Source organism: Lolium perenne, chromosome 5 (genome assembly GCF_019359855.2).
Source record: "Lolium perenne isolate Kyuss_39 chromosome 5, Kyuss_2.0, whole genome shotgun sequence".
NCBI classification, from domain to species: Eukaryota; Viridiplantae; Streptophyta; class Magnoliopsida; order Poales; family Poaceae; genus Lolium; species Lolium perenne.
In genome coordinates this window covers 35,657,148-35,801,326 of record NC_067248.2, presented here as the reverse complement: position 1 = coordinate 35,801,326, position 144,179 = coordinate 35,657,148, and the positions used below count along the sequence as shown (strand labels likewise).

Here is a 144,179-nt window from a genome sequence, read left to right as displayed (position 1 = left end):
TGTCACTTTGGGAGCATCAAGTAAATCTATTTGGTTTTGGCAAACTTAGCATTGGTCAATAGCAACATTACTTGGAGACTTAAGTAGAAAAGAGGAAATTACATGTAGATATATTATCTATCTTTCTTGTTAGCTAATGAGCTTAGTATTCTGAAGCTAAAATTGTTTGTGCTTACAAGGGAGATGCATGATTGTTTCTATCACATGTATACCTGTTTGTTTCCCTCAACTTTTATGTTTGCTAATCAACCTTGCTAGCCAAAGACCTGTACTGAGAGGGAATGCTTCTCGTGCATCCAAAACCTTAAACCAAAACCATGCCATTTGTGTCCACCATAACTACCTACTATGTGGTATTTTGCGCCACTCCAAGTAAATATTTCATGTGCTACCTTTAAACAATTCAAAAGTTATTATCTCTTATTTGTGTCAATGTTTTATAGCTCCTGGGGAAGTATGTGGTGTTTTATCTTTCAATCTTGTTGGGCAGACTTTCACCAATGGACTAGTGGCACATCCGCTTATCCAATAATTTTGCAAAAAGAGCTGGCAACAGGGTTCCCAGCCCCAATTAATTAACTTTCATTAATAATTCTCTTCACATGTTTTGCCCTGATTCATCAGTAAGCAACTTAATTTTGCAAATAGACACTCCTCCATGGTATGTGAAATGTTGGAAGGCACCCGAGGATTCGGTTAGCCATGGCTTGTGAAAGCAAAGGTTGGGAGGAGTGTCATCCATAAATAAAACTAAAGTACATGTGTAAACAAAAGAGAAGAGGGATGATCTACCTTGCTGGTAGAGATAACGTCCTTCATGGGAGCCCCTCTTTGAAAGTCTGTTTGGCAAGGGGGTTAGAGTACCCACTACCATTCGTTGACAACAACAAACACCTCTCAAAACTTTACTTTTATGCTCTCTATATGGTTTCAAAACTTGAAAAGCTCTAGCACATGATTTAATCCCTACTTCCCTCTGCGAAGGGCCTATCTTTTACTTCTCTGTTGAGTCAGTAAACCTATTTCTTTCTATCTCAAGCAAGCAATTGAGTTGTTGTGATCCAACCATTTATATTGTGATCTATTTAATCATGTCTTTTATTCTTCCTTGTTTAGTACCAATTTTATTTGAATGAATATGACTTTGAAAGTTACCAATGATTATGAGGAGATTGTTATGATTGAGCATGTAAGTTCTTCCATATAAGATATAAAGGCTTTGCACGAAAGATAAGTACAATCTGTTAATCGTTCTTTGACCAAGAACAAAGTTTGCCATCACCAATTATGATTTCCTATGCACCTTTATTTGTGATTTCCCTTTACTTGTTTCAAGTTGAGTTATATGAGGAAGTTGTTTACTAGAATGTCTTGTGTGGATTAATAAATGTGATGCTTCTTGTCCGTATTTTATTTATCGACTCTTCACTCCATAAACATGTGGTCTTGTTTACTGAGTTCAGTTTCGCTTGGGGACAAGCAAGGTCTAAGCTTGGGGGGAGTTGATACGTCCATTTTGCATCACTATTTTATACCATAATTTACTGTTATTCATTGATATATTTCATATTTAGAGATGATACTTATGTTATTTCACCTATTTTGCATGTTTCATGATTATTGGAGAATTGCTCACCGGAGTCAGGATTCTGCTGGAAAAAGCACCGTCAGGATACAGTATTTCTGAAGATCAACAATTGACGGGAAATATACCGAAGCTCTTATTATTCCAGAAGACGGACACAGCCAAAAGGGGAGGCCGAGGAGGGCCGCCATGAGCCCCCCATAGGCCGGCGCGGGCTCCACCCTGGCCGCGCTGCCATGTGGGGAGGGGGCCCACGACCCCCCTCGGCCATCTCTCTTCCCGAAAACCCTAAGGCGTGGGGGGACATCGAGAATAGACACAGCCGCCTCTGCGGGGCGGAGAAACACCAGAGAGAAAAGAGCTCTCCGGCAGGCTGAAATCTGCCGGGGAAATTCCCTCCCGGAGGGGGAAATCATCGCCATCGTCACCGTCATCGAGCTGGACTTCATTAGGATCATCATCACCATCATCTCCACCGCCGACACCATCATCTCCACCGCTGCACCTCGTCTCCGCTGTAACATCTAGGGTTGAATCTTGATTATTTCATAGGGGAAACTCTCCCGGTATTGATTACTCCTTGTTATTGATGCTATTGAGTGAAACCATTGAACCAAGGTTTATGTTCAGATTGTTATTCATCATCATATCACCTCTGATCATGTTCCATATGATGTCTTGTGAGTAGTTCATTTAGTTCTTGAGGACATGGGTGAAGTCCAAATGTTAGTAGTGAACTATGTTGAGTAATATTTAATGGTTTGATATTTAAGTTGTGGTGTTATTCTTCTAGTGGTGTCATGTGAACGTCGACTACATGATACTTCACATTTATGGGCCTAGGGGAATGCATCTTGTATTTGTTTGCTAATTGTGGGGTTGCCGGAGTGACAGCAACCTGAACCCCCGTTGGTATATCGATGCATGAGGGATCGCAGGATCTCAGAGTTTAAGGTTGTCGTTAGATTTATCTTAATTACTTTCTTGTATTTGCGGATGCTTGCAAGGGGTTTAATCACAAGTATGTATTAGTCCTAGGAAGGGCGGTGCATTAGCATAGGTTCACCCACACAACACTTATCAAAATAATGAAGATTAATCAACTATATGAAGCGAAAGCACTAGACTAAATTCCCGTGTGTCCTCAAGAACGTTTGGTCATCATAAGTAAACAAACCGGCTTGTCCTTTGTGCTAAAAAGGATTGGGACACTCGCTGCAATCATTACTCTCGCATTTTACTTACTTGTACTTTATTTATCTGCTATATCAAAACCCCCTGAAAACTTGTCTGTGAGCATTTACAGTGAATCCTTCATCGAAACTGCTTGTCAACACCTTCTGCTCCTCGTTGGGTTCGACACTCTTATTTATCGAAAGTACTACGATACACCCCCTATACTTGTGGGTCATCAGTCCTCAAGTTGAGATCTATCAAAATCGAGAAATCAAATGCGATTTATCTCCTTGGACCTTTGTACAGGTGGCATAGAGGTACCCCTTTGTGACACTTGGTTGAAACATATGTAATGCAATGATAATCCATGGAAATCTGAGCTAATTAGGACAAGGTGCGGGCACTATTGGTATTCGAGGCATGAGGCTTGCAACTTATAGGAGGTTTTATGCATAACACATATGAATTATTACTACCGTTGACAAAATTGTTTCCATGTTTTCAAAATAAAAAGCTCTAGCACATGAGTAATCCATGCTTCCCTCTGCGAAGGGCCTTTCTTTTACTTTATGTTGAGTCAGTGTTGCCTGCCAAAACCCACCGGCGAGCAGTGACGAGCAACACGAAGAGCCGGGAGGCTCCCAGAACTGCTGGTGGGTCCTGGTCCCTCGGGCGACGGCCCGCAAAGCTCCGGCACACGTCCTGGCTGTTGCGAGGGCGTGCCACCTGACCTATACCTGGTCAGGAAGGTGATGGATTGCTTCAATCAGTTTCCTGCGTGGCAGACACGTAAACATTAAATCCGAGCCTCGATCGGCTCTCAGGTTATCCTGTGAATCAGCTCAAAGAGCCGAATCATCCATGGTTCGTATTGGATCTACGATAACATGAGGATCCTGCTTGATCAGTACCAAGTTAAATCAATCTACGACAGTCTAGGGCTTTCACCGCATAATTGGAACGTCCTACACGTAGTTGAGCCTGGCAGATACGAAAGATAACAGAAAACTAATCCAAGAAGAGGCCTAAAAACCAACACAGAGTCAATTCCCGGAACAACCCCTCTTGGATCGGCAAACCATACCTCACGCACTACTGGATCGTTCAACCCGTTTGCAAGGCCTGACCATGCGGATATCAAACAAATCCTTGGAGAACAAGGATCAACCATAACAGATCAAATCTACTAAAATAAAGTCCAAGCAAGATGCTGCCCTTACACCTAAGATAAGTGCAAAGGCAGCTAGATATTTAGGGGCAGCATAACTAAGCAAGCATATCAGAAAAGTATCGATGCTAGCCCAAAAACATCTATGATAACGGTATTGCTCGCCATCAACAAGGCTTCAGTACGAGCAACACAAAACAACGAATAAACTTATACTACCTAGATCGCAAGATGCGATCTAGGCAGCATGACGCTTACCCGGAAGAAACCCTCGAAACAAGGGGTGGCGATGCGCCTAGATTGTGTTTGTTGTGAACGTGATCGTCCTCCTTTCTCAATAACCCTAGGTACATATTTATAGTCCGTGGACTTTCTATCTTTGGAATAAACCTAATTGTGTATGAACCAAACTCTATCTCTTAATTCTAAACTAAAACGCGATCTACCATAATGTACAAATATACGGGCAATCTAGCCCAAATTCTCGCACGAGGCCGATTCAGAAACACTTTATGTGCATATCCTCCAAGCCCATCTCAATCACGGCCCATCTCCTAATTTGGCTAAAAGCCGGTGATAACACATGCCCCCTGGTTTTGGCAATAATAATTCCAAAACCACTCTGTTTTCCTTCATCGGGTCACGCGTTGCAGAGTAGAACCGCTACAGTACCTTTCCATCATGATGCCTTGCCTTCTCAACTTCTCTGTACTGCACGATTTGACAGTTTTGGCACCGCATCCTCGAAACTGCCACAACATTGAATCATCCTCCACTGTATCCCCTTTATTTAACCGCATCCGAGCAGTTTACCTCTTCATCCTCTTGTTCCGCATTAGCAATCGAAAAAACCTCCTCTGCAACCATGGACTCCTCCTCTGCCTCTTCGGGTCTCTCCTTCCAATCCTCCTCCTCCAGCGAGCCGACGCCGGAGTACGACCCGATAGCGGCGTACGAGGCCCACGCCCCACTGTGGTGGGACGAGGTGTATTGGGACTTCGCCGTCGGGTCAGAGGATGACGAATCCTTGACCGACGGGGAGGATAACCTCCAGTTCCTCGTTGACGGGGAGTTGGAGGAAGAGAGCGATGACGACGCCTTCTCCTGGGGGGAGGACATCTCCTCCGACGAGGAGGATGAGGTGGAGGACGACACCTCCTCCGACGAATACCCACCGGCGAAGCGCTTCCACGCCGGGTCGGAGGACGACGACAACGACGAAGAAGAAGAAGAAGCCCCTGCCGAGGGCTTCAGCAGCAGCGACGAAGATGTCGCCGGCAGCAGCGCCGATGGCGGCGAGGATGGCGACGACGAGGGCAGCGACGGCAGCGACGGCCCCTAGATTAGGGACTACTAGAATAGGGCTAGTAGTAGTGCATTAGGCAGCAGATCCTCCTTCTGAGAGCAATCGGCTCTTATTGTAAAAACCCCCTTTTAATCAATGAAGAATGCTTCTATGCCATGATTTTTCCGATTGTCAAAGTAGGTCAACGCACCAAGAGCCGATAGCAACGCATCGGTCCTTTACCATAAAACGCCAATAAGGCCAGATGCCCAGATTCAGTTCCCCAAATTCAAAGGGTAACCTGTGATCTGCTTGTAACAGTTTGTACCTCTAGAGTCGATGGCTGCGCATCGGCTTTTTAGTCTAAAGTCGATGTCTGTGCATCGGCTGTGCTTTGCGTCTTGTTGCTTTGCATTATTATTATTTTATTTTTACTGGCCGATTTTTTGCATCGGCCCTCATATTACTGGCCGATTTTTTTGCATCGGCCCTCATATTTCACTGTCCGTCATCCCACATACTTGGGAAATATTTCTTGAGATGTTGACCATTGACGGCTACTGGGAACTTCACACCGCTCAGCTCCTCGAGCATTTATGCGTTACCCTTTAAAACTTGGTCGACCCTGTACGGCCCGTGCCAATTTGGAGACCATTTACCATACGCTGGATCCTTAGTCCCCAATGGCAATACAGCTTCCCGTACCAGATCACCAACGTGGAACTCCTTTTCCTTGCCGCGGGAGCGACCGATGTCTTCTTTATCCTTGCCATGGTGGTTTACAGGCCCTGCCATGTTAACATCGAATGAGAAATCCAGCTGACGCCTTGTGGAGTGATTGTGTTCCACCATGTTGACGCCAGGAAACGGTTGCGTGTCCACTTTCATGGCAAACTGACCAAGGATCAAACGGCCGTGTTCTATCACCGTTTGGATCTGCCGACGCAGTTCTTTGCAGTCATTGGTGATATGAGTGAACGAGTGATGCCACTTGCAGTACGGTCTCCCGTTCATCTCTTGCGCCGTAGGGATTTTATGGCCTTCGGGTAACTTCAACTGTTTTTCCTTAAGCAATAAATCGAATATCTGCTCAGCTTTGCTTACATCGAAGTCAAACCCTCTTGCTGGCCCTTGTTGTTTCACCCATCTGCAGGACACGGGAGCTGCCCCCCGAGCCCATTCAGCCACGGCTACTTCCTGGTCTTCTGCAGAGTCCTCAACTCCTTCTGTCTCGACCAGGCCTATCGGGCGTTTGAACTTATCTTGGTACAATTTTGGGTGGCGCTGCTCATACAATGTTAATTTCTGGACCATGTGCGCCAGCGAATTGTATTCCACTTGGAAAGCCAGATCCTTGATCGGCGCTGCGAGGCCCAACGCTGCCAGATCGACTGCTTCTTTCTCAGTTAAACGAGCCGAATAACATCGGTTCTTGACAGTCCTGAAACGCTGAATGTATTCCGACACCGTTTCTCCCCGCTTCTGCCGCACCTGTGCCAGATCGGCAATGCCAGCCTCAGTAGCTTATGAGTGATATTGAACATGAAACCGCTCTTCCAGTTGCTTCCACGTCCGGACTGAATCTGGTGGCAACGAGGTGTACCACCCAAAAGCTGGTCCTGTGAGAGATTGCGCAATAAACCTTACACGTAACGGGTCTGATGCTGAAATCATGCCCAACTGTGCCAAGTATCGGCTCACATGCTCAATTGAGCTAGACCCTTCTGATCCATTGAACTTTGAGAACTCAGGGAGCCGATACTTGGGCGGCAGCGGAATCAAATCATATTCGTTGGGGTACGGCTTGGAATAGCCGACTGTTCTCCTCTTTGGCAGGATGCCGAACTGGTCTCTCAAGATTATACTGATTTGTTCCACGGTATGAGCTGCAGGGGCTGAGCTTTGATGACTCGTTCCGGTGGCATATTTAGCTAGCCACGCCTGTTTTTCAGCGTCCGCTCCAGAAATTCCTCCTGCTGCAATCTGGTTCGTGCGCGCCAAGTTATTGCAGTCCGGCACGTATGTGCACACGTATCCATGTGGGATTTCTTTAGGCGGCTCATACAGGAATTGGCAATCGCCAGGATCGCCTCCACCCTTGTAGACGACATATGCCGGTGAACCCTGTGGCTCTGGAGCTGCTAGCGTGAATGGCAGCTGCGGTCTGGTCTGGAACGGTATTTCTCCCTGATGAGTTCCTAGGGCAGGCCCTGACGGAGAGTACTGATGCTTCATGATTTCCTGAACCACGCGAACCGCAATACGCTCGAGAGTGTTCACCAGGCTCTCAGAATGTCGGTGTAGAGAATGAGCCACCATGTAATTAACTTCCTGGCGCAGAGCTCTGTTGCGTTCCTCCGAAGGGAGAGACAGATCTACTTCATCGAGAACGCCGTCGGGTGAGAACCCTTTCCACCTAATGCCATGTTTACGGGTCCTCTCGAAAGAGCCGATGAGATCGGCTTCGAAGACAGCTTTAATCTCATCATATTTCTTCTTGTGATCCTCAGGCAGATCTTCGTACGTGACTGGTCCGTCCGCCATCTCAGCTGCAGATGTTGACGTAGTTGCTGTAGAACGTCCCACCGGGCGTGCCAGAATGTGTTGCCTGCCAAAACCCACCGGCGAGCAGCGACGAGCAATACGAAGAGCCGGGAGGCTCCCAGAACTGCTGGTGGGTCCTGGTCCCTCGGGCGACAGCCCGCAAAGCTCCGGCACACGTCCTGGCTGTTGCGAGGGCGTGCCACCTGACCTATACCTGGTCAGGAAGGTGATGGATTGCTTCAATCAGTTTCCTACGTGGCAGACACGTAAACATTAAATCCGAGCCTCGATCGGCTCTCAGGTTATCCTGTGAATCAGCTCAAAGAGCCGATTCATCCATGGTTCGTATTGGATCTACGATAACATGAGGATCCTGCTTGATCAGTACCAAGTTAAATCAATCTACGACAGTCTAGGGCTTTCACCGCATAATTGGAACGTCCTACACGTAGTTGAGCCTGGCAGATACGAAAGATAACAGAAAACTAATCCAAGAAGAGGCCTAAAAACCAACACAGAGTCAATTCCCGGAACAACCCCTCTTGGATCGGCAAACCATACCTCACGCACTACTGGATCGTTCAACCCGTTTGCAAGGCCTGACCATGCGGATATCAAACAAATCCTTGGAGAACAAGGATCAACCATAACAGATCAAATCTACTAAAATAAAGTCCAAGCAAGATGCTGCCCTTACACCTAAGATAAGTGCAAAGGCAGCTAGATATTTAGGGGCAGCATAACTAAGCAAGCATATCAGAAAAGTATCGATGCTAGCCCAAAAACATCTATGATAACGGTATTGCTCGCCATCAACAAGGCTTCAGTACGAGCAACACAAAACAACGAATAAACTGATACTGCCTAGATCGCAAGATGCGATCTAGGAAGCATGACGCTTACCCGAAAGAAACCCTCGAAACAAGGGGTGGCGATGCGCCTAGATTGTGTTTGTTGTGAACGTGATTGTCCTCCTTTCTCAATAACCCTAGGTACATATTTATAGTCCGTGGACTTTCTATCTTTGGAATAAACCTAATTGTGTACGAACCAAACTCTATCTCTTAATTCTAAACTAAAACGCGATCTACCATAATGTACAAATATACGGGCAATCTAGCCCAAATTCTCGCACGAGGCCGATTCAGAAACACTTTATGTGCATATCCTCCAAGCCCATCTCAATCACGGCCCATCTCCTAATTTGGCTAAAAGCCGGTGATAACAGTCAGTTTACCTACTTCTTTCTATCTTAGAAGCAAACACTTGTGTCGACTGTGTGCATTGATTCTTACATGTTTACTTATTGCACTTGTTATATTACTTTATGTTGACAACTATCCATGAGATATACATGTTACAAGTTGAAAGCAATTGCTGAAACTTTAATCATCCTCTGTGTTGCTTCAAAACCTTCTATTAAGAATCTATTGCTTTATGAGTTAACTCTTATGCAAGACTTTTTGATGCTTGTCTTGAAAGTACTATTCATGAAAAGTCTTTGTTACATGATTCAGTTGTTTAATCATCATCTTTACCATTGCTTTGAATCACTTCATTCATCTCATATGCTTTACAATAGTATTGATCAAGATTATGTTGGTAGCATGTCACTTCAGAAATTATTCTTTTTATCGTTTACCTACTCGACGGCGAGTAGGAACTAAGCTTGGGGATGCTTGATACGTCTCCAACGTATCTATAATTTCTTATGTTCCATGCTAGTTTTATGACAATACCAACATGTTTTAGTCATACTTTATAATGTTTTTATGCATTTTCCGAGACTAACCTATTAACAAAATGCCGAAGCGCCAGTTCCTGTTTTCTGCTGTTTTTGGTTTCAGAAATCTTACACAGGAAATATTCTCGGAATTGGACACCGAAGAGGAGCCACGAGGCGGCCACACCCTAGGGGGCGCGGCCCCACCCCTGGCCGCGCCGTCATGTGGTGTGGGCCCCTCAGGACTCCACCGACATCGCCCCTTCGCCTATATATTCTCTCCGTCGCGAAAACCCTAAATAATCAAGTCATATTCCACGAAGAGTTCCGTAGCCGCCGCCATCGCGAAGACAAGTTTCGGGGGACAAAATCTCTGTTCCGGCACGCCGCCGGGAGGGGGAATTGCCCCCGGAGTCATCTCCATCGACACCACCGCCATCTTCATCGCTGTTGCTGTCTCCCATGATGAGGAGGGAGTAGTTCTCCCCCGAGGCTAAGGGCTCTACCGGTAGCTATGTGGTTCATCTCTCTCCCCCATGGTGTGATCTTTATGTGATCATGAGCTTTGTATCACTATTAATCTATGTGCTACTCTAGTGATGTTATTAAAGTAGTCTATTCCTCCTCCATGATGTAAAGTTGACAGTGTGTGCATCATGTAGTACTTGGCGTAGGTTATGATTGTAATCTCTTGTAGATTATGAAGTTAACTATTACTATGATAGTATTGATGTGATCTATTCCCCCTTTCATAGCTATCGTTGACAGTGTGTATGCTATGTTAGTACTCGGTCTAAATTGCAACGGTCTATTATGCACTCTAGAGGTTACTTTAATATGAACTCCGGATTCACTCTCCACGGTGTGACGGTGACAGTGTGCGCATCGTGTGTGATTTCTTTATGAAGTTGTGGGGTGCTCCTGTAGCCCTACACAATGAATGGTGTTTATTATCCAACAAGAGAGTGTTTGAGAGTAGCATTTATTTATCCAATTATGTGATCATTGTTGAGAGTGTCCACTAGTGAAAGTATGATCCCTAGGCCTTGTTTCTAAGCATTGAAACACCGTTTCCAACAAGTTCTGCTACATGTTTGCTTGCTGCCATTTTTATTTCAGATTGCAATTACTACTTATAATCATCCATATTACTTGTATTTCACTATCTCTTCGCCGAATTAGTGCACCTATACATCTGACAAGTGTATTAGGTGTGTTGGGGACACAAGAGACTTCTTGTATCTTAATTGCAGGGTTGCTTGAGAGGAATATCTTTGACCTCTATGTAATATCCCAGGTAATGGGGTTACAAAAATAGAGGAAACAGACGTGTGCATTGCATTCATGCATAGAAAATCTGGGGAATTTTCGCGCTTTAAAGTAAAACAGTCACAGTAACTGAAGTTTCACTTGACCTTGGTGGAATTGAAGTAGCTCATTAAGTCAAGCGCTATAAACCTCAATGTGACTTTGCTAAAACCTTGTTTTGGGTAGAGATGATCTGATCTAAGGGGTTAGATCAAATGGAACTAATAATCAACACAACAACACTTTACTCAATGATAAATTGCTTGATCTTATTAAAGATCATAACATGGTATTCCTTGCCATAACATATGAACATACATCTACTTGGAAAACAAGTAACAATAAATGGAGAAACTATTCTTGACTAATCTTTTCCATGTCTTAAACTAATCCTTGATCCTACCATGAACCTCATGGTATTCATTCTACTTTATTCCTGGAAACATAACTAGGAGATCAACTCTAGAAATATATAGCTTTCTCTATTCCATATTATTATACATCAAACCTAGAGAGGTGAGAGTCCTATTTCATTTTGGGAAGCAATGACAAACCTAGAGGCAAACTTTGGATATAAATATCCATATGATCACAACATCATCTTTAAAGAGAAACCCTAGACTATTATTCCAGACCATCCCTAGAGAGAGAACCCATTTGTGTTAACCATAGACATTGGTGATCACATCAATTCCTATGGAGCCTAACCTTAAGTTAGTATTAAAGTCCTTTCCAAAATGAGAGAGACCAGTCATACAAAACATAGCTTTATCTATTTAAGAATAAAGGACAACCATTGAACTAGAGTGTTAGGAGTACACCATAACCTAGAATAAACCATTCCTATATGAGAGAACTCAAGCTATGGTGTTACACTCAAGATAGTTGAGGCAGCACTTGAGTTTGAGGGAGAGAACTACCCATATACCCAGATGATGATATCATCATTGATTAAGTAGAACCCTAACATAATATCTCAGGCATTCTCCTGGGATATAAACTAAAGAGACAATCATAATAGCTCATCCTAGAAAATAAAATAGAAGTGCTATACCTTAGTTCATCAAGACAATGCTTGATCATGGAAGTGAGAAACCCATTTAATGAGAGATCCCTTAGGAAGCCAAACCTTGATCATTATAAATTGAGTGATGATCATAAACATTAAGAACTGGAGGTAGAGATATTAAGAACAAGTTGATCATGCTCTTGAGGTATGAGGATAAGTTAAACCCTAATAGGATAAGTAGATATCATTCACCACATGAAATCATAGGGAGGTAACTAGTAAGCAACCCTAGACTTATATCCCAACCTTTACTTGTGAACCACTTGGTGATCATAAGTAGAATCCTACCATACCCATACTTTAGAAATTAAACAACCTAAGAAAACCTTAGAGTTAAACTCTATACTTTATATGGTGAGAAACCATATATCCATATAACCAAAGTTAACTATAAAAAGAACTATAACCAATGTAGTTACTTAAATGATAAATTGAGGTTAATAATAGAAGCCAATTGGTAGAAGATAAAACTAATTCTCAATATCATAGTAACTAGAGGAGAACATAAAATATTAAGAAAACAACCACCCTATCATGGGTAGAGGAGATTAAACCCTAGCACATGCAATATGGTGTCATTTCATCTCTACAATCCAGAATTATATCTCAACTCTAGTTTGTGTATCACTTGGGTGATCACCAATAAAACCTAAACCCTAATTGAGATTCAAACCAATTGCCATTAGGTGAATATGATGAGAACCCTACAATTAATCACTAATTAAAGCTCATGCTTCATTATGGAACTCAAGAATAATCTAGTGCTAAACCATTTGATTAGAACCATGGTGGAGATCAACTACTTAATTAAGACCAATCCATAATGAGAGTAATACCTACCCTAAGTAATTCAAGGTGTTATTAAATATGATCCTAGTGCCAACTCTGAAATATGGTTGTAATGGAAATCATAAAACCCTAACAGATTGATGCTCACATAAAATCATATGTGAACAACCAACTTCCTAAATAAGATAACAAGTCCTAATAACTAACTCTGAAATACTTTGAGTTGAGATTATCAACTCTATTAATTCCAAATAGAGTTGATTCATCTAAAAAGGGAATTAAAATGAGAATATAAACTCATGTTTAATTGCTATATTGGATAAACCCACATATGTGAAATTTAATCAATTAAAAAATGCTTTTCTCAATTGGGAGAGTGGTGTAATGGTCATTGCACTAAATACTCAGTAAAATCCAATTATTTAACACCTGCAAAATAAGAAGATTCAAATTTGAATTATAAAAAATCAGAATTGAAAACAGAAAATAAAACAGAAAAAGAAGAGAGGAGGGAAAAACCTACCTGGACCTTACCTGCACCGCAGCCCAGGCTGCAGCCCAGCACCAAACCACCCGAGCAACCCAGCAGTGGCCCACGAGGCAACCCAGTACCACGGCCCAGCCTAGCCCGTGTACCGATTCGGCTGGATAAGAGCGAGGAGGCGTCGACGTCTTCATCTTCGCCATCGTCGACTCACTGGAGAGCGCCACGACGCCGGCGAGCCACGTCCCGGCCGCCAACGTGGACCAGACGACCATCGACGACTGACGTCGAGCCTATAAATACCCCATCGCGTTTCCCTCTGTTCGTGTTCGTCATTTTGCCCAATTTCTGCAAACCCTAGCTTGCTCGGTCCTCTTCCTCGCCGCCGGTAGGAACCTTCCCAAGCCCTGCCGTTGGTTCCATCGTCACCAGCACCCTCTTCTTGCTCAACCCACGCAACGAATTGAGCCATAAGCTTCTGCAGCATCCTCACCGAGCTCGCCCCTTCCGACGGCCGGAGCTCACAATTCCGGCGATGCCGACCTCCCCTCGCCTCGCCGACAAGCCCTTCGTGTTCTGGGTAAGTCTCTGATGCTCAAGCACCCCCTAGCCCTCTCGATTACACCCTTAATCGTGACTGCGCCGGTAGTCTGCGAGCGCCGCCGCTCGGCCTCGCCGTCGGGGTTGCTCCGGCGACCATTAGGGGGTGGCGCCGCCACCACTAGCATCGCCTCGGTGGGCTGATTCCAGCGAGTACCCGTGCAGCCCCGCGGGAACACGCTAGCTCCAGCGACCCTCGCCACTGGCCGCCGGTGAAGGCCCTGGTTGCCACCTCACCGCCACGGGGGCAGCCAGCGTGGACACGGCCCACCAGTCATGGACTGTGTGGGTGTGCTGTCCGGGTAGATTTAGGATTTTCGTTTAAATTTAAATCCAGGAAATATCTGATACTTTGCAAATTCATATAAAATTCATTATAACTCAGAAAAAGGTAAATAATATATCAAAATTCTTAGAAAAGTAAACTCTATCCAATAAAAATATAAAATGAAATTTTTATTTTTAATAAAAATTCAATTATTTAATACTTGTTATTTAAGCTTTTTATTTTAATTCTTAATACAATTAAAATTCAGAAATTAGGAAAACTATCCAAATTAAATACAAACCAATAAATAAATAAAGAAAAACATGAAACCTTATTTTCTTTATTTATTATTTGTTAAATCTTTATTAGAGAGATTTAAACCCTAATTAATAATTACCCTAATTAGCAAATTATTTAAAAATAATGAAAAGCCAAATTGAATATTGTTTTATTTTGAAGTTATTAATAACTTCAACTTTATTAATGAAATTATTAACTTATGAACTAAATAGTAATTATGCAACCCTAGTTCCATATGGTAGAAAACTAAGAACTCATCATTTCATGTGTAATCCTAAAACCCTAAATTCATTTAGAAACCTAGCTCTATTATTACATGAGAACCTTAACCTGCTGATACGTCCAATTTGCATCACTATTTTATATCATAATTTGCTGTTATTCATTGATATATTTCATATTGGGACACATTACTTATGTTATTTCATCTATTTTGCATGTTTCATCATTATTGGAGGATCGAACACGGAGCCGGGATTCTGTTTGGAAAAAGCACCGTCAGAACGCAATATTTCGGAAGATCAACTCTGGAAGGAAATTATACCAAAAATCCTATTTTTCAAGATGACGAAGGGAGCCAGAAGGAGGAGCCAGGAGCAGCCAGGGTGGGCCCACACCCTAGGGCGGCGCGGCTCAGGCCCTGGCCGCGCCGGCCTGTGGTCTGGGGGGCCCACGACCCTTTTCGCCTCCTTTTCTTCGCCAAACCCTTCGTCCCGAAGACCTAAGCCACAGAGGGTACCTCGCGAAGAGTTACAGCCGCCTCTGCGGGGGCGGAGAACACCGAGAGAAAAGAGCTCTCCGTGGGCGAGGAATCCGCTGGGAAATTCCCTCCGGGAGGGGAAATCGACGCCATCGTCACCGTCATCGAGCTGGACATCATCGCCATCACCATCATCATCATCTCCACCATCATCACCGCCGTCATCACCGCTGGACACCGTCACCGCCGTAGCAATTTGGGTTTGATCTTGATTGTTTGATAGGGGAAACTCTCCCGGTATCGATTTCTACTTGTTGTTGATGCTATTGAGTGAAACCATTGAACCAAGTTTATGTTCAGATTGTTATTCATCATCATATCACCTCTGATCATGTTCCATATGATGTCTCGTGAGTAGTTCGTTTAGTTCTTGAGGACATGGGTGAAGTCTAAATGTTAGTAGTGAACTATGGTTGAGTAATATTCAATGGTGTGATATTTAAGTTGTGGTGTTATTCTTCTAGTGGTGTCATGTGAACGTCGACTACATGACACTTCACCATTTATGGGCCTAGGGGAATGCATCTTGTATTCGTTTGCTAATTGCGGGGTTGCCGGAGTGACAGAAACCTAAACCCCCGTTGGTATATCGATGCGGGAGGGATCGCGAGGATCTCGAGTTTAAGGCTGTGGTTAGATTTATTCTTAATTACTTTCTTGTAGTTGCGGATGCTTGCAAGGGGTATAATCACAAGTATGTATTAGTCCTAGGAAGGGCGGTACATTAGCATAGGTTCACCCACACAACACTTATCACAACAATGAAGATTATTTAGCCGTATGTAGCGAAAGCACTAGACTAAAATCCCGTGTGTCCTCGAGAACGTTTGGTCATTATAAGTAAACAAACCGGCTTGTCCTTTGTGCTAAAAAGGATTGGGCCACTCGCTGCAATTATTACTCTCGCACTTTACATACTCGTACTTTATTCAACTGTTACATCAAAACCCCCTGAATACTTGTCTGTGAGCATTTACAGTGAATCCTTCATCGAAAGTGCTTGTCAACACCTTCTGCTCCTCGTTGGGATCGACATTCTTACTTATCGAAGATACTACGATACACCCCCTATACTTGTGGGTCATCAAGACTATTTTCTGGCGCCGTTGCCGGGAGTGAAGCGCTATTGGTAAGTGGAATTGGTAAGGAAAACCTTTCTTGTTGTGCTGATTTTATTTACTTTGCTGCTATAAGTCATTATGGAGAGATCTTCTCTTCATTTTCTATTTGGGAAATCTACTACTACTGCAACGGTAGTGGATGAAGCGCCAGGTGAGGAAGTGATACCATATAAAATACCTATGAAAATTATTGAACGTGTTATGGATAACCGCTATGAAGGGGATGGAACTGTCCATCCTGGTGATCATTTACTGTTTTTGCATGAATTATGCGGGTTATTCAAATGTGCAGGTATTGCTATGGATGAAGTGAGGAAGAAACTATTCTCTTTATCGCTGTCGGTAGGCGGCGCATTGGTATAAATTCTTGGATAATGGGGATTCTCTTGAATGGAATGATATTGTGCCCGGTTTTATTCTAAGTTCTATCCTCCAAGTGAAATTCATAAGGATCGGAATCGCATATATAATTTTTGGCCTCATGATGGAGAGAGTATTGCCCAAGCTTGGGGGAGATTGAAGTCTTTAATGCTCAAATGCCCCATTCATGAGCTTCTGGTAATGTTATTATTGATAATTTCTACGCAAGAACTTTCTTTTCAAGACAAGACCTTGCTGGATACTTCTTGTTTTGGATCATTTACACGCAACAAGGAAGAGTTTAAAAGGGACCTTCTTGATCGAATCCAAGAAAATCTTGAAGGTTGGGAGAACGACAAGGATAGAGAATCAGGTATAATTTATGATTATAAATGCATTGAAGCTTTTATGGATCTTGATAAATTTCGTAATATGAGTGCTACATATGGTCTTGATTCTCAAGTTGCTGTAAATCTTTATAAAGCTTTTGCCTCTCATTATGAATTGCCAAAGAAGAATTTTGATAAGTATCATGAACCGTATAAAGATAAAATTGATTCATCTATTAATAAATGTGTAGTGGTTGAAGCTTCTTGATAATGTTATTCCTGAAGCTTATATTGAAAAAACTCCTTTCCCTGCTAAAATGAAAGAGTATTCTGTTATAAATAGTGCGGTTCATAAAAGTGAAAAAGAAACTTGTAGAACACGAAGAACAAATAAAAATTGAACTCTTTGTTGCAATAGTTAAAGATCTTGTGACTGAAAATGTGGAGGATGGTCATATTATTTTCTGTGAAGATGCTTCTAATATTGTTTCACATCCTAATAAACCCAAACAAGCTAGTGTTCCTATGATGTCTGTTAGAATTGGTGATCATTGCTATTATGGATTATGTGATATTGGTGCAAGTGTTAGTGCTATTCCGTATGAGCTTTACATGGAGATTATGCACGAAATTGATTCTTGTGAACTTGAAGATATTGATGTGGTTATTTAGCTGGCTAATAGAGAAACTATTTCTCCAATTGGTATTGTTCGAGATGTGGAAGTTTTATGCGGTAAGATTAAATATCCTGCTGACTTTTTGGTACTTGGTTACTGCTGCTAGTGATTATTGTCCTATTATTTTTGGTAGACCTTTTCTAAATACTTGTGGAGCTATTATAGATTGCAAGAAAGAGAAAATTTTGACTAAATTTGCTGGTGAATCTTATGAGTTTAACTTCTCTAAATTTACTAAAACTCCTTATAAAGCTGATTTGCCTAGTAATGATATTAAAATGGAGCAATGTGCATCTATTGTTCTTGTTCCTAATAATCCTTTGCAGCAACATTTAGAGGATAGCGAGAGCGAAATTTTTAGGAAAGAAAGAGATGAGCTTGAGGAAATTTTTCTTCGCCAACCTATTCTCAAGCATGATTTACCGGTGGAAGATTTGGGTACAACACCGCCACCAAAGGAAGATCCTGTTTTTGATTTAAAGCCTTTACGATAATCTTAAATATGCTCATATTGATGATAAGAAAATATATCCTGTTATTATTAGTTCTAAGCTTTCAGAGATTGAGGAAGAAAGGTTATTGGAAATATTGAAGAAGCATCGAGGCGCTATTGGTTACACTCTTGATGATTTGAAGGGGATTTCTCCTTCTATTTGCCAACATGCTATTAATATGGAAGATGATGCAAAGCCTGTTGTTGAACCTCAGCGTCGTCTAATTCCAAAGATGAAGGAAGTGGTAAGGAATGAGGTATTACGGCTCCTTGAAGCTGGTATTATATATCCTATTCTTGATAGTAGATGGGTTAGTCACAGTGCCTTTGCGTTCCCAAGAAAGGAGGTATGGTATTGTTGTGCCTAATGATAATGATGAGCTCATTCCTCAAAGAGTAGTTGTAGGGTATAGAATGTGCATTGATTTTCGAAAAGTTAATAAGGTTACTAAGAAAGATCATTACCCTTTACCATTTATTGATCAAATGCTAGAAAGATTGTCTAAAAATACTCATTTTTGCTTTCTTGATGGTTATTACGGGTTTTCACAAATTCTTTGTTAAAGCTAAAGATCAAGAGAAAACCACTTTTACTTGTCCCTATGGAACTTATGCTTATAGACGCATGCCTTTTGGTTTATGTAATGCTCCTGCTACTTTTCAAAGATGCATGTCTGCTATTTTTCATGGTTTTTGTGAAAGTATTGTAGAGGTATTCATGGATGATTTTTCTGTCTATGGGAATTCTTTTGATAGTTGCTTGCGAAACCTTGATAAAGTTTTGCGAGAGATGTGAAGAAACTAACCTTGTTCTTAATTGGGAGAAATGCCACTTTATGGTTAATGAAGGAATTGTATTGGGACATAAAATTTCTGAGAGAGGTATTGAAGTTGATAGAGCTAAAGTTGAAGCAATTGAGAAGATGCCTTATCCGAGGGATGTTAAAGGTATTCGTAGTGTTCTTGGTCATGCTGGGTTCTATAGGAGATTTATTAAAGATTTCTCCAAGATTTCAAAGCCTCTTACTAATCTTCTTCAAAAAGACGTACCATTTGTTTTTGATGATGATTGTAAGGAAGCTTTTGAAACTCTTAAGAAAGCCTTAACAACTGCTCCTATAATTGAACCTCCTGATTGGAACTTACCCTTTGAAAGTATGTGTGATGCTAGTGATTTCTTTGTAGGCGCTTTGTTCTTGGACAGCGGGTAGATAAAAAACTGAATGTTATTCATTATGCTAGTAAAACTCTTGATGCTGCTTTCAGAGAAATTATGCTACAACTGAAAAAGAATTATTAGCTGTAGTCTTTGCTTGTGATAAATTCAGATCTTATATTGTTGATTCAAAAGTTACCATTCATACTGATCATGCTGCAATTAGATACCTAATGACAAAGAAAGATGCTAAGCCTAGGCTTATTAGATGGAGTGCTTCTTTTGCAAGAATTTGATCTACATATTGTAGACAGGAAAGGTCTTGATAATCCTGTTGCTGACAATTTGTCTAGATTGGAAAATATTGCTTATGATCCTGTTCCTGTTAATGATAGTTTTCCAAATGAACAATTGGCTGTAATAAAGGTGAGCTCGCGAGACAGTCCTTGTTATGCTGATTATGCTAACTTTATTGTTTCCAAGTACTTGCCTCCAACCTTTTCAGCTCAGCAAAGGAGGAAATTCTTTTATGATTTGAGGCATTATTTCTGGGATGACCCACACTTATATAAAGAAGGAGTGGATGGTATTATGCGAAGATGTGTTCCCGAATATGAACAACGGGAGATATTGAGTAAATGTCATGGTAGTGCTTATGGAGGACATCACGCTGGAGAAAGAACCGCGCAAAAGGTTCTACAATCAGGTTTTTATTGGCCAACTCTCTTCAAAGATGCGAGAAAGTTTATTTTATCTTGTGATGAATGCCAAAGGGTTGGTAATATCTCCAGACGCAATGAAATGCCCATGAATTATACTCTTGTTATTGAACCGTTTGATTGTTGGGGATTTGACTTCATGGGACCTTTTCCGTCTTCAGAAGGTAACACTCATATACTTGTTGCTGTTGATTATGTTACTAAATGGGTGGAAGCTATACCTACAAAAAGTGCTTGATGGTGAGACCTCTTTAAGAATGCTCTTAGATATTATTTTTCCTAGATTTGGAGTACCTAGATATATTATGACTGATGGAGGTTCTCACTTTATTCATGGAGGTTTTAGAAAAACTCTTGCTAGGTATGGTATTAATCATAGAATTGCTTCTGCTTATCATCCTCAAACTAGTGGTCAAGTAGAATTATCAAATAGAGAGATTAAATCTATCTTGCAAAAGACCGTTAATAAAACTAGAAAGAATTGGGCTAGTAAATTGAAGGATGCACTTTGGGCTTATAGAACTGCTTATAAAAATCCCATGGGAATGTCACCTTATAAAATGGTTTATGGGAAAGCTTGTCATTTTACCTTTAGAACTAGAGCACAAAGCTTATTGGGCTGTTAGAGAATTAAATAAAGATCCTAAACTTGCCGGTGATAAGAGATTGTTGCAATTGAGTTCTCTAGATGAATGGAGAAGTGAAGCTTATGAAAATGCTAAGCTCTTTAAAGAGAAAGTTAAAAAATGGCATGATAGAAGGATTATCAAAAGAGAATTTAATATTGGGGCTAAAGTCCTATTGTATCGGTCTCGTCTAAGATTCTTTGCAGGGAAATTACTCTCGAAATGGGCGGGACCATAGGTTGTCGAGGAGGGGTAGCGTGCAGGCGCAATCAAAAGTAGCTCGCTCCACGGCAATGCTACGGGAGTGGTGAATGGACAAAGACTCAAGCATTATATCTCGGGTGATTCCTATAATGTTGATGTTGATATTATTCAAGTGGAAACACCGGAAGATTTCATCAAAGGGCAAGCGACAGTCCGCGAACTCGACTTTGAATAGGTATGATCTTGGTAATGAAAAGTACGCAATTTACTTTCCGAACTATATTTTTGCTGTTTTTGGAAAATATGAGAAATTACGAGTTCGAAACGGAGTGGAAAGGACGCACGAGGCGCGGCACCATAGGCCGGCGCGGCCAAGCTGGGCCGCGCCGCCCTATGGTTTGGCCGCCCCGTCGCCCCTTTCCGACTACGGTTCGATCTGGTACTTTCCGTATGTCGTGAAAAATTTTGCTATATAATCCCCGGACCCCTGGAGGTCCGTATATCGTGTTTTCGACGTGTTTTGTTTCGAGCTGTTTACGAGAATCTGTTTTCAGTCTAGAAGCACCATGGTTTCCAAGAACAAGGGCAAGGAGTTTCCGGATGAAGATGATCGAGATCTTGGGTGGAAAGAGGAAAACAAGGACGTCAAGAAAGAAGATGAAGAAGAGGAGGAGGAAGACTCGCACGCACACCCGCGTGCTACCATCGCAAGCATCAAGGTGGTGGACAACCCTTTTAGTGCAAACAAGAGCGCAAGAATTCGCCTTTGGAGGAGCAGTCCCACGTCACTACCTAGCTCCGAAAACATCTCCATCAGGCACTCATCACCCCTTCCACAATCTAATTTTCAATAATCAAATTGAAGGGACTCCCAAGGCGGCATTGCCTAGCCAGTGGGATATAGATCGCTCTAACAACTGCGGGAGAGAAGGAGCTGAGGCTGAAGAGTGAAATAACTCCGGGAGCTGGGACTCGCCATCGAGATAGACTCTTTAACCGCGTCGAGCACAACTCGAGAGATGATTCGCAATCTCATACACGGGATTGACGAGCTTCGGGAGCTTATTGAGAAGCTTGTCGGGAATTCATCACCACCATCGCCAAAGGAGTAATTCATCATCGGTATTGGCATCCCCTTGGTTTGTTCCAAGCTTGGGGAGTGCCGCGGTATCACATTATCACTACCTTTTACTTTTATTGTCAAGTAGTGTCATATCATGAGTAGGGAAGTTATCGTATAAGATGGGTTGCAGTTGGAAGTGTCTCTCCTTTAGTTGGTTATCTATGTATCCCTTGGTGTGAGTTATCGTTATGAAATATTAATGAGAAGTCCTATCATTTACATATTGCACATCTTATTTTAGTTTGCAATCTCTATGATTCATCTTGTTGTTAGTATTGGTATCACTTTGGGAGCATTGAATAAATCTATTTGGTTTTGGCAAACTTAGCATTGGTCAATAGCAACAACACTTTGAGGTTTAAATAGAAAAGAGAAATACGTGTAGATGTTTCATTGTCTTTCTTGTTAGCTCATAGCTCATTATTCTGAAGTTAAAATTGTTTGTGCTTATAAGGAAGATGCATGATTGTTTCTACCATATGTATATTTGTTTGTTTCCCTCGGCTCTTATGCTTGCTAATTAACCTTGCTAGCCAAAGACCTGTACTGAGAGGGAATACTTCTCGTGCATCCAAACCTTAACCCAAACCTATGCCATTTGTGTCCACCATACCTACCTACTACATGGTATTTTCTGCCATTCCAAGTAAATACTTCATGTGCTACCTTTAAACAATTCAAAACTTAGTATCTCTTATTTGTGTTAATGTTTCATAGCTCATGAGGAAGTATGTGGTGTTTTATCTTTCAATCTTGTTGGGCAACTTCCACCAATGGACTAGTGGCCTCATCCGCTTATCCAATAATTTTGCAAAAAGAGCTGGCAATGGGATTCCTAGTCCCAAATTAATCAAACTAAATAGACACTCCTCCATGGTATGTGATTGATGGACGGCACCCGAAGGATTCGGTTAGCCATGGCTTGTGTAAGCAAAGGTTGGGGGGAGTGTCATCATCATAATAAAACAAAGTAAAAAGGCACTCCTTCATGGTATGAGATTGTTGGCAGGCACCCGAGGATTCGGTTAGCCATGGTTTGTGAAAGAAAGGTTGGAAGGAGTGCCACACAAAATGAAAATAATATGGGAGCCGCTCTTAGGAGGTTGTCTGGCAAGGGGGTTAGAGTACCCGCTACCAGTCGTTGACAACAACAAACACCTCTCAAAATGTTACTTTTATTATCTCTATATGATTTCAAAACTGAAAAAGCTCTAGCACATGATTTAATCCCTGCTTCCCTCTGCGAAGGGCCTGTCTTTTACTTTATGTTGAGTCAGTAAACCTATTTCTCTCCATCTCAAGCAAGCATTTGAGTAGTTGTGATCAAACCATTATATTGTGATTTGCTACATCATGTCTTTTATTCTTCCTTGTTTAGTACGAGTTTTATCTGAATGAATATAGCTTTGCAAGTTATCAATGATCATGAGAAGACCATTATGATTGAGTATGCAAGTTGTGCCTTATAAACTTTAACATGAGAGCGCTGCTCAATGAGATAAATATAATCTGTTAATTGTTCTCTGACCAAGAACGAAGTTTGCCATCACCAATCATGATTTCTCATGCACCTTTACTTGTGATTACCTTATACTTGTTTCAATGTGAGTTATAAGAGGTTGTTTACTATAATGTCCTGTGTGAATGAATATGATGCTTCTTGTCCGTATTTTATTTATCGACTCTTCACTCCATACACATGTGGTCATGTCTATCGAGCTCGGTTCGCTTGGGGACAAGCGAAGTCTAAGCAGGGGGAGTTGATACGTCCAATTTGCATCACTATTTTATATCATAATTTGCTGTTATTCATTGATATATTTCATATTGGGACACATTACTTATGTTATTTCATCTATTTTGCATGTTTCATCATTATTGGAGGATCGAACACCGGAGCCAGGATTCTGCTGGAAAAAGCACCGTCAGAACGCAATATTTCGGAAGATCAACTATGGAAGGAAATTATACCAAAAATCCTATTTTTCAAGATGACGAAGGAAGCCGGAAGGAGGAGCCGGGAGCAGCCGGGGTGGGCCCACACCCTAGGGCGGCGCGGCCCCGAGGCCCTGGCCGCGCCGGCACGTGATGCAGGGGGCCCACGACCCTTTTCGCCTCCTTTTCTTCGCCAAACCCTTCGTCCCGAAGACCTAAGCCACGAGAGGGTACCTCGCGAAGAGTTCTGACCGCCTCTGCGGGGGCGGAGAACACCAGAGAGAAAAGAGCTCTCCGGCGGGCAGGAATCCGGCTGGGAAATTCCCTCGGGAGGGGAAATCGACGCCATCGTCACCGTCATCGAGCTGGACATCATCGCCATCACCATCATCATCATCTCCACCATCATCACCGCCGTCATCACCGCTGGACACCGTCACCGCCGTAGCAATTTGGGTTTGATCTTGATTGTTTGATAGGGGAAACTCTCCCGGTATCGATTTCTACTTGTTGTTGATGCTATTGAGTGAAACCATTGAACCAAGTTTATGTTCAGATTGTTATTCATCATCATATCACCTCTGATCATGTTCCATATGATGTCTCGTGAGTAGTTCGTTTAGTTCTTGAGGACATGGGTGAAGTCTAAATGTTAGTAGTGAACTATGGTTGAGTAATATTCAATGGTGTGATATTTAAGTTGTGGTGTTATTCTTCTAGTGGTGTCATGTGAACGTCGACTACATGACACTTCACCATTTATGGGCCTAGGGGAATGCATCTTGTATTCGTTTGCTAATTGCGGGGTTGCCGGAGTGACAGAAACCTAAACCCCCGTTGGTATATCGATGCAGGAGGGATCGCAGGATCTCGAGTTTAAGGCTGTGGTTAGATTTATTCTTAATTACTTTCTTGTAGTTGCGGATGCTTGCAAGGGGTATAATCACAAGTATGTATTAGTCCTAGGAAGGGCGGTACATTAGCATAGGTTCACCCACACAACACTTATCACAACAATGAAGATTATTTAGCCGTATGTAGCGAAAGCACTAGACTAAAATCCCGTGTGTCCTCGAGAACGTTTGGTCATTATAAGTAAACAAACCGGCTTGTCCTTTGTGCTAAAAAGGATTGGGCCACTCGCTGCAATTATTACTCTCGCACTTTACATACTCGTACTTTATTCAACTGTTACATCAAAACCCCCTGAATACTTGTCTGTGAGCATTTACAGTGAATCCTTCATCGAAACTGCTTGTCAACACCTTCTGCTCCTCGTTGGGATCGACATTCTTACTTATCGAAGATACTACGATACACCCCCTATACTTGTGGGTCATCACCTGCCTCTAACCTAAACCCTAGGTTAGAACATGTAATCATGACATTTTGATTTCATTCATAGAACCAAAGTAGCTTCTAAATGTTTACCTTGATCACATAAAATGTAGCAACCATCATTACTAAATTAGTATCCCATGTATTCATCTTAATCAAACCTAGATGATCAAATAGAACCAACCATAGTTCCTATCCTTAGAGGCAACAACCTTAATTATCCATGTTTGGCATCACATCATTGTGATGAACTCCATTAGCATCCATGCTAATATTGACATCATATCCCATACACACTAAACCCTATTAGTGTGAGGTAATTATTAAACATCCTATTTAGGAAACCACCATTCCTTACTTAGTGAATCCAATAACAAAACCTAGACAACCTCAACCTTAATTGTAATACTTCTTATTATTTAAGAAGTATGTTCTTCAAAAGTTATTCTTTTGAAGTAAAGAAAGAATCATCATCAACCCTGCTTATAAGGACCTATAAACCCTAGCCAGCTATCACTAGCAAGATAAACCAACCTTGACAACAACCATGTATAATGAATTGCTTAGGATGCCTAGGCTTATCTTAACCTTACAAGCCCTAGGTGTCGATGAATCCAACGTTGTTGTGATCCATCTACTACTTACTCCAGAAACCAATTAGAATCATAGTTAACCATAGAACCCACCCACCTAATTACCCTACTTGTTCTTTATTAAAGAACATGTTCTTCAAAAGTTATTCTTTTAAAGTATATGATAATTAATCATTAACCATACCATATAATACTAAAACTGACCACTGTTCTTTACTTGTTAACATTATGCCAATTATCATTCTTTGTCTGCTCAATTGATTATTATGCTCTATTAATTACCTATTTATAATACCAAGTAATCACACCTGAATAAGAACCTTGTATGTGAATCACTCTAAAAGTGCAACACACCCTGAACCAATCATTACAACTTACTGATCCTAAATCATCGGGGATAGGTCACGTTTAGAGCGATTGCATCTCATACTTATGCATTATTGCATCCTTGCCAATCTTTTAAACATCGTCCTTACCGGACGATGATGTTATTTCCGAATTTGGAGTTATTGCGTATCGAAGACCTTACCTGCATAATCTTGCAGTCAAGAAAGGCAAGTTCATCACTTGCTCATGCCATTTGAGTATTTCTATCAAATTATTTGCAAAGTACTATGTTTATCACTATTGCATAAAAACCAAAACCACTATTTTCATAACTATGAATATGACTATGTGGTGGGCAATGGAACCATGGATTGTGTTGATATGGTGGAGGTTCCATTGCACGGGTTTATATCCATCTAGGATTAAACAACAAATGTCGCCAGTGATTCTTGTGCCTTAATACCCGTGTTAACCATAAGATCCGGAGTGGGACGGAATAGTCAAAAGTGTTTCCACCTCTCGTTCATCAACGGATGCGCTTTACCGTAGTACACTTGTAATCCAAGGGGGCAAGCGGTGAGGCTGGGGAGTCCTAAGTCCCCACGGCATAGTCCGTAGTACACTTGTCGCCCGAAGGAGCAAGCGGTGAGGCTGGGGAGTCCTAAGTCCCCACGGTATTGCGGTCTAGGATGGGTTGCAGCTACCGGTGTAGGAGTGTATGGTAGAGCCCAGCACTGACGTCGTGGTCGGGGTCCACCTTGAAATCTACAGGAATAATGGGACCGACGTGGACCCAGGGTCGGGGCATGCAACAAAGGGTGGGTGTTCGAGGTAGCGGAGGAACATGATTGGCTAAACCTTATACCGGGCCTCACACCATAGGAAGTGTGGACAAGCCTGCAGCTTGGTTGGCACCAAGGTTAAGATCTCTTATGAGTAAAGCAACACACCTCTGCAGAGTGTAAAGAACCGTGACCTGTCACTCCCTGTTCCGGGATATGGAACTGCGAACGCGGCCGGAAAGGAGCTCCATGAAGTTCTAGTAAACCGGTGAAGGCTGACGGACATAGTTCTTCTGAATAAAAGCAACCTTTTGAAGAAATGGTTATGAAAACTTGCATTGGTATTAGCCTTTCTGGTCTAATGCTGTAGCTAGTGCATTAAACACCTCTTTCCTATAATGAACTTGTTGAGTACGCTCGTACTCATCCCACTCTTAAATCCCCTGCTTAGATATGGAAGCATCGAAGAAGGATCTACAGTGCAACTCGAAGGCCGAGGAGTCAACAACTACTTCACGAGACAGGACCCTGTCAGAGGAGTCAGATACCACATCCAACAAGGAGAAAACCTAGTTTAGCCCTAGAAGGGAACTAGCTTCCTAAACCTAGCTCCTACTTAGCTAGAATCTATTCATAGCCTCTATAGCCAGTCAAATACTCTACAAATAGAGTTTGTGATAGATTAGACTACGAGTCGTTCTTCTGGAGTTTATTTGCAGATTTACCTCACTGTAAAGTAGGAGGCTGTGATGATCTTATGTAACAGAGTCGATGTTGTAATTCTATAGACATACCTTGGACCCGCATATGTTTCTGTTGTACCACTCTGAGCGATATAATACTAGTGGAACGGTGTTTCATTGGTGTTATATCAGACTTGCATACTACACCATGCAGTGGTATGCCGGGTCACCACAGTTGGTATCAGAGCAAATGCTTTGACCCTAGGATTAAAACCCTTTAAAGGAGACCTATAGGATTGGTAGTGTCTATAGGAAGTTGTCTTAGTTAAACCAAATATTTTTATGACTTGAGATGGGTATTCACTTGAGAATAATCCTGACACACTTGAGTCAACATTTCTTACCTAACTTACCAAGATAAAGTAAAGTTAGTCAGCCAATCCCAAACATGTAGTACACAATTAAGTTCCTAAACAATAGATGGGTAGATCACAGTTGGTATACAATACATGGTAGTCCAAAGAGAGGATACAACCATAAGGAAGATATCCTATTGGAAGATGTGTACCAACATATGTTGTGGTCAAATAAGAGATATCTAGACCTGTAATAGGAGTAATATCAAGTGATGAAGATAATTAAGATATCCTAATAGAAAATGTAGATCAAGATAAGTAATGAGTAAGTAAAGTTACCTAGACATGTGAAACAATTGATAGTAAGTAATAACTATGAGTCTTATGAGGTAGTATAGACCATGATGAGTCAATCATGGGAAATAAGGAAAAGTGATAGGAATAATATATGTCTACTTACATGGTAGAGTTGTTAATCATATATGATTCACCTGAGAATCATTATGTGATGGAATAGAACATCTTAAACATTTAGGAGGAGAACAATAAGAAGCCAGACAATAGTGCAAGAACTGTGTTCCAAAAATATGGGAAGTGTGCCAAGCACATCAGGACCATATGCTTATGGTAGAAATGCTTAGAAGTATAGGAACTTTATCCTAATAAATATGTATTCAGAGTAACCATATTAGAATTAGTGGTAGCATACAAAATAGTCCTCAATAGCATTTATATATGGTATAATACTTTGATAGTACTTCCAAACAAAACCAGGTTAACATTAACTATCCTAGACCACTATGTTTCAAGTTTATCTCATTGCAAATGTGCAATTACGGTAAATGTTGAGACAAATAGTAGAATCCCATATATTCGTGCTAAGTATCACGATACAAACCTTTCTTATGTGGTGTTATATACTACACATCAGAGCCTGATGTTTAGAGACGTCTTACTCAACTATTATATTCAGGCTTATGATGGTGTGTATTATAAACACAAAGCTGAATCTTCTTGGATTTTATTGGATTTTCATTGTTTGACTAGATCCATACATGAAGTTTGACTTTGGTATGCAAATGCATGTTGCAATATCAAGTCTTTACTTGATGCTATAGATCTAGAGGGTAATAGTATTCGTGTGAGGAAGCGACGAATTCTGGAAGATTCCGAAAACAAGATGAAGGTTCATCAGAGAAAGGAAGCAAAGTTGTGGGAAGTAACCACAATACTCTAAAGGAAGTATCAATCAAAACTCATGCTTTGCCTCAATAGAGGAGTACTTTAGTACAGAAGAAGCATGAAGGTGAGAAATCTGGTGATTATGGTGAAGCTGAAGCAGATCCATAGTCAACATGGAAGAGGGGATGCATGGGAAATCACTTCGAATATTATATTCATAGTGTCAGTTAGTGGTTCTCTTGCAAAATAAACCCTGTATGAAGGAAGATGATTTATGAAACCATAGCAGATATAAGAAGACCATAGTTGATATCAGAAGACCACAATTAGTATAGGATCAATACTGCGAGATAAAGTAGAAGATGTCTTGTCCAGTTGATCAGAACCTATAATAAGATCCATTTTTAGATAACAAATAGCCACAATTGGTATCAAGTAGTCCACCATTGGATCATTTGTACTAAGAAGTTGTGAACAAATAAAATTTTGTCAGCCAAATAACTATGATCTATAATCATTTAGTCGAAGGATTCACATTGGATGTCCACAATTGAGTGGATATACCACAAGGATTCTTCACGAGACCTTAGAAGAATATAAACCATAAGTTACACCTAGACCAATATTCTAACCATAAGTCCAATGATTGGAAGAATAGGAGTTGAAGACCATAAGAAAACTCTAAGGGGTAGAGTAAAGATTGAGTTGGATGTACAATGGCTCAATACTTTGAGCAAACTAGAAGCAGAAGATCTGAACTGAGAGGAAGTTCGATCTTATTTTCAGAAGATGATTGAACACTACTTTCAGAAGGATGTCAGACCAGAAGTCGAGGTACATACCTCGAGGAAGTAAGAAATGGACTATAACTTGAGCAAGTGAGTAATATTCACTCAGCAGTTCGATAGCTCAAGTAATCTAAGGTTAATGAAGTTGGATGAAGGAAATACCATAGACAAAATACAGCTCAAAAAGGCCAAATACCGAAGAAGATTGAATATACCAATACCAAAGACTAATAGAATGATTCCTTTCATGGAACCTAAATAACCCAAAATAGTTATAGGTAACAACTATAATCCCTGATTGGATGGACTAAATGAGTCTAATCCATTCTTAGAGGAATAAACCATCATGATCAATTCCATAGTAAGTACTTCACCAAGTACTATTATTGCAGTTTTGGTAGTAAGGGAAAAACAAAGACCTATTTTATCAAATAAGAGAATGTTATCCAATTAGTCCTCAATTAAGACTGTCAGGACAAGAAGAAGTCCCAATAATTGAATATTCAACGAGAGAGGAAACAAGCTAATAATATTGGAGGAAATCATGGAAGTAAAGGAAGTAATAGTTGTTTGATGTCAAACACTAAAGGATTCCAGGAAGAATCTGGACAAGGGATATATACAATTATATCCAATGAGATCACCACGGAGTTCGAGAAAAGTCGTAGTCTGCACAAGACAGATCCACATTCCGGAAACGTGAGAGAGTTCAAACTTCGAGGATGAAGTTTAGTTTAAGGGGTAGAGACTGTAATATCCCAGGTAATGGGGTTACAAAAATAGAGGAAACAGACGTGTGCATTGCATTCATGCATAGAAAATCTGGGGAATTTTTGCGCTTTAAAGTAAAACAGTCACAGTAACTGAAGTTTCACTTGACCTTGGTGGAATTGAAGTAGCTCATCAAGTCAAGCGCTATAAACCTCAATGTGACTTTGCTAAAACCTTGTTTTGGGTAGAGATGATCTGATCTAAGGGGTTAGATCAAATGGAACTAATAATCAACACAACAACACTTTACTCAATGATAAATTGCTTGATCTTATTAAAGATCATAACATGGTATTCCTTGCCATAACATATGAACATACATCTACTTGGAAAACAAGTAACAATAAATGGAGAAACTATTCTTGACTAATCTTTTCCATGTCTTAAACTAATCCTTGATCCTACCATGAACCTCATGGTATTCATTCTACTTTATTCCTGGAAACATAACTAGGAGATCAACTCTAGAAATATATAGCTTTCTCTATTCCATATTATTATACATCAAACCTAGAGAGGTGAGAGTCCTATTTCATTTTGGGAAGCAATGACAAACCTAGAGGCAAACTTTGGATATAAATATCCATATGATCACAACATCATCTTTAAAGAGAAACCCTAGACTATTATTCCAGACCATCCCTAGAGAGAGAACCCATTTGTGTTAACCATAGACATTGGTGATCACATCAATTCCTATGGAGCCTAACCTTAAGTTAGTATTAAAGTCCTTTCCAAAATGAGAGAGACCAGTCATACAAAACATAGCTTTATCTATTTAAGAATAAAGGACAACCATTGAACTAGAGTGTTAGGAGTACACCATAACCTAGAATAAACCATTCCTATATGAGAGAACTCAAGCTATGGTGTTACACTCAAGATAGTTGAGGCAACACTTGAGTTTGAGGGAGAGAACTACCCATATACCCAGATGATGATATCATCATTGATTAAGTAGAACCCTAACATAATATCTCAGGCATTCTCCTGGGATATAAACTAAAGAGACAATCATAATAGCTCATCCTAGAAAATAAAATAGAAGTGCTATACCTTAGTTCATCAAGACAATGCTTGATCATGGAAGTGAGAAACCCATTTAATGAGAGATCCCTTAGGAAGCCAAACCTTGATCATTATAAATTGAGTGATGATCATAAACATTAAGAACTGGAGGTAGAGATATTAAGAACAAGTTGATCATGCTCTTGAGGTATGAGGATAAGTTAAACCCTAATAGGATAAGTAGATATCATTCACCACATGAAATCATAGGGAGGTAACTAGTAAGCAACCCTAGACTTATATCCCAACCTTTACTTGTGAACCACTTGGTGATCATAAGTAGAATCCTACCATACCCATACTTTAGAAATTAAACAACCTAAGAAAACCTTAGAGTTAAACTCTATACTTTATATGGTGAGAAACCATATATCCATATAACCAAAGTTAACTATAAAAAGAACTATAACCAATGTAGTTACTTAAATGATAAATTGAGGTTAATAATAGAAGCCAATTGGTAGAAGATAAAACTAATTCTCAATATCATAGTAACTAGAGGAGAACATAAAATATTAAGAAAACAACCACCCTATCATGGGTAGAGGAGATTAAACCCTAGCACATGCAATATGGTGTCATTTCATCTCTACAATCCAGAATTATATCTCAACTCTAGTTTGTGTATCACTTGGGTGATCACCAATAAAACCTAAACCCTAATTGAGATTCAAACCAATTGCCATTAGGTGAATATGATGAGAACCCTACAATTAATCACTAATTAAAGCTCATGCTTCATTATGGAACTCAAGAATAATCTAGTGCTAAACCATTTGATTAGAACCATGGTGGAGATCAACTACTTAATTAAGACCAATCCATAATGAGAGTAATACCTACCCTAAGTAATTCAAGGTGTTATTAAATATGATCCTAGTGCCAACTCTGAAATATGGTTGTAATGGAAATCATAAAACCCTAACAGATTGATGCTCACATAAAATCATATGTGAACAACCAACTTCCTAAATAAGATAACAAGTCCTAATAACTAACTCTGAAATACTTTGAGTTGAGATTATCAACTCTATTAATTCCAAATAGAGTTGATTCATCTAAAATGGAATTAAAATGAGAATATAAACTCATGTTTAATTGCTATATTGGATAAACCCACATATGTGAAATTTAATCAATTAAAAAATGCTTTTCTCAATTGGGAGAGTGGTGTAATGGTCATTGCACTAAATACTCAGTGAAATCCAATTATTTAACACCTGCAAAATAAGAAGATTCAAATTTGAATTATAAAAAATCAGAATTGAAAATAGAAAATAAAACAGAAAAAGAAGAGAGGAGGGAAAAACCTACCTGGACCTTACCTGCACCGCAGCCCAGCCGCAGCCGACACCAAACCACCCGAGCAACCCAGCAGTGGCCCACGAGGCAACCCAGTACCACGGCCCAGCCCAGCCCGTGTACCGATTCGGCTGGATAAGAGCGAGGAGGCGTCGACGTCTTCATCTTCGCCATCGTCGACTCACTGGAGAGCGCCACGACGCCGGCGAGCCACGTCCCGGCCGCCAACGTGGACCAGACGACCATCGACGACTGACGTCGAGCCTATAAATACCCCGTCGCGTTTCCCTCTGTTCGTGTTCGTCATTTTGCCCAATTTCTGCAAACCCTAGATCGCTCGGTCCTCTTCCTCGCCGCCGGTAGGAACCTTCCCAAGCCCTGCCGTTGGTTCCATCGTCACCAGCACCCTCTTCTTGCTCAACCCACGCAACGAATTGAGCCATAAGCTTCTGCAGCATCCTCACCGAGCTCGCCCCTTCTGACGGCCGGAGCTCGCAATTCCGGCGATGCCGACCTCCCCTCGCCTCGCCGACAAGCCCTTCGTGTTCTGGGTAAGTCTCTGATGCTCAAGCACCCCCTAGCCCTCTCGATTACGCCCTTAATCGTGACTGCGCCGGTAGTCTGCGAGCGCCGCCGCTCGGCCTCGCCGTCGGGGTTGCTCCGGCGACCATTAGGGGGTGGCGCCGCCACCACTAGCATCGCCTCGGTGGGCTGATTCCAGCGAGTACCCGTGCAGCCCCGCGGGAACACGCTAGCTCCGGCGACCCTCGCCACTGGCCGCCGGTGAAGGCCCTGGTTGCCACCTCACCGCCACGGGGGCAGCCAGCGTGGACACGGCCCACCAATCATGGACTCTGTGGGTGTGCTGTCCGGGTAGATTTAGGATTTTCGTTTAAATTTAAATCCAGGAAATATCTGATACTTTGCAAATTCATATAAAATTCATTATAACTCAGAAAAAGGTAAATAATATATCAAAATTCTTAGAAAAGTAAACTCTATCCAATAAAAATATAAAATGAAATTTTTATTTTTAATAAAAATTCAATTATTTAATACTTGTTATTTAAGTTTTTATTTTAATTCTTAATACAATTAAAATTCAGAAATTAGGAAAACTATCCAAATTAAATACAAACCAATAAATAAATAAAGAAAAACATGAAACCTTATTTTCTTTATTTATTATTTGTTAAATCTTTATTAGAGAGATTTAAACCCTAATTAATAATTACCCTAATTAGCAAATTATTTAAAAATAATGAAAAGCCAAATTGAATATTGTTTTATTTTGAAGTTATTAATAACTTCAACTTTATTAATGAAATTATTAACTTATGAACTAAATAGTAATTATGCAACCCTAGTTCCATATGGTAGAAAACTAAGAACTCATCATTTCATGTGTAATCCTAAAACCCTAAATTCATTTAGAAACCTAGCTCTATTATTACATGAGAACCTTAACCTGCCTCTAACCTAAACCCTAGGTTAGAACATGTAATCATGACATTTTGATTTCATTCATAGAACCAAAGTAGCTTCTAAATGTTTACCTTGATCACATAAAATGTAGCAACCATCATTACTAAATTAGTATCCCATGTATTCATCTTAATCAAACCTAGATGATCAAATAGAACCAACCATAGTTCCTATCCTTAGAGGCAACAACCTTAATTATCCATGTTTGGCAACACATCATTGTGATGAACTCCATTAGCATCCATGCTAATATTGACATCATATCCCATACACACTAAACCCTATTAGTGTGAGGTAATTATTAAACATCCTATTTAGGAAACCACCATTCCTTACTTAGTGAATCCAATAACAAAACCTAGACAACCTCAACCTTAATTGTAATACTTCTTATTATTTAAGAAGTATGTTCTTCAAAAGTTATTCTTTTGAAGTAAAGAAAGAATCATCATCAACCCTGCTTATAAGGACCTATAAACCCTAGCCAGCTATCACTAGCAAGATAAACCAACCTTGACAACAACCATGTATAATGAATTGCTTAGGATGCCTAGGCTTATCTTAACCTTACAAGCCCTAGGTGTCGATGAATCCAACGTTGTTGTGATCCATCTACTACTTACTCCAGAAACCAATTAGAATCATAGTTAACCATAGAACCCACCCACCTAATTACCCTACTTGTTCTTTATTAAAGAACATGTTCTTCAAAAGTTATTCTTTTAAAGTATATGATAATTAATCATTAACCATACCATATAATACTAAAACTGACCACTGTTCTTTACTTGTTAACATTATGCCAATTATCATTCTTTGTCTGCTCAATTGATTATTATGCTCTATTAATTACCTATTTATAATACCAAGTAATCACACCTGAATAAGAACCTTGTATGTGAATCACTCTAAAAGTGCAACACACCCTGAACCAATCATTACAACTTACTGATCCTAAATCATCAGGGATAGGTCACGTTTAGAGCGATTGCATCTCATACTTATGCATTATTGCATCCTTGCCAATCTTTTAAACATCGTCCTTACCGGACGATGCTGTTATTTCAGAATTTGGAGTTATTGCGTATCGAAGACCTTGCCTGCATAATCTTGCAGTCAAGAAAGGCAAGTTCATCACTTGATCATGCCATTTGAGTATTTCTATCAAATTATTTGCAAAGTACTATGTTTATCACTATTGCATAAAAACCAAAACCACTATTTTCATAACTATGAATATGACTATGTGGTGGGCAATGGAACCATGGATTGTGTTGATATGGTGGAGGTTCCATTGCACGGGTTTATATCCATCTAGGATTAAACAACAAATGTCGCCAGTGATTCTTGTGCCTTAATACCCGTGTTAACCATAAGATCCGGAGTGGGACGGAATAGTCAAAAGTGTTTCCACCTCTCGTTCATCAACGGATGCGCTTTACCGTAGTACACTTGTAATCCAAGGGGGCAAGCGGTGAGGCTGGGGAGTCCTAAGTCCCCACGGCATAGTCCGTAGTACACTTGTCGCCCGAAGGAGCAAGCGGTGAGGCTGGGGAGTCCTAAGTCCCCACGGTATTGCGGTCTAGGATGGGTTGCAGCTACCGGCGTAGGAGTGTATGGTAGAGCCCAGCACTGACGTCGTGGTCGGGGTCCACCTTGAAATCTACAGGAATAATGGGACTGACGTGGACCCATGGTCGGGGCATGCAACAAAGGGTGGGTGTTCGAGGTAGCGGAGGAACATGATTGGCTAGACCTTATACCGGGCCTCACACCATAGGAAGTGTGGACAAGCCTGCAGCTTGGTTGGCACCAAGGTTAAGATCTCTTATGAGTAAAGCAACACACCTCTGCAGAGTGTAAAGAACCGTGACCTGTCACTCCCTGTTCCGGGATATGGAACTGCGAACGCGGCCGGAAAGGAGCTCCATGAAGTTCTAGTAAACCGGTGAAGGCTGACGGACATAGTTCTTCTGAATAAAAGCAACCTTTTGAAGAAATGGTTATGAAAACTTGCATTGGTATTAGCCTTTCTGGTTTAATGCTGTAGCTAGTGCATTAAACACCTCTTTCCTATAATGAACTTGTTGAGTACGCTCGTACTCATCCCACTCTTAAATCCCCTGCTTAGATATGGAAGCATCGAAGAAGGATCTACAGTGCAACTCGAAGGCCGAGGAGTCAACAACTACTTCACGAGACAGGACCCTGTCAGAGGAGTCAGATACCACATCCAACAAGGAGAAAACCTAGTTTAGCCCTAGAAGGGAACTAGCTTCCTAAACCTAGCTCCTACTTAGCTAGAATCTATTCATAGCCTCTATAGCTAGTCAAATACTCTACAAATAGAGTTTGTGATAGATTAGACTACGAGTCGTTCTCCTGGAGTTTATTTGCAGATTTACCTCATTGTAAAGTAGGAGGCTGTGATGATCTTATGTAACAGAGTCGATGTTGTAATTCTATAGACATACCTTGGACCCGCATATGTTTCTGTTGTACCACTCTGAGCGATATAATACTAGTGGAACGGTGTTTCATTGGTGTTATATCAGACTTGCATACTACACCATGCAGTGGTATGCCGGGTCACCACACTCTACCTCCCTGAGTTCGATAAACTTTGGGTGATTCACTTAAGGGAAACTTGCTGCTGTTCTACAAACCTCTGCTCTTGGAGGCCCAACACTGTCTACATGAATAGAAGCGTGCGTAGACATCAAGGGTGCCGGAGGCGATCTCCTGAATCCCCCGAGATGGGATTGGCGGCGGCGGCGTCACAGTAACTTTTCTCGTATCGTGGCTCTCGGTAGTAGGGTTTTCGCGACAGAGAGAATAAATAGGCGAAGGGGCAGAGTCGGGGGACGCTCGAGGGGCCCACCCCATAGGGCGGTGCGGCCAGGGGTGGGGCCGCGCCCCCTAGGGTGTGGCCGCCTCGTCGCCCCTCTTCATCTCCTCTTCGGACTTCTGGAAGGCTCCGTGCAAAATAAGACCGTGGGCTTTTGTTTCGTCCAATTCCGAGAATATTTCCTGGGTAGGAATTCAGCAGAAAACAAGAACTGACGCTTCGGCATCTTGTTAATAGGTTAGTGCCGAAAAATGCATCAAAATGATATAAAGTGTATATAAAACATGTGAGTATTGTCATAAAACTAGCATGGAACACAAGAAATTATAGATACGTTTAAGACGTATCAGCCATCACTGCAGGTGTTTATTGCAAAATCAGTACCGTCCAAACCAGTTCGTCGCCCCACCCGACCCCACCCCCTCCTCCCGTTTCCTTCCACATATCTCCCATCTCGCCGCCGGCTGGGTTCTTGCTCCGGCAAACCAAACCAAACCAAACCCAACCCAATGGCCGCCGCCATCCCCAACGGCCACCCCGCCACCGCCTGCGACGGCACGCCCCCATCCCCACCGCCGTCCTCATCCTCGTCCTCGCTGGTGTTCCTGGGCACGGGCTGCTCAAGCGCTGTCCCCAACGCGAGGTGTCTGATCGAGCCCCCCGACCCGCCCTGTGCCGTCTGCTCCCAGTCCCTCTCCGTGCCCCCAGAGCTAAACCCCAACTACAGGTACCGTCCCCCTCCTCCTCCTCCTCCTCCTTCCGAGCTCCTCGTAGGCGTACTGCTTGCGCCAAAAGAGAGGCCGTCGGGCTGGACAAACGCAAGGTAAGCGAAGGATGTTGGAGAAGAAGCTCGCGGGGAAGAGGGCGGCGGGGGCGGCAGCGGACGAACAGGCGAAGCTGGTCTCCATGAACTTTCCCCAGCCGTGCGTCGGCCAATTCCTCGGGCCATGGCTGACCCAAGGTACGATCGGCTCTCCTTACACCTTCTCGTCGGCGTCACCGGCCATGTTCCTGGACACCTACGTCGCTGGCATGACGAGGTTTACGCCGTCACCGCCGGAGTATGATGGTGCGATGTACGAGGGCATCTCGCCTGCCCTGCGCTGTGGGCCGCTCTCCTTCTCCAACCCCGGGTTGCCGCCGCCGAATGATGGAGTGATGCACGAGATGATCACGTCGGGCTCCATAGCCGCCGCGTCGAACCCGAGTTTCTTCACACAAGAGGAGGCAAGGGCGGCGGAAGCCGTCGCGGTGCGGGGTGCCGTTGACAATCAGAATGACTGTCTTGGAGACGGCACCCAAGGCCATTGATAGGCGAATGCCGGGGTGCGACTGAGAAAATGTTACCCCATGCCTTTTTTAATCCAATCCGACGTTTGTTATATCCAGATTTTCGGCCGGGTTCAAACGGCTGAAGACGCTCTAACGATCAGCTGTTGGCACGTTGCATTTACTGCATACTAGATGACCCGGTGCGCCCCGGCGCACAGGCAAATGCAAGAAACTACTGTAACCATATATTTTATGCTGTTGATGTTTGGTTAGTTGTCCAATAATTCAATAGGTCTTTAAGAGTCCTTAACCCTATACATGCAATCTTTTTTAAAGAAAATAAAAACATAAGTTTTAAGTCTGTTTAGTTTTCCAACAATTCAGCATGTTTTTGAGAGCCCTTAAGCTTGTATAAGCAATTCTTTTAAAAGAAAATAAAAACTTCCAAGCAACTGCCTACAGATAACACATGTACATACCAGGAGCATCATTTGTTGCATCCAGCCATTTGTTCATAGCAAAGAGAAATAAATGTATATAAATATCATGTTACTTTTTGGGTGCCATCAACACATACAATAATTACAATTGAAGTAGAGTCATTTCCTTCAGTAAGAATACACCAGATCCTGATCATACTTGCATACCAAGATCACTATGCATCATTACCGCCGATTTCTCCGATAATAAGCCTATCAAACAAATACAAAAAGAACTACAATCAAATATACAGCTGAGAAAACAGAACATACATGCCATAGATGACCGGTTGCGCACCGGCGCAAATGGCAAAAGCAAGACATTACTCAAGCCAGGTGATCGGATTATGGCTATTGAGGTTTTTAGACTTAGTGAAATGACTGCTTGTGTTATTTACACAATATTGTCTCACGCTGCTATGTATATGTCCATGGATTACAATATGGCAAACTACTCATACTCATGGTGATCATGGTAAATTTCATAAACACAAGCATATACTGAAGTACATGATACCTTTCTTAGGATTTATACACCAGATCAAACAACCAAATAAAAGATTATAAACAGAAAGCTCCAATTTCACACAGAAGCAGAAACACTCCAAAAGACATATGACCCTATCAGGTGGTCTCATTATGTAAAAACTCAGGAGGCATAAATTACTACCAGGATGGTCAAAACAAGAACAATAAAAGCATCATATATGCATTCAAGATTCATCATGAATAAATCATAGATGGGAGCAATTCACCTGTGGCTTGCAGGGTCAGTGGAATTGAGTAAGTTGATGCCACGGTAGCATCAACTCAGAAATAAATCGACAATTTCAGATTTCCGCAAATACTTTCATTTTGTACGAGTTGCAAGTCAGACTCAGTTTGTATGATTGAGTTGTCATACTGCTTTTGTGACTAAGCGAGCAGTCAGATTACAATACATGGGGAAGTCCTTGAATAATTCAAGGAAAGGAATCCAAAAGTGCACGCCAGAGCATCAATCACACATTCACTTGAAAGCTAGCTAAAAAATTCATATAAAGAATGGCATGACAACATCCTCTCAGAAATAAATCAACAATTTTAGATTTACGCAAAGGAGCAAGTCAGACTCAGGTTAAATGATTAAATTAATGTACTATTTTTGTAATTAAGTGGGGCATAATTACAATGTACGGGAAAATGCACTGAATTATTCAAGGAAACAAATCCAAAAATGCACGTTAGAGACTTAATTACACATTAACTTGCAAGCTGGGAAAATTCCATATGGAGAATTGTAGACTATCCATTGGTGTAAATATCCACAAATGTACATATATATAAAGCTGAGCCTGCAACCTAGTGTACTGTAACCTTTTAGAGCTGTGGTATAACATCTATGAAATATATTGGAAGGGTTAAAAAGGATAAGTTATGATACTAAACTCACGTAATGACTATGAAGAAACAGAATTCTGAATCAATGCGCTCTTTTAATATAGGGTGTGCCATAAAATGTTCTTCAATACACCTCTCGTAGCCTCATAGATCACCTGGACCTGGATATACGAAAATGTGCAGCATAATTAGCATCAAGCTATAAATGATGTAATTTGAAATTATAAATGCTAAAAGAGGAAATCACAACCCTCCACATGTAATATGTTACTGAGGTTAATGCCCAACAAATCACTCAACCTTACCTTCTCGATTTTCTCAGATTCGGGTAAGAAGGGACAACACATATGACCTTTCCCATAAGGCAAGGGTTGCTGGAACTATTGGGTTCTGGCTTCAAGATGTAAACAACATTACAGTGTTATGAAATGAAGCCTATTTTTCATCTAGAACAATAAACAAATGGACACGACATTATTTGTATGATTGTACTCATTTGTTTACTACTCTTACCGCCCTATAAGGAGATAAATAATTAGCAATCAAGCATGAATTGTGTATACAAGACAAAATATCATCTAAATCTAGTTTTCAGCTTCCTTTTCATATGCCAATATGCCATCATTTCAATTGTTGTTCATATTCTGGACTTTTATCTATCAGAGCAACTAATGAGAATAACAAAATCTAGTGAAATAATGCATGAGGAAACAAGGATAATAAAATCTTTTGTTATTCATTAGTCTCCTGTAGCTAAAGAGATGCATTGGTTTTATAGAACATTAACTCATTTTGCTGAAGCTACAGAAATGCATTTGGTATACATAATAAAAACAATTTTACAAAATCTGAAAGAAATTTCTGTCAAGGATACAAAACGAGTACCTAGAAGTGCTTGCACCAAAAGATGGAACAGTCTGTTATCCTCGGGGGCGCGCTCCCAGCCACCGCTGCTGCCGTGGCCAGCAACCCACCAACTCTCGGTGCACACTCCCAGCCACCGCCACCGCTCGGTGCGCGCTATGCAGCCGCCGTCGTCACCTCAAATGGTAAGATTAAAACGAGTAAAACATGGTATCGGAATCCACAAACAAGTTTTCTTTAAGATCCTCTTGAGGACCACCAACTTAAGTACTAAATAGTTGGATATAGGCATACATAAATTTTCTATATTTGTATATGGACAGAAAATGATCCAGAGAAATATCAAATGCTTACCAAGTAGATGAAGTCAGCGTTCCAATCCCACTCTCCTCCCATTCTCGCTACACCACAATATCCATAGCAAAAATACAAGCCAAAGCAGGGACCAGGAGAGAGGAGAGGAATACCAGCATGTCTGTAGTTGAGGAAGGGAGGCGTAATGGGAGCAGACAACCAACACCATTCACCTGGGCTGCATCTCCTCCAAGATTCCGATGCTCTTCCGCATCACCACCTCCAGGACCTCTCATCGCCCCCGAGGAGAGGTTGGAAGAGGAGAGGACGAGGAGACATGGGTGCAGGTAAGGATATATGTAATCTTTGTTGAATCAAAATCGGCACAAATCTTTCAGAGGAATATTGTAACCAACTTGTTAGATGTGAAATACTAATGGGAAAATAAATTAAAAATCACTCAGAGGCGGAGGAGGTGAGGAGCAGTAGCTCACCTGGACTTATGGTAGAATAGTATTGGGCGTAACCAGCTCCTACAAAGGCAGAGACTGTCATTGATCCTTTTCCTTATTCTTTGCACATGGACAAAAACAAAAGATTTATGGCAGAATAGTATGAGCATAAATCATGTGACCACCTGCATCAAGAACCAAAGATATCATTATATGTGTGCATGACAACGTGCTTACATGAATGATAAGGAAGAACTGTGAGCACGCCACATCATGAGAAAGGCAAAGGCATAGCTGTGCTGATAAGGAAGCAAGCAAGCCTCAAATAAATGAAATAAAAGGGAAACAATATGGAAGAAAACCAGGAGCGGGAGCAAAGAAATTGAAGATGGGAGGACCTAGCTCATTGCAGGCTTCAGAACTACTTCAATCTGACAGGGGCAATAAAATATGTGGAGAGAGCCATACCATTAGCTGACATCTATTAACAGAAAGCGGTGTAAATTCTTAGACCTCTAAATGATTATGTTCAAGCCCACCTGAAGATCAAACTCGCAAGAAACCTCCTTGTGTCTATTACAACATGCAAATTAGCCATTAAGGTGACACCTTCCTGAACTAAAGTCCCTAGCAGATCCCTTGCATAGCAGGGCATTGGACATGAGACTACAAATAAGTATTCGTGCAAATTGAGTTCAATTTTCTGGCCAAACCACCTTTTTCCATAGGTAATAACAGATCTCACAAAATAAGAAAAGAAATCTTGAGTGATCCTTCATGTGAAGGACATGGTTTATCAATTAGGACTATTGGAGCACTAAGCAAAAGAAAGTAACCCATCTAACTAACTGCACTTGTGGTCGCACTATATGGCATTCTGCTACCTAATAACGTCCCCGTGCCTTGCAGCCGACTGACACACGGACATATGCACTGCTACTCACCATGTAGTCGAAGATACGGCAGCGGTCAGATGCAGCCACCGCCGCTCTCCACGGAAGCCAAAAATCACTTCTTGTTGACGTGATAACAAATAAGTAGAGGTCACACACATAATGTATTGTTTTTTCTGAAACTTTCTCCTCCATCTGGTGCGATTTATCTTTTTCTACACCAATCTTCTTTCTCCATTGAGAAATGCACACAAACAGTTGCAATGCACCAGTGGCACTCCTTTTAGCACAACGTGATTACTTTCTCCATCAGGTGAGAGTTAACTTTTCTACACAAATGTAATTTCTCCATGGAAACCTGAACGCAAACATATCCTCCTTTTAACACAGCATGATGACCACCAAAAAAACAAAATAGAAAAGAGAGAGGGGCATGAATTACTGCAATACCAGCAGCAATAATTTTGCGGACAAACAAAAATGCATAGAAAAAGGAGTGTAGAGACCAATTTTATACCTTTGTATTCAGCAACTCAATTCTCTCAAAATATTACTAAGACTGGAACTTTTCTATCTCAACCAAAACTAATATAACCCTGCAAATCAATCAGCAGCACAAAAGGTAATCTGTTAGCAAATCTAGCAATAAAGAATAAAAAAAGGCGATTCAAAGGTATATGATCCCCCGCTTCTCTAAATGAAGGAAAACTTCAGATTAGTGTTCAATCCTTTTGAATTTACCATTAAATACAAACATATAAGTTTGGTAAACCAAATAATTCTAATTATTTTTCATTCTATGATTATTTATCTTTTTAGTTTAATTACATGCCAAGCAAACAATGAAAAACAATGGCACTTCACACAAATCACTGATGGAGAAAAATCGTGAGTACAGAAAGAATAACACCCATAGTAGAGAACTTGTATATTTTTAGTGGGGATATTTGAGTATAAAAGCTGTTGTGGGTATACTTCATGGGTGTACCATCGACAGTGCCTAGATCCGGCAAGCCCGGGTGGCCCATAGATGGCGATGTGGCGTGTGGCCCGTCGGGCGGCCCAGTTGCTGTTGATCCTAAAGGATGAAGTCCAGCCCAGGATAGGGAAGCCGGATCCCAACCGACCATCGGAGGAAGTCGGATCCGTGAAGGTCCATGTGGAACCCGGATCCATGGAGGCCAGGAGTAACCCGGATCCATGGAGGCCCAGGAGTAACCCGGATCCATGGAGGCCCAGGAGTAACCCGGATCCATGTAGGCCCAGGAGTAACCCGGATCCATGGAGGCCCAGGAGTAACCCGGATCCATGGAGGCCCAGGAGTAACCCGGATCCATTGAGGCCCCAGTGGAACCCGGATCCAGTACGACGTAGGGAGGAAGGCAGATCCTTGACGTACACGGCAAGACCTTGTACCGTAGTTAGGCGACCTGTAATCCGGCTAGGACTCTCCATGTAAACCCTAGATCCGTGCGCCTATATAAGCCGGATCCGGGAAGCCCTGAGGGGAGATCTCGAGCTAGAAGCGAGACAACCACAACTCATTGTAACAACGCGAAAGCGCCCAGATAATTCCAGACAAGCAGCAGTAGGCCCTGTCATCGTGCAGGTGTTCCGAAGCTGGGTAACTCGCGTACCACCGTCCCGTGTGCTCTCCGCCCTATGGCCCCTACTTCTTCTCCCCCTCGTGAGGATCCCTCCTCCGGGGTACCGTCGATTAGGCAACGACAGTTGGCGCCCACCGTGGGGCCTGCGGCGTCTGGAGGCCGGAACCGGGCGGGTTCCACATCTTCATCTGCGAGACCGTTGATTTCGACGGAAACGCACTGTTAAGTAATGTAGCTACGACCGCCGCCGAGCAGGACGCAGCTGCAAAGATTCGATACGAGTTCTTTGGACCTTCCTAAGGAAGACTCCGCCTTAGATCTGAAAATTTCAAATTCTGGTTTCGGTAGCCGGATCCGCGCCTACGTTTTTGGTAGTCGGATCCGCACCTATGTTTTTGGTTGCCGGATCCGCGCCTACGTTTTTGGTACTCGGATCCGCATCTATGTTTTTGGTTGCCGGATCCGCGCCTACGTTTTTGGTACTTTGATCCGCACCTATGTTTTTGGTTGCCGGATCCGCACCTACGTTTTTGGTAGACGGATCCGCACCTATGTTTTTGGTTGCCGGATCCGCGCCTACGTTTTTGGTACTCGGATCCGCACCTATATTTTTGGGTAACCGGATCCGCACCTCAATTTTTGGGTAGCCGGATCCGCACCTCAATTTTTGGTAGTCGGATCCATACCTATTTTGGTAGTCGGATCCGCACCTATATTTTTGTAGCCGGATCCATACCAAAATTTTGGTATGTGGATCCGCACCTAAATTTTTGGAAGTCGGATCCACACCTAAATTTTGGTAGGTGGATCCGCACCCTCTGAGACCTTTGCGACAATCAATCTCGCACCGGCTCGACGGAACGCCGAAGAAAAACCGCCACGTCCGACGTTTGACTCCGCTCCAAACAGCTAAGTCCCTATTTATATTTAAATTTTAAAATTTTATGATCATGAGATTAAGATTGGTTCACTCATATCCTGAGTCTTTTACCGCTTTCGCTGTTGGTCATATCTTTCCCACGATTTGCCTCGCGCTCGTGAAAAACTTTGTCTTGTTTTTGCCGCTTAAGGCTCCGATGCAGCTGCAAATTTTCCGCCTTCGGGCGTTAGCTTGAGTTTTACGGCCTACACGTTTTGTTGTTTTATGTGTGGATTCCTTAGTAGTGACATCTCGGTACTTAAAGCCGGCCTCTGTTTACGAGGTTCTTGATTGTTTCGCTATTAAGCGCTATCGCCTCAGCAGATGTTCTGTGTTTAAAGTTTGCCGTCTCGCGAAAAGTCAAGCATATAAACCAGAAGAACGGATAAACCAGCACTTGCTTAAAACATGTAAATTACATTAACTGTTCAAGTTAGTCGAGTTTTTTCCGCCTTGACAGTTTTATGTTGTTCAACTGCTGCATAGTTTCAGCTTTAAAACATTTGTTCAAAGGCCGTTTTTGTTCCGCCTTACATTTGTTCGTTGAACATGATCAAAGAAACAATTTAATACAAATATGTTTTTATGTTTATGTATCAGGTACATGACACTTGGACGTACAACAGTCCTCGATTTAAGGTGTTTTCAAGCGAGATCTAGCATCGCGCGAAGCCCCAGGTGAAGCTAGCCGGATCCAATGAGAGAAGGTTAGGCGGATCCATGGCGTGCACAGCTGGAGAAGCAGCTTGAGTCTTGATTCCGCTATGCTTAGCTGGAACCAACCCTCGGGGGCTGCGGTTTGATCTTAGGTGAAAAGTGTGTTTCTTTTCGGTATCGGTCTTGGAAATTTCCGCATAGATGATTGTGTTTTATGCTATTCCTAAGTCACATATAAAGATAAAGCTACTCTAAGAGCACCAAGCCGGATTTTCAAGAAAATTCACCTTGGCGCTCGGGGGCTACATCGATGAAGTTCTGCGAGTAACAAGCGGAAAATTTCCACCTTGACGCTTGGGGGTAAGTTTCTGAGCATCGAGTCTCCTTGGAGCAAGCCGGCTCAACGCTCGGGGGCTAACTAGCCGGATCCGCACCTATATATTTGGTAGCCGGATCCGCACCTATATATTTGGTAGCCGGATCCGCACCTATATTTTTGGTAGCCGGATCCGCACCTAATTTTTGGTAGTCGGATCCGCACCTCAACTTACCGCTCAAATCACGCGAAAATGGCGCCAAGATAGGCGGAACCGTTTGAATCTTTTAAGGTTCCGGGTAACGGCGTGAAGATAAGCAAATTCTTGTCCATAGCGGGGAGTAACCCGGAGACATGTTATGTCTTGTCGATGGATGAAGTCCCGCAGGATGAGGGTTTTTTCCGACTGAAAGTTGGGAAAGAAGAAAATATGAAGTTAGAGCTCTTCAAGTTTCTCCGCGTTACCAATATTGCCGGAGACCATGATGGACTAGTGAGGCGGAAACAGCAGGTGAAACTCGGAGAACTCGGGGGCTCTTGTTGTGGGTATACTTCATGGGTGTACCATCGACGGTGCCTAGATCCGGCAAGCCGGGTGGCCCATAGATGGCGATGTGGCGTGTGGCCCGTCGGGCGGCCCGATTCTTTGTTGATCCTAAAGGATGAAGTCCAGCCCAGGATAGGGAAGCCGGATCCCAACCGACCATCGGAGGAAGTCGGATCCGTGAAGGTCCATGTGGAACCCGGATCCATGGAGGCCAGGAGTAACCCGGATCCATGGAGGCCCAGGAGTAACCCGGATCCATGGAGGCCCAGGAGTAACCCGGATCCATGTAGGCCCAGGAGTAACCCGGATCCATGGAGGCCCAGGAGTAACCCGGATCCATGGAGGCCCAGGAGTAACCCGGATCCATGGAGGCCCATGTGGAACCCGGATCCAGTACGACGTAGGGAGGAAGGCAGATCCTTGACGTACACGGCAAGACCTTGTACCGTAGTTAGGCGACCTGTAATCCGGCTAGGACTCTCCATGTAAACCCTAGATCCGTGCGCCTATATAAGCCGGATCCGGGAAGCCCTGAGGGGAGATCTCGAGCTAGAAGCGAGACAACCACAACTCATTGTAACAACGCGAAAGCGCCCAGATAATTCCAGACAAGCAGCAGTAGGCCCTGTCATCGTGCAGGTGTTCCGAAGCTGGGTAACTCGCGTACCACCGTCCCGTGTGCTCTCCGCCCTATGGCCCCTACTTCTTCTCCCCCTCGTGAGGATCCCTCCTCCGGGGTACCGTCGATTAGGCAACGACAAAAGCCATGGCAACAAGAAACTTGGAAAGTCACCTGATTTTGTTTTGCAAGGATGACCATCTAGCCCGAGGACACCGCACTACCAGGGGAGTCGCAGCCTCAAGCACGCCACAAGGCCTGCTGCCGCCAGACACTGCAAGTGTGAGTAAAAGATGTTCTCTTTCTCTCATGCTCTACAGGTGGCCTTCACTCCGCTCCAACCATCTGCCCTTGTGGTGGCGATTGCAAAGAACTTCACCGTGGCTTTCCGTTTTACATAATGCCTATATTCCACAATCCGAGAGGAAGACAGAGGAGCAGGAACCAACATTAAGATCGAAGCCAACAACAAACACACCATAATATGGACACATACCAAAGGCGGCAAGCAAGTATACCAAAGCAGAGAATAGAGTTTACCTTCAGAACTGTGGCAATGTATATCCTCGAGTGCTCCCTAGTATCAGCAGCCGCTTGAGTTACCTGCAAGATAGGTCAGTCAAATTGCATACGCCACCACAGAAGTGAGGACATGAGGGAATTTTTGTTGTCACCTTTCTGAGGTGTTACTCTTATATCTGAACTAACAAGTGAGGTTGCAAAACAATCAACAACGCAAGAGTCGATTAACAAGCAAATGTGTATACAGACACAAAAGAGAGAAGGTACAAAATCAGAAGAGGGGCAGAAAAAGTAACATAGGAGTGGCCACAGAAGGAAGGGTGTGCACCAGGAGGGAGAGAAATATCAGCTGCACCAACTCCCTAAGTCCCTGCACGTTTGCCGTAGCTCCAGGCCAGGCTGTCATGGATGACTCATGTGGAGACTTACCAGGCATGCACTCAAATGATTGGTGAGCCACTAAACTTACTTCGAGATTTCGCAGATTCGGTGCTCCAACTTCCATAAGCACACATATTGACACACGGAACAGAAACAATACATTCGAGTGTCCATCATAGGCAGTGACAAGTTTTCATTTAAACAGTAAAGCCAAATAAGTTGCAGTATATGTAAGTTGTTTTGTACCTCTCCTCAAATAGAAAACACGTGGGAAATGTACATATTCCTGTATAACTAATAGTTACTGGAATCCCCATGCGGGAGAGAATTACCACCGCCACCGAGGACCCCGTGTACACATGATCGCTGCACGAGATGGGCCAGCTACTGCACAACCTTGGTGGCCTGAACTCTGGTTGGGGCTGTTTTTGCGTATCTGAAACATGAAGAAATGATCAACAGTAATTCAGAACAGAGATTCCGTGGAGAGACACAAAACATCATCTACATAGACACATGAGGATCACGACATTTAACCAAGAACATTCAGCATGTGAGGCTCCAAAGAATAAATCAAGTGAGCATAGTACTTCTAAAACGTCTAGAAAAGAATTAACCAAGAACATTCAGCTTGCGAGGCTCCAAAGAATAAATTAGATGAGCATAGTACTTCTAAAATGTCTAGAAAAGAATTAACCAAGAACATTCAGCATGTAAGGCTCCAAAGAATCAATCAATCAGATGTCTAAAATGTCAGGAAAGGGCAACCAAAAGGTTCTTTGCATTTCATCGTGACTGGAAGACTATTGGAGCAATGTAACAGGGGAAACACAAATTTCCTGGCAGACATTACATAGACAGTCTTGGTGCTAATGTTACATGGAGCTGGCACGATATAAACAGTTAAATCATACTCTGAAAACCAGTACCAGTGCTGAAATTTTCCTGCAGTAATAAATCACTGTCTACTCGGAATGCTATAACATCCAAAGATAAATGGTACAGTTCTACATGTACAATAGAAATCTGAAGACATTTGTGAACTAATATATTACGATTGTAGGAAACCATGTCAGAAAAATAAATAGAAACAACAAAGTCTGGAAACCTATGATCACTGTCATTTCTGATATCTTGATTAAAAGTGAGCAGTAATTTTCCAGCTATGCATCAAATGCAAGAAATTGACAATATGAAGCAATATCGATGTTAAGAATATAAATGCTTCTTTTTGCTCACCCTCCCTCCTAGTAATTATTTTTATTTCAAGAAATTTGCATGTTGATTCATGCCCTTCAGGCTCACCACGATGAACAAATAAAAATAGCTGTGAGTATGAAAAGGCAAAGCACTATCAATTAGCAATACGCCACTGCAATGTCACACAAATATAGTCCTATTAATAAACTAAGGCAGGAGATGATTCATTCCCTAGAGATGAATAAATAAAAGAACTCACCTAGAGCTTAGGACCTTCGATGTGGCCATGATGGTGCCTGCAATATCACCTTCAGCATGCAATATCACCTTCAGCAGTGATTCTCCATCACCTAGCTGGAACCAAACATCATCCGGATATCATTTACTAAAACTAAAATATTCACGAAGCATATCAGACCAAGACAGCATGATATTTCCTAATATTTTCCTGGACCAAAGCTAGCTAATTACGTAATTCCTAACAAGCAAATCTACCCAAATGTTGTAGGACTTATTAATGCCGCAGCTGGTGAACATGCCACAGCTGACAAAATCTGCTTCGCAAAAACATCGAGGATCCATTTCCTCGTCTTTTAGTGACTAAGCATCTGTTCACAACAGCAAGAAGAAACATGAGAAAGAGGACACTTAGCATCTGTTCTTATCAGCAGTGAAATCGGACCAAATAAGAATGAAACTAAGCATGTATTCTTAGCAAGAGGAAAGGCACATCACATGTGTATTGATTATCGTAAGGCACATTGAGAAATCAACCGAGAAATGAAATACTAATCATAGAAATTGCGATCGCATATAAAATAAACAGATTAGAACTAAATCAATCTGAAGCATAAAACATCCACTAAAAATTTCAGGGAAAGAATGAAAAAATCGCAGGACATGATGGGAAGATGGGGTGTGGATGAGAAGGCTGGAAGAAGCTCACCTGGAGGTGCTGGCTACGCCCCAGTGGTAAATACAACATTAGCACCGGCCTTGAGAACTTTCTCAATTCGCTCCTTTGTTATTCAGATTCTGTGCGAAAAGCAAGATATTAACATTTAGGTACACTACTGGACACCATTAAATAGAAAATAAACTGATTGTAAAGGATCCATCACAAGAATCAGTATTATACCGAGCATGACAATAGAGCACACGCATTGCAAATTCCTTTGGGAGATCACAAAAAAATCAGTATAATATCGAGAAAATGAACAACCTCCTACATATCTTCTGCAGTTCCCGTGGATCAGATACAAGGACCTGTATACCCATTTGCATCCAGTTTTCAGTCCCTGAAACAAAACAAATGAGGCATAAGAAAATAGAACCTTTAGGCCAGTGCATGATATTGCTTTTCATACAGGAACATCTTAAATGAACTCAGAAGGTATATTTTAGAGAAACACTCAAATACTCTATTTATTGCTCTCATGTGAGAACCAACTCCTATAAATCTCTTTTATTACCATATAGCAGAGACGCCACCGAGAGCACACCAAATAATATCGCAGCCTTGAACTTGGAAAAACTGGACAGTATCCTACTGGAAAAACAATATTGCAGCATTTGGTAGTCAATCTAGGTCAGAACTCATTAGCTCATACAATAGGTGAGATTTATACAATGCGGAATATCATGACTTCATGTAAACAGATATATACGCTGATATTTTTTTGCTTAGGCACGTGCCTTTCCTTACATACTCCAACAATTGGGGCGTGTCTTGTAGCTATACAAGTCAATAAATAAAAATGCATTAGTGAATCATACCAAAAGAGAAAGAGCCTCACTCGTGCAGGGTTAATCAGCCTACATAATAAAAGTACCATTCCCAGAAAATCATATTGCCCTCTAGAGAGCACAAATCCTATATCAAATAAATTTCTCGTCTTTACCATAACCATTAAATCAATCGACTAACATATACTGGAAGTAGGTCTGCAAATACCAAAGAAAACTGCAGCAGAACAGTTTAAGCGAACATGTCCCAGATTCCCATGACTATCACAAAAACTACAACTTTTACCCCTCTCTTAACTTCACTGACTTTTATCCTAGTAGAATTCCACCTTCAATAATGTTCAATCCAGCAAAGATTTTGTCAGTACACATGATGTGCACCGGTGGAAGATGTTTGAATATATACAAATAATGAGCATAACTAAAAGCAGCATAATTTCTATAGAAGAAATTCAACAAAGAAATAAAACAATTGTGTCTAAGAGCAGGTGATCGAGCAGGTGATCTTGTAGAACTCAAATGACACCTCCAATTGGAGACCTGCTTCAATTGCTAAAACAAAGAGAGGAAATTAAATCAAACGAGCGGTGTTGAGCATATGCTCAGCTATGGTGAAGATCAAAAGAAGCATATCAACTAAGTAATACATGGAAAAAGATGGCCAAAGCAAGCAGATCAATAGTATTATTTACACCTCAGCTCAATGAGAATTATAATCACATAAAAATGAAAAGTCTACAGGAGAAAGAATCCTAATCAAAGTAAATTACCGGCAAACATGGGACTGCGACTATGGGTGAGGGTCTCAAAGATGCAGCGGCTATTCTCTTCTTCGGCGTTTCTGGCGAAGCAACAGCAGTAAACTGCAGGGGAAGAGAGGCGGCGAATGGCTCTTGTGAGGTTGATATCAGCGCTGTAGAACCTCATCGAGTTTGAACCTGAACACGGCGATGAGTTATAATCGGTGGGTAATTGCAAAACAAGCAAGCACAGGGTTGCAGCCAAACTAAAAAAAAAATGAGTACTTCTTGTTCATGAGTAAAAATACTATATTATTTGTATCTGTACTAATCCACCTAGAGCACATGTAGCAATTGACAGCTGATTTACACGATAATCTAATTCTACTCTATCAAGTTTCCAATGAACATCATCTTAAGTTAGGGCCACAAGAAAATGTGGAAAACAAACATATCAATTACACCTACTCAACAATCTGGTATACAGAACACGATATCAGGTTTCTAGTGAAAATCATCTCAAATGAGGGCCACTTGCAAATGAGGGAAGCAAACATATCAATTATGTACCTACTGCAACAATCTAGTATACGCCACTCATCTAGTATTACTAATTTGCTGTTGTGACACTATACTCATACTTTCCAGCTCTTTTTGACCACACAATCAGTATTGCCTGGGAACTTGTTAGTAATGTCAATGCAACTGTAACAATGGACCTGCCACAACGAACGACATTTGCCAGTAAATTTTCTGATCTTCTGAAATTATGTGATGTGGCAGAAAGATTGGAACATTAACACTCTTACTTTTGCTTCCAGCTATGCTTGCCCTTCAAACCTCCTGCGTCGCCAAGCGTGGAAGATGCTGCAGCTGTATATAATACATGCATTAAAGAACGAGGTTCCTGATTATAGGACATTCCAAAGAGAACATTTCAGTGATGAACCGGGAACTTACTGCTAGAAAGGGACCTCCCATCAGGGCTTTCTATGTCCTGAAATATGACATCATAAGTCTCCTTTAGATTGCCAGGATAGTACAGCTCGTCAGCACACAACACAATTGACAAGCATAAGTCTATTATAACACACGGAAGTTCCAAGTTCAAACAGATAGGGCAAGACATTGCCAGAGCATGAAAGTTTTAATTAGTCCTAGGCTACCAGGGAGCGATGGTGAAGATCAACATGATAAAGTGACTGGACAACTTTTAATCATTTTCAAAGGTAAGTCATAGTATGGTTTAACCTCTGCCATAATATACTCATAAAACTTGCTATGAACAAGTTACTTCCAGTAAGATGCTCCAGTGTTAAAGAAGATCAATGTGCAAACTAATAAGTTCATAAATGGCTGAAAGTTGTAAATGACCCTATGTTCAAATACTCACCCTTTAAAAATGCAAATGTGGTTTACCAACCGATGTTGTATGTTATAAGAGGAAACATCGGTCACCTATAGACTGACCTACTGTCAGTTGTAAGACAATCTGGCAAGCATGCCTGAACCTTGTAATAACATACTGAGTAAAAAGAATAAAACCAAGAATGGCCACAAATGTATTAGAGTGTTGTTCTCAGGTGTGCTGGTTTGTACATCAACATTATCATTAATCCACGGCGAGCGTTTGTACAGGTTTAATTCATCAGTCATGTAGTATATAGGTTAGAAAACCCCAATGGGCGCAATAACATACGGAGTAATACTCTTCAGCCAGTCACCAAAATGTCCAAAATCAGTTCGCCGCGACCTACTATTGAACTTTACAACAAACTGAAGTCAGTCACCAACGAAACACTGCAATGTTCCCCTAACTCACTTGCTGCGGAATTCTAATCCAGAATTACAATTGCATCCATGCACCGGTCACACTACAAAACCGTCTTATTGGGCACTAACCAGCAACCACAATTATATGATGACGACCGACACCCTTAGCATTCCAAATGTCCTTAATCGAATTAATAACAAACAAACGCCACATAGAGCAGAGAGGAAGAGACAGAAAGGGGAAGGAGATGCAAACCTGGACGAATCTCGGTGATGCCCATGTCGCTTGACCCTGAATCGCCACCGGCTCCTGCCACCCTCGGTCAGAGGTGGTCGTACCTGCGACGGTGTCGTCGAACGCGACTGGCGACGGCCGGCGCCTCCTGGCGCTCTTCGCAGCGGCGCCCTCGAGCGCATGGAGCGGCCGAGTTCCTCGGCCCAGCTCCTCCTGATGCAAGGCAAGAGTTGCTGAGGCGCGACGGCGGCTGCTCGGGGGCGCTGTCCGCTGGCGGCGCGAAAACTCGGCAGCGGCGACGACTCGGTGGCTGGCGGAGTCGAGGGGCGGGAGAGAGGAGGAGGCGGGGATTGGGGGAGGACGGGAGGCACGGGATTGGGGAGAGGAGGATGGCCTGCGATTGGGGAGTGGTGCGCTCCCGCGGCTCGTTGCCTTTCTCTGCACCACCAACCGCCACGGGGAGATGAAAGGAAGCCACGGGCGAGGACTCCGCTGGCGCCGCCGGGGCCCTCCTCCGGAACCTGCTCCTGCAGTGCCTCCTCTTGTCCGCCACGGCAGCCGTCCCGTCCGGCCCTGTCTGCTCTCCTGCAGCTCGCCTCCAGCAGGAGGATGCGCAGGGAGGCCGCCGGCGTCGGGGAGGCGCGAGCAGGTCGCGGCGGCCAAGGGCGCCGTGCGCACCCGACGGCGCCGCCGCACGGAAGCCCGCCTGCGTGCGGTCTCCGGTCCGTCTCCATGCCGGGGAGAGCGGCGCGCCACCATTGGAGAGGAGGAGAGAGGAGAAACGGGGATTGGGTGGAAATGAGGCCCGGGGATTGGAGGAGCGATCTAGGGTTTCACCCGTGCCCTGTGGAGAGGAAAAACAAGGCGACTGAAGGAACGGGCATGTCTGCCTCTCGTCATCGGGCCCCGCACATGGCCGGTCCCACGCGTCATGGAGCCTTTCCGAAGCAGAAGGAGTGAGAAACATTTTGACCGATCCAACGGCTGTGGTGAAAAGTGGGGTAGAAGATTTACTGTGCAGAGGCAAACGTGTGACCCAGATTGATTTGCCCCTTTGGATGGGCTGGTTGGCCGGCGCCTCCTGGCGCTCTTCGCAGCGGCGCCCTGGAGCGCATGGAGCGGCCGAGTTCCTCGGCCCAGCTCCTCCTGATGCAAGGCAAGAGTTGCTGAGGCGCGACGGCGGCTGCTCGGGGGCGCTGTCCGCTGGCGGCGCGAAAACTCGGCAGCGGCGACGACTCGGTGGCTGGCGGAGTCGAGGGGCGGGAGAGAGGAGGAGGCGGGGATTGGGGGAGGACGGGAGGCACGGGATTGGGGAGAGGAGGATGGCCTGCGATTGGGGAGTGGTGCGCTCCCGCGGCTCGTTGCCTTTCTCTGCACCACCAACCGCCACGGGGAGATGAAAGGAAGCCACGGGCGAGGACTCCGCTGGCGCCGCCGGGGCCCTCCTCCGGAACCTGCTCCTGCAGTGCCTCCTCTTGTCCGCCACGGCAGCCGTCCCGTCCGGCCCTGTCTGCTCTCCTGCAGCTCGCCTCCAGCAGGAGGATGCGCAGGGAGGCCGCCGGCGTCGGGGAGCCGCGAGCAGGTCGCGGCGGCCAAGGGCGCCGTGCGCACCCGACGGCGCCGCCGCACGGAAGCCCGCCTGCGTGCGGTCTCCGGTCCGTCTCCATGCCGGGGAGAGCGGCGCGCCACCATTGGAGAGGAGGAGAGAGGAGAAACGGGGATTGGGTGGAAATGAGGCCTGGGGATTGGAGGAGCGATCTAGGGTTTCACCCGTGCCCTGTGGAGAGGAAAAACAAGGCGACTGAAGGAACGGGCGTGTCTGCCTCTCGTCATCGGGCCCCGCACATGGCCGGTCCCACGCGTCATGGAGCCTTTCCGAAGCAGAAGGAGTGAGAAACATTTTGACCGATCCAACGGCTGTGGTGAAAAGTGGGGTAGAAGATTTACTGTGCAGAGGCAAACGTGTGACCCAGATTGATTTGCCCCTTTGGATGGGCTGGTTGGCCGGGTACTCTAGCATCATTTATAGGAGAAATTTCACTTTGCAGCACAAGCTATGCATGGGCACAAAACAAATCAATATCGGTCAAAAAAAAATCTTAGTTTTCCACACGCCCACGGAATCTGCATGGTTCGGTCTTTGGGCGAGGGCAGGTGACGACTGGCGCTGGCACATCTGTCGGGTAATTGACTGGCCCCACGAAATCTGCATGGTTCCGCAGGTCAGAAGGCTGGTTTGTTGATTTTGATAAAATTAATCTAAATTTAAAAAGATCTCACAAAATAACCTGATTTCAAAAAGATTTCACAAAATAACTTTTTACTTGGCTCCGCAGGAGACGGAGCCATATTCACTACCACAACTTCGTCTTAAGTGGAGCCAAGCTGATAAGCACAACGTCGCCTCAGGTGGAGCCAAAACTCAGTAGCACGGCTCCGTTCCGGGAGGAGCCAAGCTCAGAAGCAGAACGAATCTCAAGCGAAGCCAATCTCAGTAGCACGGCTCCATCCTAGGTAGAGCCAAGGTCCTTAGCCATTTTTCAACAATAATTGGGAGTGGTTCGTGCACCTATTGAGGACCAAGATTATTGAACCCAACAGAGAGGTTTGCATCATCTCGGACTGCCACCAAAGGATACTCAATATAGTTATTTTCGATTTTATGTTTATTTTCATTTGGGTGGTTATGTGTGTAAAATTAGACGTACCATATCAAGTCTCTATTTATTTGTTCTTAACTGTTCCTTGACATATCTCTTTTGAACCGGGGTGACATGTCAACATAGAGTGCGATCTCGATGTGGTTTGTACCTCCAGCGTCGTCGTCATACATGTCCTCTCTATCACCATTGTGGTGATAGAATAAAGTGATGGAAGACATATTATAGGTATTGTACTTTAAAGGTTTTTTTTAAATTTATTAACATACAAACTACTTTTTTATCATGAAATATAACTTATCATAGATTTTGTCATATACCTTTGCTATATATTCTATTTATCTTTGCAATGTGCTTCCTCGGCAGCTTAAGATGCTTTTTTATCATGAAGTATAACTTGTCATAGATTTTATCATCTATCTTTGCTATATTATTCTATTTATCTTTGCAATGTGCTTTCGGTAGCTTGAGATGTTTCTTTTATCATGAAGTATAACTTATCATAGATTTTATCATCTATCCTTGCTATATTAGTCTATTTCTCTTTACAGTGTGCTTCCTCAATAGTTTGGATTCGTGAGTGCGATCTAGTACAAATATAACCCAAATAAAGGGAATCATTGGTAAATCCTCATAAATTAATATAAAACATGAAAATAACATCATATATGTTACAAATATGTGAGAATATGTGTTAATTAAATGCAAAGTTCATGTATGCATTTTACATGCATCAGTATTATACTCAATCTCCTACTCCACCATATGGCAAAGGCAAAACAAATAGAAGGTGCCAACAGAGGCGGGGTGAAGGAGCTGCATCGTTGCAAGATGCACTATTTGTGCATCTATATCTCATTCTTAGCTAGAAACTGAATCTATATTGTGATACATGTATACATGTGCTGTATGAAATGTACAATTAAATAAAAATAAATTTTGCAATGTATTTACATGCAATGTTGAGTTATGGCCTATTGTGTACAACTAGGTACTGGAAAAACGTCAGCGACCCTTGCTGAAATCAAACGGCTGGTTGAAACAAACATCATGGCATCTCCCTTCAACACATACACCTAAATAAACAACATCGTTTGCGATCTTCAAGTCGGCTGACGGTTCAGTATGAAATATCATGCGACGACATGGCCTTTCGTACACGATTTCTTATACAAAACCGTTTGTGATATTTCTGTAGGAGAACGTTGCATAGAAAACAAAAATTTTCCTACCGCGAACACGCAATCCAAGCCAAGATGCAATCTAGAAGACGGTAGCAACGAGGGGGTATCGAGTCTCACCCTTGAAGAGATTCCAAAGCCTACAAGAGGAGGCTCTTGTTGCTGCGGTAGATGATCACTTGCCGCTTGCAAAAGCGCGTAGAAGATCTTGATCACGATCGGTTCCGGCGCCACGAATGGGCAGCACCTCCGTACTCGGTCACACGTTCGGTTGTTGATGAAGACGACGTCCACCTCCCCGTTCCAGCGGGCAGCGGAAGTAGTAGCTCCTCTTGAATCCGACAGCACGACGGCGTGGTGTCGGTGGTGGTGGAGAAGTCCGGCGGATCTTCGCTAAGCGTGCGGGAACTATAGAGGAGAGAGGGGGCGGCTAGGGTTTGGGAGGGGGGCGCCGGCCATCTAGTGGTGCGGCCACCTTGTGGTGCTTGGGGTGGCCGGCCCCCTCCCTTGGCCCCTCATTATATAGGTGGATCCCCAAGTGTTGGTGTCCAAGTCTTCGAATAAGACCCGAACCAAAAACCTTCCATAAGGGGGGAAAACCTAGCCCAACTAGGACTCCCACCAAAGGTGGGGTTTCCACCTCCCATATGGGGGGGTGGCCGGCCCCCTAAGGGGGAGTCCACTTGGGACTCCTCCCCCACTAGGGCTGGCCGGCCATGGAGGTGGAGTCCCATGTGGACTCCACCTTCCTTGGTGGTTTCTTCCGGACTTTTCTAGAACCTTCTAGAACCTTCCATAGAACCTTCCGCGACATTTTAATTCACATAAAATGACATCCTATATATGAATCTTATTCTCCGGACCATTCCGGAACTCCTCGTGATGTCCGGGATCTCATCCGGGACTCCGAACAAATATTCGAACTCCATTCCATATTCAAGTACTACCATTTCAACATCCAACTTTAAGTGTGTCACCCTACGGTTCGTGAACTATGCGGACATGGTTGAGTACTCACTCCGACCAATAACCAATAGCGGGATCTGGAGATCCATAATGGCTCCCACATATTCAACGATGACTTTAGTGATCGAATGAACCATTCACATACTATACCAATTCCCTTTGTCACGCGATATTTTACTTGTCCGAGGTTTGATCTTCGGTATCACTCTATACCTTGTTCAACCTCGTCTCCTGACAAGTACTCTTTACTCGTACCGTGGTATGTGGTCTCTTATGAACTCATTCATATGCTTGCAAGACATTAGACGACATTCCACCGAGAGGGCCCAGAGAATATCTATCCGTCATCGGGATGGACAAATCCCACTGTTGATCCATATGCCTCAACTCATACTTTCCGGATACTTAATCCCACCTTTATAACCACCCATTTACGCAGTGGCGTTTGGTGTAATCAAAGTACCTTTCCGGTATAAGTGATTTACATGATCTCATGGTCATAAGGACTAGGTAACTATGTATCGAAAGCTTATAGCAAATAACTTAATGACGAGATCTTATGCTACGCTTAATTGGGTGTGTCCATTACATCATTCATACAATGATATAACCTTGTTATTAATAACATCCAATGTTCATGATTATGAAACTAATCATCCATTAATCAACAAGCTAGTTTAAGATGCATACTAGGGACTCCTTGTTGTCTACATATCACACATGTACTAATGTTTCGGTTAATACAATTATAGCATGATATATAAACATTTATCATAAACATAAAGATATAAATAATAACCACTTTATTATTGCCTCTAGGGCATATCTCCTTCAGTCTCCCACTTGCACTAGAGTCAATAATCTAGTTTACATTTGTAAAGATATAACACCTTGGCCTTTTGGTGCTTTATCATGTATTGCTTACGGGAGAGGTTTTAGTTAACGGATCTGACACGCTCAGAAACGTATGTATTTTGTAATTCATTTGCGTCTCAACGCATCACTCATTTCCAAATGAGTCGGCATTTAAATATGTTTGGTCTTCTGGTGGAACCTTAATTCCGCGGTCTGAAAATATGTCACTAATATTGTCACACACAATATAGCTTCAAAGTTCCGACTCTGTCGGAACTACACCAAGTTCTCAAAGAACCTCCTGACTTAACATCCTTTGTCATTGTCAAAACAATGACATATTCTGCCTTCATTTGTAGAATCCATCACAATATTTAGAACTCTTCTAAATCTAGCATAGACAACTTCTAGCTTATTGTGCTACCTTTTAAACAACACTTAGTCTAATTTGAGATTTTATATGTGACAAAAACAATATTGGTGTAACACCTTACAGCGATTTGTTTGTCATTTCTTCATACAAAAATATATATATATATATCCTTAGTTCTTCTAAAGTACTCAAGGATATTCTTACTGTCTCCCAATGATCATCATATGAATCATTCTGGTAAATGCTCATAACACTTTATAGCACATGATATCTGATTGTGTACATATTATTCGTGATCTATAATCACTCATGTATTTTTACTCATTGAGTGTCAGATACACTTAAGTCTTGTTAAAACTTTAACATGACAAGAATATTTTCTTAATATTTCTATATTGAACTATTTCAATATCTATTCTATGTACTTTGACTTAAACTTATTTATGTGTTTCAATCTATCTTCATAGATTTTGACACTAAATTTGTTTCAGTCCATATCCTTTCATTGAAATTAATTTATCAATGAAACCTTTTAATCAAGTATATAATTACATCATTTATAACCAACTATATGTCACCTACATAAAGTATTATAAATATGTCTTAGCGCTCCCACTTAATTTCTTGCAAATGCAAGCCTCTTCATCATCTCTTGATGAAATCAAAAACTCTTTGACTATTTCATCTGGTGAAGATTCCAACTCCGCGATACTTACTTCATCCAATTGAAGTTCGTATACCTATCTAGTATTCCATGAACCAGCAAAACTCTTGGTTGTATCTTGTATACACCTTTAATACATACTTCTGATAAGTAATGTATTTTGCCATCCTACTAGCATATCTCATAAAAGAAATATGCAGTGATTACTAGAATAATCCACATAGACTATAAGCATTGCTACGGAAGATCTAATCTTATCGTAGTCAACTCTTTGAACTTTGTCGTAAACAATTTTTCGACAAGTCGAGCTTCTTCAAAGATATTTCATCCAAGTTTATAGATCCATTTACTTTCAAAAAGTATTCATCTATTATGGATTTCATGGCGCATGGCCATTTTAACGGAGTCAGGGCCCATCATAACTTCTTTGTTTGTAGTTGGTTTATCATTGTTCAAAATCAATCCTTTGTCCACAAATCATTTATTTGATCACAAAGTAAACCATACCTACAAGGTTCAATATGTACTTCGATCTCCATGACTAAAACACTTTGTAGTCGTGGGAGCCATGATCGTTGTGGCCGCTTCCGAAACCAATTTCGATGCTGCGCTACTCTGATCATTATGCTCAGGTTCATAAACCTTATCAAATTATATTGTCCTCCCACTCAAATACTTCACTAGAAACAATTTCTCGGAAATAAGAAACATTGACAAACACTTTTGTCTTTGTCTCGTGGGAAGAATTCCCAATCAAATCTCTGGGATAACCAATCAAAGACATTCATCCGATTTTGGTTGTAAACTTATTTACTTATGCTATGCATACCAAAATTTAAGAAAAGACTATCAGGTTTCATACCTATGCCATAACTCGTATGGTGTCATTTCAACGGATCATGATGATGCTCTATTTAGTGTAAAAGCGGTAGTCACTAAAGCATAATCCACAAAAATATAATGGCGTCATAATATTTTATCTCATCATTAATCCAACAAGGTTTGGATACATATCTTGGATACTATATCATCATTATGATACTCCAAGAAATGTGAGTTGTAGAACAATTTCATAACTCTCTTAGATGTTCGCTAAAAATCGTAATTCAAATATTTCTACCATGATCCAATCATAGATATTTGACTTTTCTATTACGATGATTTCTACTTCATGCTGAAATTTATTTGAATCCATTCAAATGTTTCAAACTTCTTCCTTATTGAATATATCCACATATATATACTCAATTCATTGTTGAAAGTTTTCATGAAGTAGAAGAATCTCCCGCACACAACTATGCCCAGTGAACCATATACATCATCATGTATTTTTCCACTAAGTTAGTTGCCCGTTCAACTTCTTGGCCTATGAACGGTATTTTAATCATTCTCTTTAGAAAAAATTTGCAAGCGCCAAATGATTCAAAAATCAAATGACTCCAAAAATCCATTTACATGGAGTTCCTTCATGCGTTTCTTTCTAACATGACCTAAATGGCGGTTCCACAAATAAGTGGAATTCAAATCATTTGCCTTATGGCATTTTAGCGTCAGTGTTATGTATGTGTGTTTCACCATTAAGATTTATAATAACTTATCCATCGTACATGGAATAATGTCATAATTTGAACAACTCATTGTTTTCATTTGACCAGATAAAAATAACAATTATTAAGTTCTTTATTATAAATTCTAAGGGCTAGATAGAATGCCAACGACGAACATAATAACACTTTATTTTGTTCCAGACGTGCATTCCTATCATATTCCTTGTCAGTCACTTAGGCCATTGTATTCTTGTATTGCGTTGTTTTGTATGACACTTCATACCAACCAATATAGTACTAATACCCAAGAATTTCATAGTGTGACTTAACTAGGAATACAACCATAACATGTATATCATTTATATATACCTGAGCTTGACTTTTTAGTCTTTTCTTTTCTTTTTGCCAAAATATCTTTTGCAGTTTCTCTTTTAGCTTTCCTCATTACTTCAACATCATTAACTTCTAGGTTTGTTGGTCAAATACCAATAACCTTGAGGTTCTTACTTTGAAGTTGATCATCATATGACAAGTGTTCCAGATTTCACTATTAGTAACTTTGTAATATGATGAACAATTTCACTCATAATTTTATCCATCATATCATGACGACTTTCCGAGACCATGTCTGTACATGCTAGGCTCGTAAAGTTTTAACCTTGGTATTTGCATGTGCAAATCTAGCTTGCACCCGTTGTATGCACACGTAGAATCTATCACACCCGATCATCACGTGATGCTTCGAAATGACGAGTCTTAGCAACGGTGCATATTAAGGATGGTCACTTCATGGATATGCGAATATTATTAGTGCCCCAATAGTTGGAGGATTGTGACGCCTGGCGTCTTCAACCTTCATACATTCCCATAAAACTTATGAGTTTATGTAGTCTCACCAAATTTATATTCTATCATCTTGCAATAAGGTTTTAGATATCACATATATCTCATACCTTGATTATTTCTGAAAACTAAATTTTCAGCTCCTTACTTTTCAAACAGATTTGAACTTCAAGTTTCACGGAGACAAGATAACTTTGGGTACTAATTGAAACCATAGCTCTTTGAATCAACAATGTGAGGTTTACTAAAAGTTTGCAATAGGACTTAATCAATTCTTGATTCTTTAACAATACGGTACTAATCCGTAAAGTTTCTTATCAGATTTAACAGTATTTCTATCTCAATAACAAGACTAGCGCATAGTAGTAAACGGATGCCAATACTACAAAATTAATACAAAATACTACTCAGACTATGTTTATGATAATTAGTTCATGTTTTAATCTTATTACTAATGAACTCCCACTTAATACAACATCCCTCATAGTTGTTTAGTGGTACACGATCCAAATCCACTACACCAAAACCGATCATCACGTGAGATGATGTAGCTTCAATGGTGAACATCAACATGTTGATCATATCATCCATATGACTCGTGTTCAACCTTTCGGTTTCCGTTGTCCCGAGGCCATGTCTGTACATGCTAGGCTCGTCAAGCAAACCCAAGTATTCTGCGTGTGCAACATGGCTTACACCCGTTGTATATGAACGTTGAGTCTATCACATCCGATCATCACGAGATGCTTCGAAACGACGAACCTTGGCAACGGTGCATACGAGGGGAGAACACTTTATTATCTTGATATTAATGTAAGGGATCATCTTATAATGCTACCGTCGCGATCTAAGCAAAATAAGATGCATAAAGGATTAACATCACATGCAATTCATATGTGATATGATATGGCCCTTTTGTCTTTGCGCTTTCGATCTTCATCTCCAAAGCACGGACATGATCTCCATCATCAACGGGCATGATCTCCATCATCGTCGGCGTAGCGTCAAGATTCATGGCGCCGTCTTCATGGTTGTTCACCTCATGTAGCAACTATTACAACTACTTTAAAATACTACTCAACATGAAAATTAAAGACAACCATAAGGCTCCTGCCGGTTGCCACAATACAATAATGATCATCTCATACATATTCATCATCATATCATGGCCATATCACATCACCAAACCCTGCAAAAACAAGTTAGACGTCTCTAATTTGGTTTGCATATTTTACGTGGTTTAGGGTTTTCGAGTAAGATCTAATCTACCTACGAACATGAACCACAACGGTGATACTAGTGTTGTCAATAGAAGAGTAAATTGAATCTTCATTATAGTAGGAGAGACAGACACCCGCAAAGCCACTTATGCAATACAAGTTGCATGTCGAGCGTGGAGCAAATCTCATGAACGCGGTCATGTAAAGTTAGCCCGAGCCGCTTCATCCCTCTATGCCACAAAGATGCAAAGTACTCAAACTAAAGATAACATAAGCATCAACGCCCACAAACCATTGTGTTCTACTCGTGCAACCATCTATGCATAGACACGGCTCTGATACCACTGTAGGAGAACGTTGCATAGAAAACAAAAATTTTCCTACCGCGAACACGCAATCCAAGCCAAGATGCAATCTAGAAGACGGTAGCAACGAGGGGGTATCGAGTCTCACCCTTGAAGAGATTCCAAAGCCTACAAGAGGAGGCTCTTGTTGCTGCGGTAGATGATCACTTGCCGCTTGCAAAAGCGCGTAGAAGATCTTGATCACGATCGGTTCCGGCGCCACGAACGGGCAGCACCTCCGTACTCGGTCACACGTTCGGTTGTTGATGAAGACGACGTCCACCTCCCCGTTCCAGCGGGCAGCGGAAGTAGTAGCTCCTCTTGAATCCGACAGCACGACGGCGTGGTGTCGGTGTTGGTGGAGAAGTCCGGCGGAGCTTCGCTAAGCGTGCGGGAACTATAGAGGAGAGAGGGGGTGGCTAGGGTTTGGGAGGGGGGCGCCGGCCATCTAGTGGTGCGGCCACCTTGTGGTGCTTGGGGTGGCCGGCCCCCTCCCTTGGCCCCTCATTATATAGGTGGATCCCCAAGTGTTGGTGTCCAAGTCTTCGAATAAGACCCGAACCAAAAACCTTCCATAAGAGGGGAAAACCTAGCCCAACTAGGACTCCCACCAAAGGTGGGGTTTCCACCTCCCATATGGGGGGGTGGCCGGCCCCCTAAGGGGGAGTCCACTTGGGACTCCTCCCCCACTAGGGCTGGCCGGCCATGGAGGTGGAGTCCCATGTGGACTCCACCTTCCTTGGTGGTTTCTTCCGGACTTTTCTAGAACCTTCTAGAACCTTCCATAGAACCTTCCGCGACATTTTAATTCACATAAAATGACATCCTATATATGAATCTTATTCTCCGGACCATTCCGGAACTCCTCGTGATGTCCGGGATCTCATCCGGGACTCCGAACAAATATTCGAACTCCATTCCATATTCAAGTACTACCATTTCAACGTCCAACTTTAAGTGTGTCACCCTACGGTTCGTGAACTATGCGGACATGGTTGAGTACTCACTCCGACCAATAACCAATAGCGGGATCTGGAGATCCATAATGGCTCCCACATATTCAACGATGACTTTAGTGATCGAATGAACCATTCACATACTATACCAATTCCCTTTGTCACGCGATATTTTACTTGTCCGAGGTTTGATCTTCGGTATCACTCTATACCTTGTTCAACCTCGTCTCCTGACAAGTACTCTTTACTCGTACCGTGGTATGTGGTCTCTTATGAACTCATTCATATGCTTGCAAGACATTAGACGACATTCCACCGAGAGGGCCCAGAGAATATCTATCCGTCATCGGGATGGACAAATCCCACTGTTGATCCATATGCCTCAACTCATACTTTCCGGATACTTAATCCCACCTTTATAACCACCCATTTACGCAGTGGCGTTTGGTGTAATCAAAGTACCTTTCCGGTATAAGTGATTTACATGATCTCATGGTCATAAGGACTATGTAACTATGTATCGAAAGCTTATAGCAAATAACTTAATGACGAGATCTTATGCTACGCTTAATTGGGTGTGTCCATTACATCATTCATACAATGATATAACCTTGTTATTAATAACATCCAATGTTCATGATTATGAAACTAATCATCCATTAATCAACAAGCTAGTTTAAGAGACATACTAGGGACTCCTTGTTGTCTACATATCACACATGTACTAATGTTTCGGTTAATACAATTATAGCATGATATATAAACATTTATCATAAACATAAAGATATAAATAATAACCACTTTATTATTGCCTCTAGGGCATATCTCCTTCAATTTCACCCTGTCGCACACGGTTTTGGAGGAGAATCACCTACCCTTGCATAGCGACAATTAAGTTTATCGTGTGCGATGGACCATTCCATCGTTGTGCGACAACCCGATCTGTACTAGTGGGTCTTAGTATTAATCAATCTTAATCGGGGTGGATGGCACTTGGACTACATGGACAATCAATTTGAACTTTAAAATTTTAGCAAATAATCAGTGTAAGCGTACTCCATTCACATGTTAATTACAGAAAATGGAACTATGATGACTAAATCAAGTGTGGGTCACTTGTGTTTGACCAAACAACGTGTGTTTAACACAATCTTACAATCTAAACAACATTATATATTTCCACAGAAAGATTCAGAGTAAATGTTCAGAAGTAATGTAGAATCAACTCGAGGCATCAAAAAATTATCAACATAAATTAGCAAGGGAAGATAAAATGGTCAGATAACATGTAAGAGATAAGAGCAGAACAACCTGGTCAAACTAATTTTCACCAAGATTTTTTTCGAGGGCACGCGCAAAGCCTGTCATATCTTTATAAAATAGGAGCCAAACAATTACAAGAACCGAGAACATGATGCGAACATACGGTCTCCGCAACTCTCCCAGTACACACACACACACTACAAAACCCTACTCCCGCGCTTGGATAAGACTCCCTTCACTCAACTCATCTGCACTCTTAGCTAATCTCCAAATATTAAACTCTTCTCCAATACCGCCTATGGTCTATTGCGTGTCGAGTTGCTTCACCAAGATTCAGATAATTTACACAATAGTTGATAAGACAACAACCATTCCATGCCACAAAATGTCATTGTAGTTAGAAGGTACATTACTCATCATCACTCGACATCACACCATACTATTGCCTAGAACTTACATATCTCCGCCTTTCGAACCACTCGAACTGATTCAGATGGAGGACCACTTCCCAGAACGTCTATGCAAAATTCGGACTCGACGTAAAATAAAGTGGTTACAGTTTGTACTAAACATTTTTATTTTACACGAAACATAATCAAAATGTGTAATTTTAACTATTTATTCACACACGTAACCATGAATAGATAGTGCTATATGTGAATAGCATTGTTCTTTATTATTATACATTTGTAATGTACATAAAACTTGCTTTCTGCTAAATTTAAATTGCATGTTCTGACAAAAGTTTCTTCTTGAATGATTCTGACAATTACATTCACCACGTAGTGTCGACGATATTTGTGCTAAAGACTTGCAAAATGTATTGATTAACAAATATCTTAAGCAAGTTCTAGTATATGACTAGGTAACCTATGGGTGTATCTTACCTATCCTTTAAATTTTAACCTTTAAATTTTTAATATTTTATACTGGGTTTTCCCTATAATTGTCTAATGTTGACTAATTAATTGAATGTTGGGCCATTGTCCAACAATCCCTCTTACCCTCTAGCATAATTGTGTACAATTCTTCCCTTGTATGATGCTCCGATTCGCAAGCCTAACTCTTGCACGTCCCACACTAAGTTCGAACTTCACCATTGTCTTCTTTTCCACCTCCGGCATCATCGCTACAGTGGCGTCTCCAACTATTTTGCCTCAGTATGCTAACACTCCAAGGAGAGGAGCATTGGCGTGCGAAGCTTTTGGTTCCCATGCAAACAAAGATCAATATATTTTGGCCAAAAAATAAAAATGGCAGGGTACTCCTTGGTCTCGGTTTTTAAAATCCAAAATTTGGTAGTGTTGGAGATGCAAGTGGTAGATCCAAAAAGTTGGTAGTAGCATATTCGTTTCGGATCGGCATTAAGCCATCACTGCAGGTGTTTATTGCAAAATCAGTACCGTCCAAACCAGTTCGTCGCCCCACCCGACCCCACCCCCGTCCTCCCGTTTCCTTCCACATACCTCCCGTCTCGCCGCCGGCTGTGGTCTCGCTCCGGCAAACCAAACCAAACCCAACGCAACCCAATGGCCGCCGCCATCCCCAACGGCCACCCCGCCACCGCCTGCGACGGCACACCCCCATCCCCACCGCCGTCCTCGTCCTCGTCCTCGCTGGTGTTCCTGGGCACGGGCTGCTCAAGCGCCGTCCCCAACGCGAGGTGCCTGATCCAGCCCCCCGACCCGCCCTGCGCCGTCTGCTCCCAGTCCCTCTCCGTGCCCCCGGAGCTAAACCCCAACTACAGGTACCGTCCCCTTCCTCCTCCTCCTCCTTCCGAGATGATGCTGCTGCCGCTGCCGTGCGGCGACGCGGGTGTGTCTGCGGTCTCTCGAGGATCGGCGCGCGCGGTTCCGTGAAGGGCTTTAGGCTGGGTCGTTACTGTGAATCGCGTACGAATCGATCCCCCCGCATTTCCCGGGGCGAGTCGGGGTCGCCTGGATCTGAGAGTCGCGTACGAGTCATGTGCGAATCGTGCTAATTTGGCGCCGTAGACATGAAGCCATGTTCCTGATTCAAAAATGGGCGCTTCTACTCTCTCTATAGGCGTGGTACCTGTGATATGCAGTGTGAGCGTCGAGATATAGGAGCATTTTAGCAGTACCTGTGATCATGCGATTGAGGAAAATGCTGGGATGTGCTGGACTCAATTGTTAATGATCTGAACTGTTTTCAGTTTGAATGAGACTGAGGCTGGAGTATTACCCTGTGGTAGTGTGTCTAATAATAACACTTGACCTAGCTAAGGGGAAATATATGTTGAATTTATAGATTAGTGGACTCACAGGCCATGTACAGTTTTCATGTAAGGAAATACTAGTGAATATAAGATGTGGTGGGCTGGTGGCTCTGTTTTAAAGGTTTTGTGCATGCCAACATAGATTTATTAAGTGGTATTGTGTGTTTCATTCAAGCTGGTAGTAGTAAGTATGGCCTTTTCTGTCATACAGGGAATACATGAAGTTCAGTAGCAGGTACTAGGTCAGTGCTGTATCTAATGCTGGGAAATTAGTAACTTCATAAATAAACTATGCAGTAACATCAGCTGTTGATGAGATTTTTGTTAGAAGTGGGATCTGTGATTGGTCTATTTCGTTTGTTGATATTTTGATGAGCTTTGACTGTATACTAGATATGCTACTCCCTCCGATCCATTTTAATTGGCTTGGATTCAGTACAAGTTGTGTTAAATTTGAGTCAATTAAAAGGGATCGGAGGGAGTACATGTTCTGATGCAACAACCTTTAGTTCTAAGATGTTTTTTTTGGGAGATTAAAGGCACTTTAGCAGGATTATAGGCTAGTGTGCTACGTTCATGCTCATACATGCATTTGATGTTCTTGGTCAATGCCTTCTCTGACTAGATGCATCTTCTTGATTGACCTAGGAAGGAGGTCATTTATGTGTATTTGGAGCCAAGTTGATTTTCAACTTTCGCTTTTCCACGTTAATGTGGCTGATTTAATATATACTAATTGTTTGTCACCCTTCTTTCCAAAGTTTCCAAGTATTAATGCACTGAAGATAGTTTGTAACTCCATTCATTTTTATGTATGCATTTTCTCGGGCTAGATTAACACTTGGTTTTGTGCAGATGTTGTACTTCTCTCCTGATTGATTATTGCCAAGATGAAGGTGCACACAAGTATATTATAATTGATGTTGGGAAAACATTCCGAGAACAAGTTCTGCGGTGGTTCGTTCGCCACAAAATCCCTTGCGTTGATTCTGTGAGTTCTTGATTGTATTCTTGTTCCCTTCAGCTTATCAGATATGGTCTATTGGACGACTGAGCTGTCAACTATCATTTATCTGCATTCCTATTTTTCTTTTGCCAATGTTGTGTATGCATTAACATCTTCAATTTATTTATCACAGATTATTCTGACTCATGAGCACGCAGATGCGATCTTGGGTCTTGATGATGTTCGGGTAGTACAGCCATTTAGTCCTACAAATGATATTGATCCCACTCCTATTTATCTCTCCCAATATGCCATGGACAGGTACTTTAGTTCTTGCTGACATTGTTAGATTTTCATATTTATCTGTTGTAAGAGAGCCTTGTCAATGGTACACGCCATGCCCTCTTTTAATTTTGACATGCTATAATATGTTATTACTTTGTGATTTATGCTACATTAACTGTTTAGTCTTTGTACTTTATACCATGTACCTTTATGCCGTCCAGTAGGGTTTTAAGTGAGAATTTGTACTATCACTCACATACTTAGTTTAAAACAGCATTTCCCAAAAGTTTCCGTACTTGGTCAAAAAGAAACTGAAGGAAGGGGAGGAGGTCAGGCGAGTTGCTCAACTTGACTGGAGAATAATTGAGAGTGATCTTCAGAAACCATTTACTGCCTCGGGGCTAGAGTTTGTTCCCTTGCCGGTAAGAATTGCATTTTTCTATCAAATTTTTTTCTTGCTTCATTTCTTTCTCTTAGTTTTCTATATCTCTCAGGTGATCCATGGAGAGGACTACATTTGTCTGGGTTTCCTTTTTGGAAGAAAATCTAGAGTTGCTTATATATCCGATGTTTCACGGTTTCCTCCTAGCACGGAAGATGGTATGCCTTCCCTCCTAATGCTACTCAGTCGGCTGCGTTTTATAATCAGTTGTGTGCTGTCACAGTGCATGTGCTGATTGTTTGCATTTCAGAACAAATTTCCCTCGACAAGAGATCATATTGCACTATTCACTTGATAAATATTTTGGTTAAAATGAATCCACCAGAACCAACCTTTTTGCAGGTGACCAGTAATTCTCTGTGTGGTGCTCACCATAACACATAAGTGCCCCTGCTGTTAGAAATTATTTTTGCAATCTTGATTATGAACCTGTACACTTAAGCGTAGAGTTTGTGAATTAAATATTTATCCATAAGCTTGGCATGAATGAATTGTGAGCACTTTCTTTGCTATATATCCTTCATCCTCTCTTAGGGATGGACTATTTTCTTCAATAAAAGCTGTAATCTGGTAGATCCATTTTGTGCCGTCTCTTTCTTGTTTTCACTATCTAGAAACCTCATTATGGTGTTTATGTACACTTGCTTCTCAGCAATTTCGAAGTCTGGCGGGGGGCAGCTTGATTTGCTCATCTTGGACTGCCTATACAGGGTTAGTTTTGTTAAATCCTCAGTTCTATGCAGATATATTTCCTTCAAGATGCTTGTTTGTAGTTTGGTTCTGGACTACTTTTTAGTTGATCATATTCTCATTGAGGGAAGGGCAAGAAAGAGATACACTCTATCTCATTTTCTCATTCCTGACTCTTGAGTCTGTTAACCAATTCCTTCAGTTTAATTGTCTTTGCTTGTTATACATTTGGCTTTCCATTTCTGTAAAACAAGGCAACTTGTATGAATCACCATCTTACTAGGGAGGTTGAGTAGTAAAGCAAGTATACCAGTGCACACGTTAATTCATCGAGCAACCACAAAACAAAAAAGGCCAGTAGCCGAAACTTGCTGATAAGGAAAAACAGTATGGACAAATACTTCTCAGAGTATCGAGAGAAACATATATGCAGCAAGGACCATAGTTTATAACACCCCTATGGAGAAACTACTACTTGAATTTTCAGATGCTTGAATTAACAAATAGTCAAATATACACAGGAAATCTTGTTTCTCGGACTATTTGATGTGTGAGACCTATTTCTTCATATATTAAAGATAACAAATATTCAAATATGTTTAGGTGGTCATAGGGGTATGCAGCCTTGTTTGCATTGTTCTAAATTTTTCCAGAAACATATATCCACAAAATGCAAATGTCAAGACTGGGACATATTGTGGTGTTCCTTTTATATGATAAACTAAAATATGTGGCTGATTCTCTATGTGATTCCTTATATTTAGTTAGTATTGGAAGCAATTCTTCTCTTTTTGATGAACTGACATAATAGATAAAACCAGAGGTTGATTAAAAGCATGTATCATTGCACATCCTTAGGCCTTAGCAATGTTTTGGTTGTATCTTTCCGTTGTGTGACAATATCATCCTGGGCTCTGACATTTTGTTTGTTTGAACAGACTGGTTCTCATAATGTGCATCTTTGTTGGGATCAGGTTAGTTTCCTCTTGCACAACTGAAGTAATTTTTAACATTCTCCTCCTTTTCCTGTTGAATTCATTTCCTCTTTTTTTGGTTAATACTGTGCCATGCAGACACTCGATGCTCTTAAGAGGATATGCCCGAAAAAGGCATTGCTCATTGGGTTGACTCATGAGATGGACCATTACAAGGACAACCAGACATTGGAAGAATGGTCCAGAAGGTAGGCCTTAAGGGTTTCATTATTTTACCACATGCTCATTCCCCATAAAAGTTGGCATGAACACCACAACTTTAGTCGCACACTTTCATGAGCTCTTAGGGCATGAGCAATGGAGGCAGCTGTCCAACTAGGCTTGGATAAAACTTTTGACATATGCATGCCATGTTATGGTCCCATTAATATGTCTTTCTCTCAAAAGCTGATTTGGTTTTTCTCTTTCTCTCTCACATTTTCCACTTTATGGCTGAAGAGGTTGCCTCCTGATGAAGAGGCTGCCTCCTCATCCGAACCTAATTTGGACCACCCGAACCAAGATAAAGCTGCGAGGCAACACCCCTAGGGCTATGCATTGGGCATGCCCTTAAGTTTCTGAAGTGCATCCATGCTCATGGACTGTAATCTATGAATGCAGAGAGGGGATTGATGTGCAGTTAGCTCGCGATGGCTTGCGTGTCTGCATGGATCTGTAAATGTGGCAAGGTATGTTCCTGCACATTTATTCAATGCCTGGAGGAATACAAGTCTATTAGGATTGAACTTATTACCACCAGTTTGTGGGACTCGTGCTTCTTTTCTGCTTATTGTGCGTGTGCAACCTTCTTAATCATTTTTGTCCAACTCTTCTTTGCTGCAAATTATACCTGTGCAACCGTGCTATTTATTTTTGTTCAACTTAGCCCTGATGGTTTTCTTGTCATTTTAATTCAGGACCTTCGTCGATCCAGCGACCCGCACCAAGTTAACAGTTGTTGTTACAATTCAGCTGCTGTTGAGAAGAAAATGAAAGATAGGAAATGTTGCTCAGCGATTCCAGCTTAATCCATGGCCAGCTAACAGACAAAGGCTAATTGAATCATCTATGAACTGATTCAAAATGAATAACAAGTGAAGAAGTGCTCACAGATTATGTCTCTTTTTTGGTAGCCCCACACTTGAATGTAGCCCCTACGCTGGATGCATTGTAGTGCCGACAGATAGCAAATAGTGTTATGTAAATATACGGCTGTTTCGAAACCCTCAGGCCTTGTTTGGTATTAGCAAAGTTTTTGTGGGGATAATTCCCAGTTGTTCCTAACAACATGTTTGGTTACACTATATTTGGCTAGTTTAAGTTTCATTTCCACTTTCTCCCACCTTTTTCCACTTTCCCCCAAATTCTAGTGTATTTTTCCTATCCAATACACTACCCTAAAGGAGACTAGATTTTACCTCTTAAACACAACCTTACAAAGTTTCAATGCTTGTAAGAGGACAATTACACTCAACACATCCTACATCCGGAGGTCTTATCACCTGGATTGGTAATGAAACGATACATGGACTTAGTGGAGAACTTTCTGTTCCTCTCCAAATCCAAGTACACAACATCCTCACTGTTGTTCAAAACCACCTCACCAACAAAATCATTCAAGCACCCATTCTCTTTGTTCCACGGGTCCAAAAGATCTGAAGAAAGATTGAGCCCCACAGGCTGAATAATATCAGGCACAGTCCCCCTCTGTTGATCACAACATAAAAAACAGCTGGAAACAACATCTGAAGAGGGCAGGCACTCACCCAACCATAAACCCCCTCAAAAACATTTGTTACTTTCCTACCATTGCAACATCATAGCTCGAACCAAATTTTAACCATTGTTTCACTTTATGCAATATTTCCAAAACTGATAAGAACCTCCGGCCTTACTAACCCAATTCTAAGAATTTGGCAACTAAGATCTTTTGCTCCACACTCAAGCTTATATATCCATTTACTCAGCAATAAGCAAATTAATAGAAATTATGGATGCATTGAGTGATAAAATTTGGAAGAAATTGCCTGACACTTTGGTATGCTGTGTCATCTACAGTTGACTGTGGAGTAGCTCATAGTACAACTGAGTCTATCTTGAGTTGACTCTACACAACTGTGGAGTAGCTCAATAATAACATTTTCCGCGCGAGGAGTATCATAAAAAAAGACCAAAAATCAGCTGATGTCAAATCTCTGTTCAGTACCATCACATTTTGGATCAAAGCATACCTATAATTCGCAAAACAAAAAAAAGAGAAATGAAAGCATACGTGTCGCTGGAGACGACGCCACGCGGGACGAAATCCCATCCACCCACCACTCATCCGCCCGTGACCTCGCTCGCTACCACCCGCTGCCGCCTCTTGTTTGTTTCTGTTCCCCCACCTCCACAGCTCCACTCCCCCACGCGGCGGCGGCGGCAATGGCGATGGCCTCCACCCACGCGCCGAGCGGCGCCGCGCCCGGCAGGATCCTCCGGGCGCGCGCCCCGTCCGGGCTCGGCTACCTCGGGCTCGGCCCCTCCAGGTCCGCCCTCCTCCGCCCCCTCGCCCTCGCCACCAACCACCGCGTCTCCAGCGCCCGGCCGCTGCTGCGGTGCGCGGCGGCGTCGTCGTCTGCGCGGCCCGCCTCGGCGCCGCGCTTCATCCAGCACAAGAAGGAGGCCTTCTGGTTCTACCGCTTCCTCTCCATCGTCTACGACCACGTCATCAACCCGGGCCACTGGACCGAGGACATGCGCGACGACGCGCTCGAGCCCGCCGACCTGCACAGCCGCAAGCTCAAGGTCGTCGACGTCGGCGGCGGCACGGGCTTCACCACGCTCGGCATCGTCAAGCACGTCGACAAGGAGAACGTCACGCTGCTCGACCAGTCGCCGCACCAGCTCGAGAAGGCCAGGCAGAAGGACGCGCTCAAGGGGGTCCAGATCATGGAGGGCGACGCCGAGGACCTCCCATTCCCCACCGACACCTTCGACCGATACATCTCCGCCGGCAGGTAACATCTCTGCACTAGCAAACTCTGCTTATATTGTTTCTGATGCTGATTTGATGTTTGTGGCCTCCAGCATCGAGTACTGGCCTGACCCGCAGCGGGGAATCAAGGAAGCCTACAGGGTCCTGAGGCTGGGCGGAAAGGCCTGTCTGATCGGCCCCGTGCACCCGACCTTCTGGCTGTCTCGCTTCTTCGCCGACATGTGGATGCTCTTCCCCACTGAAGAGGAGTACATCCAGTGGTTCAAAGCCGCAGGGTTCAGGGATGTTCAGCTCAAGAGGATTGGGCCAAAGTGGTACCGTGGTGTCCGTAGGCATGGCCTCATCATGGGCTGCTCCGTCACTGGTGTCAAGAGAGAAAGTGGGGACTCCCCGTTGCAGGTAATTTGATTTTGCTAAAAATGGCTTGCAATGTCAGGTTCTCATGTCTACCTGCATTTTGACATGCACACTTTCTCCAGATGGATCTGGTTATCGCAAGTTCTACTTAATTCATGGTATTTCGTAAAACTTAATTTATGGTTGACAAGTTGCCGTATAGATATGCAGAGGTTCAATAGTAAAACATCTCAAATTTATTCTGGCCAGCACTAGGAGCATAACTAGTTGGAACTAGCTGATGCATTTTATTGTCAAACTATTATAGCTGCTTGTTCTCTATGATCAGTTACATGCAAAGATCCGGTTGCTATATTAAGGACTTTTCATTTTTGTCCCCTGCAGCTTGGCCCGAAGGCTGAGGATGTTAGCAAGCCTGTGAATCCTGTCACCTTCTTCTTCCGCTTCCTCATGGGAACAATATGTGCCGCATACTATGTTCTGGTGCCTATTTACATGTGGATAAAGGACCAGATTGTGCCCAAAGGCATGCCAATCTAAGGGAGGGGAATTAAGCTGCAGTGAGGAGTGGATAGCCAGTATCTGAATTAGGCTTTTCTACATTAGCCACCCCACATCTGTTTTTCTTTATCTTCTATATTTCCCGTTGTCGTGTACTTGTTTTGCTGTGGTTCTTGTTTCCGCAGAGAATAATATTTAAAAGTTTGATTATGCTCGGCAGAACACTTGAGTGTGAAATGGCTCCTTTGTAGCAGATCTGTTTATGAATAGGATGAATCTGTAATATGTCTGCACCAACTTGCTAACTGGTAGGAAAAAAAATGATCATCTGAGTTGGATTCCTATCTATTGGCCGCGTCTAGCCATTTACTGTGGTGCTGTTATGTGCATGTATAACTGTTTCTGTGGCAACTCGTGAGAATTAGTAGTGATTGTATAGTGACAGTGGACTTGTTAATCATGTGTGTCCTCTCATATTTGCTCGACCACTATATTACGGCATATCCTCTCAATGTGTGAGCAGACATAGTCTCACTATGCAAATCATCAGGTTGGTTTGCTCTTCCACAGGTCAAGCAGTTACTTTCCTTTTCCCCCTCATGTCATTCTTCTGCTTTCTTTTAATGTTAAGAATATGATCCTCTGACTCATGTCAGTGGTTGTCAAGAGGATGCACACATTTGAGATCATATTTCTGGATTAATAGAGCCTGCTGTTAATATTTGCAAAGTCTGACAACATGGAGCTAGTGCAGTCTTACGATAATCATATGGTATATTTGACATGTGCTGAGTTATCCTAGGGGTACCTGAACTCATGGGCTACAATTTGTATATGTAGGGAATGTATACTTGCGCAGTTAGCTCTTCATGATGTGCACATATACATTTTTATCTATATATGCAATAAGCTATGTGACCCCATTAATTTCTTGGAAAAGGTACATTGATCAAGTATGTTTATTGCTTAGTTCATTTAATGGACCTAGGTAGTCTTTGAAACAGCAGTACCAAATTCGATTACAATTCTTAAACCTTTCTCCTGTTATTTTTCCATTTTCTTTTGCTTCTACATTTTTCTGGTGCATAGTTTTTTAAGCTCTCTTATCTTTTTTTAACAACAGTGTGCTTGCATCCGATTTTTTCCTTTGATGTTATCCAGCACAAGAAGGAGGCCTTCTGGTTCTACCGCCTCCTCTCCATCGTTTACGACCACGTCATCAACGTGGGCCACTGGACCGAGGACATGCGTGACGGCGCGTTCAAGCCTGCCGCCTCCACAGCCGCAAGCTCAAGGTCGCTGGCGGCGGCACGGGGTTCACCATACCTCGGCATCGTCAAGCACCAAAACCCCCTCCTGCTCTGCACTAGCAAACTCTGCTTATATGAAAAATGTTTGTTCTGATGGCGCATATGTACTGTACGTATCCAGAAGAATTACTTTGTAGAGTAGCACCGTTTCTGATGCTTATTTCCTATGGTGTTTGTGGCCTCTAGCATCGAGTACTGGCCTGATTAGCAGCGAGGAATCAAGGAAGCCTACAGGGTCCTGATGCTCGGAGGGAAAGCTTGTCTGATCGGCCCTGTGCGCCCGACCTTCGTGCTGTCTCGTTTCTTGGCCGACATTTGGATGCTGTTCCCCACTGAAGAGGAGTACATTGAATGGTTCAAAGCCGCTGGGTTCAGGGATGTTCAGCTTTAGAGGATCGGACCAAAGTGGTACCATGGTGTCTGTTGGCCTGATCATGGGGTGCGCTGTGACGGGTGTCAAGAGAGAAAGTGGGGACTTCCCTTTGCAGTCAAGTTCTGCAAAGAATGGCATGCAAACTCATCATTTTAGTACCTCCCTACATCTTTACATGCGTTCTTTGTCCACACGGATCTGGTTATCGCAACGTCTAATTCTTGGTGTATTAACTATTACTCATCATCATATGGTTTTTGTTACATTATATATATGCTGTAAAACTTAGTTCATGGTTGCCAAGTTTGGCGTGTGGATATGCAAAGATTCAATAGTAAACATATCAATGTTATTATATCTAACAGTAGAAGGAAACTAGTTGAAACTAGCCTAAGCATTTGATTACCAAACAATTGTAGCTGCTTGTTTTCCTAGATCAATCACATTCAATGGTTTGATATCATTTTTGTGTTGAATATTTTCTTTGACCTCACTTCATATAATTACACATGGGTTATCTCTTGGTTATTCATGTATTGTTTGTGTTTATATATTTCTTAAATGTTTCCATATGGTGGCTATATTAAGAACTTTTCATCCTTTGTCCCCTGCAGCTTGGTCCGAAGGCTGAGGATGTCAGCAAGCCTGTGAACCCCATCACTTTCTTCTTCTGCTTCCTTGTGGGAACGATATGTGCCGCATACTATGTTCTGGTGCCTATTTACATGCGGATAAAGGACCAGATTGTGCCCAAAGGCAGCCAATCTAAGGGATGGGAATTAAGCTGCAGCGAAGAGTGGATAGCCAGTATCTGAATTAGGATTCTCTATATTAGGCATTCCACGCCTGTTTTTTGTTTATCTTCTGTATTTCTGCATTTTAGTGTGCTAACTGGTAGGAAAAAAATTATATCTGAGTTGGATTTCTATTTATTTTCCGCATCTAGCCATCTACTATGGCGTTGATATGTGCATGTATAACTGATTTCTCTGGCAACTCATGTGAACACCCTTAGTGTTTATATAGGGACAGTGGAATTGTTAGTCACGTGTGGTTCTATAATATTTGTTTGACAAGTATGTATGGCATATCCTCTCCATTGGTGAACAGACAGAGTCTCACTATGCACATCGGCAGTTTGTTTTTCTCTTCCACAGCTTAAGCAATTACTTTCCTTTTCCCCCTAATGTCATTCTTCTGCACTATTCTGATGTTAAAAATATAATTATAGCTATGACAGGTTTTCCAAGAGGACATATGCCTAGAAAACGTAGCTGTTTAACATTTGAGATCATATTTCTAGATCAGTAGAGTGCTTGCGTACTGCGAATGTTTTATTTCCATTATCTGACATGGAGCTAGCGCAGTCTGAGGATAATTATAGTATATTTGGCATGTGCTGAGTAATCTGAGGGGTACTAATGGGCTATAATTTGTATCTGTAGGGAATGGATACCTGCGCAGTCAGCTCTTCATGATTTGCACATCTACATTTTTATCTATATATGCAATAAGGTATGCAACCCCATTCATTTCTTCAGTTCTTGGAAAAGGTGCATGTAACAAGAATGTTTGCTGCTTAGTTCATTTAATTGACCTAGTTAGTCTTATAAACAACAGTAGCAAATTCGAGCATGATTCTAAAACTTTTTCCTGTTATGTTTCCATTTTCTTTTGCTTCTACATTTTTTGGCTGCTTAGTTTCTAAGCTTTCTATCTTAACTTAACAACAGGGAGCTTGCATAACGAATTTCCCTTTGATATCATTTATGTAAGAAAATAATAATACCGAAGTAGCAAAATCTGCATCCTCATGCCAATCTTTTTGTACAATTAGAGCTTATATCAAAACCATAACTGAGTGACCTATTGGAAACCAATTTAATGCTTGCTGCAATTAGAGTTGCCACACATGCAAAACTGTGTTGTCACCTAAAACCTGCAGACAACATGAGTATAGCATGACTTAGTGCAAGAATACCTGCAGATCATTAGTACGCGTATGTTGTTGTTGCAACTTTAAACTCACAGCTGATAACTTCCCCTCCCCTCACCTCTTTCGTCATTGCAAGTTTGCAACACCTTGGCCCAACCAAAGCCAAATGACCAAGGATGCCCTCCCACCTACCATGTGAGAGGCTAGTTGGGCTCATTACTGACTCACTAGTCCATGGTGGGACTAGGGAGGAAGTGTAGTGCATAGTCCACTGGACTAGCCCACGTAACTCTGCAAACTAAAGGGCTTCTTTCTCTTGGGCCTTTATCTTTGACTTATTCTTTTCTTCTAGTCCTTTCTTGGGACTTGTTGACCTTGACTTGAGGCTTGGACTTGGTTTGACTTTCTTTGATCGCTTTGACCATGCCACGCAGGTCCGAGTGGGCCCCTTGGTAGGCATTTCGCCAATACTACAACAAACTAAATCCACTATCTGTTGCCCTGTTGGTTAGAAGCACCTAGGAGTGACTGCATGCATGCTGGACTACAATCTATGTCCCAATGGCTTTCTCCAGATACAACTTTCAGCTCATCACCATCAATGAGCAAGGAGGGCATCACCCCTGGACGCCCACCAGGCTTTTTAGCACCGTGGTTATTGCTGGCCGCAGAGGTAGATCTCCAGCATGGTCACCAGTGCCTGCCTGATATCCTCTGCAGCTTCATCAACTCTTTAAATTATCTGGCTTATGTACAGATGATTCCAAGGGGTCGTTATAGTTTCTCAATTTTGCAAAGTCCCTTACGTAGTTTGTTGGGTATGTGTATAAAAATTCTAAACTCTATAGATGAACACAAACGTTAGGCCTTTAGGATCCAAAGCCTAAACATATACCTCCGTTTATCTTAATCTAATGGGCAGGCAGTAGATAGAGAGGAACCTTGCTAAATGCATGGTTTTAAAGGCGTCGCCTAGGCGTCGCCTTAGGGACGCCTAAGCGTCCAAGCGCTCCCCCTCCGCCTTAGAAAAACGCCCGCCTTAGGCGCCTAGGCGTCCAAAGCGTCCGCCTAGGCGTCGCCTAAGCGTCGGAGCGCCCCCCCTTCGCCTTAGGACGCCTTGGCGCCTTTAAAACCATGGCTAAATGGATGCGTAAATAGAAGTTGGAGATCATTAATATGGACAAGTAGACCTCATATTTGGCGAAATATTTGTTCCGTACCAATGGGTAAAATTAAAGCTGATAAATATTTAAGAAACACATTGTGCTATGTAGACATAATTGATGACTATTGGACGACTATGTGTACACACAGTAGCACAATTACAGAGTTGTCCTGGAGGCCTAGACATCATGAGCAAACCAATATACATAAAAGAGCAGATATAGTGACCTTGAAAGATGTGCTAGTGGGGACTGTAGCTCCGACCATGTCAACTATGATGCTGTCAGTTAACTGTACAATATATTACCCCAGCAGGCCAAGAACAATGTATTACAGTTATCATCTTGCAATGTCTACATGTAAGACCAAGTTGGCTGTGTTGGTGCTCTGCTATTTCGTCTGGTTGGAACATATAGGCACTGACGACTCTCTGGGTAATGCATCCTCATAAGATTTGGTGTGATAACTTGCTGCATCTGGATTCTCCTTAACATCTGCAAGCGCTCTGCTACTTTATTTTTGGCCTCTCATCTCCTCTTGGGCTCAAACAATGGATGAAGAGTTCCGCTAGTTTTTCATCTTCTGTAATATCATAGTCCAGCATATCATGGAGCTTGTTCTGGTGAAACATCACAATGAAAGCATGTGACAGCGCTTTCTGTTCATTAGGACTATCAATGTATATTGCCTTCTTTCTTGTTATTAACTCAAGAAGAACATCCCCGGCACTGTAGACATCACTTCTGTCAGTAAGTTCGTGACTGACGAAACACTCAGGGTCAAGGTACCCAAGAGTTCCTTGGATAAACATGATGAAATCATCTTTATCTATGGGCTTCAGCGCTCATGCTCCGAAGTCTGCAACTTTTGCATTGTATTCATCATGCAAGAGTATATTGCGTGTTTTGACATCCCTGTGCAGAATTGTGTGAGAAGTTGACAAAAAATGTAAGCATGGGTCTCTGCTGATTGTGTAGCAATCTTCAGTCGAAGATTCAAGGGGATTAGTGATCTGCGATCACTGTTATGAAGGAACTCACATAGTGTACCATTTGATATGAACTCATAAACCAACATTGACACATCTACCTCCAGGCAGGAACCGAGTAACCTCACGATATCAGTGTCTAGATGCATCCAAATTTAGACAAAGTTAAGACATGTTTCATTGGACGGAGAGAGTATATGAAATGTGTCAACTTGCCTTGACCTTATGCCATCATATAATTTCCGAGCTCAATTTTGTTTAAAATACGCATCCTTCTATTTCTCCTTCCTGTGCTTTCTTCTCTGAAATCTCATAGCCAACATGCATGTTCAATGCCATCACCACGACTGCGGAAACACTGAGACCTGCATAATGATTGTTTGAGATGCTACAACACATAAAAAGCATGGAAATGCGAGTTTGGTAATCAATAAGTATACTCAGCTATGACACTTGCCTATAATCAGCTGTTGAATCCGGCTTAGCACAGGTTGACATCCAGAATTTTTGCCATCTGATATTTTTCCTACCCTACATTGCCACACATAGCCTCCTGGTGTGTTGCGACATACCTCATTTTTTGCATGGATATAATTCTTTATACTCTGTACTTGGGATTCTGCTGATGCGACTTGCACTCATCTACTCCCTCCGTGTAGAAATGTAAGAAGTTTTAGCTATTTTATAGGTTCACTCACTTTTATTTGTATCTAGTCTACTTTTACTGTGTAGGTTCAGTCCTTTTAGTTTGTATCTAGTCTACTTTAAAAATAGCTAAAACATCTTACATTGGTGTACAGAGGGAGTATATCTGAACTTCTAAAGAGAATTTTAAAAAAAGTAGCATGAAATCATGAATGAGTCGAATTGTAAAATACAGGAAGGAAGCTAAAGGAACAAGAATCTACCGAATTATTCTTGTAATGATGAAGTTTATTTATCGGCTGAAGTTGTTTCTTCAGAGAGTTTCTTATCTTGAGGTCCAAAAACAAAGGAAATTCTGTTCAAGTATATACTTCACCTTGACATCCCTGGGAGAGATAAGGCTAACCCATGTTTCCTTCAGAGCAGTTGCACATGTACCCTGTGCCATTGCTTGCATCCACACAATAGCTGTTTGAGTTAGCACATGCATAGCCTGTTGACGCCGTTCTCCATCCTTTGGGCAGTCAGCTTAGAATCTATTGCCACATTGTTCATTGGTCTATTCTAAGAAATGTCTTCTTTTGTTATTTGCATTTCGGGGGTAAAGCTTATCTTCTAGTCATTGAGTTCGCAGAGATTAGAGTTAGTAGAATTGAGCTCTTTCTGATGGTCCAATCACTGACAACTGGGGCACACCTCTTTGCTCTGTTGTTGATGAACCCAAGGTGCCCAACAAGGTCCTGCTGCCTGAAGCTGTACCATCCAACCTCTGCAACCATATCATAGAAGCATGGATTAAATGCCCATACTCTGCTCTTGTTGGTCAAGATCACCACAAAGTCGGCGAGGTTTGGAGTGATGGTGGTTTCACAGCAGCCCTTCCCAGTGCATGGGGCTCTGGTGGACGTCCTGGGTTGATGCCCTGGCGGTAGAAGTAGCAACCAGCAACATACAGGTCAGGGTTGCCATGCATGTAGCGACCAATGATACCCAGGGTGCTGCAGCCAACAACCGTGAAGCGGTTGCGGGTGGTTGAGGGGATGAACGGTGCATCCACCAGGTCGAAGCCGCCGGTGTTGTTGTCCATAACTGTGGTGTTCGACGTAAAGCAGTTGTAGCTGATGGGGCTGTAAACACGCATCTCACTGCGCTCCAGGGAGATGTCAATGAGCCGTATGCATCGATTGATGCAGAGGCTGGGATGACCCATTTCGAAAAAAAGGGAGATGTCAATGGTCTCTGTGAGTGGGTCACCAATCATAGGTTGTGGGGATTGGAAGGTGCTGTTGCAGGTGACAGTGAAGTAGCTGTTCAAGCTTGTCGCGGCGTAGTCATCACCGATGCCAATGCAATAGGGGATCAACACATCGCCACACTTGCCAGGACAAACTGATAATGACATGGAGAGCCTAGAAGAGGTTGCAGATAGCGCCGCTACTTGGAATGCGATGTGCATCGGGAGGGCTGATGCTTCTTTCATGGTTGGAGACTTGGTGGTTACTTCCTATGGTGCTGTCTTTCTAACTTGCAACTAACGCCAATGTTATACCTTGTTCCTTTGTTGCTGTCATGATATGTGATTGTGTACACAAGACTTGTTAGACCATGGGGCATGGGTTGTGAGTAGCTGAGAACTCCTTTGCAGATGATAAAAGATGGTGTTGATGCCTCAGATATTATAACCCACAGATGAGTTCCACTATTATTGCTTAGCTATTTCGAGTGTGAGATTAGTGTTAATTGGGAGACTTTTTCCACAATTGTTTATCGTTTTAGTGTTCAATGTATACTAGTAACAAAAATAGTATTAAGTTTGCTTAACAATTTCTATTGAGAGGTTTCTCTGAAATCGAAAGAAAGCGTGCTATACTTTCTTATAATCTGGAGAGATCTTCACTTATTTGTACCGTTTGTGTCTAAAGGTGAAAATAGCAATGCACAGAAAAAATGACTAGTTGGCTTACACAATTTTATTGAGTGGTTCTCTGAATTTGAAATAGGACTACATGGCTGCTTGTAATCTGGAAAATTCTTCACCAGTTGATATGTTCATTCATATGCCAGTCAGAGTATAGCTCTAGTTTGTTGTCCCAAATGTGAACGCGTGTCCGTATATCTTATTGGTTAGATACTGTGGTTTGAAATTTTCTCCTGCAATAACAAACTAGGTGGAATCTAATAGGCAGCTTCAAAAGTAAAGATAAGCTTGGCCAGCAATGATTTGAAGTGCACAACTAGGCTGAACTCAAACTTATATTGACTGTTCACACTTCCTTCTTGATTCAAAGTTTTCACAGGCATTGGTTTATGATATCGTGTCTGGGAAAAACAATGATGCATGCTGATACTGTGGAGGTCAAGCTCATGGCCTGAAAAATGGACTGTTACACTCAGGCTTAACAAGCGCAGGCTTGGTTTCAGTTTGATTAGAAGTCGAGTATGCATGTGAGCATGAAGCCTGGTTCCAGATCATCCTATCTTGGTCCAAACAGGTACTGGAGCTGAAAGGTCCTCAAACAAGCTAAGAAGAGTTAAATTTGGAGCCTATTATTTTTCATAATCCCTGAAAATTGAACTGGTCAAGGTGTCTACTATTATATTTACCCACAAAATAGTATAAACAAGAAAAGGGCCTATAAATTCTCGTATTGATAGAGATTAGAGACTGTCCTTTGTGGTAGCTTTCTGTAACTACTATAGTTGTATAAGAAATTCTTCTTGAAGACTTTCAGAGCTATGCAAGTATGTCTTACCATGTGGTGCTATAACCTATGTTATTCTGAATGCAAATATACATTTTAACATCTAGGTAGGTTACTTAGGTGGTGTATACCTGAGTGATATGACAGGCATGATATGAGTTATCTAGATATGTTTTTGTACAATCAAATACATGTAGCAATCAGTTATTCAGTATTATGGTACAATTTGGGGTGAAAGTTCGACAGTTGACTAGGACAAACCAAACCACCACCTACTACCTAGCTAGTTGAACCGTAGTAGCATGCATACATCACCTCATCTTGAGAAACGAAATGAGAGGAAAAAGTTGGATACATCAAATATTGTACCACAACTTGCATTTAGACTTTTACCTGGACTGGAACATTCTAACCTATTCACACTTGCATACATCAGTTGATGACTTTTGTTTTCTTTTATAGGAGTTGATGAAATTATATGCTAAGGCACAATTCATCTCATAAAAAGAAACCTTGGCCCTCGTCACAATCACACTAATTTGCCTAACTAAGCAAGTGATAGCCCGAGCCATACATCCAAACTTGCAGCAACAAGCATCAACACGGGTCCTAATGTTTTTCTTGAAACTAATCGTCTTCTTCCTCCTGGTGATGGCTGTGGCACCCGCCCCAGGTGGTGCTGCATCGCTGGCGCTGCCAGGCTGCCCTGACAAGTGCGGCGACGTGTCCATCCCTTACCCCTTCGGCATCGGAGCGCAATGCTCCGCGGTTAGCCTCAACAGGTTCTTCAACCTCGACTGCAATGACACATATCACCCATCACGGCTGATGGTGGGGGGGCCGGCCGATATGGCCATCGAGGTCGCCGATATATCGTTGGAGCGCGGCGAGATACGGGTGCTTGTCGCCGTCAGCTACGTCTGCTTCACGTCGAGTGCCACCATATCAGCAAACATCGCTGTGATGTTCAGCCTGGAGGACACACCGTTCCTCCCATCCACTGGACGCAACCGTTTCACTGTCATTGGCTGCAACACCTTGGGGCTCGTTGGCGGTTTCCGTGGAGGTACGAGCCAGTACCTCGCCGGCTGCTACTCCTACTGCGACGGCATCAGTGGTGCATCAGACGATGGGGCACCGTGCACCGGGACGGGCTGCTGCGAAGCGTCCATCCCAACCAACCTCACCACCTTCAATGTGTCATTTCCGATGAATAGTAGCGGCGTGTGGGGATTCAACCCATGCTTCTATGCCATGGTCTCTGAGGTTGGGTGGTACAGCTTCCGGCGCCGTGACCTCGTTGGCCAGCTTGGTTTCGTCAACGAGAGGGCAAAGGATGGTGCACCTATCATCGTGAACTGGGCGGTCAGGAACGGATCGTGCCTCGAGCCAAGAAACGACGTGTGTGTCAGCACAAACAGTTATTGTGAGAATGTGAGCAATGGACCCGGGTACTTGTGCAAGTGCTCCCTGGGGTACGAGGGCAATGCCTACCTCAACAATGGCTGTCAAGGTAACTACTGAGGGAATATCTGCCTTTTTGTTTAAAGCTTCAGTTTGACTTATTTGATTGCGTATAATTATTTTGTTACTGTCATCTTTAGATGTAAATGAATGCATGCTGCGTGAGCAAGACCCCAAGTACGAAGAGTTGTATCCTTGTAGGAATGGGATCTGTTATAACACTCCAGGTGGCTATAACTGTAAATGCAAGGGAGGAACAAGAACTGATGGTACAAATTTTGGATGCCGACCTCTGCATACTCGAGATGATCAGCTGGCTATAGGCAAGTTCGCTCTTGTTTATTTTGTGTAATCCTCCATCAAGATTGATATATGTCTGTTATATTTGATAAATCTCGTAGTCTTGATAATAGCAACAAATACTACCCTAATTAGAATTATATAATTTTGCAGGCCTGAGTGTTTCTGCTGTTGTGATGATATCCTTGGCATGTCTTTTGGTTATTCAATTGCAAAGGAGAAGGCACAAAAAGGAGAAAGATGAGTATTTCAAACAGAACGGAGGGCTCAAGTTATATGATGAGATAAGGTCAAGGCAGGTCGACACAGTTCGCATACTTACAGAAAATGAGATCAAGATAGCCACTGACAGCTACAATGAAGATCATATTCTTGGATGTGGTGGTCATGGAATGGTCTACAAGGGTACTTTGGATGACAATAGAGATGTTGCCATAAAAAAGTCCAAAGTAATAAATGATGACTGCAGGGATGAGTTTGTAAATGAGATCATAATCTTGTCACAGATTAACCACCGGAACATCGTGAGGTTACTAGGCTGTTGCCTGGATATAGATGTCCCCATGTTGGTCTACGAGTTCGTCTCCAATGGTACACTATCTGAGTTTCTTCATGGCAGTGCTGATCGCAAGCTGCTACCAATTCCATTGGAGATTCGCCTGAAGATTGCCACTCAATCAGCAGAAGCTCTTGCTTACTTGCACTCATCGACATCTCGCACAATTCTACACGGGGATGTCAAATCTGCTAACATCTTGCTTGATGATCAGCACAATGCCAAGATTGCGGACTTTGGGGCATCGGCGCTCAAGTCCATGGACGAAAGCGAGTTCATCCTGCTTGTCCAGGGAACCCTCGGCTACCTTGACCCTGAGAGCTTCATCAGCCACCACCTCACCGACAAGAGCGACGTCTACAGCTTCGGGGTCGTTCTCCTTGAGCTGATGACTAGGAAGAGGGCTCTCTACGCCGTTGACTCCTCCAAAGAAAAGAGGTCCTTGTCCCACAGTTTTGTCCTGATGTTTCACAAGAACAAGCACCGGAGAATGCTGGACTCTGTGATCGTGGTCGATGCTGCGGCCATGGTTATTGTCGAGAAGCTTGCCATTCTCGCCGTGCACTGCCTGAGCGCGAGAGCAGACGACAGGCCAACGATGAAGGAAGTCGCAGAACGGCTGCGGGTGCTGTGGAGGCACCAGATGCATGCAGCCGGTGTTGCCAACTATGATTGTGAATTTGATAGCAACTATGGAGGATCGTTTTCGTCGGTGGTTCTCCCTTTGGACGAGTCGATAGACCTGAGCTTGGAGACGTGCGAGCTTGTGCAGCTGTCCTGACCGTGTAAGTTCTTGTATCATTTGTACACTTACTAATAGCTGTGTTTATTCGAGGGATTTGAATACACATCATGTGATACTTTCGTGCGAGGTGATTTAGCAATAGGGAGCAATGACTTTCAGTGCTGATACATGAAATTAGCACACGTACACTATCAGTATGGATAAAAAAAATCATAAATCTCCATTGGTTGTCGTTGATTACTTTGGACTTCTTTATGGCAACTTTTTTGTCATGATCTACAGTTGCTCTATAAACCATCCCTTGACCACCGGTAATCACTGCATTTTTCTGTGGCTCTCTTTACCTCTTTCTCTATAAGTATATGAATGGTGTCCATTTGCCTTGACCTCGTCTCATCATATAATTTCAGACATCCATTTTTTTAAGTACACATCCTTCTCCTTCCTGTGCTTTCTTCTTTTAATTTTTGTAGCCAACAATGCACGCCAATGCTATCACCACTACTGTGGAAACACTGAGACCTGCAGCATGATTTTTGAGATGTTTCAACTCATCAAAAGCCATGAAATGCACCTTAACAAAGAGTATGCTACAATGTATCATCCTTTAACTCACCACCTGTTTAGCTTGGGTCAGCACAGGTCGACATCCAGATTTTTTTTCCATCTGCTCTTTTTTCTATTACGCATTTGCACACATAGCCTCCTGGCATGTTGCGACATACCCCATCTTTGCATGGATATAACTCAGTATACTTGGGTGTTTGCTTATGCAGCTTGCACTCATCTAGGTCTGAACATAATTATAGATTGAAGATAAATTAGCATGAAGCCATAAGCAATCCAAAATGTAAAATATATTAAGGAAACTAAAGAAAAATTTAAGAAGAATGAAAATCTACTGAATTATGCTTGCAATGATCAAGTTTATGTGTTTTCTAGAGTTGTTCCTTCTGACAGTTGCTTATCCTGATTCCCAAAATAAGAGAAATTTTATATGACTAAATTATTCACCTTCACAGCCTCTGGGAAGATAAGGATTGCGCTCGTATCCTTCAGAACAGTTGCACATGTACCCTGGGCCACTGATTGCACCCACACAATAGCTGTTTGAACTGACACATGCATATCCCACTGGTGCCTTTGCTCCATCCTTTGGGCAGGAGCCATTTCAGATGGCCCAGTCAGCAACAACTGGGACATCTCTCTTGGCTCTCTCGTTGATGAGCCCAGGACGTTCGACAAGGTTCTGCTGCCTAAAGCTGTACCATACAACCTCTGCAAGCATAGTGTAGAAGCATGGGTTGAATGTCCATACACTGCTCTGGTTGATAACTACGAGCGCTGCGTAGGCAATGAGGTTGGGGGTGATGGTGGTTTCACAGCAGTTCCCAGTGCATCTGTGCATGGGGCACCATTGGATGTGCTATTGATGCTCTGACACTAGGAGTAGCAGCTGACCACGTACAGGTTTGGGTTGCTGTGGGTGTAGTCACCAATGAGACCCATGGTGTTGCAACCAATGACCATGAACTGGTTGCGGGTTGTTGACAGGATGAAAGGCGTACCCACTAGGTTGAAACCGCCGGTGTAGTTGCCCATCATTGTGGTCGACGTGAAGCAGTTGTAGCTGACTGAAGGTGCTGTTACAGGTGACAGTGAAGAAGCTGTTCATGCTAGCTGCAGCACAGCCATTGCCGATGCCAAAGGGGTAGGGGATTGACACGTCGCCACATTTGTCAGGGTATCCTGGGAACGAAATGAAGAGCCCAGAAGAGGTTGCAGATAGCGCCACTGCTTGGAAGGTGATGAGAATCATCAGGAGTGGTGCTTCTTTCATGGTTGGAGACTTGGTAGATACTTCCAATGGTGCTATCTTTCTAACTTTCTAACTTAAGGCAAATGCTTTCTCAGGTTCCTTTGTTGCTATGTTACACCGACTTGCTAGACCATGGGTTCTGAATAGGCCATAATTCCTCTGCAGATGATAAAGGCCGACACTGATGCATCAGATATATTATTTGGTCATTAACAGTTGATCATAATTTTTGATTCTATTTTGTGGGTGAGATCAGCGTTGAGTGGGAAGACTTAGCCTGAATTTTGTATTGTTTATGCTTTCAAAGTTGGAAAACACAATGCATACAGTAAGCAACAAAAAATGGCTAGTTTGCTTAGTTGTTTGTATCGACTACCAAGAAGTTTGAAAGGAAGTAATACTATATAGTTGCTTATAAACTGGAGAAATCTTTGTCAGTTTGTATTGTTTTAGTGTTCAAAGTTGAAAATCAGAATGTACATAACTTGTCTTATTAGTTCACTTGCATGTTTTTGTTGGAAGTTTCTTTGGACTGGGAAAGGATGACAGTTGATAGGTTTCTCTGATTAGTTCACTTATAACTTGGAAAAGTCTTCAGCAGCTTATTGGTTTGTTTACATGCCAGTCAAAGCATAGCTCTTAGTTTATCATTCCACATGTGAACGCATGCCATATCTGCTTGGTCAGATACTATAGTTTGGACCTTCTGCAATAACAAATTAGATGGAAGCACTAGTCAGCCAGGTTGAAAAGTCAGGATAAGCATAGCCAGCTGCATCATGTAGTGCATAACTAGTCTGTAATCCAAAAGCATTTCTACTATTCAATCTATTTGTTTTACTCGCGTTATTCACAGGACCCATGACCAGATGTGCTGAAGTTATTTTTCGCGAAAACGCAAAAGCCTTGCGTTTCGATGCATTGATAGATAAAGAAGAGTTTATGTACAAGTTCGAGGACGGACACAACACGCCGTACAACTCGACCCAAGAAAAAGAAAAACTAATCTAGGGGAGCAACTGGCGCACACCCGGGCTCCCGCGTCCGCCCATTGCCGCGTCTCGGCCACGATGTCGTTGAACAAGGATGACACCGAAGGCCGCATGTTGTCAAAGACCACCGCGTTCCGGTGTTTCCAAATCCACCATGCCGTAAGCATGATCACCGACGAAGTGCCTTTGCGCAGCTGGCGAGGGGTAGTCCGCACCACCAGCGACCACCACTCCGCGAAGTCACCCTCAGCAGTGGAAGGGCCTGAGGTGGATTGGATCCACGACAGAACCTCAAACCAAATCGTCCTGGAGAAGGAGCATCCTGTGAGCAGGTGGCTCATGGTCTCGATAGATTGGTCGCAGAGCGGGCATCTCGGCGCATGCGGAAGGCCGCGCCGTGCCAGTCTCTCCCCCGTCCAGCATCTGTCAAGGCATGCCAACCAGATGAAGAACTTCACCCTCGGCGGCGCCCAGGATTTCCAGTTAAGCTTCCATGAACCTGAGATGATCGCCCCCTGGAAGAGGGTGTCGTAGCAGGAACCGGCCGAATACTGTTCATCCATCGTCCACCGCCAAACCAGCCTGTCCGGATCCGCTCCAAGCTGCGTGTCCCTGAGCCGGCCCCATAGCTGAACGTATTGCCACAGTGCTAGGGCGCTCGGTGCACCAACTATGTCGGGGATCCAGGTTCATCCAGCCAACGCCTCCCGGACCATGCGTGTCTTCCGCCGACGCTTCGGTACTAGAGCGTATACCTTCGGCGCCATCTCTCTGATGGACATGCCATCCAACCACTTGTCCTCCCAGAAGAGGGCAGATTCACCGTTGCCGACCACCATGGAGGTGGAGGCCGCAAAGACATCCAGCTCCGTGTTCGAGAAATGCATGTCCAACCCGCGCCAAGGTCGCAGGGGATCCGTACGCATCCTCCACAACCATCTCACCCTGAGGCTGATGGCAGTACGCGCAAGGTCTGGGATGCCCAAGCCTCCCAGCCGCAGCGGCCTACACACCCGCGCCCAGTTGACGTGGCAGTGTCCCCCATTGGCATCCGCTCTACCGGCCCAAAGGAATCCACGCAAGATCACCTGCTTTAGTGCTTTTTTGTGGAGGCCCAGCACCATCAGCTGATGCAGAGGGATCGCTGCGAGGACCGAACGGATCAGCGCCAAACGCCCCACCCTAGGCATCATCGATGCCCTCCAGGTGGGCAGTTTGTCAGCCAAACGATCTACCAGGGGCTGGAACGCAGCAGCCGTCAGCCTCCTGATAGAAAGTGGGATGCCAAGTGCTGAAGTTATACCCAGAAGTTCTGATATTGAAGCTTCGTGGCCTGAAAAATGCACTGCTTGCATGCATGGTAACGAGTGCTATCCTGGTTTCAATCCGTTTAGAAATTGAATATGCATGCGAGCATCAGGCCAGGTTCTAGACCATCTTATCTAGGTCCAAAAGGTACTGAACAGTCCTCAAATGAGCTAATGAGAATTAAGTTTATAGCATGTGGTTTTTTCACAATTCTTGGAATCGAACAAGACATTTCTTATTTTACATTTTCCCACAAAATAATGTAAACAAGAAAACGGCCTGGAAATTCTTGTATGAGTAAAGATTATATATACTCCCTCCGGCCCAGCAATACATCCAAATTTTGATAAAGTTGAGACACTTTTGGTGGGACGGAGAGAGTACTATTTTTTCTGGTATCTTTCAATAACTAATATAGTTGTCTAAGAAATGCGCCTTGAAGACTTCAGAGTTATGCGAGTATGTCTTACCATGTAGAGCTTTACAACCAGTATTATTCTATTTCTGAATACAAGGATATATATTAACATGTAGCTAAGCTACAGGGTTATTTCTTTGATGATATATTGATATGAACATTAAGTGGGAGCTTTTTACCTGAATTTTGTATTTCTTGAGTATCAGTTGAAAAATCTTCGAATTAACTTTTTTTAAATATTTTTCTTAATCTCTTGTATGAAGAAATTACTCGTAAATTGAGAGAAAGTATACTAGAATTGTCTGTAATATTTGGAATTATTCATCACTTTTTATTGTTCAAAGTAGAAAACGACAATCTAAATAATTTTTGATTACTTAGGTCTCACATTTTCTATTGAAGGAATTCCTGAAATTGGGAAAAGGATGAGAGAGTTTCTTATAATCTGGGAGAGTCTTTACCAGTTTAGGTTTACTCATATGCTGTGGGACGACTGTCATATCTGCTTGGCCAGAAATGTAGTTTGAAACTTTCTTGTGCAATAACAAACTAGATGAATTGATGGAAGCACGAACTAATCAGCTGGAAATTCAAGATAAGCTTAGCCAGCAACAATTTGAAGTGCATACTAGGCTGACATCTATTTTTGTACTTCAGTCTTTCGTATTAAATCACAGTTTTCACATGCATTAGTTCTATGTTATTGTGTTAGGAAGAAATGATGATCCGTGTCCCGAATTGATTCCTTAGAGGTTGAATGGTTAAGCCTTATCGGCTAAAAAATGGGCTGTTTACATGCATGCTAACGAACGTGAATCTTGTTTCAATTCTATTAGAAGTCACGGAATCTTGTCTTCGATCTGTGATCATGGGTTCAGGATCATCCTATCTAGGCTCAAACAGGTAATGAAAGGTCCTCAAGTGAGTTAAATTTGGAGCCTTTTTTTTTCTCTATTCCTGAGAATTGAACTGGTCAAGGCGTCTAATATGATATTTCTCCACAAATAGTATAAACAAGAAAGGGCCTATAAATTCTCGCGTTGATAGAGATTAGAATATCTTTTGTGGCAGCCTTAAGTGACTTCAACAGTTTATAAGAAATTCACCTTGAAGACTTCAGAGCTATGCAACCAAATATCTCTTAATACAAATATATTTTTACATGAAGCTAGGTTGCGTGGTATTTACGCCAGTGATATGATGTCATGATAGGAGTTAACTAGATATAATTTTGTGCGAACATATACGTATGCAACTTGCATCTAGAGTTGCTTGGGTGGGACGACTAAGAAAAAGTTATACCTCTCTATTTATCCCGTTATACGAGGGATGCTCCGGTGCTCCCCCCTAAGTGAAGTTGAGGGGTCATATTGAGTTTTTTTTTTTTTTAAGCGTTGGGCTAGCCCGAACCCATATCCAGCCCGTGTATACCCATATGTATGGATACGGTATATGTACGTGACGTTTAAAAAAAAAAGGTGATCACGTGAGCAGTTAATTAAGATCTAATCCGCTTAAAACTCGCCGATCGTCGTGCATGTGTCTTCTGTTGCCGCGATCGTCGTGAGAAGAAGTTGTACTCCTCCGTCGTCGGAAACCCTAGCGCGAGCACGAGTTGGTGGTGGTAGGGTTGATCTTCCTCTCGGGAGGGATCGATCTGCCGCCGGCGCGCCGGCCGTCTCCGCCGTCGTGCACGTCCCCTTCTGTTGCCGCGATCGCCGTGAGCATTTTACTCCTAGTTGGAACCCTAGCGCGAGCCCGACGCATCAACCGAGCTGGTGGGGGTAGGGTTCCTCTTCCTCCCGGGTGGGATCTGCCGCTGGCGCGCCGGCCGTCTCCGCCGTCGCCGTTGATCGCTCCAACCAGATAAGTGTTGGCGAGCGCGGCTAGGGTTAGGGCCGGCTCCTCTTGCCCTTGAGCGTGGCCTAGCGGCTTCTTCCTCCTCGGACGCATCGATCGACCCCTATGGTGGGTGTAGGTTTACTCCGGCCGGCGCATCGATCGATTGGTAGGTACGTACATGATAACTCACCTCTTGTTGGGTCATTTTAACTTGTGAAAGAATTTGATGCGGATGTACTGAATTTGAGATTTTTGTTGTAGCTAGGAAATGGATGAGACGATGTCTGTTGTTTGTGAGGTAGAGAATGTTCCTGGAATTGGAGTTCATGGAGATGAGTCAGATAATTCTAGAACGGGGCTTGGTAATGAATCTTTGTCAGGGAGGGAGAATATTTTCGTTGGTTCAAGGTCAGATAATTCCATGAGCTCAGAGCATGGGATGGAAGCAATTATTAATGTAAGTGTATTTGATATATTCAATTTTTTTCATGGAAAGCAAATGCAGAAGGATAAATGTTTTAACATTGTCATGTTATCATTGAATATGTAGATGGACGACATTGACAATGATTATGAGAGAGATATTAGTGATGATGTTGAGTTGGATGAAAACAGCAATGAGGTACATGTAGTGTAATTGTTATTTGATATGCAATGAAATGAGATTACCATTAGAAAGTGGGAAACAGTAATGAGGTACATTTACTTGTTGTCTTAAATTTTTGCAGGAAATATTTGGACTTGAAAATGTGTATGACTATTATGGTGAATCCGACATGGAGAATTGTTTTTATGATGAGTCAGTAGTTGGCAAACATTATGTGGAAGCAAAGCCGTCGAATAGCAATGAGGTACGTATTGGTTAATTTTTTGTGGAAACCAAATTTTTTTTAATAGCCACATAAAAAAATTAGAGTTTGACTGCTATGTTTTTATGTGACAGTCCCATGTTGATGATGGTGATGACGCGAACCTCAGTCAAGCTTGTCAGGCAGAGGATACGATAGAGTTGTACATGATGATAAAGGAGATGACTTTTCCTAGTGAAGAAGCTGCATTCGAATTCTACAACAGCTATGCCAACGATAATGGATTCAGCATCAGATTGGATAAGGTCAGATATAGCAAAAAAATTACGAAACATAGGCGTTACAGGCGTTTTTTGTGTTCAAGGGAAGGTGAGCGTGATCCAAAGTTGATGACCGAAGAGGGACATAGCCGGAGGCTCAGACCACTGTCTCGATGCAACTGTGAGGCGCACATGACTGTGAAGCTGAATGAAAAACTTGGTTTCTGGTATGTTGATAGTTTTGATGACAAGCACAGTCATACGTTAGCAAGAGCGGATGAAACACCTTTTCTTTGGTCGCATAGAAAAATCAGAGATCATCAGAAGGCTGAGATCTTAGCTATGGGAGCTGCAGGTATTAGGAAGCACACCATAATGGATTCCATGATTAGCAGAAGTGGATGGTATGGCGGCGTTGGGTACGTCCGACGGGATCTGTACAACCTTTGCGGCAAGGAAAAGAGGAAACTACTTGCGAAGGGTGATGCTGCCACGACCATAGGCATTATGCTCAGCAGAAAGGAGAAGGACCCAAGTTTTTATTTCGACTATGACTTGGATGAAGAAGGACGGCTGAAGAGAATGTTCTGGTGTGACTCGCAGTCTGTACAGGACTATGAGGACTATGGAGATGTGCTTGTGTTTGACAGCACGTACAAGATGAATCGCTATCGTATGCCATTCATACCTTTTGTTGGTCTGAACAATCACCGTAGGACTACGGTTTTTGGTTGTGCCATAGTTTCAGATGAGAAAGAAGAAACTTATGTGTGGTTGCTGCAAACATTTCTGAAGGCAATGTGTCAGAAGAAGCCTTTGAGTGTAATTACGGACGCCGACTCAGCGATGATTAGGGCAATCCGCACTGTATTTCCCGATGTCTGGCACCGCATATGTTCTTGGCATGTTGAAAAAAATATGAAGATCCATCTCAGTCACAAGTCGTTGGGCGAGTTCCGGTCTATGTTGTACTATAGCACGTCCATAGCCGAATTTGAGCAGAGATGGCAGGCTTTTTTAAAAAGATGGAAGACAGAGAACACGGAAATTTGGTTGAGGAGGATGTACAGGAAGAGGCACCTGTGGGCTGCAGCTTTTCTGACAGAGGGTTTTTGGCTTGGTATGAAGAGCAACCAGCGGAGTGAAAGTCTGAATTCCTGCCTTCACCTGCACCTTGATGGAGAAATGACTTTGGTGGACATGATATTGCACTATGAGAATTGCATTACCCGCATCCGTGAGAACGAGGCACATGATGACTGCACGGCCTCACAGACATTACCTGTGCCCGTAACAAGCTGCAGGGATCTGGAGGTATTTGCTACCCACGTGTTTACGCCGGCAAACTTCTATATATTGCAGCTAGATTTGAGGTCAGTTGGCGGCATAGTGACTTTGGAAAGAAAGCTGGGATGTGGGTCTGAAACTTTTGTCGTGGCATGGCATAATAAACCAAAGAGGCAGTTCACCGTGGAATATACACCGGGAAATCCTAAAGAAACTATAAAGTGCAGCTGCAGGAGAATGATTCGAAAAGGACTCCCTTGCAAACATATATTCCATGTTCTATGTGTTCTGCAAATATCTGAAATTCCAAAGTGTTGTGTTCTTCGTCGGTTATCAAAAGACGCAAGAAATGGACTGCCTGCTAGGCGAACGAGTGATATGTTTGGAGTAGGTTGGTCAGGTACAGCGGATAGAATTGAATATAGCAAGGTCAGTGTGTTATCCTCGCAAGCTATGCATGCAGCATGCAAACACCCAACACTTTGGGCTCAGTTACAGGACAGTTTAAAGGACGTGATAGCAAAGGCGATTGAGTACGACAAGGAGGGTACGGTGGGTGCTGTTCCGATTTGTCTAAGCTCATTAGCAGTTGAACATGTGGAGGACCGAGAAGGAAACATGGTTAAGGTCCAGGATCCTATTAAAGTATCGAGCAAAGGTACACATAATTCAGATGATGACAACCGTCCCAAGTCTAAAAATGGAAGACCTCTATCGTACGACGAGCACAAAATTAAGTGCGGGGCTTGCAAAGAGCCAGGTCACAACCGGCGCAGCAAGAAATGCAAACTTAACAACAAGTGAGTGCCTATAAGCTGTCCTACTTACATAATTCAACAAAAGTAGCATTTTATAATTAGCATGTAATTTCCAATGCAGGTAGTACAAGAACTGTTACCATTATATATGTACTGGCGGCATCAGCAGTGGACTCATGCATCATCTTATGTTGAATGGCAACTCTTATAGATGTAGGGGTTTAAGTTTCAGACGATGAACCTACTGTTTGTAAAGTGGTGGATATGTTCACTCTGGTGTCTTTTGTGCTAATCTATGTAATCGTCGCGACTATTTGAACTACCTCTCTCTTTTTATGTGAAATTGTATGTTCTTTTGCTGAACTTCAATAATCATGGAAGGATTACTGTGTTTATTATGTTTTTATGAGTGATTTGTACTGAACTATGTTCTCTTTTTATGAGTCAATTAACTCAATTCTTGTAAAGCTGATTTCTACTCGGTGGCTTCTCTTTTATGTATCCTGTTTTTTTCTTCAATTTTTTCTATATTATTGTTTGCTTTCATGTTGGTTCTCTGTACTATAGTTTTATTCTTTCCTATAATGTTTCACAATAAATCGTAATATTTTCGATTCCATTACAAATTTGTGATAACACAAAGAATTATCTTTCCTAAATGATGTTAAAATAATAAACCAACAATATTTTTTGCATGCGTGGATGTTGAGCTTTACGTGGTGGGTATAGCATGTCTTGGGCCGATAGAGTTGGCGGCCCAATTAAATATAAAGCCTAACTCGATGGGCCATTTCTATTTAACAAAGTGTTCCCTAACTCGCTGTTAGGGTTCGTCTGTGTTGCCTATGTCTCGCCGCGGGGGTGATCGGCGGCTGCACGCGATCGTGAACTCATCGGATAGAGCGGATCCGATGGACGGCGACCACGGATGGGCGAAGCTTACATCTGTTGTGCATTACAACAGAGGGAAGATGAAGACTGCGGCAGCACATACCCTAGTTGAGCCGGTTAGTACCTGATTATTTGCTGTTTTATAAAAGAATTCTTCCATAACCCATAATCTGCTATGATGAAATATAGGATGATGACGAAGGCATGGTTCAGTTTGTTGATGTTTTGCCGCAGTACGAGTTTGATCCATTGTACTACGGTATTGAGAAGAACACAAAGAACAGGTGTGGCCACTCGGTGTTCCCTGCTCGCCGTGTTTGCAACGACGGTTACGACACTGGAAGACGGTTTTTGGGTTGTCCATATGAGGTATACTTTCAAACCATATAATTTCATGTTTGAACTTTATTTATATGCTATGTTTTCATATGATATGTTTTCTTTCAGGGAATACATACATGCGCGTATGTAGAGTGGGTTGACAGTGAATGGAAAGGAAGAGAAAGATATGTGATAGGGCAACTATCCGAGAAGATCAACAAGGTGCAGAACGAAAATGAAGACAAAGAAAAAACCTTGAAGATACAATTGAAAATGCAGAGAAAAGTGTTGAAGTCCAAGGACAATATTATTTGCTTTCTAGCAACAATGTGTGTTGCAATGTTTGGGTTAGTAGTAGGAATAATATGCAAGCATTTCAAGTAGTTGTTTTATTTGCAACATATTCAAATTAGTCAGGTGTGTAATTGGAAATGTCAAGATGAAAAAATTATTTCCAATGATGTGGTCATGTCAAAATATCATGCAAGTGTGTTTCGGTGTGTGGATGAAAAATTAAATGTGGTTTCAGATGAAATGGAAGTGTGTTTTTGTTTGTACCTGAAAAATGCTACTGTGTGAGTTTGTAGCTGAAAAAAGGCTACTATGCATATCCGTTCGGAACTTTAGCCCCATTTTTTGAAGCAACCTATTTTTCGACCTCCTCCAAATGTCCTCAAAATTTTCACACATGGTATGTAACAGAAATAAACATGGAATGTGATGATATTTTTATCATTATGAATATTTTTGAATTAGGATGTGGCGAAAAGGGTTTTATGGTGAATATGAGTCTAACTTGCACTAAAATAGATTCAAACACCTTGGATGGGGCCAATATTCTTGTAGAGTGAATGGTGCAGGCATGTGCAAGTGTGGCCTCACCCTAGCATGCCCATCTACCTGATTTACCCAAAAAATGCATGTTTCCGCTTAAAACCCTATGTTTCGGGTGTCTGGGTGCAACTAACCATGGTGTACCCCACAATATTCTTGTAAACTTAATTTTTAAATGTTTTTTATTAATAATTGATATTACATACATGGGAGCCTATAAAAAAAATTTGAGGTGATTTAGAGATGGTCGAAAAATTCACTTGCTCTACGACGGACCGTTTGGTATAACTTTATCCCCATTTTTTAAGCAAGTGATTTTTTCGACCTCCTCCAAATCACCTCAAATTTTGTAGACATGGTATGTAACACAAACAATCATGGAATGTGAAGATATTTTTCATTTTTAGATATTTTGGAAGACCTAGTGGATGCTCCATGGTTGGGAGGTGCCGATACAAGGGTTTTAGGGTCAAAATGGGTCTACCATGGCCTAAAACATACCCAACCACCTTGGATGGGGCCAATATTTGGCACACTTGTGCATGCTGGTGTGCCCCACCCTTTTTAATTGCTCTTTGTAGGTTGGTTTTTGCATTCATGGTGATCCCATGGTTGGGAGGTGCCGATACAAGGGTTTTAGTGTCAAAATGGGTCTACCATGGCCTAAAACATACCCAACCACCTTGGATGGGGCCAATATTTGGCACACTTGTGCATGGTGGTGTGCCCCACCCTTTTTGGATTGCTCTTTGTAGGTTGGTTTTTGCATTCATGGTGATCCCATGGTTGGGAGGTGCCGATACTAGGGTTTTAGGGTCAAAATGGGTCTACCATGGCCTAAAACATACCCAACCACCTTGGATGGGGCCAATATTTGGCACACTTGTGCATGCTGGTGTGCCCCACCCTTTTTAATTTCTCTTTCTAGGTTGGTTTTTGCATTCATGGTGATACCATGGTTGGGAGGTGCCGATACTAGGGTTTTAGGGTCAAAATGGGTCTACCATGGCCTAAAACATACCAAACCACCTTGGATGGGGCCAATATTTGGCACACTTGTGCATGCTGGTGTGCCCCACCCTTTTTTAATTGCTCTTTGTAGGTTGGTTTTTGCATTCATGGTGATCCCATGGTTGGGAGGTGCCGATACTAGGGTTTTAGGGTCAAAATGGGTCTACCATGGCCTAAAACATACCCAACCACCTTGGATGGGGCCAATATTTGGCACACTTGTGCATGGTGGTGTGCCCCACCCTTTTTTAATTTCTCTTTCTAGGTTGGTTTTTGCATTCATGGTGATCCCATGGTTGGGAGGTGCCGATACTAGGGTTTTAGGGTCAAAATGGGTCTACCATGGCCTAAAACATACCCAACCACCTTGGATGGGGCCAATATTTGGCACACTTGTGCATGGTGGTGTGCCCCACCCTTTTTAATTTCTCTTTCTAGGTTGGTTTTTGCATTCATGGTGATCCCATGGTTGGGAGGTGCCGATACTAGGGTTTTAGGGTCAAAATGGGTCTACCATGGCCTAAAACATACCCAACCACCTTGGATGGGGCCAATATTTGGCACACTTGTGCATGCTGGTGTGCCCCACCCTTTTTTAGTTTCTCTTTCTAGGTTGGTTTTTGCATTCATGGTGATCCCATGGTTGGGAGGTGCCGATACTAGGGTTTTAGGGTCAAAATGGGTCTACCATGGCCTAAAACATACCCAACCACCTTGGATGGGGCCAATATTTGGCACACTTGTGCATGGTGGTGTGCCCCACCCTTTTTTAATTTCTCTTTGTAGGTTGGTTTTTGCATTCATGGTGATCCCATGGTTGGGAGGTGCCGATACTAGGGTTTTAGGGTCAAAATGGGTCTACCATGGCCTAAAACATACCAAACCACCTTGGATGGGGCCAATATTTGGCACACTTGTGCATGGTGGTGTGCCCCACCCTTTTTGGATTGCTCTTTGTAGGTTGGTTTTTTCATTCATGGTGATCCCATGGTTGGGAGGTGCCGATACTAGGGTTTTAGGGTCAAAATGGGTCTACCATGGCCTAAAACATACCAAACCACCTTGGATGGGGCCAATATTTGGCACACTTGTGCATGCTGGTGTGCCCCACCCTTTTTTAATTTCTCTTTCTAGGTTGGTTTTTGCATTCATGGTGATCCCATGGTTGGGAGGTGCCGATACTAGGGATAAGGTGCACGCGCCAATACAAACTTTTCCCCTAAAATTTGAGTAACAAAATCTTGATTATAATATATGTATATAGTATCGTTGGATTCACATTGAAAATACACTTTATAATGATACTAATCTAATACAAATATTAATCGTGTATTTGAAGTAATGTTTGGCAAACATATCCGCCGGCTCAGTCTTCCGGAGGTGCTCATAGGGGTAGGGTGTGCGTGTGTGCGTTCATAGGGGTGAGTGTATGCGCGTGTATATGAGCGTCTGCGTTTGTACTGTGTTTCTCAAAAAAAAAAAAAAAAAAAGCTCCTAAACCGATGACTTGTAGAGCAACGTGGCAAGGGAGAGGAGGCTATGGTGACGTGTAAAGCTACCTGGCGAGGGACCTGAGGCGTCCGCGCATATAAAAGCTTCGTCTCCCACATCTGCGGCCATTTCCCCCCGTTCCCCACCTCTCCGAGAATCTCTCCGCCAAAAAACCCCTCTCCCTCTCCATCTACCTCGCTCCGCCGGTAGTTTAGGTTTTCGCATCGCCGATCCAGTCGATTCGGCGGCGATGGAAGCTGCGGGAGTAGCAGTTGGCGCGGACGATCTGGAGAACTTGGCGGCCGTCGATGTTGCTGCATCGGCGGAGGCGGTTGGAGGCGAAGGCGGTGGTGGAGAGTCCAGCATTACGGCGGTCGCTGCGAGGTCCACCGTCGTCGATGCCTCTGTCATCGGGTCGGTCGTCGTCGGCCCGGTGGTCGCGGCACGGGCGGATCTGGACGCGGAGGAATCTGCGGAGGAGGATTCGTCGTCCTTGGCGGAGAAGGCCGTGCCGGATCTGCTCGCTGCGCCGGCGTCCGGCGACGTCTCGGAGGTGAAGCCGGACTTGCATATGGAGGTAACTGCTCGTTCTGCCCCTTTTTTTCCTGTGGATTAACGGGTCTACCAGGCTACCTTATCCAAACAACATCTTAATTACTTGCTCTGATAATGTTGATACTGGGTAGGTTATGCTCGGGGTTTACTCTGACGTTATCACGGTAGCAACTATGGAGCTTAACTAATGTTCTATGCTGTGCCGTGATGTTTGTTCATTTTGTTCATGTGCTGGATAGTTGCACAAGGATCTCTATTGTACAAATCAGAGGGAGTAGTTGATGTAAATGAACTATGCCTGATTACAAATGCATAACACAAGTTAGAATCTCAAATCATGATAGTGATTCTTAGTTTTTACACTAGGTCTAACCCTTTTAAGTATTTTACTTTTGCAATAGGTACTACTAATTGCATGATATGGTCCACATAACCTAGCTTATAAATTCCATGTTTCGGTACTTTATTATCAAATTTATTTACTGCGCCGTAGGAAAATACAGCAACTTATAAATGTTGATCAAAATCATTTCTATTACAGAATAATAAATAAAGCATTTCTGTATGACATGATTACCATTACTTGTTTGTAATTAATAATAAGGACTTAGGAGTTAGGAGTATACATAAGATGATACAATGAAAGAATGTTAAATATGATATGGATTATTGTTTCCTTTTTGATTTTTTGGTATGCAAACTATTTTGATGACTTTTTCCTTGAGGGGATTAATGTGTGGATTTATCTTTTTGGTATGTAGGTTGGCGAAGGGTCTAGGAAGAGGAAGCGGGAGGACGTGGAACCTGTGCCTCCTCCAAACCAGCATGAGGAAGAACCTGTTACTGCTGATGCAGCAAACCAGGAGGAGGTGGTGGAACCTGTGCCTCCTCCAAACCAGCATGAGGAAGAACCTGTTACTGCAGATGCAGCAAACCAGGAGGAGGTGGTGGAACCTGTGCCTCCACCAAACCAGGAGGAGGAAGAACCTGCTGATGCTGATGCTGCAAACCAGGAGGAGGTGGTGGTGCCTGTGGATGGTCCATACCAGGACTTGGAGGAATCTGATGGCTCGCTGGAGGTGAGCAATATATTTAGTTGTGTACCCTTCCATCTATTTCATTTTGTTTGGTTTGCATCTGTAATTGTAATTTGTACACATTGTTCTTGTCTAGTATGACTCACAGGATTCTGCGGAGTCGGTTGACAGCAGGAACATGGGGTCATTCAAAAGGAAGCTCCTGGAGAAGCTGCATAATGGGGACCTGCCTTTCAAGAAGCGTGGGAAGTACTTCTGTCCATGGCACAGGTCGAAGCCGAAGGGTGGCAAGCTTGATCATCTGAGGCAGCATGCCGAGGAGCTAGCCATCTCTGGCACCTCTAGGCAGATTAGGGTACAGCATTATGGACTGCTGGTGGTGCTCTCTGTCGAGGATGATGCCTAGATGTTGTGGACTGATGTGATGTTGTTGCTTTTGCTTTATGGCGTTGAACTATGTCAGTAATGAGTGTTGAACAAAGTTAGTTTTGTAAATAACTAAGTTATTTACCTAGTGTGACCATCTATTATATTGATGGTCTTATTTTGTGAATATGTGTGGAACTAAGTTATGTAATTAAGTATAATGTATGTATTGGTGTGCTGATGCTTAGCTATGTCTTGCCTTTGGAATGATGGTGGTTGCATGTTACATCCATATGCATCATCTGGTGCAACTTGTCATCTGCATAATTGTGCCGAGAAAATTGCTGATGGCTTCGGAATGCTGGTGGTTGCATCTTTGAGCACTTTGCGTCGCCTTGGTTGCCCTCCTCTCCACAGTAGCTATGTCTGCACTGTAATGTGCATAGGTGTACCAATTTTATGTTGTAATACAAAATTACAGAATAAAAATATAAATGAGTTGAGTCAGTCGGGCCGCATTAGGATAACTTAATAGTTCCGGTGGCCCAGTATTACCCAAATTGAAAAGCTAAAAAATAATGGCCTGACGGCCCATCCCGCACCTATATACAAGCTCAACGCTTTCTTATACCCTAATCGTGGGATTGCCTGATAAATTATTCCCATTTTTTTGCCGTCGCCGCCTCAGAACCCTGCGTACCATTGTGGAGCTGTCGTCGGTGAGAGGTATGATAAAACCCTATGCATATCCGTCCGGAACTAGATCATCTATCTCCCCTCTGTTGCTCATCTATCTCCCCTCTATTCTCCGTGCGGTTGTTTCTGACAATTGATCAAATTGTCGACAACACATAGATCTCATACATTAGCTGCAGCAATTATTGCCCAGTACATGCGCCATGTTAGATCTGTTTTTCATCTGATGTCCCGGGCCTAATATGCATTCATTTTTGTCATCTATTTGTCGACAACACCTACATTAGCTACAGTAACTGCAATCAGTTTCTCATCTATTTGTCGACAACACCTAGATCTGCTACAGTAACTGCAATCAGATTCTCATCTATTTGTCGACAACACCTAGATCTGCTACAGTAACATGCAGTACTAAAAGATTGAATCTTGTACATTTTGAGGTCATACTATTGAAGTTGTCATGTAACATATGTCATAGATCATCATGAATGTTACATTAAATGCATTTTTTATAACTATGTTTGATCACTCGTAATGGTATGAAGGTGAACATGGACGCTCACGTACCTGAAGTTGTTGCTCCTGGGGATGCGCAGAAAAGAATTACTATGAGAGGTAAGAATGATCCTTCCAACAAAAATGTTTCAGTACATATATTATTGTTCATTAATATCCAAAATTATGCATTCAGGTCCAGGAATTATGGGGAATGCAGATTTTGACTCCTTCTGTGTGTTTGCCAATCTGGTGGAGATGGATGATGAACAACTTGCTAGACTGAAGCGTGTAGTTTGTAAGCACAACCCAAGTAGACCCCTCTATGTCTTCACCATAAAAAATTCAATCATCATCAAGGGCAAAGCCAAAATGGTAATCAATTTTTGAATAAATCATAAGCCATCATTACTGTCCAAGCGTATGTCAAATTTTTTTGCTAACAAATGATTGCTCATTGACTCCTTTTGCAGTACTTCTCAAAGGCCTACACCATGGAGTACATTGTGAAGAATCTGAAATTACCATCCGAAATTCAAGTCTTTTCCAGGAATAGAAAAGTTGCTAAAGTTAGGATGGTCTTGAGCAAAGTAGGGAAAACTGCCATGATTACCTCAAATTGGATGGATGTTGTGAAGCAAAATAAGATGCAAGTTGGTGACATCTACATATTCTGGTTTCGTGGTAGCAAGGAGGGTGGTCTGAAGCTCCTAGTTGATCAACTATGAAATCACCACGTATTTTAAATGCTTACACATGACAACTGTGTCATGAAACATGGACATTAGTGTGTGCTACATATTATGTTTGATTAATTGTTAACGCATGTTTTATTGTCATGACATTAGTGTGTGCTGCATATTATGTTTCAATAATGATTTACGCATGTTTTATTGTCATGAAATAGTGGTGTTTGCTATTAATCGATCACATAAGCACTGCATAAAAAGTGGCGTCATCATGCACCAAATCTAGGCCATATTGCGTAGCTTCAAGCTGTGCAGGGCCCGCGTAAAAAGGTAGCCCATTTCGGTGTGTTCCCACATAACGTGATTTAATTTCGGCTGGGCAGTTGCCATTTTTGTGCAGGGCAGTTCACACCGAGTCATCTTCCCTCCCTTCTTTCTCCTCCTCATTTGCCATTTATTCTGCAGTGCATTTCCCACCGATTCATCTTCCCTCCCCTTCTTTCTCCTCCTTTCTCCACACTGCCCTCTTCGTCTACCTCTCGAAATGGACCAGGAAAGAGAGTTCAGCAATCACAGCACTGACATGGATCAGGAAAGGGAGGTTAGCAATCAGAGCAGTGACACGGATCAGGAATGGGAGGTTACCAGTCACAAAACTGAAATCCGGAAGATTGTCGCACATCAAACTGAGATTGAGGTTGTCTACACCGACGACAACCATAAAGCAGCCGAGATTGTGGACATGTACGAGCAGTGGTTGAGCAAGGATGAATACAAGTTCATGGGCCTGGACTTCGAGTACTGCGACCCGGAGTACAAAGGTGACTATCGGATCGCCGTCGTCCAACTGGCGATGAAAGATCACGTATTGGTCTACCAATGGTCAAGGTATGTATATTTGATTTTTACAGTGGCTCTTGCAAACTTGAAATATGAAACCCGGTTTTACATAACCTCTATCATCTTGATTTGATGCTTCATGCTAGTTCATTTCTGTGATTTGATATTTTTGATGTGGTTACTTAGTTGTTATTTAGTTACTCATGTGCCTGTAGTTATGGTAAATCCCCCTCACAAACATAGTACTGGTACTCATTCATCTTTAAGGATAAAATCTGAACTTCTAAATCCATTTGAATGTACTGATATGAACCATGATATGTACTTCCATTCAAGTTCAGACAAAAAATGTTAAATGACACGTAGGAATGAAATATTATCACATAATTTCATTGCATTTCACAACTCAATTTCAGCATTTTTTCCCAACAATATTTTACCAGTTAATCTTTTCCATTTTTATGGTGGAGCAGTAGCCAACCGTGGTGTCCCAAACTCATGGATTTCCTACGCAGTGGTGTCCACTTTGCTAGCGTCGATATCAGAAATGACAGAATAGCAATGCAGCGAAGTTGGAATATTGAGATACCAATTGAGTACCACATCGATCTGCAGGACTTGTTCCAGCTTGAACGCGACAGGACTGGGATGGCTGACATGGCAGCCGCACTCATCGATATGAGCTACAAAGGAATGAAGAAAGAATTCCCATCTGTCCAGCACAAGTTCTGGGAGAAGAATCCCCTCGATGAAATTAATCTGGAGTATGCAGCCAGAGATGGGTTTGTGGCGTACAAACTGTACCATATAATCCGTCAATGCAACTATGGACAGCGCCACCGGCTACCTCCGCAAGCAACACCAACTGCATTGCAACCCAGTTCAACGGGCGGCACAAAGGCTTCTTCATCGAGCAGCAAAGAAAGGAAAAGAATTGGCTGGCACCAAGCGCCCAAGTGGGGATGAAGCGTGGACACACACTCGCATCACTGATGGGCATGAATATTGGACTGCCGCGTCCTGGAGTTTTCCCATGTGTTATCAAACAAGCCCTCCTCGTTTTCGTGGGGGCCACTGGGACGAGTGGCCAGAGGAGAAGAAGCCGAAGATAGATTGGAGTGGTGCTGCCCCAAACACACCCTAGATAGATCTATGTTCTGTGAAGTGTGTATGTTGATACTACGGTTTTGTAAATGGGTTGAACTACTTGACTAAATGCAAAGTGTGTGTGTGCACCTGAAAAAATCTTCAACGAAATTGATGTGTGTACGTGAAAAATTCTAGTGTGTGTGAGTGTGTAGCTGAAAAAAGGCTACTATGTTGGTGTATGATTCTTTACAAATGCAAAGCGTGTGTCTACACCTGAAAAAATCGCACAAGTAATATGATACCGACTTGGTACACTGTGTTTGTGTATGTAGCTTAAATGTTACTTTCAGTGTTTGTGTGCAACTGAAAAATCATCAAGAAATCATGATCAAAAAATATGTACGTGTGTGTCTGTATGTGCACCTCAATAAAACAAGAAACAAGAATATATGATTAAGCAAACAAAATAATAGGATAGCCATATGTCTTGAACAAAACGAAAAAAGTATTCATGGTCACTTGACAACATAACATAGTTGATAGAAGGAAAAAAGCTATTCATGGTCAGGAAACCTTCTTCGGGACTAAAACCTAACCACTCAAACTTTTATCTTCCATTTTCTATGTCTTCTTGTTGATCCTGGAAGCGACGGACCGAATTCTCTCTTTCACCATCTCTAACGTGTTCGAAGGCGATAACATCATTTCAGCGACAATTCGTCTTCGCCTTCCATTAATTTTGATCTAAACAATATTACGAAATATGGGTTAGATGTAACACATTTTTGTTAATCCAAGGGTGTACATACAGACGATTTTTAACAAACCTGTGAAATCTCTGCAGTCATCCGGTCCCCATCCCAATGCTCCATGCATTCCATCACAAACAATCCACAAGAGTTCCTGTTGTAAATGCAAAATCTCGATAACGTTAATCCTCTCATGTATTGATCATAAACTTAAATTGGTGTAACATTAACTCACCCGTCATGTTGCTGCGGCATGTCGTACTCTAATATCGGCCACTTTGAAACGTCGGGATGATTTCCACTCGTGACTTCGTTGGCCACTTGCATGTCATCTGCAATTTGGCGCCGCTGTAGAGAGATAACAGTTATGCTAATTTGCGCAATTCAGTGTGTTAGAAGTAATGTGGACAATTTGTTTTTCACTTACAAGTGCCTCAACAGTCTCCAACGTAAACTCTAGAGGATAAAGCGAGTCGAGAACTTGGAATTCTTGCTTCGGTGTGTGCATGACAACGGTCGTCCAGTGTGTATTGCCAATGTTGAGTGGAAAATAAACCTGCAAAAAATTAGAACATATGAAAAAATGAGATGTCATTCGGCAAGTTTATTAGCAGAGTACTACAATATTTTATAACAATCATATATTACGTACCTTGTCACGGACGGTGTATTCCGTCAACACTCTACCAACCGCACCAGATCTTACCATCGCGCTATCCATGTTCTTGCTGGATTCTTTGGGTTTGTCTCCGGCAATTGCCCGGTCTACTAGATATTTTGATCTCCATGCTGGACACAAGAAGCGATCATCCCCAACACGGAGGTTCAAATGCCCAATGTAACCATCAATGACCTGCGAATAACATAATGACATTATATGTTAATAACATACATGTAAATATTAAATGTATGGAATAGATGTGTTCTACACACTTACATCATCGGACAACCATTTTTCGTCGAGAACAACACGTAGCCGCTCAGCGTTAACTTCATCGCCCCTGGCACTCCGGTAAACATTCTTTTTTTTGTGCTGGTCTGAGCGAGATGCAAGCTCGAGGAAGACTATAGCTGCGTCTACAAGTTCAGCCGTCAAATCGCATGATGCATCCGGTTTTGCATTTTTATCTGCTCCAGATTTATCATCGAAATTCAGAGCTGCATGCATACGAAAATGATTAGCAAATACAACATTTCTTATAGAGAATATTAAAAATAATGGGACAAATAAACTACCTTTTGTGGATGAACCACGGACTTGACGCTTGGAGCGTCTGTCTAGAGCATAGGGAGATTGAAATTTTTTGGGAATTGTTCGCTTCCTCTTCCCAGCCAACTCATCTTCCTTTGATTTAGATAAGAACTTGCTAATACTTACTGCGTCGAGATCAATTTCTGAATCTGATGTCACCGGATCAGCATTTTCAATGATGAACGGATTATCCGGTGTGCTACCAACATCGCCAAATGGCTTTCCTGGAGTACCATTCAGTCCACCAGCCTTGTCAGGTGTGCGCATAGCATCATTTGCATTCTTGGTAGTACCATTCTTAGCAGGCTCCTTTAATTTTTTTTCCAATTTATCAACTTCATCAGCCAGGTTCATGTCAATGATACGAATAGAATCTCCACCTCCTGCTGAATCGCTCTCTTCCTTGTACATGAACTCTTTTTTATCACGAGGGCCGTTCCGGAAAGAGTTGACATCTTCCTGGTCCTCCATGTTACCGGAAACCAGTGCGGCTGCTGGTTTGTAAGTCACGCCTTCCTTATTAAACATCTCCAATGTTCTCTGCAACACAAAAATATATAAGTTCATGAACGATTGCATTTTCAATAACAAAAGAAAATGACACAACAATTAGGCGTTTCACCTGAGCACATAAGGCAGGGATGGTAGCCAACATCTTCTGCAATTGTGCATCTAGGTAACCCGTTAAACGATTTATCAGAATTTCCGTCTGACCGTTATCAATGGGTTTTGGAGCCTGTTTCTTTTTTGGAACAGCACTCGCGGGCTTGGCGTTATTCTGATGAGCAGCCACAGGATCTGGCACAACTGGCTCCATCATCCGATACTCTTCAGTGATATTTTCATCAATCTGCACGTTATATAATGCAAGAGTTAAGTACTACAGTTTTGAATTGATTATTTACAAAATTAAGTGTGCCTATTCGTAACACTGAAATTAGTACCTTCACGTTACCACGACCTCGACCATTCTCATAGTCAAAATTGTCTCTCCGCGTGGCAGCTGCTTCATTCCAGTTCCTCATTAGAGGGCGCATGGACAGTTTAGGATTAAATGCACAGTCGCCTTCTAGCGGCTGACATTTTTCCCAGTACAAGTACTGCATGCATGTAAACAAAGGAGAGTAAATTAATTATCTATACGTGATAAATGCAGTGAGATGTAGTATGCACAACACTCCGACATAAGACCATACATACCTGCAACATTCCTAACTTCCCTTTTGGCCACTGACGGATTTGTCTACCTTTTCTTACCAGCCTAATGCTATCCAACAGAACCCTAAGAGTGAATGCATTCCAATTGATTTTTGAGATTCGGTTCACATCTTCTACTAGTGCATAGAACTTGTGTGGGACAATCTTCGTCGCCATAGGAGCAAGTACTGTTCCCAGAAGCACTAGCACTACCCTCCTCAGGAAGTCATCATCGGCAAGTTTACTTTTAATGATGTCGTCAATTAATTCGTCGATAACGATGTTACCGGTTGATTTGCTTATGAACTGTGGTGGGATGCGATGCTTCACGTCTTCACCTTCCTCGGTAAGTATTTCCCCAGCAGAAAATCCTTCATTAACCAGACCAAGGAGACACTCAACATCAACAAAACCAAGAGACACCACGCCATTGTTCTCTCCTATTTCGAATGTACCAGTGGCAGGGTCAAAAACATCAAGCATGAACCTGGAACAAAAATGAAGATGAATCAATAAGTAATATGCAAAAATAATCCACGAATTACAAATGACATATGAACATGTGATGAAATATTACGTAATATACATGTGAGAAGGTGTACCTGATCAATATTGTACGCATCTTCACAGAAGGAATCATCATCATACTTCTTAAATTAGTTAGAGCTAGTCTAGCACGTTGATCCACGGTAAGACGGGCCATGAGCCTACACCATTTTTCGATGTTGCAGCAAACTTCACCCCTAAGCTCGTCCATTCTATCAAGGAAAAACACTATATTACGAAAGTAATATGTCACGTACAAAAAACTAAATTAAATGTGCAAGAGGGAGACTTGAATACAACATGATTTTACATACGATGCGTGGGATGACATTATTAATTGTACATACGATGTGTGAGATGATATGCTTTCAACAGACAAATCATGGTGAAATTTTATACAAAACAATTGAGAGCAAACATCTGCCCGGCCTATATATGAAACCCCTCAATAAAATTTACATCTTAAAAACCGATAATTGCAGTGTTTGCTATTTTCATGCTACAAGAGCGATGCATATATAGGAAAACTGCTGACAAAGGATCGACTGGATCCGACGTATTCGGGCATGAAGTCACGTTAAAGTTTTACTTAACCTAAACGAATTGACTACAGGTGTGCACATGCATGCACACAACCAGCACAACAACTCCAAGTCCTAATCAGATTCAACACTTAAGAAAATTATTCTAACAACTGCAAATATGAAGACACACGGCGACTCTAGGAGAGGGGCGACTCTAGAGGAGCGGCGACTCTAGAGGAGCGGCGACTCTAAACTATACAAATTTTAGTTGCTTCATACGATGTAGATACGAAGGTCTTGATGTGTACTTACTTGACGAGGCAGTGTTGGAACCGTCTTGGTCTGTCTCCGATAAGATCTAGGTGACGGTGTTGGGCCTGGCGTGGAGAAGATTCCTGGGTACGGCGGTCTCAGGTGAGGGTGCCTTGCAGATGGCGGCGGTGGCGGGGATGAGAGCCTTGGAGACGGAGGAGGCGAGAAGAATAGAGAGGGCGACTGCGCGGGCGGTGGCGGTGGCGGTGGCGGTGGCGGCGGCTGTAGCTAGGGTTTGCACGATCTCAATGACGGCAGCACGAACACCTTTTTATAGGCCGACCACGTCGTCCGTCATTTCCGGAACATGCCATGCGCAAACCATGCACGATAAGATCGTGGCGCGCGTGAAGATCCTAATGGTGCGTTTCCATCCGCCGTTTCGGGTTGTGCCTTTTTTTAATAACATTTTTTCACTTTCATTATTGTTGCATATGGCATTTTGGTTGGTCCATGTTGGGCCAACGAAATTAAACAACAAAATTATAGTCTATACTTATCATGAACAATGTTGATATGTAAATATGGACAACATTAATAAAATATGTTTTACCTTGGATGGGATCACCATTTTGACCCATTTTGACCCTAAAACCCTAGTATCGGCACCTCCCAACCATGGGATCACCATGAATGAAAAAACCAACCTACAAAGAGCAATCCAAAAAGGGTGGGGCACACCACCATGCACAAGTGTGCCAAATATTGGCCCCATCCAAGGTGGTTTGGTATGTTTTAGGCCATGGTAGACCCATTTTGACCCTAAAACCCTAGTATCGGCACCTCCCAACCATGGGATCACCATGAATGCAAAAACCAACCTACAAAGAGAAATTAAAAAAGGGTGGGGCACACCACCATGCACAAGTGTGCCAAATATTGGCCCCATCCAAGGTGGTTTGGTATGTTTTAGGCCATGGTAGACCCATTTTGACCCTAAAACCCTAGTATCGGCACCTCCCAACCATGGGATCACCATGAATGAAAAAACCAACCTACAAAGAGCAATCCAAAAAGGGTGGGGCACACCACCATGCACAAGTGTGCCAAATATTGGCCCCATCCAAGGTGGTTGGGTATGTTTTAGGCCATGGTAGACCCATTTTGACACTAAAACCCTTGTATCGGCACCTCCCAACCATGGGATCACCATGAATGAAAAAACCAACCTACAAAGAGCAATTAAAAAAGGGTGGGGCACACCACCATGCACAAGTGTGCCAAATATTGGCCCCATCCAAGGTGGTTTGGTATGTTTTAGGCCATGGTAGACCCATTTTGACCCTAAAACCCTAGTATCGGCACCTCCCAACCATGGGATCACCATGAATGCAAAAACCAACCTACAAAGAGAAATGAAAAAGGGTGGGGCACACCACCATGCACAAGTGTGCCAAATATTGGCCCCATCCAAGGTGGTTTGATATGTTTTAGGCCATGGTAGACCCAATTTGACCCTAAAACCCTTGTATCGGCACCTCCCAACCATGGGATCACCATGAATGAAAAAACCAACCTACAAAGAGCAATCCAAAAAGGGTGGGGCACACCACCATGCACAAGTGTGCCAAATATTGGCCCCATCCAAGGTGGTTTGGTATGTTTTAGGCCATGGTAGACCCATTTTGACCCTAAAACCCTAGTATCGGCACCTCCCAACCATGGGATCACCATGAATGCAAAAACCAACCTACAAAGAGAAATTAAAAAAGGGTGGGGCACACCACCATGCACAAGTGTGCCAAATATTGGCCCCATCCAAGGTGGTTTGGTATGTTTTAGGCCATGGTAGACCCATTTTGACCCTAAAACCGTAGTATCGGCACCTCCCAACCATGGGATCACCATGAATGAAAAAACCAACCTAGAAACACCAAGCCAAAAAGGGTGGGGCACACCACCATGCACAAGTGTGCCAAATATTGGCCCCACCCAAGGTGGTTTGATATTTTTTAGGCCATGGTAGACACATTTTGACCCTAAAACCCTAGTATCGGCACCTCCCAACCATGGGATCACCATGAATGCAAAAACCAACCTACAAAGAGAAATTAAAAAAGGGTGGGGCACACCACCATGCACAAGTGTGCCAAATATTGGCCCCATCCAAGGTGGTTTGGTATGTTTTAGGCCATGGTAGACCCATTTTGACCCTAAAACCCTAGTATCGGCACCTCCCAACCATGGGATCACCATGAATGAAAAAACCAACCTACAAAGAGCAATCCAAAAAGGGTGGGGCACACCACCATGCACAAGTGTGCCAAATATTGGCCCCACCCAAGGTGGTTTGATATTTTTTAGGCCATGGTAGACACATTTTGACCCTAAAACCCTAGTATCGCCACCTCCCAACCATGGGATCACCATGAATGTAAATACCAACCTACAAACACCAAGCCAAAAAGGGTGGGGCACACCACCATGCACAAGTGTGCCAAATATTGGCCCCATCCAAGGTGGTTGGGTATGTTTTAGGCCATGGTAGACCATTTTGACCCTAAAACCCTAGTATCGGCACCTCCCAACCATGGGATCACCATGAATGCAAAAACCAACCTAGAAAGAGAAATTAAAAAAGGGTGGGGCACACCACCATGCACAAGTGTGCCAAATATTGGCCCCATCCAAGGTGGTTTGGTATGTTTTAGGCCATGGTAGACCCATTTTGACCCTAAAACCCTAGTATCGGCACCTCCCAACCATGGGATCACCATGAATGCAAAAACCAACCTAGAAAGAGAAATTAAAAAAGGGTGGGGCACACCACCATGCACAAGTGTGCCAAATATTGGCCCCATCCAAGGTGGTTGGGTATGTTTTAGGCCATGGTAGACCCATTTTGACACTAAAACCCTTGTATCGGCACCTCCCAACCATGGGATCACCATGAATGAAAAAACCAACCTACAAAGAGCAATTAAAAAAGGGTGGGGCACACCACCATGCACAAGTGTGCCAAATATTGGCCCCATCCAAGGTGGTTGGGTATGTTTTAGGCCATGGTAGACCCATTTTGACCCTAAAACCCTAGTATCGGCACCTCCCAACCATGGGATCACCATGAATGAAAAAACCAACCTAGAAACACCAAGCCAAAAAGGGTGGGGCACACCACCATGCACAAGTGTGCCAAATATTGGCCCCACCCAAGGTGGTTTGATATTTTTTAGGCCATGGTAGACACATTTTGACCCTAAAACCCTAGTATCGCCACCTCCCAACCATGGGATCACCATGAATGTAAATACCAACCTACAAACACCAAGCCAAAAAGGGTGGGGCACACCACCATGCACAAGTGTGCCAAATATTGGCCCCATCCAAGGTGGTTGGGTATGTTTTAGGCCATGGTAGACCATTTTGACCCTAAAACCCTAGTATCGGCACCTCCCAACCATGGGATCACCATGAATGCAAATACCAACCTACAAAGAGAAATTAAAAAAGGGTGGGGCACACCACCATGCACAAGTGTGCCAAATATTGGCCCCATCCAAGGTGGTTTGGTATGTTTTAGGCCATGGTAGACCCATTTTGACCCTAAAACCCTAGTATCGGCACCTCCCAACCATGGGATCACCATGAATGCAAAAACCAACCTAGAAAGAGAAATTAAAAAAGGGTGGGGCACACCACCATGCACAAGTGTGCCAAATATTGGCCCCATCCAAGGTGGTTGGGTATGTTTTAGGCCATGGTAGACCCATTTTGACACTAAAACCCTTGTATCGGCACCTCCCAACCATGGGATCACCATGAATGAAAAAACCAACCTACAAAGAGCAATTAAAAAAGGGTGGGGCACACCACCATGCACAAGTGTGCCAAATATTGGCCCCATCCAAGGTGGTTGGGTATGTTTTAGGCCATGGTAGACCCATTTTGACCCTAAAACCCTAGTATCGGCACCTCCCAACCATGGGATCACCATGAATGAAAAAACCAACCTAGAAACACCAAGCCAAAAAGGGTGGGGCACACCACCATGCACAAGTGTGCCAAATATTGGCCCCACCCAAGGTGGTTTGATATTTTTTAGGCCATGGTAGACACATTTTGACCCTAAAACCCTAGTATCGCCACCTCCCAACCATGGGATCACCATGAATGAAAAAACCAACCTACAAAGAGCAATTAAAAAAGGGTGGGGCACACCAGCATGCACAAGTGTGCCAAATATTGGCCCCATCCAAGGTGGTTGGGTATGTTTTAGGCCATGGTAGACCATTTTGACCCTAAAACCCTAGTATCGGCACCTCCCAACCATGGGATCACCATGAATGCAAAAACCAACCTACAAAGAGAAATTAAAAAAGGGTGGGGCACACCACCATGCACAAGTGTGCCAAATATTGGCCCCATCCAAGGTGGTTTGGTATGTTTTAGGCCATGGTAGACCCATTTTGACCATAAAACCCTAGTATCGGCACCTCCCAACCATGGGATCACCATGAATGTAAAAACCAACCTAGAAACACCAAGCCAAAAAGGGTGGGGCACACCACCATGCACATGTGTGCCAAATATTGGCCCCACCCAAGGTGGTTGGGTATTTTTTAGGCCATGGTAGACACATTTTGACCCTAAAACCCTAGTATCGGCACCTCCCAACCATGGAGCATCCACTAGTTATTCCAGAATATCTAAAAATGAAAAATATCTTCACATTCCATGATTGATTGTGTTACATACCATGTCTATAAATTTTGAGGTGATTTGGAGGAGGTCGAAAAAATCACTTGCTTAAAAAATGGGGCTAAAGTTATACCAAACGGTCCGTCGTAGAGCAAGTGATTTTTTCGACCATCTCTAAATCACCTCAATTTTTTATAGGCTCCCATGTATGTAATATCAATTATTATTAAAAAAATTAAAAATAAACTTTACCATTTTATTTCAATCAGTATACTTTCAAGTATATATTTTGATAAAGGACAATTCGAAAACAAATTAATGAAAACATACAAGGTTGGGTTGATCTGCCAACCTTCAATGCATCTTTTGTACTTTTTCTGTATATGAACTTTTTACAAATTCGATTTTTTAAATTCACATATGAAATATCAGATACAAATAACATATGAAATTGCTACTCTGTTTTATTCTCATGACATTGGTGGTTGCTATTCTCATCACATAGCGGCTTGCTATTCATTCATGTAACTTATCTACTATGTTTTTTAAACTATTGAATACATTATGACAGAGATCAAATTGGTACATAACTCAATATTACTGAACTATCAAATTTTCAAACAAGCAAAATTTTAGAATTACCATTTCCTTGCAAACAAGATAATATTTATGGACTACCATTTTTCCAACAGAACATGGATGGTAGATAAAAAGGCTGACAATACTTTGTAGCCATCCATAACTTCACTTATCTTATAACAAAGTGAAGAACCAGCAAAAGCAAACACAGTGTGCTACATACCATCTAGCACACTGGTACAGTGCATACATAGCTACCATAGCTAAAGTTCACATGCCTAGCAAGTCCATACATAGTTACCGCACCATAACAGAAGGTGCACACATAAACTAGCAGTTCTTAATAACATACATTACTTAACATCATCATATCTACTGATGATGTACTTCTTCACTAACTTTTTCAGGCATTCAGTCAATCCTGACCATAGTACTCCAGTACTTTCCTCAGGGCAGCATGGTTCGCCTTGTCGCGGAGATCCTTCGGGTGCACCTCCTTCACATGGCTAACAAGTCCTTCACGCATACCATCCCTAGGAACCTGCTTGGAGGGATGGAACTTGCAGTAGTACCTCCCATCAGGTTTCATGTAAGCACTGATTCCCTCAGCCCAGATCTTCTCCTCCACCTTCTTCTCATATGACAGCACATTGTACTTGCTGACTTCATTATCAGATGAAGCATCTGAGTTGTACTGCAAAACAACAATGTCACAATCATATGTCACAACTATTGTACAGCAATGAGTTCAATAAACTTGTCAACCATGCACAATCAATATTGAGAATGCTCTCTTACCGACACGGCGTCCCCGGACTCGACCTCGCTGGAAATGTAGGAGTGGCCAGAGTCCTCCGAGTCATCAAACTCCTCAAACTTCCTCTTGCGGACAGAGGAGGTCTCACCAAGCTGATGGAATATATACAGATTATTATGTCAATCTAAATTGCAATCATACCAGCATAACACATATACTACAAATCCTTATTGCAATCATTACAATAACAGGCCAGTAACATTATATTTCTCCTACTATGTTAAGGTGAAACATAATTCTGTCAACCTATCATTAATACTGATCTTAATATCATAGAGTAATCATAGTCAATATTATGTTTCACCTTACCATAATGTTGCTCATAATAATAAATTTCATAGAGGAAATAGAGTCCAGATTCTATAGAGGAATGCCCCTGGAGCAGCAGTACCATAATAATAAGCAATAATTATCACCATAAGATGTTAACTAAGCAGCATTTAGGGGTTTTTAGCTTCTAACACCCATAAGTGGAGGTCCTGCCAAATCATACCTTTTCAAATAATAGATACACATGCTATTATTCATACTGTGGTGATGTACAATTATAGTAACTACATATTTTCCCATATGTTTGTGTACAATCATGTATATATACTAATTGATAAAATTGAACATAACCTGTGACTGCATAATATTTTTTACAAAATAAATGCAGGGAACAAATTATTATGTCAATGTTGTTGCCATCATAGCAAGATAACACTCCTGGAGCACAACAACATTACCATAGATTTAGAAATCAATGTGAATCCTAAAGCAATTATGCAATCATGTAATAAAAACTTACTAATGAAGCTCTGTACCAAACAATTGATGATACTACTAACAAATAAATTGTGCACGCGGTAATCAAACCAGATAAATTGTGCACAGGGTATATAAATTGGGGTCACATGACAATAAAATCCCCCTTAACTACGAATGCACACGGATGTCAAACCAGATTAAAAAAAACCCTTGCCAACATACACAAACCATAGGACAATCTGCTAGATCCATTTGGTCCACAGTAATCAAGCCCTTATCACAATTCATATATGATTCGTCTGTTCTTCGGTTTGATCTAACCCTAATCACCATCAAATAAGGGCAAATAAGCTGAGGAGTTGAGAGGATAGCACATACCAGAGGGTCTTCCGCCATTGGCTGCACATTCAGATCCGGCACGATCTCGCCGCCGAGTCCGTGCTCCTGCTCATCCGCCACCGTCAGCACCAAGCCTCCGCCCGACGCGGCCGCACCACGACGGCTCCATCCACCCGGCACCACATCTGCCTCCGCCACGCCGGTGTTCTTGACCAAGGTAGCGGCGGACGCCCGCGCAGTGGAGCTGCTACCCTCCATCGGCCTCCGATTCGACGGAAATGCGCGGAGAAGAAGGGATTGGAGAAGAGAACTGGCACTGGAGACGGAGTGGAGAAGACGAAGTGGCCGAGGGAGAGGGTTTTCTCCGTACCTGATTTGGGGGGGAAATGGTGGGGCGAGGGAGGCGGAGCAGCCGACGAAGGTTTTATACGTCCCTTCCTCTTCGGTACACGCACGTGACTTCGCCACGTACACGACGGTAGACCGAATACGTACAGAACAGTCGCGGGCCATACGGGCTTGTACGGGCCCTATACGTATCTGTCAGAAACGTCAAATTACGAAATTAACCCTGAATCCGAACAGGTATCGCACGATCAGAACCGTTGATGTGTTTTGACCATTCCACTTTTCGCCAGGGGGGGAGCACCGGAGCAGAAGCGCCCGTTATACATCATTGCATACATCCATGTTCTAACTCTAACATGATTACATGCTAATTATTGTCTGTAAGCTAAGGATTTAGCTCAGTGTCTAAGAAATGAGCCAAAGAGGTGAATACTTTGTAAGTAGACCTTACATGAGGTGAGGTTAATACTTGACTTGGACAAACTACCACCTATTACCTAGCTAGTTAAACCTTTGCAGCATACATACATGACCTCATTAGGAAAACAGAGTTTGATATATCAAATTATCAATCATAATACTGCAACTTGCATGTAGATTTTATTTGACTGTCTAGCATTGTAGTTGGCAATGGACATACTATTCCCATCTATTATGCCGGCAACACAACTCTCACATCTCATCCTTTCTACTTAAACCATGTCCTGTACTCTCCTTCTGTCATTAAAAATCTCATATGTGTGCACAAATTCACTCGAGATAAACTTTGTTCTGTTGAGTTTGACCCATATGGCTTTTGTGTGAAGGATCTAGCCACGCGGAAAATACTTCTGAAGTCCAGTAGCAGTGGCGAACTCTACCCTTTTATCGGCGATCATGTCTCTCCTGCGAGAGCGCATTGACAGTCTCCACCACCCGTGATATGTGGCATCGAGGGCTTGGCCATCCCGGAGCTGATAGTCTCTCTAGATTGTCTCGCAATTTCCCTCCCGTTTGTAATAAATTAGCTGGCTAGCACGTCAGCCTAGACTACCCTTTTTTGCTTCATCCGGATCTTTGGACCCCTCCTGTTCCTAGCTTCTCTGGTTATAAGAGCATCTCCACTCGTCTCCCCGAACAGGCTCCCGGCGTGCAATTTTTTCATCCGGACGGCGAAAAATGGCCCAACCGCGCCCCCGGTTCCTCGTTTTTCGCCGGATTTGGGCTTTCATCCATCCGGCGAGCCCACGCCAACCCCGACCTACCGGGGAGCGCTCGGGGACTCCGGACGAAGCGAAAGCGCGAGAAACGCCGAGAAATCTCTCCCGCGCTTTCGTTTCGTCTTCGCCGCGGAGGTGGCCCCCAACCGGTCAGCGACACGCGTATCGTCTTCCGCGCGCAGTAAAGGCTGCCGCCGGTCAGTTCGCCGCGGACGCGTCGCATTCCACGCGGCATTAATCGCCGGCGCCAGCCGCGCCTATATACGCCGCTCCGCTCGCCGCGACGCGTATCCCTGCTCCACTCTCCCTCCACTCTCCCGATGGCGTTCTACGACGACGACGGCGCAGCCAACAATGGCTTCCCCCGCCGGTCGCTCCACGCGTGGGAGGGGCACCTCCTCCACCAGGCGGGGTACCCCTGCCCGCCGGACACGAGGCCTCCCGGCGGCGGGTGGCGGCTAAGTGCTGGCGGCGTACCAATCCCGCCGCCGCCCCGGGGCCACGCCCTCGACGTCGCCATCGAGGAGGCTCGACTGACGATGTCGGACGAGGAGCGCGCGGAGCCACGCCACCACCCCGACAACTACACGGCGTGGAACTCGTACTTCCTGCGGCGGTGGGAGCAGGAGCTCGCCTTCTATGACGGCCCGCCGCCTCCGCCTCCGCGCAACAACGCCGCGGGCCGCCGACGTTGGTGGAGCGCGCCGGATAGGACGCTGGCGAACGTCCTCGAGCACATCGAGGGCGGCAACTTCCCGTTGCTGACGATGCCCCCTCCATCGAGGGCATCGGCCAGCCGCCGCCGGGGAAACATCTGGCAGCCACGACGCATGGCTGCCAGCTCGTCGTCTTCCGGATCGGCGTCGAGGCCATCCTTGGCGCCGGTGAAAAAGGAGGCGACGTCTCCGTCGACACCAGCGCGCGTCAAGAAGGAGCCGGCGTCTCCACCGCCGAGCAGAGGGCACAGCAGCGGCGCCCTCGTCATCCGCGACCAACCCTCCTCCCGGCAGCATGGGCGGAAGAGGAAGTCGGCGAAGAAGGAGGACGCCGCGGCCGCCATCAACGCCGCCGCAAACAAGCTCACCGAGGAGGAGGCGAAGCGCGCGGAGGATGCCGCCGTGGCGGAGGCGATCGCTAGGTCGCTTAAGGACCTGGTGCCCGCCGACAACGCCCTCCCCGAAGACGCCGCGCTGGAGTGGTTGAGGCGCGACTGGGAGCGCGAGGAGGCGGAGCAGCAGCGGCTGCTGGACCTGGCCGCCGCGCGTCAACTCGCCACCCGCGCTGCCGCTCCATCCGCTGCCGACGACGTCGCTCGCTACCGCCGGCCTGCGACACCTCCATCCGGCGTCGCCGTCCCCGTCGTCGACCTCGAAGCCTCCGACGACGAATGATACAAGCCATCGCCGTCCCCGCCTCGCACCAGCGGCCGGTGGGGAGACGCCGGCCAGGGCAGCAGCCAGGCCGCGCCGCCGCAGTTTGACGACGACGGCTCCGACGACGATGGGGACGACGACGGCGACTACACGGTGTTCTACCGCCATTTGGGCATGTAGAGCGCCGTGTTTTAAAATTTAGAGTTGTATTCCCCTAGCCGAATTCGAAATATAGTCGAATTCGGCCTCTATGTATGAACTTCGCCCTCTATATAGTAAATATCATTAAAGTTAGTCTAAATTCAGTCGTTTTTACCGAATTTCGTCAGGTTTTTGCCGTATTTCGTCAAGTTTACGTTTTCCAAAATTAAATCAACGGCTAGGCCTGGGATCGCGGCTGGGAAACTGGCCCTCCCCACGCCATTTTTTCGTCCTACCCGGCCAAAATTATCGCCGGATTTGGGCGTGGGGAGCGCCAACGAGTGGGGATGCTCTAAGTACCATTTAGTTGTTTTGGAAGAGTATTCCCATTATTCATATTTTAAAAATATTTATATTTAAAAACTGCTCAGAATTTTAATCAAAAAGTAATAAATAAAGAAAAGAAATAAAACAATAACAAAAGAACCAAAGAAACAACGCAAACCTGAAAAAAGTGGAAAAGGTGGAAGAAACAGAAGAACAGATCCAAAAAACAACCAGGATGTACTTACTGGGCCGCGGCTCATCACATCAGGTTTGCCCTTTTTTTTCTGCTGTTTCTTTTATGATTTTTTTGTGATCAATATCTCTACGGCTTTTGGAAAACCAAAATAATTTTTGTGGAACTTAAATTATTTTTTGAACGTTTTCCAATATGAACAAATTCATATTTTGAACATTTTTGAAAATATACACATTTTCCAAATTCGAATTTTGAACAAATTTCGATTTTTTTTCGCAGGATTTCGAAATTTAAACAAATTTGGGAATATGAAATTTTTTCGAATTATGAACGAATTTCAAAATTGAAACGAGTTACCGCGAGCACTGGGGGTCCGCTGTATCCAAGTTGTACGCGAAGGCCCAAGTTCCAGCCCGGATATCACTGTGACGATTAGGAGTCCATCACGGTCCTCCAATTTCAATTTCACCCCGGACCGCAATCTCCGATTCCGCTCGCCCCTCCTCTACACTCCCGTCCCCAACTTAAATCGAGATCCACACACCCAATTTCGTAGGAGCAAAGAGGCAATCATCAATCTCCCCGCCAAAAAGCAAAAAGAAGAGAGAGAGAGAGGTCATCATCGATCTGAGATGAGGAGCTTGACGGAGAGCTTGAAGGCAGTCGATCTGGGATCAAGTGAGGAGGAATCCGACGCAAGCGAGGAGGAAGAGGACTCGGTGACCAGCGACACCGAGGAGGAGGAGGAGACTCCTCCTGCCTATGACTACCCCGACGATGGTGAGTGCCCACCCTTCGTCCTCATCCATCAAGAAGCCTACTTTTCCCAACGGCACAACGCCACCACCGCCACCGTCACCGTCACCGCAGTCGGTTCCAAACTCGAGGGCAGCACCATCACGGTCACCTTCTGCCCCGCCGCCCCGCCACTCGTCTCTTACTTGTGCTTCCACGCCACCGGCATCGACCAAACCAAGTTCGCCTGCAATCCCCAAATCATCGCCACAGAGAACAATGGGGGCCTCGTCCTTCTAAGAGTCATCGTCGGCCATCCTTCATCCGCCGTCTTGACCATCAACGGAGAATACTTCATCTACGACGCCCGCGCAGCAAAGCTCGACCACCTCCCCCACCCTGGGCAGCAACACGAATTCAACGACTACACAGTTGCCATGGTGCGCAAGTGCAACAAACACTGCCAACGCACCACCACCACCAGCCCCCACGACAGCGGTGGCTTCTCCCTCCGCCCCTGCCACCTCGCCCCCCATGGCCATCGCCATGGCCATGACCATGACCAGGGACCAGCCTGCCAGGAGCACCACCATGACTGCACCTACGTCATCGCTGCACAACCTCGTCATTTCGGATGTCCGGAAACTTCTCACCTCTGCATCTACCACTCTGATACCAACACCTGGAGCAAGAAGCCCGTGGTGCTGCTCAAATCACATCCGCGAAACCAAACATCCAAGACACTCGCCATCGGAGGACACAAGGGCACCGTGGCCTGGGTCGATCTATGGCAAAGCATCATCTTCTGCAATGTCCTCGACGAAAAACCCAAGCTCAGTTGCCTCAAGCTTCCCAAGCCCATCATGCCCAAAAAGGCTGTGGGGTTTGGCAATCCAACTTGTATTCGTGACATTGCCGTCGTTGGTAACTTCATCAAGTTTGTTGACATGTATGCCCACTTCGACGGCTCCTCTAAAACACCCTCTCATTGGAAGGCCGCTACGTGGAGCATCAGGGCAGGTAGCTTCTCCTCTGAGGACTGGACCAGGGATCACCGCATTAATTCCACCCAGATACCCCCTCAACCATTGTTGCTGCACAAGCTCAAGGTTGATGCTGGCATCAAGGCTGCCGACCCAACCTTTTCGACTCTCCATGTTGGCCTGCCACGCCTCAGCCTGCAAGATGATGACATTGTTTACTTCCTTGCCAAGATTGACTACCGCCGCCACGCAGCATGGGTGCTTGCTCTTGACATGGGGAACATGCTTGTTAAGGAAGTGGTCCCGTTTGACGCCAAGAGGACTCTTCGCTTAGCCAGGTGCTACGATGCAAGTAGGATATCCGCATATCTCAAACCTGCTCTAGGTAAACCCATCTTACTTCATTTTCACCGCTGGTCTGTTACTCCCAGTACATGCTAAATTACCATATTTTAATGCATGGCATCATCATATCACACACATAGATAGTGTAGGGTTTAGGGTGGATAGTCTGAATTCAACCCAAGTAAGATTTGCTAGGCCACTCATCTCAAGAAGGTCTGGTAGACACTTGGCACCACTGGTTTGGGAGGAACACCTAGCGGCACATTATATAGGTAAATCCCAATGAGATGGGAGCTGGTATGCAGCCAGTTAGCAAGTCAAATGCCAACAGTGTGGGGATGCTAACAGTGAAATTCTTACACAATTCACACTTATCCTCTGGCATTTTTTTTTCACCCGTCTTTTCTCTTCGAAATGTAAAGTAATGGTTATATATTAGCACTAGTTATTATCTATTGTCTGTGGTTCAGTTATTCTTTCCCAAACTATTAATGAAGACACATGGAATTTTTTATGCCAGATCCAAATCGAATACTGAAACGACAAGGGACGCTGTTGCTGAAATCCCCTAGCAAGAAGCATACTGGAGATGATGCCATGCTGATTAATTTGTGAAGGGGCTGGCATGAGGTTTCATGGGGAGGTGTTTCATCTGAGAACTCTGCCGGGTATCAAGTTTCACTGTTAATTGTGCCGGCTATCTCATATTTATTGTCTGGCCAACTCGAGCAGTTCTTTATTTATTATATGAGCTGTATTAAAACTATGTATGAACTATATTATGTCAGTTGTGCCCCCTTGTGTTTCTGTTGGTCGTGGTTAACTTAATTTAGCAGCATAAACTGTGGAGTTGGCTGAGTATTGTTTTTTGACATCTGTTCTCTCAGTGACTGCAAAACCTCCATTTTCGTCGGTATGAAATTCACTTTCGCAGGCACGTGCATTAGCTATGTACTAAGAGTTTTCATGAACTTTGCTAAGTTATTTGATCGAGATTTTTAGGAGCGGTCTAAATCACGTGTTGTACTTTGAGTAAAACTAGCAAAGGGAGTCCCATATAATATTTCAATCTTCTGTTCCGTCATATAATATTCCAATCTTGTGTTCGCATTAAATCTGGGAAACAGATCAGTGTAGTTTATATGATGTCAAAACATCGTTGGTTTAACCCATGTTTCAAGACTTCTCTGTTCCACCGTATAACGCTTCATTATTGTGTTTGCATTAAGGAACAGAAGTTTTAGTTTATCGTGCACAAACTGTAGAGTTTATATCAAAATTACTTAGTGGCTACAATCGTTAAATTACACAGGTGGGTAATAGATAAATTAGTTTTTTTTTGGATCGTCAAAGAAATGGCTAGCAGCTTGAGATTTCCTTGATTAGTTCGAAAAGATAGAGGTCCACAGTGACCATCTATTAAAGAGTGTGTTCTAGGCCTCTCCTATTGCAGGCCACGTTCAGAAACGTTCTCGCTTTTGCTATTTTCCTTGTGATCTTTTGGTACTATATTTTTTCGATAAAAGATGCTTTCATTACTTTTAAAAGTATTACACCCAGCCTCTGCATAACAAGATGCACACAGCCGCACACTCACAAAGTGTCATAGTAGCGCACACACAAGGTATCAAAAGGCCAAAATCTGAAGGACTAAAAACATGGAAGGACAACTAATACTCAGAGGACTCTATCCGTAGATTACGCCGCCATCCATATTGGGAAAAAAATATCTATCGCCACATCCTCCAACCATGTAGAAACCTTCATAAAGTGGTCTCGACTCTCTGACTTCTGAAGCAAAGAGCACGAACGGAGCAAAGCGGTGGATCGGTAGATAACCTGCAAACAAGAAGAATTAGTATCATGGAAAATCTTGTCATTTCTAAATAGCTAAAGCGACCAAATAATGGCAATCACCCCACCCTAATAAAAGTTTTATACCTACGATCCACCCCATTGAGCCAACCGCCAAAAATATTGGCAACACTCTGAGGAGGATACAAGGTTGAACCTATTTGGGTTATTGACCATATAGATCTCGCAAATTGACAGTTGAAAAAAAGATGGTTAATTGTCTCATCATGATGATAAAAGACACACTTTTTACTACCTTGCCAATTACGCTTTACAAGACTATCCTTAGTAAGAATTATCCCCCTACGAAGATATGAAGCAAAGATCTTTGTTTTTAGTGGTATCTTCATAGACCAGATTTTTTTATTAGTAAATACTGGCGTATCTGATTGGATTAACGCTTTATACAGAATCTACAGAGAATTTTCCACTCTCATTTAGATTCCATCTAACCACATCGGATCCCTGCGTCAACTGAACCCTTTCGAGTCGTTGCAGCAAAGTATTCCATGATACTAGCCTGGGGCCTAGAAGATCCCTTCTGAATGCCATATTAACCGGTGAATCTTGCATCACCGTTGCAATGGTGTCAGATTTGTGGCGGACTATACTGTATAAAGCTGGATACTGTTCCCGAAGGGTGGTATTACCTAACCACTTTTCCTCCCAAAACCGTATCTGAGATCCATCCTTGATCGAGAAAGATGTGTATGGAAAAAAGAATTTCTTTGTCGCCATTAGAACAGCCCAAAAGTGCGAGTCTCCAGCTCTCCAAACCACCTGGGACAATGAGCCTACATACTTTCTCTTTAGAATCGTTTGCCATATACCTTCTTCTGAAAGAAATTTAAATAACCATTTTCCAAGTAGGGCTCGATTTTTGATCTCAAGATCATGGATACCGAGCCCCCCCTGGTCTTTTGGTCGACAAACTACATTCCATTTAGCTAGTCGATATTTCTTTTTTTTTTTTCACTATCTTCTTGCCAAAAGAATCTAGATCGGAAGTAATCCAATCGGTGCATGACCCCTTTAGGCAATTGGAAGAAGGAAATCATATACAGTACCATATTACTTAGTACTGAATTAATGAGAACAACCGTTCGCCTAGAGACAGCAGTTTTCCTTTCCAACTTGATAGGCGTTTTTGAAGTCTTTCCTCGACTTGTTTCCACTCAGCTATAGTAAGTCTCCGATAATGAATCGGAATACCCAAGTAGTTAATTGGAAACTGACCAATCCCGCATCCGAATAGATCGGCATATAAGGAGGCCCCGTCTTGAGCTTCACCGAAGCAGAACAATTCACTTTTATGGAAATTGATTTTAAGACCAGAAAGCTTCTCAAAAGCTGATAGTATCAACTTAAGATTCGTCGCTTTCTCAAGCTCATGTTCCATAAATAAAATTGTATCATCGGCATATTGAAGTATGGAGAGGCCACCATCAATGAGATGTGGAACTACTCCTTCAATAAGACCGTCTGCTTTAGCACGTTCAATAATAATTGCAAGCATATCCGCCACTATGTTAAACAACATGGGTGACAATGGATCGCCTTGCCGCAATCCCTTTTTGTCTGAAAGTAATTGCCCACATCATCATTGACTTTAACGGCAACACTTTCACCAAAAATGAAATTGTGAATTAAAGAACGCCACACTTGTGAAAAACCTTTCATCCCGAGTGTTTGTTGTAGAAAGGACCATTTTACCTTATCATATGCTTTTTCAAAGTCAATTTTTAATATAACTCCATTCAACTTTTTCCTATGAAGCTCGTGCAATGTTTCATGCAAAGTGACTACCCCATCGAGGATATTCCTTCCTTGCATAAAAGCCGTCTGAGACGGACGCACAACATGATTAGAAACCGAGTTAAGTCTTAAAGTTGCGGTTTTTGTTAAAATCTTGAAGCTAATATTTAGGCTAAATTTGGGGTCTCAGATGTTGGCACTGAATTGTATTGTAGGATAACGTTGCATAGAAAACAAAAAATTTCCTACCGCGAACACGCAATCCAAGCCAAGATGCAATCTAGAAGACGGTAGCAACGAGGGGTTTATCGAGTCTCACCCTTGAAGAGATTCCAAAGCCTACAAGATGAGGCTCTTGTTGCTGCGGTAGAAGTTCACTTGCCGCTTGCAAAAGCGCGTAGAAGATCTTGATCACCGGCGCCACGAACGGGCAGCACCTCCGTACTCGGTCACACGTTCGGTTGTTGATGAAGACGACGTCCACCTCCCGTTCCAGCGGGCAGCGGAAGTAGTAGCTCCTCTTGAATCCGACAGCACGACGGCGTGGTGTCGGTGGCGGTGGAGAACTCCGGCGGAGCTTCGCTAAGCGTGCGGGAGCTATGGAGGAGAGGGGGGGGGGGGCGGCTAGGGTTTGGGAGGGGGTGGCCGACCACTTAGGGGGTGCGGCCAGGCTGTGGTCTTGGGGTGGCCGGCCCCCTCCCCTTGGCCCTCATTATATAGGTGGAACACCCAAGAGTTGGTCTACAAGTCTTCGAATAAGACCCCAAACCAAAACCTTCCATAACTCATGAAACCTACCCAAGCTAGGACTCCCACTAGAGGTGGGAGTTCCACCTTCCTTGGGAGGGGGTGGCCGGCCCCCCTTGGGGAGTCCACTTGGGACTCCTCCCCCTTAGGGTTGGCCGGCCATGGGAGGTGGAGTCCCACCGGGACTCCGCCTTCCTTGGTGGTTTCTTCCGGACTTTTCTAGAACCTTCCATAGAACCTTCCAAATCATTTTAAATCACATAAAATGACATCCTATATATGAATCTTATTCTCCGGACCATTCCGGAACTCCTCGTGATGTCCGGGATCTCATCCGGGACTCCGAACAAATATTCGAACTCCATTCCATATTCAAGTTCTACCATTTCAACATCCAACTTTAAGTGTGTCACCCTACGGTTCGTGAACTATGCGGACATGGTTGAGTACTCACTCCGACCAATAACCAATAGTGGGATCTGGAGATCCATAATGGCTCCCACATATTCAACGATGACTTTAGTGATCGAATGAACCATTCACATATGATACCAATTCCCTTTGTCACGCGATATTTTACTTGTCCGATGTTTGATCATCGGTATCACTCTATACCTTGTTCAACCGCGTCTCCTGACAAGTACTCTTTACTCGTACCGTGGTATGTGGTCTCTTATGAACTTATTCATATGCTTGCAAGACATTAGACGACATTCCACCGAGAGGGCCCAGAGTATATCTATCCGTCATCGGGATGGACAAATCCCACTGTTGATCCATATGCCTCAACTCATACTTTCCGGATACTTAATCCCACCTTTATATCCACCCATTTACGCAGTGGCGTTTGGTGTAATCAAAGTACCTTTCCGGTATAAGTGATTTACATGATCTCATGGTCATAAGGACTAGGTAACTATGTATCGAAAGCTTATAGCAAATAACTTAATGACGAGATCTTATGCTACGCTTAATTGGGTGTGTCCATTACATCATTCATACAATGATATAACCTTGTTATTAATAACATCCAATGTTCATGATTATGAAACTAATCATCCATTAATCAACAAGCTAGTTAAGAGGCATACTAGGGACTCTTTGTTGTCTACACATCACACATGTACTAATGTTTCGGTTAACACAATTATAGCATGATATATAAACATTTATCATAAACATAAAGATATAAATAATAACCACTTTATTATTGCCTCTAGGGCATATCTCCTTCAGTCTCCCACTTGCACTAGAGTCAATAATCTAGATTACATTGTAATATACCTAACACCCATGGCATTCTGGTGTTGGTCATGCTTTGCCCTAGGGAGAGCTTTAGTCAACGGATCTGCTACATTCAGATCAGTGTGTACTTTGCAAATCTTTACTTCTCCATCTTCGATGTACTCGCAAATCGAGTGGTAACGCAGCTTGATATGCTTCAGCCTCTTGTGTGACCTTGGCTCTTGTGCATTGGCGATGGCACCCATGTTATCACAGTAAATGATTAATGGGTCCAATGCACTAGGAACCACACCGAGCTCTACAATGAACCTCTTCATCCATACCGCTTCTGATGAAGCCTCCGGAAGCCGCTATGTACTCGATTCTGTTGAAGACTTCGCCACCGTGCACTTGCTTGAGCTTGCCCAGCTTACTGCAGCACCATTCAATATAAACACGTACCCAGACTGTGACTTAGAGTCATCAGGATCAGTGTTCCAACTTGCATCGGTGTAACCACTTACTACGAGCTCTTGGTCACCTCCATAACAAAGAAACATATCCTTAGTTCTTTTCAAGTACTTCAGGATATTCTTGACCGCTGTCCAGTGCTCCATTCCTGGATCACTTTGATATATGCTAGTCAAACTAACATCATGTGCTATATCCGGTCTAGTACATAGCATGGCATACATGATAGATCCTACTGCCGAGGCATAGGGGATATTACTCATCCTTTCTCTTTCTTCTGCCGTAGCCGGTCCTTGAGTCTTACTCAAGACCTTGCCTGGTAACATAGGTAAGAACCCTTTCTTACTTTCGTCCATTCTAAACTTCTTTAGAATCTTGTCCAGGTATGTACTCTGTGATAGCCCTATTAGGCGTCTTGATCTATCTCTATAAATCTTGATGCCTAATATATACGATGCTTCACCAAGGTCTTTCATTGAAAAACTATTATTCAAATAACCTTTTACACTGCTTAATAGTTCTATATCATTCCCGATCAATAATATGTCATCTACATATAATATCAGGAATGCTACAGAGCTTCCACTCACTTTCTTGTAAATACAGGCCTCTCCATGACACTGTATAAACCTGAAGTCTTTGATCACCTTATCAAAGCGTCGGTTCCAACTTCTTGATGCTTGCTTCAGTCCATAGATTGAACGCTGAAGTTTGCATACTTTGTCAGCATTTTTAGGATCGACAAAACCTTTGGGTTGTACCATATACAACTCTTCCTCAATGTCTCCATTAAGGAACGCCGTTTTGACATCCATCTGCCAAATCTCATAATCGAAAAATGCAGCTATTGCTAACAAAATCCTCACAGATTTTAGCTTCGCTACAGGTGAGAAAGTCTCATCGTAGTCAACTCCTTGAATTTGTCGGAAACCCTTTGCGACAAGTCGAGCTTTATAGACAGTAATATTACCATCAACATCTGTTTTTCTTTTGAAGATCCATTTATTCCCGACAGCCTTTCGGCTATCAGGTAAGTCTACCAAAGTCCATACTTTGTTATCATACATGGATCCCATTTCGGATTTCATGGCTTCTTGCCATTTGTTGGAATCTGGGCTCATCATCGCTTCTTCATACGTCGCAGGGTCCTCATCATTGTTATCCACAATCATGACATTTAGACAAGGATCATACCAATCAGGAGTGGCACGTTCCCTTGTCGATCTGCGAGGTTCAGTAGTTTCCTCGTTCGAAGTTTCATGATCATTATCATTAGCTTCCTCTGTTGCCGGTGTAGGCGGTACAGGTACAACTTTCGGTACTGCGCTACTCTGATCAACGAGTATAGATTCATCAATCTCATCGAGTTCTACTTTTCTTCCAGTCACTTCTTTAGTGAGAAATTCTTTCTCAAGAAAGGTTCCGTTCTTAGCAACAAAGATTTTGCCTTCGGATTTGTGATAGAAAGTGTACCCTGTAGTTTCCTTAGGGTATCCTATGAAGACGTATTTCTCCGCTTTGGGTTCTAGCTTGTCCGGTTGTAACTTCTTTACATAGGCTTCGCAACCCCAAACTTTAAGGAACGACAGCTTAGGTTTCTTATTAAACCATAATTCATACGGTGTCGTTTCTACGGATTTTGATGGTGCTCTATTTAAAGTGAATGCGGCTGTCTCTAATGCATAACTCCAAAATGATAACGGCAAATCAGTAAGAGACATCATAGAACGAACCATATCTAAGAGAGTTCGATTACGACGTTCGGACACACCGTTTCGTTGAGGTGTTCCCGGCGGTGTCAATTGTGAAAGTATTCCGCATTTCTATAAATGCATGCCAAACTCATAACTCAGATATTCACCTCCACGATCAGATCGTAGAAATTTAATCTTCTTGTTACGTTGATTTTCTACTTCACTTTGGAATTCCTTAAACTTCTCGAAAGTTTCGGATTTATGTTTCATGAAATAGATATACCCATATCTACTCAGATCATTTGTGAAGGTTAGAACATAACGATAACCACCGCGTGATGCTACGCTCATTGGTCCGCACACATCGGTATGTATGATTTCCAATAAGTCAGTAGCTCGCTCCATCATACCAGAAAATGGAGTCTTAGTCATTTTTCCCATTAGACATGCTTCGCATCTATCAAGTGACTCAAAGTCAAGTGATTCAAGTAATCCATCAGTATGGAGTTTCTTCATGCGTTTCACTCCAATATGACCAAGACGATAGTGACACATATAAGTAGAATTATCATTCAATTTAATTCGCTTAGCATCAATGTTATGTATATGCGTATCACTACTATCGAGATCTAACAGAAATAAGCCATTCTTTTCTGGTGCTCGACCATAAAAGATATTATTCATAAAAATAGAACAACCATTATTCTCAGACTTGAATGAATAACCGTCTTGCATTAAACAAGATCCAGATATAATGTTCATGCTCAACGCGGGTACAAAATACCAATTATTTAGGCTTAAAACTAATCCCGAAGGTAGATGTAGAGGAAGTGTGCCGACAGCGATCACATCGACTTTGGATCCGTTTCCAACGCGCATCGTCACTTCATCTTTCAGTAGTCTTCGTTTATTCTTTAGTTCCTGTTTCGAGTTACAAATATGAGCAACCGAACCAGTATCAAATACCGAGGTACTAGAACGAGAACCAGTGAGATAATCATCTATAACGTGTATATCAGATATACCTTCTTTCTTTTTCTTGACAAGGCCGCTCTTCAGATCAGCCAGATACTTGGAGCAATTACGCTTCCAGTGTCCCTTCTCCTTGCAGTAATAGCACTCAGCATCAGGCTTAGGGCCGTTCTTAGGTTTCATAGGAGGCGTGGCAGCTTTCTTGCCACCCTTCTTGAATTTTCCCTTAGACTTGCCCTGTTTCTTGAAACTGGTGGTCTTGTTGACCATCAACACTTGGTGCTCTTTCTTGATCTCAATCTCAGCAGCTTTTAGCATGCCAAAGAGTTCAGGTAACTCCTTGTTCATGTTCTGCATATTGTAGTTCATCACAAAGTTCTTGTAACTTGGTGGCAGTGATTGAAGGACACGATTAATCCCGAATCGTTAGGAATCACTATTCCCAAGTCACTGAGTTTCTTCGCATGCCCGGTCATGGCGAGCATGTGCTCACTAACGGAGCTGCCTTCTTCCATCATACAGCTGAAGAAATGTTTCGATGCTTCATAGCATTCCACGGCCGCATGAGTCTCAAAAATAGCTTTCAGCTCATTCATCAACTCATGAGGATCGTGGTGCTCAAAACGTTTTTGAAGATCGGATTCCAGACTGCACAGGATGGCACACTGAACTTGAGAGTACCGAGTTTTCCGAGTCTCGTAAACAGCTTTTACTTCATCGGTTTCAGTTTCTGCAGGAGGGTCACCTAGCGGTGCATCAAGCACATATTGCAGATTTCCGCCAGAGAGGAAGATCCTCACATGACGGAACCAGTCGGTGAAGTTGCTACCATTGCTCTTAAGTTTTATTTCTCTAGGAACTGGTTAAAATTGATTGGGGACGCCATCTCTACAACATATATTTGCAAAAATTTAGACTAAGTTTATGACAAATTGAGTTCAAATTTTAATTCAACATAATTAAAAATCTAGGTGAACTCCCACTCAAAACAATATCCCTCGCATTGTCTTAGTGATCACACGAACCAAATCCACCGCACCTAAGTCCGATCATCACGAGACAAGGTGTGATTTCAATGGCGAACACTCAAAGTGGTCATCATATCAACCATATGATTCATGCTCTACCTTTCGGTATCACGTGTTCCGAGACCATGTCTGTACATGCTAGGCTCGTCAAGGCCACCTTAGTATCCGCATGTGCAAAACTGTCTTGCAGCCGTTGTATGCACTTGTTGATTCTATCACACCCGATCATCACGAGATGCTTCGAAACGACAAGTCTTGGCAACGGTGCTACTAAGGATGAACACTTTATTATCTTGAGATTTTAGTGAGGGATCATCTTATAATGCTACCGTCGTGATCTAAGCAAAATAAGATGCATAAAAGGATTAACATCACATGCAGTTCATATGTGATATGATATGGCCCTTTTTGTCTTTGCGCCTTTTTGATCTTCATCTCCAAAGCACGGACATGATCTCCATCATCTTCGGGCATGATCTCCATCATCGTCGGCGTAGCGTCAAGGTCAATGGCGCCGTCTTCATGATTGTCCTCCATGTAGCAACTATTACAACTACTTTGAAATACTACTCAACATGAAATTTAAAGACAACCATAAGGCTCCTGCCGGTTGCCACAATACAATAATGATCATCTCATACATATTCATCATCACATTATGGCCTTATCACATCACCAAACCCTGCAAAAACAAGTTAGACGTCTCTAATTTGGTTTGCATATTTTACGTGGTTTAGGGTTTTCGAGAGAGATCTAATCTACCTACGAACATGAACCACAACGTTGATACTAATGTTTTCAATAGAAGAGTAAATTGAATCTTCACTATACTAGGAGAGACAGACACCCGCAAAGCCTCTTATGCAATACAAGTTGCATGTCGAACGAGGAACAAGTCTCATGAACGCGGTCATGTAAAGTTAGTCCGAGCCGCTTCATCCCACTATGCCACAAAGATGCAAAGTACTCAAACTAAAGATAACAAGAGCATCAACGCCCACAAAACCATTGTGTTCTACTCGTGCAACCATCTATGCATAGACACGGCTCTGATACCACTGTAGGATAACGTTGCATAGAAAACAAAAAATTTCCTACCGCGAACACGCAATCCAAGCCAAGATGCAATCTAGAAGACGGTAGCAATGAGGGGTTTATCGAGTCTCACCCTTGAAGAGATTCCAAAGCCTACAAGATGAGGCTCTTGTTGCTGCGGTAGACGTTCACTTGCCGCTTGCAAAAGTGCGTAGAAGATCTTGATCACCGGCGCCACGAACGGGCAGCACCTCCGTACTCGGTCACACGTTCGATTGTTGATGAAGACGACGTCCACCTCCCGTTCCAGCGGGCAGCGGAAGTAGTAGCTCCTCTTGAATCCGACAGCACGACGGCGTGGTGTCGGTGGCGGTGGAGAACTCCGGCGGAGCTTCGCTAAGCGTGCGGGAGCTATGGAGGAGAGGGGGGCGGCTAGGGTTTGGGAGGGGGTGGCCGGCCACTTAGGGGGTGCGGCCAGGCTGTGGTCTTGGGGTGGCCGGCCCCCTCCCCTTGGCCCTCATTATATAGGTGGAACACCCAAGAGTTGGTCTACAAGTCTTCGAATAAGACCCCAAACCAAAACCTTCCATAACTCATGAAACCTACCCAAGCTAGGACTCCCACTAGAGGTGGGAGTTCCACCTTCCTTGGGAGGGGGTGGCCGGCCCCCCTTGGGGAGTCCACTTGGGACTCCTCCCCCTTAGGGTTGGCCGGCCATGGGAGGTGGAGTCCCACCGGGACTCCGCCTTCCTTGGTGGTTTCTTCCGGACTTTTCTAGAACCTTCTAGAACCTTCCATAGAACCTTCCGAATCATTTTAAATCACATAAAATGACATCCTATATATGAATCTTATTCTCCGGACCATTCCGGAACTCCTCGTGATGTCCGGGATCTCATCCGGGACTCCGAACAAATATTCGAACTCCATTCCATATTCAAGTTCTACCATTTCAACATCCAACTTTAAGTGTGTCACCCTACGGTTCGTGAACTATGCGGACATGGTTGAGTACTCACTCCGACCAATAACCAATAGTGGGATCTGGAGATCCATAATGGCTCCCACATATTCAACGATGACTTTAGTGATCGAATGAACCATTCACATATGATACCAATTCCCTTTGTCACGCGATATTTTACTTGTCCGAGGTTTGATCATCGGTATCACTCTATACCTTGTTCAACCTCATCTCCTGACAAGTACTCTTTACTCGTACCGTGGTATGTGGTCTCTTATGAACTTATTCATATGCTTGCAAGACATTAGACGACATTCCACCGAGAGGGCCCAGAGTATATCTATCCGTCATCGGGATGGACAAATCCCACTGTTGATCCATATGCCTCAACTCATACTTTCCGGATACTTAATCCCACCTTTATAACCACCCATTTACGCAGTGGCGTTTGGTGTAATCAAAGTACCTTTCCGGTATAAGTGATTTACATGATCTCATGGTCATAAGGACTAGGTAACTATGTATCGAAAGCTTATAGCAAATAACTTAATGACGAGATCTTATGCTACGCTTAATTGGGTGTGTCCATTACATCATTCATACAATGATATAACCTTGTTATTAATAACATCCAATGTTCATGATTATGAAACTAATCATCCATTAATCAACAAGCTAGTTAAGAGGCATACTAGGGACTCTTTGTTGTCTACACATCACACATGTACTAATGTTTCGGTTAATACAATTATAGCATGATATATAAACATTTATCATAAACATAAAGATATAAATAATAACCACTTTATTATTGCCTCTAGGGCATATCTCCTTCATGTATGTCATGGTCCTCATGGAGCAATACTACGACTATAAGATGACTGATGAGTGCTCAGTTTTGAGCAAGCTCATGAGATACAATCACTTGCCAAACAACTTGAGCTGACAAGTTTATGACCGATGGCATAATTCCTAAGCTTCCTCCCTCGTGGAGGAACTTTGCTACGTCTTTAAAACATAAGAGACAAGAATTTTTCGTCTCGGATCTTATTGGGTCTCTTCATGTGAAAGAAAAGGTGAGAGCAAAGGATACGCGTGCTCGAGGTTTTAAGGGAGATTCTAGTGCCAATATGGTACAGAATAAAAACTTACAGTTCCAAGTTCAAGATCAAGAATAATTCTAAAGGCAAATACAAATTTAATGGTAAGAACAAAGGCTCACACTTAACCAACTTCAAGAAGAATAATAATAATAAGAAAGGGGCTTGCCGCATCTGCGGTGACCTTGATTATTGGGATTCTAAGTGCCCAGATCGCTATGACAAGCATGAGAACAGCGGCAAGACCGCAAATATTGTTATTGTTGGTGATAATTAGATAGCTAACTAGGACAAACCACCACCTACTACCTAGTTGAACCGTATTACTGTATTGGCATGCATACATCATCCCATCTTGAGAAACGAAATGAGAGGACAAGGTTGGATACATCAATCTTGAGAAACGAAATGAGAGGACAAGGTTGGATAGATCAAATATCGTACCGCAACTTGCATTTAGACTTTTACCTGGATTGAAACATTTTAACCTATTCACACTTGCATGCATCAGTTGATGGCATTGTTTCGGGGGGCACTACTAAAATCATATCTACTGCATCTAAGGGACGCTCCCCCGACCTAACCCTCCCCCGGGTGGTGGCGCCGCGCCACTCCGGGGAGCCCTCCTCACCGGCCCTCCCGCCCCCTCCAGCCCCTCCCTCCCCTCGCCGTCGCCGCCGGAGGTGTCGCCGAGCAAAGCCCATGTGGCATGGCGGTGGCGGGGGCTTCAGATGGTCGTGATCATGGGGGATGTGGGCGGCGCTCCTGAACCCTTGTGGTGGTGGTGGTGCGCGGCGTCGGCGGCCGGAAGGCGAGGCGGCGGCGGTGGTGGCGTGGCCGGATCTTGGCCCTTGGGGCCTGGAGGCGGTCGTGCTGCTACGCCTTCTCCTCCGCGCGACGGGCTGCTCCGCCCGCATCACATGGGAGCCGGGGCGGCGGCCCCGGGCATGGCGGCGGTGACCTCCTCTCCGGAGGGGGACGACCTCGTTGGGATCTCAGGTGGGGGATTTTGGGATCCCACTCAGATCTCCAGCGGTGAAGATCCAGTCGACGATGAGCTTTGGGTGACGGGGCAGCCGGTGAAAACCGCGCTTCGATCTCGATCTTTGCGGATGATGGCGGCGTCGATTGGCGTCGTTACCTTGTCAAGGCATCATCTTTGCTTGCCTCGGCACTACACTCGGCGAGTTGGGGATGCGCAGCTGCCGGTGAAAACCGTGCTTCGACTCCGGTCTTGGCGGGCGATGGCGGCGTCACACGTCGTAACCTTCTTGGAGGCATCATCGTCGCAGCCTGCATCTACCCACTCGTGTTGCTCCGGGGGAAACCCTAGATCTAGGTCTCCCGAATCAGACGATAGCGATGCTACCTGCGTCGTTCTACCTCTTGGGGCATCGTTTTTGGAGCAGCTGCTGGATGGTGGCGGATGTTGATGGAGTGGTATTCATCTACCACATCAACGGCGCCAAGTCTCGGTGGCATGGTGTTGCGGGGTATCGACGACGGATGCGGGATGATGTATGCGGGCAGGATAGTGGAGCCGTCTGGCGTCATGGTGGCATCGACGGCAGGCCTTTGCAAGGTCAATGTGATGATCCCTCTTGAAGATGGAGTCGAGGAAGACGGCGGTAGCAGCTTCTGTAGCGTGTGCGTTGGCGTGCGTTGAGAGTCTGCTTGACTGGATGTGCTTCTCACTTGCTATTGGGCGGCTTGGGAAGGCATTTGGTTTTTGGATGATGTGAGTTGGTGTATTGTCACCCCATTCATCCCTCTAGGTTTAGCCAGTTGGCTTCGAGTTTGATCTTTTGTTTTGCTCTTGTAAGGTGTTGTGAATAATCTAATAAAAAAGCCGTGTGCATCCCTTCGATGCAGAAGCTGGGGTGATACTTCCCCCATTTCAAAAAAAGGAGTACACCTGGATGAAATTATATGCTAAGGCACAATTAATATCATAAAAAGAAACCTTTGGCCCTGGTCACATTCACACCAAGCCGCACAAGTGATAGCGCGAGCCATTCATCCAAACTTGCAGCAACAAGCATCAACACGGGTCCTAATGTTCTTCTTGAAACTAGTTGTGTTCTTCTCTTGGTGATGGCTGTTGCACCCCCCTCAGGTTGTGCTGCATAAGGCTGCCCCAACAATGCGGCGACATGTCCATCCCTTACCCCTTTGGCATCGGAGCGCAATGCTTCACAGTTAGAGAATCTCCACTCGGCTCCCCAGCGTCTCCTTCCCCAGCTGAAAGTTATCGCCGGATGGATCTAAATTTTTAGCCACGACTCCAAGGGCCCAAAATTCACCGGCCCATTTTTTCATCCACCGATCCCAGGCCGAACCCAACTACCCGGGGTTGGAGATATGCCCAAGAGGCAATAATAAAATGGTTATTATAATATATCTTTGTGTTCATGATAATGTTTACATACCATGCTATAATTGTATTAACCGAAACATTGATACATGTGTGTTATGTGAACAACAAGGAGTCCCTAGTAAGCCTCTTGTATAACTAGCTTGTTGATTAATAGATGATCATGGTTTCGTGATCATGAACATTGGATGTTATTAATAACAAGGTTATGTCATTATATGAATGCTGTAATGGACACACCCATTTAAGCGTAGCATAAAGATCACGTCATTAAGTTATTTGCTATAAGCTTTCGATACATAGTTACCTAGTCCTTTCGACCATGAGATCATGTAAATCACTTATACCGGAAAGGTACTTTGATTACATCAAACGCCACTGCGTAAATGGGTGGTTATAAAGGTGGGATTAAGTATCCGGAAAGTATGAGTTGAGGCATATGGATCAACAATGGGATTTGTCCATCCCGATGACGGATATATATACTCTGGGCCCTCTCGGTGGAATGTCGTCTAATAGCTTGCAAGCATATGAATGGTTCATAAGAGACCACATACCACGGTACGAGTAAAGAGTACTTGTCATGAGACGAGGTTGAATGAGGTATAGAGATACCGATGATCAAACCTCGGACAAGTAAAATATCGCGTGACAAAGGGAATCGGTATCGTATGTAAATGGTTCAGTCGATCACTAAAGTCATCGTTGAATATGTGGGAGCCATTATGGATCTCCAGATCCCGCTATTGGTTATTGGTCGGAGAGAGGTCTCAACCATGTCTACATAGTTCGCGAACCGTAGGGTGACACACTTAAGGTTTGATGTCGTTTAAGTAGATATGGAATATGGAATGGAGTTCGAAGTTTTGTTCGGAGTCTCGGATGGGATCCAGGACATCACGAGGAGGTCCGGAATGGTCCGGAGAATATATAGCACTACAAGAAAAGTTGCCATGGCCGACGAAGTTGAAGTCGCGCCGTGGTTGCTGGTGTACCATGGCCGACGATTTTGGGTCTGTCCGTTGTGCATGTCAAAACGTTTTTTTTCTCGTTTTTGAGGCCACTTAGCCCGATGAAACCGGCCAAAACGTTGCGTATGGTGGCCCGGGACGTGGTGCATCTCGAATTCTCGGGTTCGCCGGCCGAGTCAACGCAAATCCGCACCGCCGAGGGATGTAGGGCCCAGATGGCAGCCTCTCTGGCATTGTTTTTTTTCTCGATCGCGCCATCTCGTTCAACGCTCTCCGATCGAGCCGTTTACGATGCAGGATCATGGGTCCCGCATGTCATCCTCTATGAACCAAAATTCTTTCTATTCTTGGATTTTTTTTGACCCCCTGATTTCTGGCTACTTCCTTTTTCTTTTGATCCCTTGCCGCCTTGGAAACGTTGACACCGCTGCTGCTAATTGGGACACGCATGTCATCCTCTATGAGCAATCAACTTTCTTTTCTTGGAGTTTTTTTGGCACCTCAAATTTGGTCACTTGCCTTTTTCTTTCGATCCCCTGCCGCCTCTCAAACGGTGATACCGCTGCTAAATGGGACCCGCATGTCATCCTCTATGTACTATAAAACTTTCTTTTCTTGGATTTTTTTTGGCACCTCATATTTGGTCACTTACCTTTTTCTTTCGATCCCCTGCCGCCTCTCAAACGGTGAGACCGCTGCTGCTAAATGGGACCCACATGTCATCCTCTATGTACACTCAAGTTTCTTTTCTTGAATTATTTTTGGCTCCTGATATTTGGTCACTTGCATTTTTCTTTCGATCTCATGCCACGTTTGAAACGTTGAGGAACCTGCTGGCTCATGGGACCCGCATGTCATCCTCTATGTGCTATAAAAGTTTATTTTCTTGGGTTTTTTTTCACCCTCTGATTTTTGGCTATTTCCTTTTCCTTTTGATCCCCTGCCGCCTTGGAAACGTTGAGTAAGCTGCTGACTCATGGGACCCGCATGTCATCCTCTATGTACAATCAACTTTCTTTTTCTTTTGATCTCAAGCCGCATTTGAAACGTTGAGACCGCTGCTGCTAATTGGGACCCGCATGTCATCCTCTATGTACAATAAAGTTTTTTTTCTTGGATTATCTTTGGCTCCTGATATTTTGTCACTTGCCTTTTTCTTTCGATCTCATGCCGCCTTTGAAATGTTGAGTAAGCTGCTGGCTCATGGGTCCCGCATGTCATCCTCTACGAACAATAAAAGTTTCCTTTCTTGGAGTTATTTTTGACCCCTAATTTCTGGCTATTTGCCTTTTTCTTTTGATCTCCTGCCCCCTTTGAAACGATGAGGACGCTGTTGGCAGGTCGGTCCCACATGTCATCCTCTGTGAACAATAAAAGTTTCCTTTGATGGATTTATTTTGAACCCCTAATTAATTTCGGGATATTTCCTTTTTTTTCCTTTGATCCCCTGCCGCCTTGGAATCGTTGAGGATGCTGCTGCCTCATGGGTCCCGCATGTCATCCTCTCAGAACGGTAAATGTTTTTTTCTTGGATTTTGTTTACCAAATGATTTTTGGCTAATTTTTCTTTCGATCTCCTGCCGCCTTTAAAACGTTGAGGACGCTGCTGGCTCACGGGTCCCACATGTCAGCCTCTATGAACAATAAACGCTGAGGATGCTGCTGCCTCATGGGTCCCGCATGTCATCCTCTTAGAACGAAAATGTTTCTTTTCTTGGATTTTGTACCAACATATTTTTGGTTTATTTTTTCTTTCCATCCCCTGCAGCCTTTAAAACGTTGACGACGCTGCTGGCTCATGGGTCCCCGATGTTAGCCTCCCCGTACAAGAAACATATGATATCTTGATTATTTTGCAGACAATAAACAGTGTTTTGCGCTCTGAGCTATTTCAAACGGAAAATTAAATCTTTATTTTTACATAAACAAACTTATATGTTGAATCTCCTTGTTTTTTTTGTCTTTGCGAAGCATAGGACTTTCCTGTTTTTTTTAGAAAATTCGGAACTTTCCTGTTTTGGAGTGGGCTGAAATTGTACGAGTCAAAAGGCCAAGCAGGATAGTTCGAAGGCCCAGATGTCCAGATGCAGCCCAATTGAAATCTTTCTTCTTGGATTTTTTTCACCCCCTGATTTCTGGCTACTT

The 144,179-nt window shown here is 43.2% G+C and overlaps 7 protein-coding genes, 3 long non-coding RNA genes and 4 pseudogenes across 17 annotated transcripts; 6 read left to right on the top strand and 8 right to left on the bottom strand.

Moving 5' to 3' along the window:
- Window positions 1-40,484: 40,484 nt before the first annotated feature.
- LOC139830991 (uncharacterized) lies at window positions 40,485-42,057 on the bottom strand. Its single transcript, XR_011744729.1, has 2 exons — window positions 40,762-42,057; window positions 40,485-40,617 (listed from the first exon to the last, which is right to left on the bottom strand). It is a non-coding gene; the product is annotated as an uncharacterized lncRNA (long non-coding RNA).
- Window positions 42,058-47,898: 5,841 nt separating this feature from the next.
- LOC127298573 (uncharacterized) lies at window positions 47,899-51,227 on the bottom strand. Of its 6 annotated transcripts, none has more exons than XR_011744725.1 (7): window positions 51,200-51,227; window positions 50,866-51,025; window positions 50,674-50,762; window positions 50,223-50,335; window positions 49,987-50,081; window positions 48,165-48,963; window positions 47,899-48,028 (listed from the first exon to the last, which is right to left on the bottom strand). It is a non-coding gene; the product is annotated as an uncharacterized lncRNA (long non-coding RNA). The 6 variants fall into 6 exon arrangements; XR_011744727.1 differs by lacking the exon at window positions 50,223-50,335 and having other exon boundaries at window positions 48,165-48,227; window positions 48,299-48,963; XR_011744726.1 differs by lacking the exon at window positions 50,223-50,335 and having other exon boundaries at window positions 48,165-48,644; window positions 48,774-48,963.
- Window positions 51,228-52,825: 1,598 nt separating this feature from the next.
- LOC127298572 (uncharacterized) lies at window positions 52,826-54,311 on the bottom strand. Its single transcript, XR_011744723.1, has 4 exons — window positions 54,243-54,311; window positions 53,174-53,210; window positions 53,023-53,086; window positions 52,826-52,932 (listed from the first exon to the last, which is right to left on the bottom strand). It is a non-coding gene; the product is annotated as an uncharacterized lncRNA (long non-coding RNA).
- Window positions 54,312-68,574: 14,263 nt separating this feature from the next.
- LOC127298571 (putative hydrolase C777.06c) lies at window positions 68,575-74,006 on the top strand. The gene is made up of 10 exons (XM_051328423.2): window positions 68,575-68,840; window positions 70,188-70,323; window positions 70,472-70,599; window positions 70,838-70,985; window positions 71,058-71,163; window positions 71,658-71,716; window positions 72,634-72,669; window positions 72,769-72,878; window positions 73,291-73,358; window positions 73,587-74,006. Exons 1-9 carry the CDS (start codon window positions 68,623-68,625, stop codon window positions 73,346-73,348), a joined length of 999 nt encoding a protein of 332 aa, XP_051184383.2. The 5' UTR covers window positions 68,575-68,622; the 3' UTR covers window positions 73,349-73,358; window positions 73,587-74,006.
- Window positions 74,007-75,026: 1,020 nt separating this feature from the next.
- Window positions 75,027-76,714, top strand: LOC127298576 (2-methyl-6-phytyl-1,4-hydroquinone methyltransferase 2, chloroplastic). The gene is made up of 3 exons (XM_051328429.2): window positions 75,027-75,668; window positions 75,739-76,045; window positions 76,388-76,714. Exons 1-3 carry the CDS (start codon window positions 75,094-75,096, stop codon window positions 76,541-76,543), a joined length of 1,038 nt encoding a protein of 345 aa, XP_051184389.1. The 5' UTR covers window positions 75,027-75,093; the 3' UTR covers window positions 76,544-76,714.
- A 529-nt stretch (window positions 76,715-77,243) lies between these two features.
- Window positions 77,244-79,167, top strand: LOC139831459 (2-methyl-6-phytyl-1,4-hydroquinone methyltransferase 2, chloroplastic-like; annotated as a pseudogene).
- A 152-nt stretch (window positions 79,168-79,319) lies between these two features.
- Window positions 79,320-91,213, top strand: LOC127298575 (wall-associated receptor kinase 2). 3 transcript variants are annotated; one of them, XM_071819814.1, is made up of 4 exons: window positions 79,320-87,135; window positions 87,227-87,409; window positions 87,540-88,727; window positions 90,340-91,213. In XM_071819814.1, exons 1-3 carry the CDS (start codon window positions 86,235-86,237, stop codon window positions 88,721-88,723), a joined length of 2,268 nt encoding a protein of 755 aa, XP_071675915.1. In that variant the 5' UTR covers window positions 79,320-86,234; the 3' UTR covers window positions 88,724-88,727; window positions 90,340-91,213. The 3 variants fall into 3 exon arrangements, with proteins under 3 accessions (XP_071675915.1, XP_051184387.1, XP_071675914.1); XM_051328427.2 differs by lacking the exon at window positions 90,340-91,213 and having other exon boundaries at window positions 79,320-85,412; window positions 86,296-87,135; window positions 87,540-88,968; XM_071819813.1 differs by lacking the exon at window positions 90,340-91,213 and having other exon boundaries at window positions 87,540-88,968.
- Window positions 81,641-83,368, bottom strand: LOC139830036 (putative wall-associated receptor kinase-like 16; annotated as a pseudogene).
- Window positions 83,529-84,400, bottom strand: LOC127298578 (uncharacterized; annotated as a pseudogene).
- On the bottom strand, window positions 89,400-90,527 carry LOC127298577 (wall-associated receptor kinase 3-like; annotated as a pseudogene).
- A 4,013-nt stretch (window positions 91,214-95,226) lies between the features above and the next one.
- On the top strand, window positions 95,227-98,494 carry LOC127303103 (protein FAR1-RELATED SEQUENCE 5-like). The gene is made up of 5 exons (XM_071820739.1): window positions 95,227-95,523; window positions 95,617-95,688; window positions 95,795-95,917; window positions 96,010-98,222; window positions 98,302-98,494. Exons 1-5 carry the CDS (start codon window positions 95,335-95,337, stop codon window positions 98,303-98,305), a joined length of 2,601 nt encoding a protein of 866 aa, XP_071676840.1. The 5' UTR covers window positions 95,227-95,334; the 3' UTR covers window positions 98,306-98,494.
- Window positions 98,495-108,762: 10,268 nt separating this feature from the next.
- On the bottom strand, window positions 108,763-112,396 carry LOC127303105 (uncharacterized). Its single transcript, XM_071820738.1, has 11 exons — window positions 112,296-112,396; window positions 111,697-112,180; window positions 111,441-111,596; window positions 111,119-111,346; window positions 110,481-111,036; window positions 110,182-110,402; window positions 109,897-110,097; window positions 109,672-109,800; window positions 109,480-109,592; window positions 109,323-109,398; window positions 108,763-108,768 (listed from the first exon to the last, which is right to left on the bottom strand). Exons 1-11 carry the CDS (start codon window positions 112,394-112,396, stop codon window positions 108,763-108,765), a joined length of 2,271 nt encoding a protein of 756 aa, XP_071676839.1.
- Window positions 112,397-118,416: 6,020 nt separating this feature from the next.
- LOC127298580 (uncharacterized) lies at window positions 118,417-120,606 on the bottom strand. Its single transcript, XM_051328430.2, has 3 exons — window positions 120,238-120,606; window positions 119,091-119,201; window positions 118,417-118,986 (listed from the first exon to the last, which is right to left on the bottom strand). The coding sequence occupies exons 1-3, from the start codon at window positions 120,454-120,456 to the stop codon at window positions 118,708-118,710; spliced, it is 609 nt and encodes a 202-aa protein (XP_051184390.2). The 5' UTR covers window positions 120,457-120,606; the 3' UTR covers window positions 118,417-118,707.
- Window positions 120,607-124,414: 3,808 nt separating this feature from the next.
- LOC127298581 (uncharacterized) lies at window positions 124,415-126,656 on the top strand. Its single transcript, XM_051328431.2, has 2 exons — window positions 124,415-125,885; window positions 126,366-126,656. Exons 1-2 carry the CDS (start codon window positions 124,415-124,417, stop codon window positions 126,458-126,460), a joined length of 1,566 nt encoding a protein of 521 aa, XP_051184391.1. The 3' UTR covers window positions 126,461-126,656.
- The last annotated feature ends 17,523 nt before the right edge of the window (window positions 126,657-144,179 follow it).

What these genes read in the sequence shown, in the direction of transcription:
- LOC127298571 (XM_051328423.2), top strand. Translation starts at nt 68,623, where the DNA reads ATGGCCGCCGCCATCCCCAACGGCCACCCCGCCACCGCCTGCGACGGC. An exon ending in AAATCCCTTGCGTTGATTCT is followed by an intron (nt 70,324 to 70,471) that starts GTGAGTTCTTGA and finishes TATTTATCACAG; the next exon opens with ATTATTCTGACTCATGAGCA. An exon ending in TCCTCCTAGCACGGAAGATG is followed by an intron (nt 71,164 to 71,657) that starts GTATGCCTTCCC and finishes CTTGCTTCTCAG; the next exon opens with CAATTTCGAAGTCTGGCGGG.
- LOC127298576 (XM_051328429.2), top strand. Translation starts at nt 75,094, where the DNA reads ATGGCGATGGCCTCCACCCACGCGCCGAGCGGCGCCGCGCCCGGCAGG. An exon ending in CGATACATCTCCGCCGGCAG is followed by an intron (nt 75,669 to 75,738) that starts GTAACATCTCTG and finishes TGTGGCCTCCAG; the next exon opens with CATCGAGTACTGGCCTGACC. An exon ending in GTGGGGACTCCCCGTTGCAG is followed by an intron (nt 76,046 to 76,387) that starts GTAATTTGATTT and finishes TGTCCCCTGCAG; the next exon opens with CTTGGCCCGAAGGCTGAGGA.
- LOC127298575 (XM_071819814.1), top strand. Translation starts at nt 86,235, where the DNA reads ATGTTTTTCTTGAAACTAATCGTCTTCTTCCTCCTGGTGATGGCTGTG. An exon ending in CCTCAACAATGGCTGTCAAG is followed by an intron (nt 87,136 to 87,226) that starts GTAACTACTGAG and finishes TGTCATCTTTAG; the next exon opens with ATGTAAATGAATGCATGCTG. An exon ending in AGATGATCAGCTGGCTATAG is followed by an intron (nt 87,410 to 87,539) that starts GCAAGTTCGCTC and finishes ATAATTTTGCAG; the next exon opens with GCCTGAGTGTTTCTGCTGTT.
- LOC127303103 (XM_071820739.1), top strand. Translation starts at nt 95,335, where the DNA reads ATGGATGAGACGATGTCTGTTGTTTGTGAGGTAGAGAATGTTCCTGGA. An exon ending in GGATGGAAGCAATTATTAAT is followed by an intron (nt 95,524 to 95,616) that starts GTAAGTGTATTT and finishes TTGAATATGTAG; the next exon opens with ATGGACGACATTGACAATGA. An exon ending in TGGATGAAAACAGCAATGAG is followed by an intron (nt 95,689 to 95,794) that starts GTACATGTAGTG and finishes AAATTTTTGCAG; the next exon opens with GAAATATTTGGACTTGAAAA.
- LOC127303105 (XM_071820738.1), bottom strand. Translation starts at nt 112,396, where the DNA reads ATGGCCCGTCTTACCGTGGATCAACGTGCTAGACTAGCTCTAACTAAT. An exon ending in TCCCTGCCTTATGTGCTCAG is followed by an intron (nt 111,037 to 111,118) that starts GTGAAACGCCTA and finishes TTTGTGTTGCAG; the next exon opens with AGAACATTGGAGATGTTTAA. An exon ending in CCGTGGTTCATCCACAAAAG is followed by an intron (nt 110,403 to 110,480) that starts GTAGTTTATTTG and finishes GTATGCATGCAG; the next exon opens with CTCTGAATTTCGATGATAAA.
- LOC127298580 (XM_051328430.2), bottom strand. Translation starts at nt 120,456, where the DNA reads ATGGAGGGTAGCAGCTCCACTGCGCGGGCGTCCGCCGCTACCTTGGTC. An exon ending in CAATGGCGGAAGACCCTCTG is followed by an intron (nt 119,202 to 120,237) that starts GTATGTGCTATC and finishes ATATTCCATCAG; the next exon opens with CTTGGTGAGACCTCCTCTGT. An exon ending in AGTCCGGGGACGCCGTGTCG is followed by an intron (nt 118,987 to 119,090) that starts GTAAGAGAGCAT and finishes GTTGTTTTGCAG; the next exon opens with TACAACTCAGATGCTTCATC.
- LOC127298581 (XM_051328431.2), top strand. Translation starts at nt 124,415, where the DNA reads ATGAGGAGCTTGACGGAGAGCTTGAAGGCAGTCGATCTGGGATCAAGT. An exon ending in ATATCTCAAACCTGCTCTAG is followed by an intron (nt 125,886 to 126,365) that starts GTAAACCCATCT and finishes TTTTTATGCCAG; the next exon opens with ATCCAAATCGAATACTGAAA.